Source organism: Ruditapes philippinarum, unplaced genomic scaffold, assembly GCF_026571515.1.
Source record: "Ruditapes philippinarum isolate M1 unplaced genomic scaffold, ASM2657151v2 ctg2410_1_1_1_1, whole genome shotgun sequence".
NCBI classification, from domain to species: domain Eukaryota; kingdom Metazoa; phylum Mollusca; class Bivalvia; order Venerida; family Veneridae; genus Ruditapes; species Ruditapes philippinarum.
Window position 1 is genome coordinate 75,060 of NW_026852249.1, and position 144,179 is coordinate 219,238.

Consider the following 144,179-nt stretch of genomic DNA (forward strand, 5'->3'; position numbering starts at 1 on the left):
ATTCACAGATTAAACCCCATTCCAAATTTTGCGTAGAAAAAGCCCGGTAACCCCTTTCGAAACTTTCTTTTTTAACCGATTTTCCAGTTTCGAATGTAAACAAAATTGATTGTAAAACATAAATTGATTCAATTATTGCATTTGCTATAGTTTAAAATCTTATATTTTATCTCAGCATTTGTGTTAATCTACACCGTTTAAATTAACTCGTCGGTTAATAAAGATTTACTACAGGAAACAGTATTTATATGTTTAGAAGACGACTGAAACTTTTAAACGCTTTTTTTATTTTAGAAAAAAGAGGTTTGTATTTATTTTGATATCTTATCATAATTATGATCATATGTCTTGTGAAAGTCTACTTAGTCTTTCCACAATAAGTAACAATTTGAATTCAAAATATAATATTATATTATTGTAGAAACAAATAATCAAATTGTAATTCTGACTATTAGGAAAACGACATCAGATTATCATTTTATAGAAATTCTATTTAGGAGAACACTTCATATGAGATTCACATGTTAAACAACACAACGAAAACTCATTGTTTTTTATGTGTTTTTATGTTGTTTGTCTGATCTTTTAGAAATCTCAAACTTGTAAACTTTGTTTTATCAATAATTACTTAAAACATTTCTACCAGGCAACTAACAAAACAGACAATACCGTCAAAGGCGAATGACATATCGGTTAACGATAAAAGAATATATTTGTTTGAAACTTATCTGATATGACAGATATTGTTATACAGAATCTATTTCTGGATATATCTCTAATAATGATCGACTTAATTCTTCTATTTGTGTCTTTTTAGGGATTGTTAAGGTGGGTCTTTTATGTTTGCAGCTTTATTTTAAAATTTGTAGTTTCCATGAACATGTGTAAAAAGATAGATTTTCGAAAAAAAGTGATCACTTTTTATTAGATAAAAATGGAAAACGCACCGAAACGCTAATGATCAAAAAAAATTTTTAAAATTTTTGTCACTTTGGTTTGATCAAATAAATAAACTAAAAAAAATTGACTTAATAAAGGGAAAAAGGTTCCCGTGTGTATTTTCAAAATTTTCATTTGGAAAATGAAAATAATGTAAATTTAAATTTAAAAGAATGTATTGCATTAAAAGTTTACTGAAATATTTAAAATCTAAAAAAAAAAGAAATTTTTTACAAAATTGAAACCCAAGTTAGGGGAGGTAAGCAAAATTTGTAAATTGATTGGGGAATACTATTCAATGACCAAAAATTTTCTTTTTTTAATTCAAAGGTTTCATTAAAGAGCGGAAATGTAAACGGTGGGTTCGCAAATATTTGCTGCCACCCTTTTTTTCACCCAAAAAAATACAAAAAATAAGAAGAAATGAACCCCTCATGACAAACAAAAATAGTGGGTTTTCCCAAAAAAAGCGCCCCCGTGCCCTTGATCAGGGTCCATGCTTTTTCGCTGTCAGTTTCTCCACTTGTAATAAAGTTGGTAAGCGAACAGCATGGGTCCTGATCAGACTGCGCGGATGCACAGGCTGGTCTGGATCCATGCTGGTCGCAAACGCATTACGTTGGTTATGTCGTGACGCGGCTCTAATGGATATTTCCTGACTGTACCTTTTTGTAACAGATATACAATACAAGATCAATTAGAGTTATATGAACTTCGAAGACTCAACTCTTTACATGTCACCTTATTATAAAATAAGGATAATATCGACTTTTACAAAATACGGATAATATAAGTTTTTGTTTGTTTTTATGGAATTCCGGCCTCGTTCAACTACATTTATCACATACAGTCTCATTATGTCTAAGAAAAGAATATATATTTTCTTCTTTAGAGTTCTAAAGCTTTCAAATAATGGTTTTAAAGCATGTTATATGCCTATAACATGAAAATGGAGCGTTAGAAGTGAATTATTTTATTTGAAAATAGCAAAATGTAACATTGGTATTTTGAGCAAACACAATGCTAAATCAATATAATCGTACCAATTGCCAAAAGGGATCATGTGTAACAGATGGTTTAGATGATTGTACAATGAGTCTATGATAGAGCATCAAATAAAAAGGTTTCGAGAAACAAAAATAAAAGCATATATGAGGCATAATAGGCCTTTGGTTGAATACTATACCCAAACCATGTAATATACCTATAAATTAAACTATTTCTTCGTGTCATTTGTAGTCAGTGTCAAACTTGACTACTTATCATGGTGTTGCATAAGTCCCAAAATTTTTAAAATCCGGAAATTCGCACTATTATCTCTAAAACAATGTTGTGTTTTGTTTATTTGAACCACATGTTTTCCCTTCCTACAATGAAAAAAATCCGAGACTAAGTAAGCCTTTAATAACTTGTAAAGTTAATAAATTTGACGTGCATATGAATATCTTTTCATGTAAATATTTCTGTGTAGGGCAGTTTCCTTGTAAACTACGCAAAATGGTTATGCGCGGAAAAATTATTTTTGTAACATTTCAGCCGTTTTCTTTATTTATAAAATGTCAATTAAGCTTCATGCTGGGTAAAAAAAATCTGTTCCGAATTGTATAATAGTGTAAAGAATATCAACATATTAATTCTCCAACATCAGGAAGAGTGCTATTTTAACGGGAATTTGACACATACAGAACAAGTACACTCGTGTATATGCTTTAATCATGTCACACTCCAATGTATACAGCAATAAGAAGTGCACTATAATGAGCACATTAATATTTTATTGCGCAAAAAGCAATTTTGAATTTATTTCTGGCCATATTTCTGTATAACATTATCCACATTTTTGTCATTCATTTCAAGTGCTTAACTTGATCTATATAAAGCCTTTTAACTTCAGTCGAAAATGACTCTCGTATGTTAATAAGTATTTTATCATAGTTTTTCCATCTAATAATATTATAGATTTAGGGATTCTGTATTCTGGATTCTTTAGGGATTCTGTTTTTCTCTATTTTAGTACTTGTTATGATTTTCGGAAGAAAGCCAGGCTCGTGATATATCGTAAATACAATAATGCCTATCATGCATTATTTTCATCAAGAATCTTTCTGAAAGTAGTCGTTCTACGAAAGCATTTTTTCGTGTAAGATAAAAGATATAAGATTTCTGTAAATCAAGTCATTTTCTTCTTTATTAAGAAAGTAATCTTTTTCCGAAGTGTCACAAAAATGTCTTTGTCTCTTACATACGACTAAAAGAAATTGCGCTTTTGGGAATGGATTGGGAAACGTGATTAACTCTTCAATGAAATCTTAATTTGTCAAAATCTATTCAAATCAGTAGGATAATTATGAACACCAACGTAATAAATTGCGCTAGTTTATTCAAATGAATCTATAAAATGGCACAAACCATCTGTGATCTTTTGTTGCGTACCAGTCATTATCTATGATTGACTCATTCAGAGTCTAATTGACAAGAACAAATCATTAATTTAGCAAACGCCTATCATTTAACACTAACTGACTCCCTATTTTTACGTCACAGACTCTTTTGTCTCAATTTCATGTTGTAATGAAGAACATTTACTGCCAGCTCAATATTACATAACGAGCATTTAGGTATCTGGTTTGAACTATCACCATAGAGAAATGATAAAACCCAGCATTTTTCTCTTTATCAACGGATGTGCTCAAGTCGCAAGGGTTATATTAGGCTAAGGGTTAACTGGATACATAAATTTCCTTTCTTTCCGTGAAACATATATTTTGTCTTATAGCTTTTTGTAACGTAATTCTTATGCGAACAACATAATTATTAACTTCCTGTTGTTTTTATTTTCTAATTTTCTCATTAATATACAACCGCTTATAATTGTTTTATTTCCAGGACAGTCCTCGTATATAATATTATATTTCTATTTCCATCACTTATAATAAAATTAGGTATTTCCTTCTCCATACCCAGCTTAACCTCAGCATACTGTAATTATTTCCTTTTTTCTCATTCTAAAATATCTCCAGATTATTCTTAATGTTTTCTTTCAAGCTTAGACAGTAGGTGGACAGTAGGTGGATCAATTTTAAAGTATTTCCCATGGGTACTCATATTCATTGAGATGACTGACAGTTTCTTAATCATATTCTACCGTGGAATGATTTACAATGTCCAAATGTATCTGACAGATTTATTGTAGAAATGTTATCCAAAATGAACGGTATGCAATTAGGTAATTAAATGCCCGGTTGGATAGCAATGGACTAGGATTGACTTGATACAGAACGGTTGATTTCATTTTCTGTTGTTACTTAGATGGTTTTCCTGTAGCTACTGACATGGCTGATCCGATCAACCATTGCTTCAATGAAACACGTCTACATTATACCTTTTATGAAGATTAAGACTTCAACGAGCATTGTGATTTTTGTAGTGACGCTCAACGGTATGAACTCTCGGGCTGGTTATATCGTTACATATAATTCTAAAGAACCTCTATCCTAGCTGAATCTTGTCACGTGATTGACAACCAATAACTTTGAAACTAAGATTTTTTAAAAACGTGAAAATTTGAAGTGACATTATGCCCATCGAGAATATAAAGTGATAAAGTGAGTAAATAGGTGAAAGTTAAAATAAGCTAACAGTAATTTTATAATTTACTTTGCACGAAAGATAAATAATCAATATGACCCAAGGAAATTTCTGTATATAACTAACTATTTAGCTATATTGAATTGGAAGCACGTGTTTGCAGTAAAGATGACATTGTGCGTCATGTAGGTCTTATCTTTAACGTAGACAATCCAAGTGCAATATACTTACTCAGAAAGGAACTTAGAAATTGTTGGGTTTTCTCAGCTTATCAGGGGGTTCAACACACTTTTATTGTTACAACTTAGAAAATAAGCAAACAGATTGACTGATTTATTGCGAAAGGTAATTCAGAGGCAATAATTTGCCATTATTATAATCTATAAACAACGTTTTGTATCGCCACGCTTAACGGTGCATCGCTTTTTAATTTCAATTCGTTGTACGACTATATGTTTATTGTTGACAACTTAAGTATTTCAGTTTATCTTTATTATAATTTATACACAATTTATCCTCATCATATGTTAGCGACGACTAGCTAAATGTTTATTTTTTGATTTAATTATTGATAATAATAACAACTAAGGAGCAAATATGAGTGTTCTCGTTGCTTCGGTCATTTTTCAAAAATGTAAAAACAATCGTTCCAATAAAAGAACTAAATTGTCATAACGAGCAAGGGAACCAATCCCTTATGAAATTATAGTTTAAAACTGAAGAATAGTTTCCCTTTTACAAATCAACATTCACCATGATTCAATATGTTAACATATGTTTTGATACGTGTAAGTTAAGTTTATTTGGATTGTAAAATTTAAGCTGATCTTTTTATTATTTAATCTATTTGTCAATGCATTACAAAATGCATTATAGCTGACAGCACTAATTGCACGGACCCTGTAAAGCTAAATGCTCCGTTAGTCGTGTAAAGTATCGATTGTTTACCATTTAGTATAATTTTATGTATATAACCTTTAGGATATCAGGTGAAATGCAATACACTTGATGTTTTAACCGTTTCTTCTTTTGTTCCATTATCTCGTTTTACAATAAAGACTTTTTACCCTCATCGTACATGAAAGTATATGGGGCTTTTTCATTATTCATACCAAAGCATTGTTTGAATTCTTACACGTCGAATAATTGTCTTCTTAAAACTTCTCCAGTGTATATTTGAGCCTGAGAGCTGAATGGGTGATACAAAAAGCTTGAATTGCAAGTTTAAGAACACCAACAAAGGAATGGGCATCAATGGCGATTATCGAATATTCCTGAAGGAATATTTAAGCAAACAATGTCCGGCCGTAAGAGACCATTGGAAAGGCATCAAGAGGGGTACAAACAATGCCCACGGGCGGAGAGGGAACGTGCAACCTTAGCGCAATTGATACGATAAAATAAAGGCAATGCAATAAATTGACAAATGTTGACTGCAGCCAGAAATTACCATAAATATATTCTTGTACTTTTGAACTTCGCAGAGTCGTCAGTTAAGCGTTTTACTTATCATAACTGAGAAAAGTCTTTTGCTTGGGAAAGATGAAATAAAAAATTATATAGTACGTTTTTACGTCTTGAAAAACTAACAGAGATAATTAAAAAAACTAACAATTAATCTCGACAAAGATTAGCAATTGTTTATTTATCATTTAACATACATAAACCAGGTTGTATAATCTTAACCCAAAAAAATGGTGTTGATTAATTCGCTATTTCTTAACAAAATATTAAAAAGCTTATCCATTTATTAACAATAAAAATCTTAATTATTAATACTAATAGGTTCGTTTAGTAACCTTTTCCCTTATAGAAGCGTGTTTCGACGGCTTTTTGCCCCCCCTTTTGAGGCCTCAACCAGTGAAAAAATGCCCTATCTAGGCCCCAACACTGTTTTTCATTTGAGAAATGTTGTTAAAAAAATTGACCACTTTTTCGGCGCTGTCCCCCATGGAAATATTACATCAGGGGGTTGCCAGAAGGGGGATGTGCCCCCTTCTGTTTGGGGGGTTTGAAGGAGGGCGGAGTCCCCCTCATCTCCAAGAAAATTTTGGACATGTGACAGGCTAAAAATGGCCTCAGTTCGATCTTAGGGTAGCTAGTAACCGACGCTGAAAAGCCTTTTACTCTATCTGAATTCAATGAGAAGTTGCAGCACTTTGAAATCAGTTTTGATGGAAAAAAACAATGCAAAATAGTGATTTTTGGCAATTTTGAGACGTCCCCCCGTTGCCATGGTAACAGGAAATTTACCATTGAGCATGCTGTTACAGAGCCTTTGGTGTAGTCAACATTTGAGCCAAGTTTCTTTAGTATTAAAGCATTTTTCATACTTTCATAGCAGTTTGAACTTGTTACAGGAGGCTTTTCAGTGAAAATGGCCATTTTTCGCAATATGCTCATGGGGTAAAAGGTTAAAAGGGTTATCTTATTTAGAAATCTCGTACCTAGTTAAATGTTAAAAATCAATCTACAACTATTCTTTCATAAATAATTTTGTTGTATATATGCAACACAAAAGATATAGATTTTTAAACTTATGGCAACTTATAGCAAAAGCTTGAAATTTAATTTTACTTTTGAAACAATCCTTAGATTGTTAGCTGTCATTTCTTGCTAGACAGGTACCTAAGTAAGGAAAATATGCATTGTTCTTACAGGGTAGTTCTATTTAGGATTGAAGAGGATCATAGATACAAAAAATAGTTTTGGGGTTACTGGAGAGGTTGTTACAATAATTTATGACTTACTATTAATTTTGTAAACATAAACTACATTCAAAAGGTCAGTCAACTAGGTGACAAATTTTATACGTAAATTGTAATTTTTTGCACAAAAAGAGCAGAAATTAATCTTCAGTGAATAATAATTAACAAGTACAAATCAATTTGTGATTTTTGATTAATTCCATTAGGGTTGTTTATTATCGAAGTGCATATCAGTACTTTGATTAACGAGACGTGTTGCCGGAAGAAGAAAAAAATGAAATACGTATTGTTTCTTTTATGCTGTGTTATTACCAATCCGGAATTTTCCTCGGCAGGTAAGTCAAAAACGAATAGTATTTTCCTTGCTATAATTAACATAACTACGTTTTGAAGATTCTTGTTTACAACTGTAGTCGATTTTATTGGACCAAAATGCCCGTATTACTCTAATTAGATAAAACTGAACAGATCACTCATCATTGACTTTTGATTTCTTTAACGTGTTTCTTGATTTATTTTATAAATAATCTGTGGAATGCTTCCATGATCATTACATACATGCTATTTACTAAGCTGTGATCTCGATTACATCTTATGAAAGAATTAACATTATATTTTTAAAATCATACAAAGTTAAATGACTCTATACAATTCTCTGCTGTACAACCTAAACAACGATTTTTTTTTGTTTATGACTTCTTTACATAGTTTTGATGCGTACCACTTTAATAACTAAATTGTAAACATATTCTTCTAAAGATCTAAGATTATTTCAAACCAGCAAATATGTTATATCTTCTCTGCTAAAGAATTAGTAATATCTTCCGTTTATTGATTTATTTATTTTTAGTATTGCTTGTTTCTAATGTTCCTCTATTTTACTAAATTCTTCTCATTATTTATGTTATGTATATTAACATAAACATTTATATTATAATAAGATAACATATGCATATCTTCACACACTTATATTTTATTCTTACCTCGTGCTCTTATCTAATGTTTATGACAGATTTAAGAAATACCACGAGGTAGGCCAGTTTTATATTACTTTAAACATTTCTAGTTCATTTATTAATTAGACGATATGTTGTGTTTTGTGAAGCATATGTAATTTGATATTTTGTAGATTTAGGAACAAGCTGTTCGTCGTCAGATGACGTATGTGATGACGTAGGAAACGGTATTTGTGATAACCAATCAAAATTGTGCATATGTCTCCCTGCATTTAAACCATCCGGAGGTCGCAGTTGTACAGCAAAAGGTTGCAAAATAATTATTGTGATAGCTTTCAATTTAAGATTTATGTGCTTAATTTACGAGCATTTAAAAAAATGAGGCGATAGGGTTTAATTAACACCTTTATGGATTCATAGTTCAAATGCAAGTTTGAAATATGTCTAATATGTATATATCATTTAATTGAATATATAAAATGTTTAGATAATTTTATTTTTTAAATCTATTTTTTCTTGCTGTATCAATATGTTTTGATGATGATGAATGCAGTTTTTCTTTTATACCTATCTTTTTGAGGTTTATGTAAAGGATGTTACGCTTTTAACTTATAACAACATTTATGTTATTGTAATTTTTAAGGAATGTATATATTTATTATAAAAAAATTATGTATTTATAAAGCTATTTATGTAATCATATAGGAATTCATGTTATTATAAAGTTAATGTTATTTGGAAGGAATTTATGTAATTATAAAGGATTATCCGACAACTGTACAAGTACAGCTGATTGTTCAGCTTTGAACAACACACTATGTAGCAACGATAAACTCTGTGATTGCAAAGATGGCTTCACCGCCGAGGATGGCATTTGCGTCTTTAAAGGTTTGTTTGTCATGATTTTCATAAAGATTATTTCCAATTTACAGTTTGAATTTTAAGCATTTAAAGCTAACTAATATACTGATTTTAAAATGATAATGAAATGAATATGAATAAAACAACAACAATAATAATGAATCAATAACCTGCTTACCAATATTATTTGGTCTGATCCTTTTATGTTTCAATGCATTGCTAGTCAGGTATATCACAGTGTTATTAGATGTACTTTCCATGGATCTACGCATTAACGCGCGTTTCATTCCGGGTAATTTTATATTTACTTTCCAACAACTTATTTTCAGTAAAAAAAACTGTCAATCAATACAGACATGTTGTTTGTTACTTAGTTGATACAATATTTTGATTTTTTTTACAGCTGCAAACTCACCTCCAGGTAAATATAAATATATCCCTGCTGTGTTACTCTTTTTTCTGTCTACATGAAGACAAAAGAAAATAATTATTGAGCATAACCCCAGCAGATTTCGTAATATTAAAGTTTTTTTGGAAAACTTTCTTATCAACCTAAAGTGCACTCAGAAAATATTGTGTTTCTGAATTATTATCATCAACTACACAAACTTTTCTATCTCCAACGTTTCGAGGGGTTAAACCCCTCTTTATCAAGGAGTTACTGTTTATCTTTATATAAATCACATATTTATCTTCTTACATGTCTTATCTTTAACTATGTTATGCATACAGGAAATGACGTCGTTGACGTCAACAATAAAAATTACGCAAAATATGATGATGACGTTTTCCGTCAAAATTGTTCTACTGCATAACGTTGCTCCCCTTATTTAATATTATTTATAATATTAACATAGCAAGAATTATGAAACTTATTATTTAATATTATTATTATTATTATTACCATTGTTATTATGATTATTACTATTATTATTTTTATTATTATTAAATTATTTGCTATTGTAAATATTATTGGAATGTTTTAGTAGAAAATTTTTTTTAATAATAATAATTATTATTAATTTTTTTAATGTATTTTCAATGAAATAAGTTTCATAATTCTTGCTATGTTAATATTATAAATAATATTAAATAAGGGGAGCAACGTTATGCAGTAGAACAATTTTGACGGAAAACGTCATCATCATATTTTGCGTAATTTTTATTGTTGACGTCAACGACGTCATTTCCTGTATGCATAACATAGTTAAAGATAAGACATGTAAGAAGATAAATATGTGATTTATATAAAGATAAACAGTAACTCCTTGATAAAGAGGGGTTTAACCCCTCGAAACGTTGGAGATAGAAAAGTTTGTGTAGTTGATAATTATAAATTAACTGTTTCCAGATAGAATTTAAAATGAATACACAAAATAGCTGTGAAATATTGGCACGTCGAGAAATCTTAAGGCAAACAGAGAAACTCTCGCGTTATGAATCACATAAGGATTTTCTTAAAGAGTGCTTGAGGAATAGTGTTGTTCCAGAAGGATTCACTTTAAATTGGACTCCTTGTATAGCAGTAGATGATCAAATATCATTGAAATATGAAGCAATATTAAAGAATGCAGGATTACAGTTGATGGAAATTACCAGTGAAGGAAGCTATAGAACGTATCACAACTGATCTCAACTTTACAATTCAACGTAAGTTAGATAACTCAATATTTAATAAAATAGATATGAAAAATGACATTACCAAAACGTACAACAATTATACGGAAAAGTATAGTGCAATTAAGAAGAAAAAACGGATACAGAATGGTCTAATTGGAAACAGAGGTATGACATCTTTAACTAAAAAGAATAATGATTCAATGATAAAAGCTGTTTTTGATCATACCCAAAAAATAAAAAGTGCATGTGATATATTTAATATTGAACTTGAAGATACTGATCAGGTTTGTAATAATTTAAGAGTAAATTGTGATGATAATAACAATATAGTGATAGAAGTGGAATCGGATGGGAACTGTTTCTACAGATGTATGAGTGTCTTTTTGACTGGATCAGAAAAATATCATAAGCAGATCAGAAAAACCACAGTACACCACATGGAGGGCAATAAAGAAGAATATTTTCCATTTGTTGATGGTGATATTAAGAGTCATTTACAAGAACAATTAAGAACTGATGGTACATTAGGCTCATGGGCAACAGAGGCCCAGTTATTTGCAATCTCAACTATATTCTTAACAGGAATATTATTGTCAATGATAATGGTATAAAGAATGTGTTTTCTCCCTTGATGACTCTAAGGCATTTGAATGGAAATGAAAATGAACCAATTCATCTTAACTATTCCAGCAACCATTTTAATCTTGTATTGGAACTGAAAGATCATGCTGTCAATAACATATCACAAAATGATAAACTAGTATATAGTGATGCTAATATAGGAGCCAGTTCATGCAGAGAAAAAGTGACAAAGAAAATGAGCCAAACGACAATGAATGTTTAAAGAAGATGAATGAGGATAGTAAGAAGACGGATACAAGGTACAACAAATATAAACGTTAAATATAAGAAGAAAGATAACGGATTAAATAGGATAGATAATAAAAGTGTAGTAATTAATTTATCAAAAAAAAGACTTAACCAAGAACCAAATAAATCTACTTTCAAAAGGTGAGACTTTTGTCCCAAATAACAGAAAACCAGATATATCAAATATCATGTGTGAATTAAAAGAATGGGAAAGGAGAATGAGGTTACGAGAGTTTTTTTACGATTCACAAAGAGAAAAAAATAATGATAATGAAGTAAGTGAGGAATGGTGGGATAAGAAAAAAAGTAACAGTTGTTTCACTCCTAATAGTGGAAGAGATAAATGTTTGGATGCTTACATAGATGCAGTAAAAGAAGAAACCTTAAAAGGTATGAAGAAAAAAGTAGTGCATAATATCTCTATATTAGAAGAAATTGCGATGAAAGACCTACTTGAAGATGGAACTATTGTTATTAGACCAGCAGATAAAGGATCAGGGATAGTGATACTAGACTCTGATAAATACAATGAAGATATTGAAAATGAATTAAAGGATGCAAGTACATATAAACATGTAAGTGAAGACCCAACAGCAATGATTTTAAAGACAACAAAGAAACTCATAAATAGAATGGATAAAGATAGAACTCTCCCTAAAAGACTTTCACAGTATTTAATTCCCGACAGCCCAAGACCAGGACAAATAAAAGGAAATCCCAAAATACATAAACCAGACAACCCCCTCCGACTAATCATAAGTGGTATTGGAACAGTGACAGAACGAGTGGCAGAACTAGCTGAGAAAGAATTAGATGAATTTGTAATTAATACGCCTAGTTATATAAAAGACACCTCCCACTTCCTTAATGAAATTAAAGACATAAAAAATCTACCAAAAAATGCAATACTATTTTGCTTTGATGTGGAGAAACTATATCCATCAATACCAAAGAATGACGGGCTAGAAGCATGCAAAGAAGCTTTAGCATACCGCAAGTCAAAACAAATTCCTGATGAAGAGATTCTGAATATGATACAGTTAGTTCTTGAAAACAACAACTTTGAGCATAATGGAAAACATTACATACAGGTTGATGGAACGGCTATCGGATCAAAGCTTGGGAAAAATTATGCTTGTACATACATGCGAATTTGGGATAGAAAGTTGTCAGAATTTAGGTTACAACCACTTATATACAAAAGATTCATAGATGATGGCTTTGGTATCTGGACACATGGAATAGAGACTTTACAGCAATTTACAGAATATGCAAATAACATCCATTCAAAAATAAACATAAAGCTACGACACAGCCATAAACAAATCGAGTTTTTGGATACGTTGGTAATTTTAGAAAATGGGAACATTGAAACTGACCTTTATAGCAAAGAAACAGACAAGCACATTTATCTACACAAAGATTCAGACCACCCCAGAAATACAAAGCAAGCTATACCTCATGGCCTTGGAATCCGCTTGAAAAGAATATGCAGTGACGATAACAAATATTATAAACAAAGATCACTCCTCGGAGAACAGCTTAAAAGTAGAGGTTACAAGACAGAGTGGATAAACAGACATCTCAAAAGGGCGGACCAAACATCCAGAAAAGAAGCATTAGAAAAGAAAAATAAACCAATGGACCAAGGGAGAATCCCATTAGTGCTTACATATTCAAGCTACCTGCCAGATACACACAAAATTGTGAAGAAAAATATGAATATTCTGCAAAAATCTAAAAGGATGACAGATGTATTTAGGTCACCACCAATTGTAGCATACAAAAGATCAAAAAACTTTAGAGACATTTTAATTCATGGAAAACTAAAAAAAACAGAAAGGCATAATACAGAGCAGCCGTTGTAGTGGTCCATGTGATACACCTGGATGTAAGACCTGCATGTTCCTACCACAGAGCGAAATGTTTCAAGGGAAGGACACTACATAAAGTATATATAGAGGTGGGAACTGTAACACCAAGAATGTAGTTTACCTGATAAGTTGCGGGAAATGTAATCAACCTGTATATGTGGGTGAAACAGGGAGGAGCATTAAAGAGAGGGTTAAAGAGCATATTTGGGATATAAGGGCATTCAGAGACAAACCTGTGTCTATCCACTTTAATTCATCAGCCCATTCAGAAAATGACATAAAATTCAACATCATCGAATCAATAAATAACAATAAAAGTACAATATACAGACGGATCCGTGAAGAATTTTGGATAAATAAATTACAAACATGGTCACCTATTGGACTAAATATCAAAACAAAATAAGATTTATCATTATCATTGTTGCCGTCATAATCACTTTGCTGGTATTGTTGTTGATATGGTTACTATTTTTCATAAGATGATTTGATAGTGATATGCACTTAAGGATTTATCAATATTATTATTGTTTTGATAGTTAGTATATTATGACAGTTATTATTGCATTCATCGGTATTTTTGTAAAACTGCGTTGTTGCAAAAAAAAAAAAAAAAAAAAAATTTCAATTATATTTTTCTAACTACTAAAACATGGTAATTTTAGTTAACACTGCTTATCACGTGTCGCTTGTCATTATTACTATTATTATTATTATTATTATTATTATTATTACTATTATAATTATTATTATACCTTTTATTATTATTATTGCTGTTATTATTATTATTATTTAGTTTACGGTTATTTGCTGTTATGATTATTATGATTATTATTATGATTGTTATTATTATTATTATTACGGTTATTCCCTACTATGATTATTATTATTATCATGATTATTATTATTTTCATGATTATTATTGTTATAATTATCATTATTATCATTATTATTATTACCATTATTGTTATTTTTATTACCATTGTTCTTTTCCTTATTATTATTGTTACGGTTATTTCCTATTATGATTATTATTATCATCATGGTTATTATTATTTTCATTATTATTATTGTTGTAATTATTATTATTATTATCATTATCATTATTATTATTACCATTGTTGTTATCATTATTATTATTATTATTATTATTATTATCATTATTATTATTATTATTATTATTATTATTACCATTGTTATTATGATTATTACTATTATTATTTTTATTATTATTAAATTATTTGCTATTGTAAATATTATTGGAATGTTTTAGTAGAAAATTTTTTTTAATAATAATAATTATTATTAATTTTTTTAATGTATTTTCAATGAAATAAGTTTCATAATTCTTGCTATGTTAATATTATAAATAATATTAAATAAGGGGAGCAACGTTATGCAGTAGAACAATTTTGACGGAAAACGTCATCATCATATTTTGCGTAATTTTTATTGTTGACGTCAACGACGTCATTTCCTGTATGCATAACATAGTTAAAGATAAGACATGTAAGAAGATAAATATGTGATTTATATAAAGATAAACAGTAACTCCTTGATAAAGAGGGGTTTAACCCCTCGAAACGTTGGAGATAGAAAAGTTTGTGTAGTTGATAATTATAAATTAACTGTTTCCAGATAGAATTTGAATTATTATCATATTAGTGTAACACATCTATTTAAGTGTGTGCGTCTTATATTACTAGCTTGCGAGCTGATTTCTAAAGTTTACTACCGTAACTATAATAATAAAAAATGCATTAAGTCGAATTAGTCTTGAATCAATCATTCATGGTTGGTCGTAACTGCTGCTCCTGCAATTAAATACGAAATTAAAACAGTTCAATCTGTTTTAATATGTTATGAATGATATTTCGACTACAATAATTATATGAATAAAAAATGTGAGTGAATAAAAAAAGATATGTACATTTATACACTTGTCTATACACAAGTAGCCAGGTAAAGAAACTTTAGACTTTATGACACATACTTACGCATTAATGAATATTTTAAAAGGTTTCTTCTTCAACAGTAAAAAGAGGTGTTAGATTGTTTAAGTGAATTTGAAATGTCTGTCACTGACGAAGTTTATATCATGTTACAAAGTTACGTCTCACTTAAATGGTAAAACGCGTATTTCTCCTGTAAATCAGCAAATTCAATGTTCCTTAATTTATATATTAAACGTTTTGTTTAAGCTATTCTACAAACTTTACTTTCCTTAAATTAGCTTACCTCATATTTGCCATTGCTTTACAAAGATTTCGTTATTTTTTTCATCTATTAATTTTTAGGTCTTGGAGACGCTTGTGTTAATTCCTCAGACTGTCATGATGTTGATCATGCAGAATGCATCAGGGACCTGTGTACATGTAGCCAAGGTTACAAGAAGTATGGTATTGTTTGCATCACGGGTATGATGTTTCATATTTCAACTTATGTTATACGCATGATTCATTTCAGCTGATGGTTTGACTGCTAAAGAGAAGAAGCAATGGTATTCAGCGAAATTGAAAACCCAAAGCACATGTACATTTCTTCTGCTCGTTATGTACAATTTTAGAAAGCAGCAAGCGCAAATAAATAATTATGCAAACACTATATAATTTTAATGAGCTTATGTGTCTAAAATATCCGTAATGATGTATTATGGTATATGTCACTTTACTTCTGTCCTTTGCCATGTCTGCCCGGAGAACAAAACAATCCGTTTCCATGAAATAACTATGAAAAAGTAAATGATAGAACTTATATTTTTTATGCAAGTATGTTAAATCAAATAACTTGCATTGCTTAAAAAAATATGCATCAATTCAAATTATTTGTTTTAGAGCTATTTCCTTCTTTGACAGGCAAACTAACATCCGTGCATATACTAGCCTCTATGGAACTGTTGTAATAAGAACAGTATTGAAATGCTCAATGATTTTTTTAACTGGTACTTATTTAAATTTAACTGAAATAAACAAGTAACGGCCACACAGTGTGCGACCCTTGCATCTATTCCAGCAGTATTCAATCAACATATTGATATGTAATTGCTGAACCTCATTATGCGTAACTAAATGTTCCTTTCAGTACTAAATTCACCATGTAACATACAATTGGAATGCTCAGGGCATTTGGATCATTCGGAATGCGATACTAAATGTGTTTGTAAAGCAAACTTTACAGCGGATCAAAACGCATGCAAACGAGGTATTTGAAAGGCTATACAATATCAAATTTAGTATGAATATCATGGAGTTGATTGGCTAGTTTACTTTTGTCTTGTTGCGGCGCCAATTTATAACAATATGCAGGCATGCATAAAGTATAATTAGTTTGTGCTTACATTTTTCAAAACAATAATAATAAACTAGGCGATTGCAAATAATCTTGCGCATGCCTAAGAACGTGCATTTCAATCTTTAAAATCCGTTTACTTCACTCCGTTATTTTAGTATAAATCAAAAATAGCAGATTCATATCAATTAAAATTGAGTGTAATGTGTTTTGCAGTTATATGCATCAAACCAACTGCGAGTATTTTGTAATGTATTAATTATCAAACAATATTTTCAACGGTGATATTTTAACAAGCTACAAAAATGTTGTTTTTTTTTTTAAAGAAAACTGAGCAAACACTAAATTTGAATAATTTTGAGTAATATGTTCAAAGTACGACACGCCTTTTATAAAATGAAATACGTTCGTGTGAATCGAAAATTTGTTAATACCTTCCTTGATATATTAACCCTAGGACCCGGTTTTGCCGGCTGCACTTCTCACAGTGACTGTGTTTCCAATGCCCTGTGTGATAACAGAAAAATGTGTATGTGTAAGTCTTCACACATTGCCGCAGACGGTCGTTGTGTTGACTCAGGTAAGCACGTGGTGATAAGCGTTTTTATATATAATATTTGTATGGCGCCCATATTGTCAAATCATTTTTAGGTAAAAGTATGACGTAACGTGAAGCAGGGGGAACCTGTAATTTTCATCCTCTCATTTAGCTAGTTAGTCGTTATATGACATCGTCAAACGTTCATCTAAATAAATAGCCTTTAATATAATCTTTGTGAAATTGTTTTAGCTGATCATTTTAAGATCCTATGAAATACCTTGATAAATGAAATATTGTTGACATAAAATATGACATAAAATTATTCTTGTAACAATTTAAAAAAAGAAGTCATATATAAGTAGTTATAAAGACAAGATACATGCGATCTCGTAGGGTTTTCGTATCACTGACATTTCATATTTAACATATTCATTATAATTATAAGATATTTATTTATATTTTAGGAAATGGAAGTGAAGCGGCATCAATAAAAATAGTGACTGACATTGTTTTAATTGCGATTATCCTGGGATTCATTATTCGGCTTTTCTGAAATCCAATACTGAACAAAACACGACACTTTAGATCAGCTGAAAATTTCTAAGAATAGATTAATAAAACGGTTTGAAGACCATTTGAACACATAGGTGAATACGCGTTTAGATGTCACAAGCATATTGTTCTTGAATTAGTATTTTTAAGCTTTTTTTCAACAAATAGCTGAAAGTTTGAAAAGAACTATGATGATGCCTCTTTCTAGACGTTTGGAAAATATTCTTTGGTCTTATAATCCAAAGCTTAGTTTTAAGTTCCAGTAAAATTACTAGGCAAGCTGTCATTTATAGTGACTTTCAAAGGCGAACAAATCAATTTACCAGTAAATGAAATAGATATGTGTTTAAGGAATGAAAGCATTGCGTTTATTTCCTAGGTCTTAATAAAACTGATTTGGTTACCAAACATGACTTTAGAATTTTTTTTTTTCATTTTGATCATTGCAAACACAATGTCCTGATATTTAATGATCCGAATTAGAATACCTTCAAAGCAAAGATATTGATGATATTTTGGCTTTGATTGGAGAACCGTTACATATCGACGAGTAATTGTAATTAAGTGCCATGTTTTGTTCAGTGGATACAGAATTTGTCTGAAGTGATTAAATTAGATGGTAATGTTTTCAGAATTTAAAGATAACAGCCCCTAATTGAATGGTGAATATTGACTTATTCCAGGTGCATCTTCCTTATTTTAACAGTATTTGATAATTTAGTAAATACGTGTAATGTTAGTTTGCACTGTGTTAAATAATATAATACAGCGGTACCATTATAACTCATTGGGATTGTAATCTTTTAGTGTAATAATCAACGACTTTTCAATACGAATTACGCATGATTCTGAAAAGGTAATGTGTTGATTATTATGTTATTTAAGATTTTTTTATGTGAATCATTTATTTTAAGTACGAGTACTGACTTTTACTTCATGTACCCTTTTCTTTCGACTTAATTGGATTCTTCTTTCTTACATCTTTGGTCTTAAGCGTCAACATTCCTATAATAAATAGTGTATTTTTTATTCCAAAAGTACATGAATATGTTGTAAAATTAAACATACTAAGATCAGTGTACTGGCATTGTGAATACTATATAACTGTGATTTTTTTTCTGTTTTAGATACTGGTGTTATATATATTCATATTTGTTTATGTGATAGGGGGTGTTTGAATTCTTTTGGGTGAACTCCGCTAAATTCCTTGCGCGTATGTGATCGTAAATTATTCATATCGTTATGTATACATTCAATCAGGTATCAAAAATTCTATAAACTCTACAAATATATAATTCTATTCAACTCGATTACAAATCAATAATTCTATCAACTCAATTATAAATCAGTAATTCTATACAAAATTACTTCTAACGAAATTTGATTGACTTTTTCATTCCGTTGCAAATGGGCGAGTTACGGTTGTTTAGGTATGCAACGAAATAAAAAAAGTATCTCAAATAATATATTGATTTACTGGTCAATATAGATAAATGAAATAATAAGATAACACTATACATTCGCTGATAGATCTTTACAATATACCCGTTTTGTTTCCTTTTTCTTTCTTTTTATTCTAGTATGATCAACAGATTTGTCGTTCTGAAAATTATTACAAACTGTTCTGTAAAATTGTATTATTTTATTTTTTTTATGTTCAACATTTGATTTTATATTGCCTTTTATCGAAAGACTTCATGTTAAACATTTATCTAATCTTAAAGGCACATTATACCTCAGAGACGAATAAATATTTCCTCATTTAGAAAAAGGCAAACTTGAGTTTTGAAGTATTTGAATAATGGTGTTAGAAAATGTAATATGCGTATAACCTAAAGAATGTAACACTGGATATGAAATCTTTTGTCATAAAAGTAGAACAAAGTAGTATATCGACTTCCATACAAAATACTCAAACACTAGCCATGCGATTTTCTAATGAGTAGCATTTTGAAAATAATAATACGATATCAAAAACAATAAAACAAATCATTTCTGGGGCATAATGGATCTTAAACTTTGCATTATATTGTTTATACGTGTTCATAATATTTTGTAAAATGAATTATTATATTAAAATAACGAAAATCAATGCGTTTTGCGATTTTGTTGCAAGTATAAGAAATTTTGTTTGTTTCATTTTACGCCTTTTCCCAACAGTATTTCAGTCATATAGGCGAAATAAATTCAAGCAATTTAAAAAAAAAAAAAAAAAAAAAAATAGTGACTTTTATCTGTTTTTAAACTTGAGAAACGATGCTGTTGATTTAGTACTCTGGCTTTTCTTTTTTCATGGCTATTGTTAAAACATAGCACTCCTATTGTCAGCAGGAACAATCAAATCAGCATATATATTGAAACTAATTGACACGTTACAGTTAAGTTACTTGACACAACACTCTTTAAAAATACAAACTGTCAAAGTATCTAATTCGACAAAGTAAGCTCTTGCTTCATCGACTTAATATTGCATGTAGTTCATATTGGCACTTATTTGAAAACGTTGTGGCACTGACTGGTCCTTCTAAAATTCAACTCAACTCAACTCAACTCAACTCAAATAATTTTATAGGCATAAAACAAATATCAGATTTATTCCAAAATAAATGTTCACAACTATAATTATTTATTTCCAAGTTAATATTTTCATTTTTTTGATAACCACGTTTCATTTAAAAACACCAAATCATATATTTGAATGAACTCTAAAAAGTCCGAATCACATAATTTCCTTCTTAAACCGTTTATGTTCCAACACAAGATATTCAAAGAAGACTCTTCTCGACTTCCCTATTCCATCGGAATGTCTGGTATGTACTCTTCTCCCTCAATGAAAAGTTTTTTCCCAATGAATTTTACGTTTTTGTGTTCATCCCTGGCGCGTTTCATGATTGGATACAGTGGCGTTCGTGCCTCCCTAACACTTCTAGGTAATTGGGCTCCGACGCCCCTTTTAGCTGATTTCATAGCGTCGGCGATATCCCGTTCAAAGGACGATTTCCGGACAGCTTCACGTTCCTCTAAGTAATGAAATCTGACCACCACGGGTCTGGGTTTCGAACCTTTTTTCTCCCCAATTCTATGTGCGTTGTCGAACACAAATTCATTAGCGGATGAGATTTTCAATATATTTTTGCAGAAGTCTTTTGCTAGCTGCTTACAATTTTCATCGGTGCCCTCCTCTGGTATTCCGTAGAATAATAAATTGTTACGCATTGATCGCGATTCTAAGTTCACTAACTGTTCGTCTAATTTCTCCGTTTTATCAAATAACTTATCCGAGTTTTTTTCTAAACCTTGAACAGATTTGTGCATTTTTTACAAATCTTCTTTTTTTTTTTTTCACATCTAATTTCGACTTATCCAATTCTGACGACATAAAATCACACGATTTCTCGTTTTCCTCTAGTCGGGAATCCATGGATTTCATCTTTTTTTCAACTTCTGACAATTTTTGATTAATAAAAGTTACCCGTTTTTCAATGTTTTTTATGGATTCCAACTGGAGTTTAATCTGTTTAACCTCGTCCATTAATTCCACTGCCCATGGTGGGGCCGCCGACGGAAACCCAAAACTAGGACCAAAAGTCTGTTGCGTGGGCGAACCTTGCAATTCCACTTGGTTGCCCATATTGTCCAGGAAACGCCATATCTGAGTGCACTGTCCACTATTTGTTAGCACAATACCTGATGTGTAATCCGTTTTATATTTTTTTGATAAATCAGTCACATGGCTATCTCCACCCAAGCGTTGAGTGAATAATGGCGCGTCACTTTTTTCCAATGGCGAAGTCGCCTGCCTTTTATTTTTTTTATTTTTCTTAGTTTCTGCCTTTGAATTTAGGCGGATTTTTCTGCGCAGACATTAGTATTCCAGTTTATACACGTTTTAAAACACATCATATTTACTAATTCCTCTTGTAAACGATATAATTTCATCATGTTTACGGAACTCGAAAAACAGCATGACTTCACTGAACTTGACCTTGACCTCCTAAAATCTTTGTTAGGTAAATGCAATACGGAATAGCTGGACGAATGTATTGCATTAAAGTGACATTATGCCCATCAGAGGGTATATAGTGAGTGAATAGGTAAAAGTCAATATAAGTTTACGTCAGCTAATTCAATAAAAACAATTATTAATAATCAACATAAAACAACGAAAATCAAAAATTCAGCTATTTTGGCAAGTATCAATAACGCGTTTGGGTGACATACAAAAAGAAATAATTTCAGATTGTCCTTTAAATAAATTCCTACATTTACATATTATTGACAGTCAGCTTTTGTTGTTGCTTTAGTAGAGAATCTTTATTATAAATTAATTGTTTTGTTTAATTCTTTCAGCAAAATATCGCCTGTTCAAAATGGTAATGTTATTTTAGTAGGTATCGCTACTGGTATTGTCTGACTTATCTGAAGGATTTAGCTCTTCTTGACTACCAAATCTAGATTTGAAATTGTCACGTAGAATACTAAAACTGCTGATCACTTTTGGTAAGTCAGAAAGCAGAATGGCTGAAAATAAACAAAAACAATTATGATATTTATCATGACAAATAAGTGTTTTTTTAATATTCGTTAGCCTTTGGTGTAAATAATTTTTTATATTTCCTTGTTTCATATCTTAAAAGCACATCTAATACATTCTAATGTCATGTTTAAGAGTTACATAGATTCTGTAAACACCTGACCACTTTCCGTGTAATAATCTGGATAAAGGGAGATAACTCGAGATCAATAAAACAATAGATAAATAAATAAATACAATTTGAATAGATAAATAAATAAATGAATTAATTAATAAAAACAATAATGCAATGTGCAACATTTTTAGAATAAAAGAATTTGAATCAATAATCTTGAAAGACCAGACAAATAAAACAGCACTGAGGAGAAAGACTAGGAACAATTTTAGCTGCTAAACAGCACTTTACACCATATATATATTGTGAATTAAAAACGTCTGGCAAACGGTCGATTCTTCGAGAGCAGTGAAAAAAAAGAAAGTGAATTTAGGCAGCAGACTTTGATGTAGTGTTAAAAGGTGTGAATAATTGGAGCTAAATATTCTTTTAATAATCATATTGAAAAATTAGAAAAAAGTAAAAGATTAGTCTAACAATACTATTAAATGATTTATTACCGCCTAAAGAGGAAACAAGCAAGGCTACACCCAAGGAGTATCCAATTGCCGTTGCTGAAGGTCTGTCATCTTGAGCACTTGTCTTTCTTCTGATAGTGGACGACAGGGTTGACTTGTTGACTGAAAGCTCTTTCTCAATCTGAAACCCAAAGGTAATATTTAATCAAGATTTTATTTCGAACTTACTTCTTTAAACATAATATTACGTTTAGCACAATAGTGCACAAATCAAGGCAGACCTCATGTTATTCACCAGAAAATCTATCATTCTCTTTTTTACTTTAAATCCTGTTTGTTAAAACAACATTTAACAGCTTTTAATGAAGTACAAAATTAAGACAGTTTCATTTATTATGAACAATAAAAAAATGTCCCATCCATAAACTTTGGCGTATCAGTTTCATTTGCAGATTTTAAATATATCAAATGTGTATCTAATGAACGCGGTTTATCGTCAATAAATATACATATAAAATGTTTGATCGACTTCATCCGTTTCGTGTAACGGACGAAAAACGGTATCACATGACTAACTGTTACATATTCCTACATGTCTGTCATTATATATTTGTACTCGAAGCTATTTCTTAATCCATGATGTAAAAACTTTATACCAAATGTATTAATCATACCTTTAACTGTCATAATTTGATTTAAAACTACACATGGATTTAAGAAAACAATAAGTTAATGGAATCTGAGCATTTACTTTATCTATTGTTAAGCAATGCAAAATTCATATTGTTTAATACAAAAACTAGATCTGTTATTTGAAGTATACGGATTGCGTAAAGTATATTATAAGAAAAAGATGAATTTGAACCTTCTTTGTAACGTTTTTCAAAGCATCTTCAATTTGATCATATGAAAGATTATTGTAAGGAGAGTCCCCATACAGCAAATTGTAGAGCCAACATTCACACTCGCATTCGTCAGTAGGCGCTGGCGTGGTTGTAAGCGTAGTGATACTTGTCGTTGATTCTACTGTTTTTATATATAAAAGGAAACATATACAACATTTAACAATGGTTATTTATACAATAAACACAATTATTTACAACAGGCTGAAATTTTTATTTAAATATAATGTATTGACAAATCATTATACATTTATCAAGAAATTAAATTATATGATCGATACTACATGTTGATTAAAAATGAGTACAGATAATCGTGAAAGACCAATTTTGACTCCTATCCAAAACTAGGTCTTAACTTAACCGTTATTTTTTGGGGGGAAAAATTGTATATTTTTAAATAAACTCTTTAATGAAATAGATAAAATAAGAACTCATGTATTTTAAATGATATATATTATTACAAAAGTGTATGGTATGTTTCTTTGAACAAATGAATGTCAGTGTATGTCACGCTCATAAAGTTATCCCAACTTACAGATACATTATAATTTATCAACATTTCAACATATTTATACACTTTGATATTCATAAAAAGTCTTCCTTTTTTATAACTCGAATAAGGATATTTTAAACGACAAATTGTTATAGAACGTAAGTTGTAAGTAAAATGTTTTGTTACGAAAAATCTCTAAATGATGTATATTTTTTATTTATTCGTTTGTTTGTCACATAAAGATATAATACCTATTTGCCAGGATGCTTCGATGGTGAAATATTGGGCTGTAACAAAATTGCCAACTGCAAGAAAACATCAGAATAAGATTAAACAATCATCTTATTTACATACTTTAATATCATATGCAAAATACTTTATGCAACGTGCACATTCAACATTTTTGTTTTGTTTTATGGTAGTAATTTTGTTTATTAATATAAGTGTCTATAAGCAAATATCATATGTACTTGAAAATGGATACATAACAAGAAAATATGAATTAAGTACAAAATAAGGATATAATTTATATACTGGTTTGATTTAATATATGCATTTGTAAATGCATTTTTCCGAATTCTTCATAGTACTAACCCCCATTTCTATGGCATGCAAACCTTCAAGTATCTTTTTAATGTTTATTTTCTATTTAAAACATTTTGTTTGACAATTGTTGTCAATGAAGAACATGTCTGTATGATTTTTCAACAAAGTTTAAGATGATAATGAAGAACATGTCCGTATATTTTTACAAAAAAAGTTTAAGATGATATATATTGGATACTATCACTGAACTACTAATTTGAATGATGTAATAAAAATGAAAATTGATTTAATAAACAGCTTACATTCAATTGTAATAGCTCTGATGTTGACAGGGAAGGTTAACGAAGCATTTGTTGAGTTGTCGTAAAGAAAGAAATAAACGCATTGCACGAAGATAGGCTCAAACTCTAACATATAATAGTTATCTGTTGCTTCCACACTGAAACTCTGGAACACACGAATAGATTTACTTTTCAGACAAACGTAGAATGAAAAAAATAATTAAATATAAGCAAAGTAATAATTGTATAATTGCAAAACACCTTATCCCCATTTTGAATTGACGCTTATCAAACAGCAATAAAAAAGTAAAAACAAAAGGGACATACTCATATATAAGTTGAAAGAAGGTAATTTAATATGTAAAAATGAAAGTATGTGATGCTATTTAATGATATATTAATTTAAAATTCGGTTCTTGTCATAATTGAATTGTAAATAAATATATATAGGTAAGTACATAAAAGTAATACGCATTTTTCACATAAGATACTCAAAAAGGTGTGATACAATATAATAGATAGATAATTTTTAATGATACGGTTCCATCATGTGACTCCTCCTGTAAGTTACGCAGTTTAAGAGACCTCAAAAGCGATCAAGCCAAAATTGCATCCTCGGTTACAAATATATAACATTAAAACATTATAATATTTAAGCGGATAGAGGTGGTAGGTAGGTATGTGGGTAGGTAGGTAGGTAAATAAGTAAGTAAATAAGTAAGTAAGTAAGTATTTTTTGCTGCGTTCATTGATACATAATTTAAAACCTGGACCAATGGACATTTAAGTCACCTTGAATATTTAAACATTAACATAAAGGATTATTAAAGGATGACAATAAATTATAGTCTTTTATCAATTTACATTATTTAAAAACGGGAAACGTAGATTTATACCGTTTCATATATTAACATTATCTAAAAACGAGAAACGTAAATTTATACAGTTTCATATATTAACATTATTTAAAAACGAGAAACGTAGATTTATACCGTTTCATACGAAGAATTCCGTATACCCGTACTATTGCACGTCTCTGAGCGGTATAATATAATGATATGTATAGAGACTGGTAGGTTTGCTGTTACAGTTGTGATGTTTAACCCATACATGTGTATCGGCTCATCAAAAGATATCTAAAAGCAAAATAAATTTACAATCATAATCAATGCTTTGTTGAGAACAAATATTTTAAAGCCGTGTACCCGTGGTGCAATACTTTTAGCCCATAGTGTGCTTGTATTGTATAAAAGCATTAAACCTATTACAACAATCGTTTCAGAGATTTAAGCATATTTTCAAAAAATGTAATTACTTAATTTGCCGAGCTGACCTTTGAATAATTTTGAGTAATCAAAAATATCCGGGTTTCTTTTTGTAAAATAAATTATCCATTGATCATCACAAAATAAAGTTACACTAAATGACCTAACTTTTTAAAGCAATGCTATAACAATTCTTTTGACCATTAAGCAGTTGTGTCATTTCACCTCACAAATAGCACTGTTTCATACTGTTTAATTTGTTTGAACTGGCATTCATGCATTGATAATAATTATGCCACAGCTAATTGATTTATCCTTTTTAAATTAAAGCAAATTACTGGGTAAATGCGTTTTATTATCGTATAAATCAATTGCCTTTTTTATTCTATTTTATTCATTTCTTTGTTTGTACTAGGATTAACACTAGAATAATATTTTTTTTCAACAAAGAAACTCATTTCCAGTTGGCCAATTATTTCATATTTACAAATTACTTAAATTTAATTAGTTTACCTCATCATTGCCAATGACATCTAAGTCCCCGATCAATATTTTAGGAGTATTAAATTGCGATATGTCAACTGAAAATAGAAAAAAATAATGATAGATAAAGTATAAAATTCAACGTACGCGACTGTTAATTACATGAAATATATAGCTATCATTCACTTATCGTTTATGCAATTTCTTACACGGATAAATATGATAAACAGAAATAAAAAAAGTAAACAAAACAACATTTAATTTTCTTTAGGAGACGATAATTTTGTGCTCGGGCATTTTAATTAACAGTAAAATTTATAAGTGTAACCCAAAGGGCACCCTTCAAAATTACGTAATTTCAAACACGTGACAAGCGACGAGCATTTTAATCGTCAGTCATATTAAACAATGTGAATACCAATAAGTAAACGTTGCCATTTTTTTAAGAAAGAAACTGCATTTATTCTTCAAATTAGAAGACTACTGTACAATCAACTATACCAAAGATTGTTGAAAAATAACTTCAAACACTTAAAATTCACGGAAAACAAATTATTCAAGGATTTGATATATAATTATAATTGTAAAAATTGATTAAAACAAATATGTGCAACTCAATTTATTTCAGTTAACTGCTCCGTGATATCTTATCTACGAGGTGATTAAGCGTTTTCCTTTTTCCAGCATTTCATTTACGCAGTTTGGTAGACAATAAAAAAAACATAAGTGCGATCAAGCGAAAATTGAATTCTCGATTACAAATACATAACATTTAAATAAACATCAAAGTGATAAAAATAGAAATAAGGCTCACTATCTGTATTCACGGAATTGAATATAATGGCTGGTGGGAATGTTCCTCCGCACATTTCGTTTATGTTGCCTGCACATGGTATATTACATGACGTCAGCAATGGTCCATTCAGTGTGTCAAAACATAAACACTCATCTTTCTGTCAAAAAATTATGATTAAAATTATGGATATAATAATGATAATTATAATGATATTAATCATGATAATTATAATAATATTAAAATCGAATGTAATTTTAATAACATATTTTAGCATAAGTACCAGTTTCATCAACATCAATATGCTATGTTTCAATATGATTTTTTACATCACTTTTATCGTGATTATCAATGTTTTCTTTGAGCACTTATACGTTAAAGCAATATCAGAACAGAACGGAACAGATTTTATTACACGTAAACTGTACAGGTTTGAGTGTTTATCAATGAATAATACATAATATTATACTATAATGTTGAACGATACATATAGGATGAAAAGTGAATGAAATATCGATCATCCATAGATAGTTTAGGTGTACAAAAGGAGATGTATACTCACATGGGCACCGGCATATGTATAGTTTTCTTGTCGACAAAGTGCTGAACAATAGCTGTGTGTAAGGTTTGATATTGTGAAGTTGATAGATACTGGATTTGAAATATCATAGGAAGCATAGCAATCCCCAGACTCTGAAGAAAAATATTAGATTTACCCCAAAAAGAAACAAATACACCGAATTTGCAAAAAATAAAGTATATGAAACAGATATTAAAAACAATTTTAAAACTTGACTTTCTTCTATGACATTCAAGGCATAATGATTATTAAATTTATAACATTTTTTTAAACATTTTTTTATGGAATTATTTCTGCATCATCATTCAAATAAATGTGATTTAAATTGACACTTTAAAGAGATATTTTGATATTTAGCAAGTTGACAATGTACTGCTTTGATTGTCGTAAAATGATGGATTGCCGTCATGGTGTGAATGGATCGCCAGCACAGCGGTATATCAATTTAGTGTCTACGGTTAATTGCAAGGTATATTAATAATTAATTGATATGCTTTGAAAGGTAAAACCTTTGAGACAAAATGTCTTAACACGGTGTCATTATAGGCTTTTTACCTGCAAATAATTACGTCAGGAAGAAGGCATTATGCAATCAGAAACATGACAGGTTTAAATCGATTGTGGAAAGCATAAATGATATAATAGAACAAATTATTTAAAAATTATACAATAAATGCTGTACTAACAAAGACGCACCTGGAAATTGCGTTTTTACACTAGAATTTTCATTTTAGTCCAATACGATTCTCAAATCAACTACAACAATCCATTGTACATTGTACTAATGACTGTTTTTATGGTTTCGTTTGACTTGCCACTAAGACTTGAACATTTTACATACTCTTTACTCATGTTTTATTAGTATCAAAAGATATTGTTCATGGCAAATTGTTAAATTTTCTTTTGAAAATATATATTATATAATTATATTATTTAATTTACATTCACATTATAAATTATAAGCATCAGTTACGAATTGATAAGTTGAACCAGAATAGAAATTTTGTCAACATATACAAATGTATTTCTTTAATTATCAACAACTGTACTACAGACTTTTGACAATTAAAGTGAACCCATAAAACGCTAAAGGTAAGACAATTTATGGAATTTAAACCATAAAACTATACTATTATTACTTAAAAGATTACATATCAACATGGACATCTTCGATGACTCTTTATGCCGCGAGTATTCACTGCCAAATAGCTTTATGAAATTTGAATTACAGCTACATGTATTGGTTTTTCGTGTTGTTTACTCTGTAACGTCTTTTCTAGCAGTTTGTTTTTAATTTTAATCTTTATTTGTTAAAGAATGCACAGGTATGTTACAATTCGTTCAGTAAATTTAACATATATTGTGCAATTTGTACTGCTCTTTAGCATAACCTTTCTAATTTGAAAAATGCTTACAATAGCATATTGGCATGAATAAAGATGAGTTCAAAGATGTTCACAGAATAAATATTAATAAAGTATGCAGATTCCCTCTACTATAATACATATACCACATGTAGATTGTAAAGTGAATGTACCTGTAGGTGTTGATGGAAGAAGCCCAAACGTTGTTCCTTGACCTACTACAAAGATGACTGTGCCATTGGAAAGCTTCAGACTCGCACCTCTATATTTTAATACGTTTTGGCTACTGTCTACCATTGCAAATTCCAATGTATGCCTTGTAAATTGAATACATCAGTTATATATGACACCCTTTCAAATTATGTAATGGTTTTGAATTCTTTGTTTGGCGTGATAGTGACAATGAAAAGGTTCTCTTAGCGTTTTCTTTTTATTTTATACATGAATATTATAAAGAAAAAAATACTCTTCGATTAATATGCAAAAAAAAAATGATTTCATTTGAAAATAATTTTAAATTACAAATGCGTTTTAGCAGTTAAGAAATGGGATACACGAACCTTGTGTATGTAAGGCTAAGGTTATAAGACAACTCTGGCCATACCCAGTCCATCGAATTAGCTACGGTAAACCAGTCTGATGAGGTGGAAGTTGAAGTTTTAAATTTTGATTTGAGAATGACATCACCATCTCTATTTCTGTAGGTCACTCGTATCTATAAATATATTAAATTAACTAAAAATATATTTTAGGAATTATAATTTAAAAGGCGAACACAATTGCGTATTTCAATTTATCATTAAGTAGCTTGTAAACCGATAGAATCGAGACCTGCGTGAACTTACTTCATTCCATTTTTTTTTATCAAAGTTATGGGTAAAGTGTGATCCCGCGAAAGCATCACTCACAAAAACTTACATGAAAATTGCTGACTTTGTTTGATTCAGGAATAATGAAAAGGTGCGACATGCCTAAAGCCACTAGCACCGGCTTGAGCTGTACTAAATTTTCAACACTAAAAAGTGTTGGGATCAATCAATGATCCGGAATGACTAGACACATAGAACATAATAATGTGCAAGTATTAAGATGAGAAGGTACCCTTTTTAAAGCTTCTTGTGCCAATGATAAAGTTTGTGACGTATAATAATGCTAAATAAATGTTATTATTAAGTTCCAACCGTTAATTGTAATGTGAAATGCCATTATACAATCGGTATTGGTAATACGGTTACATTCATTTGATGAAATATTTAATAAATCAATGTGCGTCACCTCAAATGTTTAAGAATCATATTATAAAATATGATTAACTATGATCAACAAGGAAAGGTGGCATCCAATGAACGCAACCCCCACACTACCCAGCAACAAAAACTAGCGGCTACGAGCCAAGGAGGACCCAAAACAAAAACGGGACAGGGCATCAATTCATTGAATGTATTTGTCTCATTTCCAACTGTATGAAATACATAAACATACAGAGAAAAACAAACGTGAAAATCCTCACTTTTCAGTATAGTCCATAATTCAAATAAAAGTGTGCTTCAGAATAATAACCGGGTTTGGAATGGCTCAATGAAACCGATGCTGCAACATTTTCAATTTTGTCGTTTTGTGCGTTCTTTATGGATTCTTTATTTCTCTCTATTTCATCGAAGATATTCACATTTTAATTAAGACAAAATATCGGTTTTAGTGGTGTTATTCGGCTATTTAACACCAGTTTGGGGTTTTGAAAATTAGAAATTGACCACGAAGGCCGTAGTCCCTTATATGTGGTTATTGGCAGTTTAACTTGGATTTCTTGGTTTTCTTTCTTCTTTGTGTATAGTGACAAATTCACGAGGAATGTTAGAATCTAAAATGAAACATGTCTTATCTAAATCGTACCCTATCTGGTGGATTGGATGACCACGTGTCAATCAAAGTGTTTCTGTAGCCACGTGTTCCTGTGCTTATTAAACTATACACTGTTGCATTTGATGCACTATTGAAACTGCTTGAAGCGTTGGTCCAAACATCAAGAGGTGATAAATCTTCATCACTGCTCAACCATAGCCAAACACTGAAACCTAAAAATGAAAAATTAATGCAGAAAGTTCGTACTGTTTCATTATTTTTATGAAATTGGAAAACAATAGTATGAAAAAAGAACCCAACATGCAGAAACATTCAAAATGTTACAGACTTGGTTTACTGAACCTGTTTATGTAAGAAGGTGTTAAGTGCAAGCTACTGTCTATGCCCCCTAGCACCTGCTATACATATATGAAATTAGCGAAAGTTTTAATACAGAAAACGTGCAGATGCTTTTATACGAAAGTGTTAAACTTAACTTTCCATCTGACACGATTGCGTCATCTGACACGATTGCGTCATTATATGACTATACATGGACGCTAGTGTGCCCATAACAAGAAAACAGCAGACGAAATAAATAAAATAACTACGAACAAAAAACAGAAAAGGGAAGTGGGCATTGAAAATATATGAGAATTGATTATAAAACAAAGAAGGGCTAACTTTAAGATAATTGTTAAAAGTACAGGGAATAACTATTAGATACTATGACACTTTGACAACTTTTGAACATACTTGTTTACCAAAGTCTTAACATCAAATTGTCCCGGCTTGTCGCAAGTATAACTTCATTGCTTTTGTTACAAAACAGATAAAAGTTTTACGTGGTTTTGATTGTTGCATAAAAGATCTAAAATAAATGGGGATCTAAAATAAATGGGGCCTTATTAAGAGGTTCAGAAATTTAAGTATGACATGTATGATAATCATAATTTATCATGATATCGTGATCTGAACTATACAAACCAACAAAGTACCTTTATGAGTAGAATTAAGAATATTTAACTTTGAAAGGGAGTACCCCACTTTAGATAACACAATTTCACTCATAAAATATAATCATAGAAAATTCAATGTTTGATTGAAAGTTTTAAGACTTTAAAGTGATTCAGTGTATAATGGGAGGTCTGTTAAACTCCTATATTCCATAAACTACTATATTGATAGTATCAAGTGTCATACACGATATCTTTAATAAATCAGATAAAAAATTGTTTTGAAACAAAATATTATCATTTATCATATTAACGGTCAAACTAGTATTATAATTCTATCATCAATTATTTTTTCCAAAGAATTGTTTATAAGAATGTCCAAATGATACATTTTGTATTGTTTGTATCAATATTTGAAATAGTTATAACAAAATGTGTCTATTGTAGACTTATTCACTTTAAAGGTTTATTTTGGAGAATAAAAAAGGATACTAAGTCTTGCTCTTTTATTCTTTTATTCACATAATGTTTTATTTGATGCCATCGTAAAGATGTACGTGTACGGTTAAGTTGCCTTTTGCAAGCTTTCAAAAAATAATAAATAAATAAATAAATAAACTCACACACATTATCATTACTTCTCATTTTTATCTTGTAAAGTTGTAAAAAAACTCATGTCGTATTTTACTTCTTGGAAACGGAACATCAATTTTAACCAAATGAAAGAGGTTCAGAATTTAAGAACAAGGATCTCCTTTTCTATTTTAAAGCGGAATTTTATTGTCAGAATCGGAATATAAATGTTGAATTGTGAAACTAAAACTCGGTTTTTCAATAACATTAGACTTGGTTTGTCTTAATGTACAATTAATTTTACTGTATTTCTCTTTTTTCCTTTGATAAATACTGTAATGTATCTTTTGAACTGTAAATATATATTTCTAGGAATCGCATGAAGCCGATTTAAATTGTGTCAGGTGACTGGTCTGTATCAGCTTATCACTGTTAACAATTATGCCGACTATAAAACAGAAAGTGTAGAAATAATCTCGTTCCAGGATGGACTTTGAAGTCACTTCAATCGAAAATCATTTCACGGATCATATGTTTTCACAGTAATTAGTTGTAGGTTTCATGTTTTTATCAAACACATGTGTTTGTGTGAAATAACTCGATATCCAATTAAAACAAATGCATCGCTTAAATCAAAGAGATAAAAGGAACATGTCCTCTAATTATAATAATAACATTGTGAAAATATAAATTTTAATAGTTTTTTATGGTTCTGTATTATACGTAAAATCGCATATTTTTTTTTTTATAAAAGAAAGAGGATTTGTATACATTAATAAAGATAAATAAATGTACACCATTTAAACAACTATAGTTAGTATTGTGGATACCAATATCACGTATAACATTTTCCTGTCTGCTGCTTACAGGTTAATGTGTTTGGTAATCTTACATTTATTTTGATGTATTTCTCCGTTTTATATTTTTGTAATAATACAAAGCTTCTAAAAAGATCCATATCTTTTCATTACTGGCTTACCATTACAAAGTAGTAAATTAAAGCATATGATTTGTAGCAGTAAAATACAAACATCAACGCTACTTTTGACTTTGATGAGTTAAATTAGTAATATATTTCAAACGTGGCTATTCTAATTGTGATTGAGCAATATTTGATTATTACAAAATGTTTACCATACAATATAAATATAAAAAAAACGCGCGACTCGTTTAAGAATTGGACGAACCGATACACTCTTAACGATATTTACAGAATTTTCACGTGGATTAATATTATTTTGTTTTTCATTTTAAAATATATATTCCACAGAGTTATGGCAAAATGTTAAATTATTTTGTCTTTTACCTATCCACTGAAAATTTCACCTTGAATGGGCATAATGTCACTTTTAATCGTGTTCATGGCATATTTTCACTGCCATAACATAGAAATATAGGTAATTAAAAGAAGGTTGAAAGATTGCTGGATCAAAGCAAGATACATCAAAATATGTTTTTTCATCTGCCGGTGTGAATTTCAAATTTAAAAATCATAGAAAAGTATAAAAAGCAAAAAGAAAAAAAATCAACGAATTTTATATTTGAAACAAATATTAAGATAGTGTGTAGTTGAATGTGTTCCGAATAATTATTTGTAAAATCTGTTCTCTAGCACTATTAACTAAAACATATGACTGATAATTCTTTTAGAGGGGTCGACAATGAATATTGCAAATTATTAAAATAAATAAACATGTGAAAAAAAATTAATATACCAGTAATTTTTGTTTAAATTATTTTTAAAATTACCTGTATAACGACAAAATGAATATCTTGCAAATGTCAGAATAACGAACACTTTATAAAATCCCATATTATTACCTATACTGAAAGAAATATTTTCTAAAACAATTAAAAAACTATTTAGTCAGATTCCATGAATATCAATATAAAGTTCTCCTGCTTCACAATATTTAAATTCAGATTATCCATCTATATAACAAACACTGAAATACATTTGTCAGTATTTCATTTCGTTAAATATAAAGTCTTTTTGTTCTTGCTGTCCCATGAAACGCATTGTTAAAAAACAACACAATTTTTATCAAATCTCGGACATAAAAAACGCACCGACTGATTCATCTAACAAATATACAAAACTCTTTCATAGCAATCAAGCGTCAATATACACATAGAAGAACCGCTCAGTGCGTTTCAATGCAGGAATCATGTTCAATTTAACAGAACAAAACCAATAGACATCATAGGTACATGTTTAATCCATAACCTAGTTACTTTTATCCTACCCGCAGCAGAGTTCTTGTAGCACACCTATGAATAAGATAAAATGATATTTTGTCCTTGATAACAGTTGGATGAAATAGAAATCGATAACAAATCAAAAATATCGTTCCCATAACACAAATTTATGAAATTATCAAATGTTAAAGCACAGCAATATCAAATTATCAATAAAAATTATTCTTCTTTTATCTTTTTATAAAATAACGTTGTTAACCTGGCTTGAATAAGCATAATCAAAACACTACCTTAGATAATATTGAGCGAATTTAATTGATTCCCTTTTCATGCCAATATCTACTTCAGTATTTTCTGAAACTTATACATACATTAAACTACATAAGAGTCATACGTGGTAGATACATGTTTAAGACGAAACTGTCCAATATGTGAACTATTGAGTTTCATGAGGCAAAAGAAAGTCAATTTTGTACTAATTGGACAGTTTGAGGCTCATACCTTACTGCGATTACTTCTTTTACTATCAAATATGATGTAAGTTATCGAAGAATTTGAATTAATGTATCCTTGTGTCAGAAATGTACAATTTTTATGTTTAAGCAATTACTTTTGTTTACTTAAATACCCCATATGTAGCTTCTTAAATGTTAATTTGGCTAAAGTATGAAATGTTCCTGTTTTGGAAAATGACCAATTAGATACACGAACACAACGATTTACTCATAAAATTATACCTGTTACACAAAATGTTGGATTTACACACATACAGTATACATCACTTAAGGTGATTCCGCAGTGTAAGTCAAGTTTTAATTTTCACTAAGTCGGTCAAAAGTAACTGTAGGCCAAAATTTATATAAAGACAAGCTCATAATGTAAAATGATAAAAATTTGCAACTACACTTTCAAGTCAATGTTTTAAAACTAATATAAATAAAACTACAAATGTAAACAATTAGAATAATTTAACATTGAATGTGTTTAATGTTCCCGAGACCAAGTAAAATCTATAACAATTTAATGAATTGCCAAATCCAGTTTAAAGTATGTTGTAATACAAAGCAATGCTATATTATGTCATGTCTGTACATGGAATGAAAGAAATAAATGTGTTTTGACTTTACTTGACTCGAAGGTCAATTGTTTAATTTATGATCTTCATTGAAGCTCAAAATTAATTGAAAAAGTAAACTATACCTCTCTGTCATGTTTACAAGAAAACGTTTTGCAAGTTCTTCGTGTGTGTTTGCAAGAAAATAACATTACACTACAACATTCTTAAAACTGGATTGTTCATGTTAAAAATTGTATATTGCTAAACCGGTGCCAATGGGCGTAAGTGATGCAATATTTGCCGTTTAATTTGCTTTTAATAGATCTTCATTTTCATTTTTTTTAAATATGCCAGCTTGTTTTTTGTTGTTCTTTATTTTCTTACAAAATTAATAACATTTATTTCTAGCAGGCGAATCGTTTTCCTTCTTTGGTAAATGATACCATAAGTTGTCGTAATTGAACTACAGTACACTACCATGATACTTTATAAACTATAAAATTTATAGATGTACTGGAGTCTTTATCGGTGGCACACTAAGAGATAGCAGATTACGATTGATTTTTGATAACATGCTTAATAAGGCATGGGAGCATTTCTAAAAGAAATAATAAAAACATTCTGTCAAAGGAGATTTATGAAACCATATCTGCGTCAAAAGAATCGATCCGTGTCACATTCAATAACATATCAAAGGTAATGTGATTTTATCAGCGATTTTCCATGGTACAAAATCAATTAATTTGTCGCGGCAATTTATGTTTCATTTAAAATGAATGTTAGTTTTTGTTCATGTGATGGTAGGAAACTTGCAAATCTTCAGTAGCAGTATCTAGAACAATTAGAAATGATTTGTATATTACATGATTTTCAATTTATCATTTTAAGTGAATTGGTGTATAATGGAAGATCTGAGATACCAGAAATAATAATGTTTAGTAACATTTATTATTTATAATTTAATTAAATGCCACTTTAAAGAGATATTCTCTTCGTTGTTTTATTATCAAGTTGAGCTGTATTGATTACATATTCCAAAAGAGTGACTGTTATAATGGTGACTGACCAACAGTTGGAAAGTGTTTACATCAAAAAATTAAATATAAATTTGCATAGAATAAAAGAATGTGCTAAAGCGCTAAAAGGTATATTTTCAATCGCGACTATATTACTTTCGTGTTCGCAGCATATAACGTCGTAATCTTATGTATGGGTTTATCAACGCGAGTGTCTTATTTGTTTGGAGCTTCATTCTGTCTGATGACAGTAGTCTAAGAGAAAATACTATATTTTTCTATTTTTTGTTGGGTTTTATGATGCATCAACACAGTATAGGTCATATGTCGACTTTCCAGCATTACTGGCAGAGGATGATCTTAGGCACAATCGGCCATATGAGTAAAGTCACAGACGTTCCGTAGGCTAGCTTGTTAGCTTCATAACGTGAAAAAATCCAAAGTCCCTTTCGGGATTCCAGCCCACTGCTGTGACAGGCAAGTTGTTTGAAGTCAACGACCTTAACCATTTGGCCACGGACGCCCCCGAAAACCAAACCAAAACAAACAGAATGTCATACCGACTTTAATATCCCCTATGATATTCTGTCACATTGTATTGTTTTACAAGTAACAAATAATTCATACTCATTTAGCTTTTGAAACTATTTTCTCATCAATATACCTTATGAATTATATATAGTTAACACAAAATATTGCATCAGAAATAAATGAGAATATTATACAATAAAGTAAATTAATATTTTGTTATCATTGATCAGCCTGAATGAGTCGATATTTCAATGAAATCATGCATCAATGCGTGAAAAAATGAGTAACTATAGTTACTATAGTAACTATAGTAACAATAATGCCACTTGAAAAATAAACATTTTTAGGCTTTTATATTTAGTATACATCAATACATGAAAATATAGTACCAATTTTATTGTAAAACGAGGTCGATATCCTCTTTTTATTGCTTAAAATGTTTTTGTTATCATATTCTAAGATAATGCAAGTTCAAAGTCGTTTTCATATTTCATTATTTTCTTTTTGTTTTATGTTTATATGTTACCTTCCTATACGTCTGTAAGCGTACAATTTCGAACATTTTTTTTCTTAATGAGAATTGACGTGTCGGATTCTATACTTCAATTCAATTTATCTGGCAAAGGTCACGCTTCAACTAAACTAATTGAAATTAATAAATCTTGAATAATCTTAATTATCTCAAATTTTATACAATCATATGAGTTAAATCTGCCTTAAATTGTTACATTTCCATCTGAACGTCACCAATCAATCATTAAATATTTCATGCATTAAGCCATGTTCGGAAACTGATACCATGAAACATCATCCGCTCAGTTAACACGGTCATAAATTCAGAATTCCATTATAATTACAATTGTAAACTATACTGACATCAAACACTAAAAAAGATTGTATATGTTCAATAAAAAACCAACAATGCAACTAGGATACTTAAAATACGTAAAATCTCATGGAAAGTGTTTCTATTGTTTGCAGCAGATGTCCACATGAAAAGAAAAACATATATTATAAAAGAGAGAAATAAAGAATCTCTAAAGAACGCATAAAACGACAAAATTGAAAATTTTGATTCAGCCTGTTCATGGACAGTAATGGAAAGTTCAAGTTACAGTTCACGCCTCGTAGCACTAGTTAAAGCAATTAAACAGCCATATTGCAATTACATATTTATTGTACCTGGATTAGACATAGATTATTCAGATTGAGACGATATGAAAAACTAAACACAAAAATCAGTTAATCGAAAAATCAACATGTGCTTTAAAAAAGGACAATTAAACAATAATAATCAGTGTGTCATACTATTTATAGTGAATAAACAACAACAACAAAGAAGAAAATGTATACACCGGCTTAGATTCTTATCAGTAACAATTTTCAAAAGAAAACCTCAGCCATGGACAGAAAAAGATGCCGAAATATTGTAAACACAGTTAAATGACCAATTAATTTTGCAAACACGTACTTATAAACTTTTACCTATACCAAAAGCAAACTGTATTGATTTGTGAAATGTACATGGCTGGCCAAGTATTTTTTGCGGACTGTAAATTTTATTTTCAAATCAATACTTTATTGTTAATTACATATTTATCATTGATTCCTGTTTGTTCTGTAGTTTGAAGTCTAACCCCATCATTTGTTTACAGTTTGAATAATATGTTCTTGAAAAGTGAACAATTAGAGTTATGATCAAGATTAATTAAAATGCATGTCAGTTTTCAATTGATAGATCCCCACCCTGACCTTTTATATAAATAACAATAGGTTAAACCACAAACAATGACATGTGCTCTTTTGTTAACAAATATGTTGTGGTGAAATTCTTATTGTATCCACTTATCTGATAATTACAATAAGACAGGTCAAGGGTCTATGCATAGGCGATCAGTTTAATATATAGTGACATCAAAACTGTTCAATACGTATTTATAGTTACATGTAAAAACTTATAAAACATTTCTTAAACAGTATCATGATCTAAATTGAACCTTTAAAATTAGTAAGTGCAATTAAAACGGGTAACATAATATAGAAAAATAGTTTAAATATATGAAACATCACCACACAAACTGTGTCTGTAAATAATGTCTAATTTCAAAATATTGATCATATAAAATATGTAAAACAAGATAAACAAGAAAGGGTGGAATTCAACAAACAAACCCAGCAGGACACCGTATAGAACACAAAGGCAAAAAAACCGGACAGGATGCCACCACAAACCATCCAAAACAAGAAACAAGAGATCCCCACAAGGCAGCCAAAGATGAAAATCAATTAAAAGACGAAGATTAAAAAATCAGTTTAGTGCACCAAAATAAATTTAAATCATATTCACAGACAACAAAAGGAAATAAACAGTACTTTTGACATTTGGCATGAACACACTATTTTACATTCTGATTAAGCCGGTGCTAGATGGTGTGGACTTTTCAGTACCGTCCAAGATCAGGCTCAATGAAACCAACCCTGCAACATTTTCAGTTCCGTCATTTGAGGCGTTCTCAATGTATTTTTATTTTCTTATAAAGTCTATTTAATAAATATGGGTATATCTTTAGATAAAAAAAATTAAAGACATTATTAATAAAACATTGATAATGTACATTTTAATTACAAATTATTGTACCTCGTAATCTTTATTGGAAACTTACTGCTTTTTATAGCAATCTATTTAATGTTTGCACAAATCCTTTAAAATATTATATAATTTTATTTGTGCAGCAATTTTAAAATTAATTATACAATACAAATATAATTTTAAGAATTAAAATAGACTTAAAGGACGCTTGTCCTAGATACTGGGTCGTGTGGGGGTTGCGTTCAGTGAACGCAGCCTTTCCTTGTTGATCTTGTTAAACATTTTAACGGAATGTGTTTTATATTGATCAATTTTATGTGTGTCTATTGTAAATTAAATTTGATGTTAAACGTCAATAACACGCTTCATTCGAGCAATTTAGCACAACAGCTATGTGAAGCAATTAATGCATTTTTATCTCTAGTCAATTAATGGTCTATCACTTCAAACAAAGAGTTTATTCCTGGCTTCAGTTGTAAAATGTAACTTAACTTATTAATCAGCGACAACCATCTATCGTTTAGTATCCTGGGAAAAATGGACTGTTTCAAAAGTTGATGAAATGAAGCATTTCAATTCCATTAAAAAAGCCATTGAATAACTAGAACCCCGCGAGTCGTATGTGTCGTCTTGTCAACAGTATCGCTGTCAGTTAGGCATTTTCCTCTTAAGTATAGGTTATTTATTAACGCTGCTCTTGCAATATACATGTTCCTGTAACAATGTTACGTCCGAATTAATAAAACTGTTACATTTTCCAAAAAAAACATATCATTATTCAAGTTTTTGAGCACTGCACTTCTTCTCAATGAGACCAATCATCCTAAAATGATTCAAGTCAATAGCTTTTAAAGTGTAAGAGAATTGGTCAGGAAGAAAATAAATTACGCTTACATTAAAATTAACATAGAACAATAGCTAAAAAATCATGAAGTACAGAATACCAGTTTTTGTGCTCTGCACCTTTCTCAATATGATCTATTATCCTATGAAGTCCATAGCTTGTTTATGAGAAATGGCCTGGACTAAAATAAAGTATGACAATTAACAAAGGGCATTAACTCAAAAAAGTAGTATAGAGAACGATTCTTATGCACTTCACTTTGGGGTCATTGAAAGGAGCATGAATACAAGGTTTGAAATCGATCCGACTTGTAGACTAAATTATGCATCGAATAATCCGAAGGGGACGCCGACGCCGCTGACGCAGACGACAAAAGTAACCCATTTATGTCGACTTTTTCAAAGCGACACTGTGGCGCCGTTATATGTCGCAACACCGCTAAATGTCGCACTTGCCGCTAAATGTCGCACCATTGACGCTAAATGCCGCAACCGCCGCTAAATGTCGCAAAATCATTTGCCGTTAAATGTCGCAATGTTAACGTTAAATGCCGCACGAATTTCCCTTACCTTTAAATGTCGCAACACTACCGTTAAATGTCGCAAGATGTAAATTCATGTTAAAATCATGTTTCAAGTAGAATTATACTACTTTTTAACATTCTCATAGTCATTTTAATTGTAATTGCCATTACACAAAAATATCTTTGTCTTACTTGGTTCCTTAAATGAACATAAATATCGAGGTTTTGAGCTACTATATAATGTAATTTTTAGGCTAGAAAGGATCATTGATACTAAATCCCCAATAGATAAGTATTTTTCTTATGTTTAACATTTTCATTTGTAACCCTGATTGACAACAGATTAAAGGTATTATGGTATTGCCACTCTCAGAATTTGGTTTTAGTAATTTCATTTATTTTCTCAGAAACTACCGAATTTACTTTAAACGTGGTTTAGTTGTTCACTATGATCATATGATGCAATATCAAAAGGCAGATAATCCTAGTTATATTTTGCAAAGTTATTCCCCTTATTTCTCTAAGATGTTTTCGCTCTGATTAACCTTTTGGTTACGGCTAATTTCAAACATATTCACTTTAAACTTAAAATACTTATTTCATATGAAAGTACTAATGCATTTCTAAAGGACAGATGACCCTGAAAGGTATTTTTTCTAAAATATCTCCCTTTTTATATTTTCAAAAAAACAACAACAAAAAACATCACAAATATTCACTTCAAACGTGAAATATTGATTGACTATCAAGGCAATTTTTTGATTTTAACAGAAACGGCAAATACGTGAAAAACATAGTGTGAAATGCACGGTTAATACGAAAATCGAAAAAAAAAATCATGTAGTACTCCTTGATCATGTAGTATTCGATACGCAGTCGGGTGCTAGATATGAGCGAATTTACGAATATATGCACCGGAAATTTTGTGAGCAGCCAGCCCGCATAGAGCGCGAGACTTGTAACCTCTACCTTGTTGGTTCTATTCCCGGGCTGGCCAACTAAAATTACTGATCAGTCTTTCGGATGATACTTTAAATCGAGGTCCCGTGTATGGGTGTTAAAACTACTTGGCACGTTAAAGAAGGGGAAGCTTCTGGAATCGGGGCATCTTTCTATATCTGTAATCTACATCTTTCTATCCTCCAAAAATCTAAAATGACTTGTACTCTTCTAGGGGACTCGCCCATATGGGCAACTGTTGGCGAGTATAATAAACGCAAATTCACACACAGTAAGCAGATATCAAAGTTAAATTAAGTACACAAGATTTAGTACATTTTACGATTTGTCAAACACATTTTACGCTTTGACATTGTGGCAAGTGATATTTTACTCGCCAAGTCGCTTTATACTATGAAAGATTCTCAGTAACTATCATATAATAAGAATACAAATAATTGATTAGGCTTATATTGGCCTTGCTGTTTGGCTGGAGACAGCTAGCCGTTTTGGCCAGAGAATTTAGGCTTTTTATATTTGCTGTAATGAAAATCTTAAGCTGTAACGCTTCATTATAAATATTTCAATGAAATTAAATCTGACATTTTCGAAACACACAAGACATGAATTATACTCGTACATATGTAACGACGATATTTGTTAGACATCTGTAACCACTTTTCGTCCTAATATGCGCATATCGAGTACGTCATAGTGAAGTTCAAATGACCATAAATACAAACATACGTATCTATTTTAGGATAATTTTAAGAACTTTATTTTTCAAAACAAAAAAAGGGAACAGATGTGTAAAGAAAACATCTTTTTAATTTATTGCAACAATAATATGAATGACCACTGCCTTTCTGGCGTTGAAATGGAAATAAAAACACGCATACGACTAGCAATTTTGATAAAAGCATAAACTGTTTGTGTGAACTTCATCTTGCAAATCAAAATCTATTTTAGCATTTGTGACCATGACCCATTGATCCCTTACTCAATATAAAGGAAGAATACCATGCAAGTTATCTACCTTCCAAATATGAAATACATCTGTCAATAACTAAAGGCTGTAAAAGTAGAAATCTATTGTAGAACTGGTGACCTTGACCGAACTGAACTATAACTCCATCCAAAGGAGAAGACCTCAATTCCATGTTCCTACCAAATATAAAAGACATCTTTCAAAAGAATAATGTTAAAACACCTGTAAAAATGTTAAAATCTGTTTTTGGCATTGGTGACTTTGGCCTTTACCCACAAGACCCCCAACTAAACCCAAATGAAGGGAACCTCCCTTGGCACGTTTGTATTAAACATGAAATACATAATCTTAACAATAAAGGCTTAATGTAAAAAAATCACACCAGTGACCTTGACACTAGAGACCACTTACTCCATAAAAAATACACGGCCATTAATGGTATCCACCTACCAGATATGGAAGATATCATTAAATAAATTTTTAAGATAAATCCAACTTACCGGAATAGCTTAACCATACAAGGTCCTATTTTCAAAGTGAATAAAGGAATATAAATTGAAAATGAATGGCAATATCATTAACTTTTTCTAAATAAGTAAGTGTGGAAATTATGAAGCCATAAGTATAGACAGTACTTAAATAAATCCAACTTGCCGGTTCAGGTTAACGATATTCATTATCAAACTGCTGAAAATGGCAATAACTTGATTAAAATTTATGCAATAATTATGTTACTTGCCATGATCAAGTTTATTGTATTGATAAATAAATGTGTAAATTATGAATCCCTTTATACTAGTAGATTTTAGGAAAACCCAACTTGCCGTTTTATTATTTTGATCGTTCCATTTTTTATAACATGACACCAATTTTAGGCTGCCAGGCTCCTAGACTGCCAGCTTTAGGCTATTAGACTACAAAGTTAAGTGCCCTAAATGTAAAGGCGTTTTTTTTCCATAATCATGCATGTGTATGTGCTTTTGCATGACCTTTCATAGTGATTTTACTGTATTTCAAATTGTTTCCATATTTATAATATAAGTCACTAACTTTAAGCTACTAGGCTGCCGACTCTAAGCTGTTAGATTGCCAACTTCAGGTTGCAAAGCTGACATCGATAGGCTGTTAGGATGTTAGGCGGCCTCATCAGGATACTAGGCTACCAACGTTAGGCTTACAGGGCGTTAGGCAAACTCTTAAGGTCCAGGTCGTCAGCAATTTAGGCTTCCTCTTCCGACAGCGAGACAATTTGCCTCCTCAGTCAACTAGGCCATCAGACTGCCACCTCAGGCAGCCTGTCTTTTCTGCCACTTTACAGAGACAATTGTACTAAACTATTTACAGAACAATGCCAATTTTGCAGTTTCATACAAATAGTAGACAATTGTATAATTATCAATATGTACATGCATAAGATCAGCTAAAAATCAAACGCAAAACAATATACATTTATTTACAAGATGAGTATTATCGCCGGATAAATTGCAGCGCAGTTCCATTTATAATTAATTCACTCGCTTTCAAATTGAGTAGGCGGATTTAATTAATATGATACAACAATAAAACTTGAGTTCAACATAAATTTACATCTTGCGATATTTAACGGTAGTGTTGCGACATTTAACGGTAAGGGAAATTCGTGCGACATTTAGCGTTAACATTGCGACATTTAACGTCAAATGGTTTTGCGATATTTAGCGGCGGTTGCGACATTTAGCGTCAATGGTGCGACATTTAGCGGCAAGTGCGACATTTAGCGGCGTTGCGACATATAACGGCGCCACAGACACAAAAACGGAGCTGATTCCTCTGAAGCTTAGTCTTGGTCATTTTTTTGTTTAACAAGTTTGAATTGAAAATCAGAACGATAAAAAATATAATCATACATGTAAATACTAAATAAGGAATAAAATAAGCAATTAACAAAATTGTTTAAAACTTATCGAAACTATGGAAAATAACAATTACTATGCAAGCTATGGAAGCAAAAACAATCATTAATTTTCTGACAGTTTTTTTGTACGTAAATTGATCAATAAAAATCAAACACAACACTGACAATTATAAACATTTCATAACATAACAGTCAGTGTTTTTGTAAGTCAATTGATAGTTATTGTTACAATGCGAGAAATTAAATCCATATATTTATTTTTTGATAAATCCTGTCGCAAATTTATGACTTGTTCAAGCTATCATTCAGTTGTCAATAAAAAACCGTACGTTACTTCCGCCTGTACAAGAAAAAAGCTTTTAACGTCACCTTAACGGAAATTAGTAACTATAGTATAACACTATAAAACAATTTATTGATATTAAACTTGAAAATGACAGACAGACATTTGAAAGCAAACAGCCACTCTTTCAATGTGATATGAATAAAGTAGACTTGGTAAAAGTAAAAAAATAAATTGATTAGATTTTTAACGGTGACGCTGTGCTATTGAACTGCCTAAGCCGCAAAGAGATCTTGATAATGGGTATGACGAGAGTACCTGCTGAACATTGCGTTTTAACGCCGCAACAACACAGTTAAGGTCTTATGTGGCCGAAAAAGGTTAAATGATTTTGGCTTATCTCGGATAGAACAAACTTAAAATAACACAAGGGATCAAAACCACCTTACTGCTGGAGCTAAATGATGCACTGACTCCAATAATTCAAACCCATTTAGTCACCTCTACCGATCACGCAGAAATTAACGATGGCTGCATATCTGATGCCTCAACCCTTAAAGGCAACCCTAAGCCACAAGGGAAACGAAATGTCATAAAATTATAATTTATACGAAACTGAAAAACATGTCGCAATGACTCTTTTCCATGCCAGAGAGAATATCGGGGGAGCAACATGTGCCTAATATTGCCGTAAGCAAGATACTCTGAGCTATTCCAATAGCCAGTCTGCAGTGTAAGCTTCAATCACTTATGAATCTTCAAAAATACAAACAAGTATCTCAGTTGTTTATGTGTATGGTTAATATCACAAAATAGAGAGAAATAAAGAATCTCTAAAGAACGCACAAAACGACAAAAATAAAAATGTTGCAGGCTCGGTTTGATTGATCCTGTTTATGAACGGCATTGGAAGTATTATAAAATATATAGACTCCCCAAAAAGGTACAGTGATCGGAAGTAACAAGTGCTTATAATCCCAATACAGGGTACACGTTGACTTGTATAGGTTCGCTTATTTTGAATTGCACTGGATCACAAGACACGGCAAGCGATTTGATTGCTCTACGGTGGAAGTTGGTCAAGTATTACTTTTTAAACAATTGGAATGTATTTCAGACCTAAAATGAACTTGTTCACCATTTAACAAGTGAGCTCATAGTTGCATTATTTAAATTGAAAACTTGGAAACAATAGAACATCATACAATTAGATTATTGTAATGTATATATAGAATACATGACCAAGGTATAGATAAAAAAGTGTTATGCAAGAATGAACATTTTTACAATGAACATATATTTTAAATTAGCATATTTATAATTATTTAACTTTCTTTAACGCATGTATCAGTGAATCAATGAAAACAAAATAAACAGAAACTGTACTTGTTTAGTAGTAACATTGTAAGCTCGATGTATCACATGGAACCTTCCGGTGGCATTCTTTTGTCTTGTGGTTTATATATTGAGAAATATAATTACAGAAATCAATAGAATATCAAATTTAATACTATAATATGGTAAAATGTGCTATTTTTATAACAAACATTGTACAATAATATTCTTTGACAAAGTATAGGATATTACTGTATATGGTTAGTGCCTTATGCGTGCGTTTTAAAATTGTTTTGTATGCGTGCTAATTAGAAAACATTTTAGTTTACATGTTATTACACTTTTCTATTTTTTTATTGCTGCAATGCTGGAATAGGTTGGAAAATAACATCTCTTCTATCATGGACATAAATGAAGGAAATATTTTCTGCATTGTAAATATCGTGTATTCATCAAGCATTCAAAATTAATAACACCCTAATTATCAGATGATATTGATTTTAAACATTATGGCAGCAATGCAATTATTTGCACCTTTGTTTCCCATTGTTAACAAAAACAAAGTCCTTAGTTACCATTTTGAAATTATATATGTCATGCGACCTTTTATCAATAAAATTATTCTTACTTCTTTTACAACAACTACGAATGTGTCTTAATCAGTGAGTTAACTAGGAATGTAACATTTAAATCATTTTTACTGAAAAAATGTATTATACTGTAGCCTTAAGTTTATACTTTTATCAAGTGAATTTATGCTGTGATTTGTGAGACAGGCAATGAGAATATGAACATAACGGTCAAAAAAGCAAATGACAATGTATCAAATGTCTGCGTTGTTATTGAATCCAAACTCGTGCGTAATGAAAACAAAAAGTAAAAGAACAGGAAATGTAAATATAATTGAAAACGATGAAGCGATGCGAACTAGAAAGATGTAAAACAAGAACGGTTGCAAAGGCAAATGCAGATTTCGATGTGCAGTAATATTCTCTTATTCAAAGCCTAAGCAGATCTTTGACAAATTTTAGAGTTTAGATGAGAATAAAAAAAAACAACGTTTATTCAATAAACGGAGTAAATGCTGAAAGAAAGGCAGAGGACATATAGTAAAAGGACTAGAAGAAATCATTCTTACAAACACTTTATGAGGAAAAGAACTGAAAAAAATTAATTGTTTAAAGAATTTTACTAGTCACCTGTTGAAATGAATACACACTGTGTAGAATATTTTATAAAAAGAAAGAAGAAAGAAAAACATACCAAAACTAGAGCAAAATCCCAAGAATACAAAACCAAGTCCCAGCAGCAACCAATGCATATATAAGAAATCATATCAATTCCTTGCCAAAAGTAACCTTTCATTAATGTCGTAGTTCAGTATCAAATGAATATTTAGAATAAAATCTAAATATAATGGAACTGTTGTACAAGGAAACATGTAAACAAAACACAGACAACACTGAACCCCGAACTCATAACGCATATTAAACAATATTAAACACGGAATTTAACCTTGCTTTTCTAACACCTGAAAAGACAGATGCGACATCTGTTAAGAATAAAGAAATGATAACCAACGAACGCCCGTGATTATGTAGTATGATTACCATATAAAGGACAAAATTTTCAGAAAAAAGTGTGCGTGCAGGATATAAGGAATATAGAGATGGGAATGCAATATTAACTGTTTTGTTTACATATGGAAAATTGTGTATTATGCCCGTGCAGCAAAGTTTCGAATTTTCTTTTCAAAATAAAAATGTGTGTAATTAATATGCCGAGGCTTTGTTCGCGTAATTAATTGGCACACCACATTATTTTGGAATTAGTTTGGAATGAGTTGCTCGGTGGCCGAGGTTAATTGGTAACGCTGTGTCGGTAATATGAGAACAAGTTATTGCAAAATATCCGGAAATTTAAAGTATATGATACACGTAAAAGGGATTCTATTTTTTATATTAAATACGGATTTTGATAATATAACAAATGCACTTTAGACCTATTTTAGTGGTAAATTTCAACATCGTTTGCAAATTACAACAAATACGCTACAATTTATCACCAATTTAACAAAATGTATTAAATTTGCAGAATACAAGTAAATACTGCTCTAAAACCTAACATATTTATCTTCACAGTATTGTTTAGTTTGGAAAAATTGATTAAAGTTATGATGGAAAAATAAGTTGAAACATTTGCTTGGGTAAACACGACGTAAACTTTTTTAAGTACGTGTTTGGTGTTTTGAGGGACTAGTTCCGCTGAACGCTGAACAACAGTGATTAAATGAAGCAAAGAAGCTTAAGTACATTAAAACAAAACACAATGAAAGGGAAAAAAGAAGAAATAAACTGTTTAATGTTTTTTCTATTAATGTATTATATAAGATATTACAAAATTCTATTAGAGTTTTATACAACAATTGTTCAAGTCTCAAGGGGTCTCCTGCCCCCTTCCCCTGTGCCCTTCGACTTTGTGGGCATATTATTCAATCATTTATTTGTTTTCATTTAAATCCTTATCAGTTACAAATTATTTCCCATTATTCAATCATATCAGTTACAAATTATTTATCAGTTTAGTGATTAGCCTGTCCGTGCTCTGCCTTGTGTCCTGCCCTTTTGTTGTTTGTGGTCCACCTGGGCTCCTTGCCACTGGTTCTTATTGCTGGGTCGTGTGGGTGTTGCCTTCATTGGACGCCGCCTTTCCTTTTTGATCTTGTTTATCATAGTTTTTTTATTTGTCATTCTGTAATGCAACAAATGTTTAAATTTATCATCTGTTTGAAATTTCCATTTTAAAGATACTACTGTATGTATAAATTGTAAATAACTATTTGAGAATCATACACAATTCCTTTACACTCAAGCTTATCTTTTTATTAGAATGACTGTAATTGGTTAATGACCCTGAACACAGATAACGTTTAATGTTGCTCATTGACGAGTAAAAGACATTTATTACTGTTTTTTTCTCCTATTTTAATTTCTAAAATAAACCAGTTGTATCACTGCCGTGTTTCGACCTATACAGTTTTATGTTTGATAAATCTTTCATGTGTTATCTTTGTAATGTTTGTCAGAAAAAAAAAATATATTTGAACAAAATGTAACTGTGTGCTTTCATTAACTGGAAATAAGTTATTCTTTCTGTTCTACATAACGATTTGAAAAGGATTTCAAAATTTTATGACAACAATAACATACCGTTAATGTGACAACTAAATCAATTCAGGATCACGAGAGTGCATGACTAAAATTCCGACAATCATGTTTGTTTGAAGACAGTTATATATCGTTACTTACGAAATATCAATGTATTTGCAAGGCAAAATCGTTATTGTTATAATAATTCAACCCCTCCTGAAATAAGTACTTTTGATAAAATTACTTTTCCAATGACTACATAGTTTATAGAACCAGGGTGTCAGGGTGGCAGCTTTGTTTCAAATTTCAATCGATTTGAAAATAAATGTGATTTGATTGTTTTAAAGTGTCATTTAATAATCACTTGTGTTTCCGTTTTGTTGACGTTAAAAGCTTTTTTTAACATGCAGGCGGAAATAACGGATGCATTACTTGATAAAATCTAACTTGAGCTTGAATAAGTCACACCTAAATGCACTTTGATTGTTTGTTTCATTTATTTCTTCCAGTAAATTAAATGATATTATATTTATATTGCACCGTGTTTATACCAGAAATAATCTTAATATCATATTTTCGAACGGCATAAAGCTTTATCATATGAATATTGTTTATAATCTTTATAAAATGTATGTTGTTTCATTAATATTATGACCGATCATCGATAGAATTTTAACATTGACGTCTCTGTTATTTGCGAAAATAAAACGAATTGATTTGAAACAAAATAACATGCCGCTGTTTAAAGTTTGGATGATTTCGTGCATGTCTCATTCGTTGGTAAAGAAATATATTAATTTTATTCGGATGTTTTAGAAGTTACTGTACTTATCTTATAACGATTTTTATGCTTCACAAAAGCAAGGGTCAAGTGCAATGTGGCAGCTGAAAAAAAAGTCAAGGAGGCACCAAACAAAAAAAGAACAGGAAAGAGCGCAAGGCAGAGCATGGACAGACTAATCACTTAAATGATACTTTAAAGAAATAATAGTAACCGACAAGTAAATGAAAGAACAAATAATTGAATTATTATTAGGCCAACAAAGTAATGGGGCACATGGGAAGGGGATACGAGATTCGGGGGTGGGGCAAAATAAAAAAACAAAACAAAAAAAACCGGTGTTATGGAACGTGAGAGATGTTCCATTTTTACATTATCTCTTATAAACAGACTCAAACACACTGGGTACAAATGTATATTATTGTTTAACTGCTTCCAAGGACTGATCATATCTCTATACCGAGTATTTAAAGCTGCACCCCTCCAGATTCATGCTAATGTTCATGAAAATTTGAAAATGTATTTAACAGTATAATATTGTAAAGTTACCAAAAGAATGTAATTTACACATTATCAATGACACTTACAACCTATGTTTATTACTATAAAGAGGTCAAAATATGCAAAAATAGCCCTAGGGTTTATAATATCCGTTTATTGGGTTTCATATTGTAAAAGCAGGGAATATGATTTTTCCTATGATACAAAATAGTACAAATTAGATTGCCTCGTTTCTCGGTGCTCTGTGCATTATAAATTGTTTTACTTCTAAAGAGTGCAAAATTAATCCAGTTAAATAAATGCGTTTATTGCTATTCTAATCAAATTTTGAAACACATTTTTATACATGGGCTACCTAATTGATTGCTTGCATTTATTCATAAGGAAAGTAACATTGTACATTTAAAGCCAGAAATAAACTGTTTGATTTATGTTTTGTACAACTAAAACCAAGAGATAAGAGACTCTCATTGACAACTGCTGTGGTGTTAAATCGCTCAAACGAGGCGTGTAATTAAGGTTTAACATTAAATTTAATTGAGTAGGAAAACAGTTTTAGACACATTAAAATTCCAATATCTGTTAGTTGGCATATATACATTAAATCGATTGTAATAAAAAAGGAATAAATGTCAAAGTGAATCTTCAGCGATATAGAATGATAGATATTTCAATTGTTGTTTGGCAGCTGTAAAAAGTTGCCCCGTACTTCACTTCAGTGTTGTTATATTTTTCTGGTCCTTCGGGATGATTGATGCCAGCACTATTGAGTGTTGAGAATTGAGTACCGTTCAAGCCGATGCTAGGGGCGTGAGGGATGTTGCACGTATTCATTATCCCTCATGTACGGACTCAGTCAAACCGAGTCTGCAATTCTCTTGTAATTTTGTTGTGATTAATGCTTCCGAGGGATCACTTTATTTCCAGATTTTTATCTTCAGATAAAATATATCTAATTTACTCTTGACACAAAAAGAGCAGTATTTCACATCACTGTATGTACATGCATTTATCTGTTTAGCTTAAAACTCCACCGAGGTTCAAAAAAGAGAATATAAAAATCCCTGATGAAAGTCCAAAACTACAAAATTGAAAATTGTGCAGGCTCTATTGCAACACTTACCCAGTCCAATAGAATCATTACTGTTTTCAACAATGAATAGTGTCCCCTTTATTTCTCACTAACATTTTAGACATTTTGACAAATGGTGTCTGATATTTATCCGCATGAACTACAACTTAATAAAACGAACTCTTGAAATTTTAGTACATCATTTTTGGATCTTCATATTACTATCAACAACAATTCTATTCACACGAAAATCTATGATAAAAGAGATGACTTTGACTTTTGTATAGTTAATTATCCACATTTAGATGGAGACGTACCCCATGCAACATCTTACGGGGTTTATGTTTCTCAGTTAATTAGATTCGCTAGAGCTTGTAGCAACGTAAAGGATTTCAACGAGCGGAATATTTTTATTACCAGCAAGCTTCTAAAACAGGGCTACCGCTATCATAAATTAAGGAAATATTTTACTAAATTTTACAATCGTAACTTTGATTTAATTTCTAAATTCAATAGTGATTTAAAAACTCTTCTGCGACAAGGGATTAGCCAACCTGGGTTTTATGGCGATGTGATTTACAAACTTCATACATTTAATCAATGATGTTATATTTTCGATCCTTGAAGATCGTTCAGCACGACATTATTGTTGTGTTTGTGGTATTTTTAGTTTCAACTTTTCGGCATTTTCCAGTTGGGTGGTTCCAATATTCCTACTTGAATAATGTTGAATCACCCTTAGGATATGTTGCCTGCTTTTTATCCCCCGCCGATGGAATCGGGAGGGGGATATAGTTTTGGCGTTGTCCGTCCGTCCGTCCCCTCCGCCCATCCGTCCGTCAAAATTTCGTTTCCGGAGTAGTTCTCTGCAACTACTGGCTGGAATTCAACGAAACTTTATGGGAATCATCAATATCAAGAGGAGATGCGCATCTGACCGTCCGTTCGTCCGTCCGTCCAAATTTCGTTTCCGGAGTAGTTCTCTGCAACTACTGGCTGGAATTCAACGAAACTTTATGGGAATCATCAATATCAAGAGGAGATGCGCATATCGTCGGCTTGTTCCGGTCAGACACTTTAACTCAGAGTTATGGCCCTTGATTAGTTATGTAGTATGCATATGGAGTAAAAATCGTTTCGGCGCTTCTTCTTTGCAACTACAGGCTGGAATTCAACGAAACTTTATGGGAACTTTCAATACCAAGAGGAGATGCGCATATCGTCGGCTTGTTTGGGTCAGACACTTTAACTCAGAGTTATGGCCCTTGATTAGTTATGCAATATGCATATTGAGTAAAAATCGTTTCCGGAGTAGTTCTCTGCAACTACTGGCTGGAATTCAACGAAACTTTATGGGAATCATCAATATCAAGAGGAGATGCGCATATCGTCGGCTTGTTCCGGTCAGACACTTTAACTCAGAGTTATGGCCCTTGATTAGTTATGTAGTAGGCATATAGAGTAAAAATCGTTTCCGCACTACTTCTTAGCAACTACTGGCTGGAATTCAACGAAACTTTATGGGAACCTTCGAGAGCGTATTTTTTCATATTTTATTTTCGGGCATTTAATTGGATATCTGAATCGGAAACATGACTTTCTGTAAGGGGCAATTAAACCTGGGTTAAGATGGTTAGAAATAAATCTTTGCATTTTCTTTTATTTCTTTTTTTTAAATCATGATTTTATAACAGAATGATGTCAGTTGCTCAAATGGAAGTCATGAATTTATATTAAAGTGATGAAAATAGTTATTTAACATGTTGATTTGTTTGTGTCATTACATGTCCTCAAAGAGACTATAGACTTGAGGTTCAGTTGTTGAGAAATCTTGTCTGTGTCACAGTGTGGGTGTGAGTCCATTTTCATTGCTTAAGTTGTTCAAAGTTATACAATTCTAATTTATGTTTATTTTCAATGATTTCCTCTTAGGGTCTTACCTTCCTTTCAAACAATTTATCAAAGATTATATCAGTATATAATATCATGACATGTGTGGTAAAGGTGTGAGAAGAAAAGAAGATCAATTTTACATGGTGAAACAAAACTTTGAAGCCATATATACACAAAAACAGAATGTAAATTATAAGACAGCTATTTGTTATTCACATGCTAGACAGTTATGTCAATATTTTGGTTTTGTTTTAGACAAAATTTTGATGACTTGAAAGAGGAAAGTTGATTTACATGTCAATATTGATAATCTTTTTGCTGGCTGATTTACTTTATAAGTTTTGGAATGATAAAGCAGTTTAAAGTAGGGATTTATACAATATTTTCTGTTTGGTGTCATGTTTGTTATCAGAATGTGACAAATGTTATAGACTTCTGATTTATGGGTGAACCACTAAACTTACAGATCCTACCAAAGGGTCATGGCTAAAGTGTCTTCATATGATTTCAGTTGTGGTAAAGTCCTGCACATAGACTTAAGAGAGCATGCAGCTTTTCCTGATGTTACGTTTTTTAGCTTGACTATTAGAAAATTAGAGAGCTATTGTACTCACACTGGCATTAGTGAAGGCGTCACCTTCACTCTTTATCTCAAAACTCCTAAATGAAATAGGTTGAATCTTCACACACTTTATTTCATTATTACCTAACATGATGGTAACAGGTCCTATAACTCTTGAGTAACCTATTTAGAGAGTTTACTATCCCTTTTCTTACTGTGAAGCACTGAGAATTATATAGGTTTAATGTGCTGTTTCTGCTTTTTTTTCCTGCCATATAAGGATTGGTTTGAACAGAAGTTTTGTCATTCTGTACATCAGTGTGTGTTCATGAATGTCATGTTTTTGTATAAATTATAGGAAGCTTAGAGAGTTCATTTTTAAGGTTTTAAGTGAGAAGTTAAAATGACGTAGGCAGCCACTCTAAATCTTCAATTTTGAACCCTAATTACAAGGTTTAGAGATCAAGTGGGTCCATTAGTGTGACATACTTGAACATATATCATAATCTAGTCACTATTCTTATCATGAACTAATATAATTTTTTTGTCACTTTATGTCTTTAAGAGTGTCATATAAGACACGTTTTAAGTTTTTACCCATGCAGGGGTAGCAAAATTAATTGACCATATTGCCAAGGTTGTCTAAGCAAAAATTTTCAAGAACTTCCTATATAAATAATCAGGCAAGTTAAGAAATGCTTCAGATAAGAAGTGGGCAAGTAAGTCAAAATCAGATTTTGCCAGTCCTGCTATGTGACCAGTGCTGTCTGATCATGATCTGCACTGTTCTCTATTCAGCCTGGCAGGTTGTATTTGAATTTTTTTAAATGATTATGATTGAAAGATGGGCAATTCAATTTTATAACAATTTCAACCAATACAACCTACCTTTATTATCTCAAACCATATACTTAGAGGCAGTGTCATGAAACTTTGTAAACAAAGCATATGTTACAGTAGAAGATCAGTTATTTTGATAAAAAAATAATGTAGAGATGGGCCAAAATGTCAATTCCTGTGGTAGGTTGCTGAGTTTAGGATATCATTGCTACCGAAAGAAACAGTATTATTCTTGTATGTTTATTGTATGGTATGTGATTTTTGTATTGTATTGCTTAGAGAGGGGAATGTAAACAATGTAACAGATAGTTCATGTAATGTATACATTGTCTTTGAAACCTATCACATTACGGTCTAATTGAACGTGTAAAAGAAGAAAGAATCCTGTATATTTCAAGTATTTGTATTGTTAAACCATACTTTATTACATTGTCATAAAATTTAAATGTCTTTGTTAAGCTAGGTGTTTTATTGTGGATTTGTTTTAAGGATCGTGTTAGAATATGATGGAATTTTAAACGTTTGAAAGCAAAATAGTAAGTTACAATTTAGACACATTTGAAAATTAAATTATATAATAATTATTAGAAAAAAAGCAGATTTGATTGTTATTTTCCTGAAATTCATGTTATTGTTTTTTCCCATGAATCGGGGATCATTGATCTGTATATTGTCCTCTACCATCATGTCATACAAGAAATAATCTGGATGAAAAAACTGTGTAATATTAGAAAAAAAAGAAAATTCTCCAAAGTTGGGAAAGCTGAGGCTGTCTGTTTTCGTAGCAAAATAATGAAAATATGAACATTTTAAAGAGACATTTCAATTTATTTAAACTATTTTATCATATTTTAATGTGATAATTTGAAATATTAGTAGAACATTAGATTTTCTGTTATTTTCTGGTGGCATGCTGCTTTAAACTGTCTGAAATAATAATGAAATTCTGTGTTACTAATTTTCTCTTTTCCAATAATTGATTAAAAAAAAAGACGAACCAGCATAAGGCTAGCTGCACATCAGACTATTATGTAGTGTTGGCTGACGAGCTTCTCATTTTGATGTTCCCAAATTGATAATGGCATGTCCCAGAAAATTACATCCATTTCATAAGTGTTGATACTATTGTATTTAGTAACCAAATCCAGTAACGATTTAGTATACCCTTACCTGTATCAAAAATCAACTGAAATCTGAGAATGTTGAAAAAAATCTGTACTGACAGCTGAAAGTTACCTTGACCTGTTGAAAATGTCATGTAATTGTAACTGTGAATTAGGACAAGCAAGTTGCAATGTAAACTGTTTTTATGGGTCATTAAAATTTTAATGAACACCCTATTCCTGCACATACTGTATCAATTTGCATATTTCAAGAGTATCAATTATGTATCTTATTGTATGATTCGAAACTGACACTTTGATACAATATATATTATAGTTGATATACAGTAGATATACAGAATGTAATCTGGCTTAAATGCTTTAGAATATGATGATGACCAGCTATAGTATGGTTAAAGATATAAATATACCTACAGGGCAGCTACATCACCCATTTTTGTGTGTATGTTAAATTATTCAGAATTGTTATCCCCCGCCGATGGTATCGGGAGGGGGATATAGTTTTGGCGTTGTCCGTCCGTCCATCAGAATTTCGTTTCCGGAGTAGTTCTGTGCAACTACTGGCTGGAATTCAACGAAACTTTATGGGAATCATCAATATCAAGAAGAGATGCGCATATCGTCGGCTTGTTCCGGTCCGACCCTTTAACTCAGAGTTATGGCCCTTGATTAGTTAAATAGTATGCATATAGAGTAAAAATCGTTTCCGGAGTAGTTCTCTGCAACTACTGGCTGGAATTCAACGAAACTTTATGGGAATCATCAATATCAAGAGGAGATGCGCATATCGTCGGCTTGTTCCGGTCAGACACTTTAACTCAGAGTTATGGCCCTTGATTAGTTATGTAGTATGCATATAGAGTAAAAATCGTTTCCACACCACTTCTCTGCAACTACTGGCTGGAATTCAACGAAACTTTATGGGAATCATCAATACCAAGAGGAGATGCGCATATCGTCAGCTTGTTCCGGTCAGACACTTTAACTCAGAGTTATGGCCCATGATTAGTTATGCAGTATGCATATAGAGTAAAAATCGTTTCCGCGCTTCTTCTTTGCAACTACTGGCTGGAATTCAACGAAACTTTATGGGAACCTTCAATACCAAGAGGAGATGCGCATATCGTCGGCTTGTTTGGGTCAGACACTTTAACTCAGAGTTATGGCCCTTGATTAGTTATGCAATATGCATATTGAGTAAAAATCGTTTCCGGAGTAGTTCTCTGCAACTACTGGCTGGAATTCAACGAAACTTTATGGGAATCATCAATATCAAGAGGAGATGCGCATATCGTCGGCTTGTTCCGGTCAGACACTTTAACTCAGAGTTATGGCCCTTGATAAGTTATGTAGTAGGCATATAGAGTAAAAATCGTTTCCGCACTACTTCTTAGCAACTACTGGCTGGAATTCAACGAAACTTTATGGGAACCTTCAATACCAAGCGGAGATGCGCATATCGTCGACTTGTTTGGGTCAGACACTTTAACTCAGAGTTATGGCCCTTGATTAGTTATGCAGTATCCATATAGAAAAAATATTTGTTTCCTCGCTACTTCTCTGCTACTACTGGCTGGAATTCAATGAAACTTTATGGGATACTAAGAGGAGATGTGCATATAGTCGCCTTGTTCCAGTCAGATACTTATAACTCAGATTTATGGCCCTTGATTAGTTATGTAGTATGCATACATCTCATTGGCATTTCCAGATTTTACTATTTAACACAAAGTTATGACTCTGTTAATTTGCCCTGAATATTTATCAAGTTCAGAGAATTTTACTGTTTATGCCATGATTAATATATAAATAAAGCCTTATGTCTTCAGTTGTTGTGTTAATTATAACCAGTACTCGGCGGGGGATATAAATTCAACGAATTTGCTTGTTAAATTTGTCTTTTGACGTCTTATCTGTGATACGCAGGCTTCATAACCTCTGATCCCCTTTCAAAATTCCATTTTATTTAGTTCCGCCCATTGTTTTCTCGTTTAGGGCATACGCCTTTTATTACTTGGGGACCATACGCCGCTTTTCATGGAATGGCACGGAAGTGTCACATTGAAGGTTCCATGATAACCGCCGTATGAACACATCTGCGGATGTTTCTAAATTCAAAATTTTACTATTTCATGTTTGAATGTTGAATTCTGCTTAAGCCGGTGCTAGGGGGCGTGGACGGTATCTTGCACCTTCCAGTACCGTCCATGAACACGATGAACAGGCTCAATCAAACCGAGTCTGCAACATTTTCAATATTGCCGTGTTGGGCTTTCTTTAGGGATTCCGTATTTATCTATTTTATGATCACATCCGTGTTATTTGTGCCGTGTGGCGGCTGTAAAAAGTCTCCCCGTACATTTAATCAATGATGTTATATTTTCGATCCTCGAAGATCGTTCAGCACGACATTATTGTTGTGCTTGTGGTATTTTTAGTTTCAACTTTTCGGCATTTTCCAGTTGGGTGGTTCCAATATTCCTACTTGAATAATGTTGAATCACCCTTAGGATATGTTGCTGCTTTTTTAAATTTGTCGAATCACCCTTAGGATATGTTGCCTGCTTTTTAAATTTGTCTTTTGACGCAGGCTTCATAACCTCTGATCCCCTTTCAAAATTCCATTTTATTTAGTTCCGCCCATTGTTTTCTCGTTTAGGGCACACGCCTTTTATTACTTGGGGACCATACGCCGCTTTTCATGGAATGGCACGGAAGTGTCACATTGAAGGTTCCATGATAACCGCCGTATGAACACATCTGCGGATGTTTCTAAATTCAAAATTTTACTATTTCACGTTTGAATGTTGAATTCTGCTTAAGCCGGTGCTAGGGGGCGTGGACGGTAACTTGCACTTTCCAGTACCGTCTATGAACAGGCTCAATCAAACCGAGCCTGCAACATTTTCAAAATTGCCGTGTTGGGCTTTCTTTAGGGATTCCGTATTTATCTATTTCGTAAGATTTTGGTCATGGTAATTTTTCTGCTGTTTTTACTAAAATCATTAAACGTTTTATTAAAAGAGGTTATGACCCTACTATTTTAAGACATACTGCATGTTCAGTGTTCAACCCTTTTACAGTTGGACACTACGCTTTCCTCTTTTGATTGCATCTGACGGACCAAGTTAGAGACTCTATGATGGATAGTTCGTAAAGCCCTTAGGGACTGAATTGTCTTAATGTTCGTCTTCTGCCTTGCTTCGTCGGGCCCTTGTAGGTGATTTTCTAGTTGCTCTGTCTTCCTTTACTACATTGAGTACTTTTGTTACGGTCATTGGGTTAACTTTTATATGTTTCTACATGATCATTTTAGTGTTTTACTTATTTTACCTTTTGTAACCATGACAAGAATTGTTAGAATTTCACTTTGTGGGGATTCATTTTATTTACACTGTCTCGTTTATAAGAACATGGTGGGGCTAAGAGCGAGGTTTGGTGCACCATTCACCGGTTTAAACTCCCGAGCAGTCATTATTATGCTGCTGACCGTTCCAAGGCGGCGCCCCACTTTGTTCCTCAGATGTATGTCTATGTTGTTTCATACTGTTTTGGTGACACTTTTGCTTGTGTCCCTTGTTGTTTTCTCGTCTACGGTAAGTATCTTCCCCATTGCCTCTAGTTTTTATTTCTTTGATTACCCCCCCCCCCCCCCTTTCCCCCGGTCTCCTGTCCCCTTCCCCTTTGTGGGCCTATTATTATTTTCTTTGAATTCCTAATCAGTTACAAATTATTTATCATTTAAAGGAATATGCAGGCAAAATAATGACAAAAATATTAAAATGATCTCTGTACTCCACTCGCGCTAAAATGACATTTCTAAAAGTTTCAGCATGAATTTCTCTTTAAATTCTATATATTTTGGATTTGACACATAAATATATCTATATATGTTGAACAAAATTTAGACGCCCATAGAATCACCGAATAGTTTTAATGACTTGAACAAATCCTTGAAGTTACATTAACAGATATTGTGGATATTGTATGATTGAAACAAGTCAAAATCATTCATTTGACATGTTCTTTAACGTTTCCAGAGTTCGCTGTTACAACAATTGTGAAGTCCTAGCGCTCTAACCTGACCCACGCGGTTAGGAAACCACCATTTCATTCTTTATATGGAGGAAAGTTTTGCTCCTTTGACTGTCTAATATTATCATTTTGAGCATAGGTGTTCGGCGCGTTGATTGGTCACTACCCCCGCACCCCCCCCCCTCACCCCACACCCAAATTATAATGAAAGTAATAGTTCTACAGAGTGCTCTCCTCTTAATTTTTTGTACGGAGTATTTTCATTGGTCTAAGGTTTTCACACGACCAATGAAAATACTCCATACGAATGCTTCCGTTTATACATGTGTACTTTCATTTTGGATTGGAGAATTTGGCATATCGGAAAAAAGGTTTGTTATAGTTTTATAAGATGTTTTGCGGTGAGTTTGAGATTACACATCTTCTGATAACTTGAAATGATCGTAATGACAGCTTTATTTCCTTCAAGAGTAATCAATTCCCTACCATTTGGTACCAAAATATTGAAAATTGGTGAAAAAATGTTGAAGTTATGGAGTTCATATTAAGATGAGTGCTGAAAATTGAGCGGCGAGTTGCATACCTTTACTAAATATATTTGTATCAATTTTTTATTTTTTGTAGGAAATGAAGGTTATTGAATTAAACCAAATATTAAAACATGTTTCAAATGAAAAATACTGTATTTTACATGGTTTTGAGAGGTAGGAGGGCTGTAGAGTGGGGGTGAAGGGGGGGTGCGGGGGTAGTGACCAATCAACGCGCCGAACACCTATGATTTTGAGGGCATTTACAAAATTAGGGATGAAAAAATTCAAAACTAAGAAATGAAAATTTTGCCTGTGTCTCCCTTTAATGATTAACCTGTCCGTGCTCTGTCCTGTTTTTGTTTGGGGTCCGCCTGGGCTCCTTGCCATTGGTTCTTGTTGCTGGGTCATATGGGGGTTGCGTTCATTGAACGCCGCCTTTCCTTGTTGATCTTGTTTATCATATTGTATTGCTTCAAACAAATACTATGGAAATTATAGAATATTTTACATATTCTATTTGCTGGTTCGCTTCATTATCAAATTTATAATAATAATATATAGTTAAAAAATATCCGCCCAACATGGGACTCGAACCCATGACCCTCAGATTAAAAGTCTGATGCTCTACCGACTGAGCTAGCCGGGCGATATATGCCTGCGATCGCAGTTATTGTTATTATATAATCGTATAGACAGATTGCACAACTGAAGTGCAATAATCAATATTAATTATCATAGTATTTCCTAATGTGTTTCTTAACACTGCTGATATATTGTTATTTTATCTGAACCTTAAGATACTTATTTTTTGTGAGTGCGCGTGTGCATGCTTGTGTGCGTGTGTGTGTGTGTGGGGGGGGGGGGTAAGAGATGTAGCCATTTCTTCGAATCAGAAAAATGAATGAAATTTAAGTGGTTTCATTATCTTTCAAAGCTTTTCATGAACAATATTGTTTTTAATTTATGGAATATTAAAATAGATAAATACTGAATCCCTAAAGAAAGCCCAACACGGCAAAATTGAAAATGTTGCAGACTCGGTTTGATTGAGGCTGTTCATGGACGGCACTGGAAAGTGCAAGTTACCGTCCACGCCCCATAGCACCGGCTTTAGCAGAATTCAACATTTAAACGTGAAATAGTAAAATTTTGAATTTAGAAACATCCGCAGATGTGTTCATACGGCGGTTATCATGGAACCTTCAATGTGACACTTCCGTGCCATTCCATGAAAAGCGGCGTATGGTCCCCAAGTAATAAAAAGCGTGTGCCCTAAACGAGAAAACAATGGGCGGAACTAAATAAAATGGAATTTTGAAAGGGGATCAGAGGTTATGAAGCCTGCGTATCACAGATAAGACGTCAAAAGACAAATTTAAAAAGCAGGCAACATATCCTAAGGGTGATTCAACATTATTCAAGTAGGAATATTGGAACCACCCAACTAGAAAATGCCGAAAAGTTGAAACTTAAAATACCACAAGCACAACAATAATGTCGTGCTGAAAGATCTTCAAGGATCGAAAATATAACATCATTGATTAAATGTACGGGGAGACTTTTTACAGCCGCCACACGGCACAAATAACAAATAAATAACAAATTAATAATAATAATTAAGTTTTGACTTTATGGAATATTAAGAAATTCTTTTTCAACATGTAAATTACAATACATGTATTTTAAAAAAAAATTACCGCTGTAGGCACACCTCTTTACTTCTATACTTTCATTAGTCTTTAATGATAATAAGGGATTTTTTGCGACCTGCGTGGGCAGAAAACCAAAACTTAAGTCGATCCAGGTAATTTTTTTTTAAATAAGGGCAAAAAAAAGAAGAAAAGAAACAACAACAAACAAACAAAACTCATTCTCTATATGGCAAGCTCTCCACGTTTTGATATAAAAGTGATATATTTTTTTTAAGAAGTAACTGAAGAAAATGAAAATAATTACTGGAACGACCTGACTAAAGGTTTTCTGAGCCCCCCCCCCCCTCACAGCATCACGCAAATCGGAAAATGGCACGTGTATTAGACACCGTGCATTTGAAAGACGTAAACTTGAAACCTTATCAACAAAGCTATATATATATTGAAAACAAGTATGACCTTGTGAAAGCTTGATATTAATTTCAAAAAAGTGCGTTCAACAGACTACTGCTTTTCTCTTGTTTACATTTGTCAGGTTCGAAAGAAACTACGTCATGTATTTATGTGACGTCATGTTGTGGTGAAGGGGTACCCTAAAGGGAATCTTATTTCGACGTTTCATTTGAAGCAGCAATGATTTATTTTAAAGTCGTCTAAGCTCGGCAGGGGAAGGGTAATAAAATTATTATTTTGGTTTTGGAGTGATATATGTGGATATATTACTTGCCAAGATAAAATATCACCCGAGCCGTTATAAAATCTTGACAGGTAATATATCCACATATATCACGCCAAAACCAAAATAACATATAATTTTACCTATCCAGATTTTTTCCGACTATTTGATTGGATATTGATGACCCGAAAGAAATTGATATTACCGAGCCAGACGGGTAATATGCACAATAAATTTCCCCGTTGGGTACCCCACGTTGTAAACAACATGCGTGGTGGCGATGCGCGTACGGTTTGATCCTACACGATGTAAATTCCAACTAACAAGCACTTTTTAACTGTCAAATGATAAATTTTTACCAAAATAGAGTCATGATACATATTCTCATCAGTATTGAAAACAAATATGACATTGTGAAAGCTTGATATTAATTTCAAAAAAGTGAGTTCAACAGACTGCTCCTTTTCTCTTGTTTACATTCGTTACGTTGGAAAGAATATACGTCATGTATTTATGTGACGTCATGTTGTGGTGAAGGGGTACCCTGAAGGGAATCTTATTTCGACGTTTCATTTGAAGTAGCAATGATTTATTTTAAAATCGTCTAAGCTCGACAGGAGAAGGGTAATAGAATTATTATTTTGGCTTTGGAGTGATATAATGTGGATATATTACCTGTCAAGATAAAATATCACCCTCGCCTAACGGCTCGGGTGATATAAAATCTTGACAAGTAATATATCCACATTTATCACTCCAAAACCAAAATAACATAGATTCTATAATATATATATATTTCCTCCAATACTGTAGAGTTAAATGTTATAATGCAAAGATGATTCTATATCTACAAAGTAAGAATATAATTTATAACAAAACAGAAACACAGATAATCAATATACTAATGTGATGACCAATAAAACATTAATCACGTAAACAAATGACATGATTGTTAATAAAACATTGAACATAAATGAAAGTTTGCATATAGCAATGAAACATCAGCATACATCAATTAACATATCATTGTTAGATAATCCTTGGCATGGTTAAATAGAACAATCATTCTTAACGATTTTCTGTGATTTCTTTGGAACTGCTGATATAAGTTAAGAATTTGGCATCTTTGATAAAAACATTGTATACGCATATTGTCATTAATATCGAAACTTTTGACCCCACTTAACATCTCTATGAGTTGATTTTCAATGCTCCTACCGGAAATAATTGTGTCCTAGCAAAACAATGAAACACTTTATGTAACGCATATTCGCATGTTACAGTCTTGCAATAGTCACACACAACGTGATATTTTCTTTCGAAATATTTGCACATCAGTTTAAACAATGAAAAGCAAACTTGAAACCTTATCAACAAAGCTAATTTACAACGACCTCAAGATAGAGTAAAAATGTATATTCGGTATTGGTTACCTATCATGAAGTATGATTTAAACACTACAAACACTTATATTTCATTTTACGAATCGGCAGACTAAGATTAACGAATAAAGTATTGAGAAAAATGTGTATAGCAATTTTATATAGATAGAGGGGCACAGGTCATCGTTTAAATTTAGATTTTACCTTTAGATTTTTTTTTCAATCAGGAAGTAAATCACCCGAAACGAAAAGTTGGAGTACAGTTATTCGTTGTTCATGTCGAAAATTCTTAAACTTGAAGTCGATTTTGTACAATGGAAGTTTATTATTAACTATCATTTCACTTGAATTTAATAACAATGGGAAACAATCAGGATAAGCCATTAAAAGGTAAACAACGGTCAATATTATGTACATTAATACAAACTAATTAACTCGTCATGTACACACGAGAGGACACACGCACGTGCACGCATGATGATTTGCTATTATTCGCCTTGTCCTTGTTCAAATCTTGTGCACTCCATTTTGTTCGTTGCCTTCCTTGGTGCATTACCTATGCTTCTGTGTGGTTGGGTACTGTTGCTTGACTAGGTTTAGTAAATGTGGATTGTGGATCTTTTTTTTCTTATACCAGTGGCTGTAAAACAAAAAAATAAAGACATTTATTAATAGTATATAAATAACGCATGGGTAATAAACTGTCTATTTATATGGTTATAATCTCTAAATTCTGATCATTCTGTATACAGAATACTCTCTTCGCATTGTTTTTGACAAAGTGCATTTACAAAATAACGATGATATCCTACCTAGCAGGCACTCAACGTTGTTTCAACGTAACGTTGTTTCAACGTTGAAACAACGTTGAAATATGTTCGTGACGTTGTTCAACCAATATTCAACTGTGGGCGACCATACGGTCATATTGCCAATGTATATTCAACGTTGATACAACGTTGTATATGGTCGAAGTTTTACATTTAGTTTAATCATTATATAAACTTTTATACTACTAATTTTGTGTTACATGTATTATTCCTTTATTGAATCAGTCTGTAAGTGATTTTAGTCAAGAAAATTTGCGTTACAATCTTTTCCCGGATATTCAAAATTAGTGCTAAAACAAATTAAATTGGAAATAATTTTTCACTTTCTATTAACGCTTTAAATATTAGTTAATATGTTTTGTTTTATTTTTTAGTTCTTTATGAATAATATTAATTAATTTATTGATATTAGTCAAAACGCCGTTTATAAAATAACGCTGGCCAGGTGAAGTAATTGTTGCGGTCTATATGGTTTTGTTTGTTGTCTATGATTATGGTTCGTGCAAATGGTGGCGCTGTTTCGAAAATTTGAAAACAACAGGATTCGGCAATTTATTTGGATTTCGGAGGTATTACCGTTATGTTTTACTTTAGTTTACTGATTATTTTCTAAAATATTATTATCCATTCTTAAAATTCTACTTTAATTTATTTTATGAAATAAATGAGAGATGAAAACACATGATTGAGTTGATTTGACACGTTTTCGCGACCTAATTGAATGATTTGGGTTCGGCAGGCCTTATAAACACGAAGTTACTGATGTCCTAGGCAATTTATGATTTTACAAATCTTGTCCTTTAATTTATTTTTTCATATTATTAGACATTTTTCTGTACAATATCCTAATTAAAATTTAATCAATTATAAAATTGAAACCTATCAAGTAGTTCGGCCCACATAATTTACGTCCCAAGACGATTCGTCAATAAAACTATGTTTATATTTTAGTAATAGTATAATACAGTGTTAATTAGTTTGATAAAAATACATTATTATGAAGTTACATAACAAAGTTGAGTGTTAAACTTTAAAGTTATATAAAATTTATAGGGAATAAAATATATATTTCTATTTTATTATAAATAATTTTATATTCTAGATCCTGGTCTTGGCTGAAATTTAGAGTATTGCAGCTGTAGCCTGTATACTATACATTCAACATGAAAAAGGACTGTCGGGTTTGTTAAATTGAAATTAATTCTTATTAATTTATATATTTGAATTTCTTTACAATACAAAGTATAAATTTTTCAACTACTGGATATTTATCTTGTCTTAAAATAAATTATTTTCAGAATATTCCTGTAACATTATTAATATAAAATTTACATTTCAGAATGCTGCATAAAATGGTCTTAGCTAGAGCCTAGAATAATAATTTCTTGGGAATATGCTGCAAATAACTGATGGGGAGCAGTTTTTCTTACCAATCATAGGTGAGACTTTTAAATAGCTTCTTTTTTAAAAGATTTTGTTGTTTTATGTACAGTATTTGCTGTCAATATGATACTTAGCTATGTTTCAATTTCTATGCTGTTTTATGATGTAAATTAGAGATAAGCATTTTAAGATAAAAACAAATCACTAAGTTGAGTAATTATATGTATAATTTGAGATTGACCAAGTCACTTTTAACTACACACTTCTTATTTTTAAGCAGTAAGAGTACTCAAACACTTGACATACCAAGAAAGATCTAGAAGAAAAGATTGAACAGATTGTACCTTAATTGTTTAACTATTAAAGTGAATTAAGCTGCAGTTGAACTGTATTTTTGAAATAAAATATCTGAAGTATTTAATATTGTCTTGATATTTTGTTAAACTTGGTTACTTTGCTTTATATCCAAAAATTAAAGTATAGTAGGTTTTCAACGTTGAAATGACATTGAAACTTCAACGTTGTGCCAACGTTGAAGCTGCAACGTTGTATCAACGTTGAAATTTCAACGTTGTTTAAACTTTCAAATCCGAATATAAATCCAATCTTATTTCAACGTTGAAATCTAACCATAATTCAACGTTGAAACAACGTCGATGTGCCTGCTGGGTATGTCTGTCCACCATATCTGTATATAACTTTTCACTGATTAAAATTGTTAAAAATCTTTTGTTGCATACTTTAATTGTCTGCATAATCCAGTTGGACATATAATTATTCACATTTCCATTACTTCCGTTGAAAACGGATGTTTACTTTTTGACTATTAAACCAAAAGTTACTTTATACGTGAAAAACACTTCAGGTTGCAAACAACTAAAGTTTAGGGATGTTTTAGTTACTCTGGTGGTGATGTGCTATTGTGGTGAACTTCGAAAAAAAGAATGAATCAAGAAAAAATGGCGGTCATTTTATTGCATTTATTTAGAAAGTAGACCACGTGACCAGATTGTATACTGTTAAAAAGTACTTTGTCTATGTAACAGTACAAAATACTTAGTAACATAGTACACTTACAAGAAGAGTAAAAATAAATTCCAAAGGCCTACGGAAAATTAACACTACGAAAAAAGTAAGGGGTTATAATATTAATTTGCTACTTCAGCTAATGTTATATTAATCATCAGTCCATTTTAAAAGTACTAAACTGGGATTTTATATATTACCGGACAAAATATAATGTTTTTTCGCTGTAACTTTTATTTGAAATAATAAAAAAGAATGAAATTTTACCCAAATAATTGTGGGTTTTTAATATACGTAAATATTCCTTTATTAAACATAAAATTCAACATTTGACCGGGTAGAAATGTGTCTTTTAAAGTAGGGCATTAAAAAGAGGAAAAAATCGTCTAGACAACTCAATTACCCGGACATTGCGTTTAAAAATATTTTGAAGTCTTAAATTGAAAATAAGCAAGGAAACTACGACTATGAATGCAATGTTAAGATACTGAAAAAAAACCCAGTATGTCCACTAAAATAGGACACGACAGCCATGCTTGTTACGAGAGCCAATATAGGGTGTAATTAAAATTAACACTATTAACTCTCAATGAAACATATTGATTCTTCATAAATCCTTTAACGTAAGAAACATTTTGATATTCAAATGGAAATTCTGTTCTTTGTCATACAGTTTCCTTTTTGTCATCATGTAGCATGTTGCAAAAGCCGTAAAACCTATTTTATTTATATACATGTAAAGTTTCCTCCCATGGGCGTAACCCGTTTCCTTATATGTTTTTAATTTGCATTTTTTTGTAAAAGACAACAACAATGAGATGTTGTTTGAACGAAATTTAAAATTACTTTTTATCATTAAAATATGTTACGATTGTCTCCTGAGGTAACGTTGAGAAGAATTAAAAGTAAAACCTATCTAAAATAACCCATTAAGGGCCTCATTATAGGGGATGCGCAGGACAGATTATTCCCCCGCATGACCAGGTCATGGAATAACTAGTAAACAAAAGGGTATTTAAGTAAATAAAGAACTGAATCAAAAATATTTGCCTGAGAGTGGTTTTGTTGTTATTTACTTTGAAGTAGTAAGTGTGTGTACGATTCAGGCCGGATGATTTTTTAATCGAAGCAAAAAATAAAGCCTTATTTGACAGGAATAGATTTTGTCCGGTAAACTGATTTGCCGGTAAACATGTAGGATCCCAGTATAATGAGATGTTTCCAGATTTTTTTTTTAACTAATGATTTCTTATGCTAAAGTGACAACGTAATTGATAAAAGGAAATTATAACCATCTCATATTCCCGCAAAACATATGTCTGATCATTTTGTTTTACAGAACATACAAGCTACAGTAACAAAGCTCCGTCCAGGAGAAAAACACATTACATCATCTGATGTTTCGATTATCACAAACATGGCTGTGTCTGCATTTGATTTCGGATACAACATGTCGTTTCGTTTAAAAAATGACGATTTCATGAGTTTCATTTCATTAATGGTTCGAAAGCCGAGAATAAGTATTCCGTATTTAATCATAATAAGAAGATATGGTCTTTAGGAGGTTCAAGGATGTGTCTGGAAAGAAATCAATTGCATACTTTTATTCTGAAAAAAACTTCATGTAACAGTTTCCCTGCACAGACTCAATCAAACCCAGGCTGCTTTTTTTCTTCCAGATTTTCATACTAAATTCCCAAAACCGCCTTTTCCTATAATATATTTTTGGGGGTTCTAGATTTGGTTAAGGAATTTCCCTTCGTTTAATGCCAAACCCCCCCTTTTAATCTTTGTTTTCATATTTTTAAAAATTCAAATGGCCGCCCAAAAAAAAGGCCCAAATTTGACTAAAAAAATTAAAAAAAAATCCCTTTAAATCCAAAGCGGCAAAAAATTTAAAAAGTTGCAGGCTTTTGAGTTTTTTTGTTTTTTTTTGAATTTAAAAACCCGAGCCTGTTAATTTGGGCCCCCTACTGTCAAATTTCAAACTACCGTCCCGCCCCCCTTTCCCTCCCCAAGGGTTAAGCAGAATTCAACATTTTTTAAACATGAAATTTGGAAAAATTTTTAATTAATAAAAAATCCGCCAAAATGTGTTCAATACCCGGGGGTAATCATGAAACCTTGTTTGTCAGTTGGGGAAAATGCTGTTTCTGCCCTCAAATCTACCCAAGGGCATAATGAGAAATTTTTTTTAAACGATAGAATATATTGACGTTCAAAAGAGAATATATAAATTTGGTAAAAACTATACCCCTTGGTTACTTTTAACGTTTTAAAAACAAAATTTCGGATGTTTCTTTATTTTCACCTTTGTTCATTTTTAAAATTTGTTTAATCCCTGAAATCAAATGAATTTAAATAGAAGAACTTTTTACGCAAAAACCCAGCTTTTCACTAATTTATTTAAAAATTCCATGAACAAAGGCCCCAAACCCAAACTGATCCGGAAAACCCTTTTTAAATTTTTTCCCCTTTTTTTGGTTTTTCTTTAGAGTTTTTTTTTTTTCCCAAAAACCCTTGGGAAAAAAAAAATTTGAATTTAAAAATTGTTTTTTTAAATGAAATCATTTTTATTTTTAAAAGGGTTTTATCTAAGAGATACAACGGGTTTGAAATGTAAAAAGGGAAATTTCCCAATGCCTGCGTTTTGACGATATTTTAAAAAATTTTTACGCTCCCCAAACGGGTTTTAAAACTTTGTAGAGTCATTTGGAAAAAGGGAAAACATTTAGGAGTTACGGAGACTGACTTTTCATTTACGTTATTACGGGTTCCACCTATATGGGACGACAGACCCAAAAAATTTTTATAAAGGGGAAAGCCCCCTGTAATGGTACATTGTATAAATTTATTTTTATATTATTTTTAAATTTTCAATATTCCTTTTGGGCCTTTTTTTAGTGTTTTTTTAAATTTCTCTCTTTTATACCCTTAAAACGATATTTTATATCCCCGGTACCTTTTTGGTGATCTGCATGGGGGTGGGAAAAACCAATAAAAAATTAAATTTTTGGGTCCAGGGTTCTTTAAGTTTTCTTTCTTTAATTTCTAATTTTCTAATTTTTTCTTTTAACTTTTTACCCTGGGATTTTCCATTTAAGGGGTTAAAAATATCTTTTTTATCCCATTTTTAGAATGCATTTTCCCGCTTTTTTTTCCGGGTCTGGAATGGAAAGCAGTCGGTTTTTTTGCTTTTAGACCCCGAGGCAGCCTCGTTTTGGTCCAAGTTGCCCCACAAGGGAAAAGGGGGAAACCCAGATCCTAGCGGGGTTTTGGGGCATTTAAAAAATTTGTCGTGGTCTTGGGGGAAAAACCTTTTTTATCTTTTTCATAAAAATTTTTCTTCTAAAATTTTCAAACATTTTGATTTGTTTTAAACATTATTTTCGCTGGCCCAAAAATTTGACAATGGTTTTTTTCTAAGTGTTGATAACTTAGTATTTATGTGCAAGGTTAAATTGTCAACAGATTATTATGAGGGGCTGCGTTCCTGCGAACTTGCCTTTACCTTGTTGATCTTTATTCTTGTTGCGTTCATTGAACACTGCCTTACCTTGTTGATCTTGTTTATCATATTTTCATATTTTATTCTTGTTTATTTTTATTTTCCAGTATTTCGCACCTTTCTATACACCTATAGGTTTTTATTTCTTTAATTCTCCCCTCCTTCCCCGGGTCTCCTGTCCCCTTCCCCTGTGTCCGTCGACTTTGTGGGCCTATTATTCAATCATTTTTTTTGTTTTCTTTGAATTCCTTATCGGTTACTAAGTATATCTTCTAATGTATCATTTTAATAATTAGCTTGCCCATGTTCTGCCTTTTTTGCCCTGTCCTGATTTTGTTTGGGGTCAACCTGGGCTCCTTGCCACTGGTTCTTGTTGCTGGATCATGTTGGGGTGAATGCCGCCTTTCCTTGTTAATCTTGTTTATCATATTTTTGGTTGTTCAAACAGTTTACCGGAATGTTTGTTTTATCATAGACAACGCAGTAAATTACATCAATCTATATATCAATTATTGGTTCGTTATTTAGCATATAAATGTATAATATAACATCATATTATTTATAGTAGTTTAAATATTGATATAGGTGGGACCGCTGATATTTCTGTACATGAGAAACAACCAAGTGGTCAACTCAAAGAACTCCATAAAGCCAGCGGGGGTCCGTGGGGTGGAAGCTATGTCGACAACAACTATATTTAGTTGCTTAACTAATATTTTCGGAAAAGCTACTATTGATAGATTTTAAAAAGGAACAAATGGCAGATTTCATCGATTTGCATAGAGAATTTGAAACAAAGAAACGAGGAATTAGATTTGACACCGAGAGGGAAAGTAACTTTTAAGGTATATGTAGCTATGATGGACATATTTAAGGACATTGAAAGTCACAGTCTTCAGGAAAGTATAGAAAATGTTGGTCTAAAGTGGCAAAATGTCAATCACAGGTGATAAGCTTAGGGTTGATAGCTCCGTTGTAAAGAGTTGGTTCGACGGTCCTGTGGACAGCATGATTTGTCATGTAAAAGATATATTATCTGAGCCAAAAATGAAAGATGTGAAACTAATGCTCTTAGTAGGTGGCTTCGGGGAGAGTCGATATGTGCAAGATAGAATGGTGAAAGAATTTGGCAGCAAATACGTGATTATCCCGGAAGAAGCGGGACTTGCTGTTCTGAAAGGCGCCGTGAGATTTGGCCACGATCCTGATATAATGTCTGCACGAGTGATGCAGTATACCTACGGGATTCGTATTCTGGTTCCATATGATGAGTTTTTACATCCGTCTAGAAAGTTAAAGGTCGTAAATGGTGAGAAGAAAGCGAAGGATGTGTTTGATAAGTTTGTCACAGTTGGCTCGGAAATTCCTGTCGGATACAAGGTTACTAAGAGGAAAACCCCAAACGATATGAACCGTACATTTATACCTGTATTCAGAGCATCTTCTGATGTTCCGTATTTCACAACAGATCAGGGTTGCATGGAAATCGGATTTCTGGTGATAAATCACCCTGAAGGTAAAAGTCTGCAAGATAAAGTATTTGATGTCACATTCACATTTGGTGATACAGAGCTGTTTGTGGAGGCAAAAATGCTGCATTCTGAAAGAGAATTTAGTTTTGACCATCGACTGCTTGAAATGAAATGTGAGAACAAAATATAAGATATACAATGGAAGATCTATGACATATACGGAATGCATGTTCTCAATTTTTGCTTGATTTAAGATGAATAGAAATGTTTTAATATTTTCTACGCTTTATAGAAATTGGTAAACATATATTCAAGAGTAGAATAATTATTAAACAGATATGTTTGAATGTGCTTGCAAATATATTAGATGTAACGGTGCGCACAGTGAAAAGGAATAGCTGGTTTGTTTATGTAGGAACAAGCTTTGGAAGTTGAATATTGGAACTGTTTTTGAATATAAATCGGTCCATTTATCTTATTTCGTTTGAAAATTTGAAAAAGGCCACTCTGAAATGAGGGAAAACCCCCCGGGGTAAAAGGTTTCCAAAAGTCCCCCCTTTTCTAGGGGAAATTTTCATAAAACCCCAAACCCCCGGGTATTTCAAAAGATTGAAGTATGGATCTGAACTTTCAGTTGCACATGACACGTCGTGTTATTATTTCGAAATTTTGTGCCAAATAGTTTCAAATCCCTTGATTGACGAAAAAGTAATGGATCAGAAACAAAATATACCCTATAATAGATCATGTTTACCTTTGTCCCCAAGTGTGACAAAGACCTTGACAGCAGGGGTCGTGTTGCGCTTGACACGTCGTACTATTATTGTGACCATTTGTGTCAAGTAATTTCAAAATTCCCCGAACAAGCAATTTCAAAATCCCTTTAACGATGAAAAAATATGAAATATACTAACTCTAAAAAAACTTTTGAATTGCATCGATGGATAATCTGTCCAATTTGCAAACAAAAGCGGTTTAAAAATAACCACGTGTGTATATGAGTATTCTTGTCTTGAAAACCCTTAAAAACTGGGCACATACTTTAAGAAAGTTCTATTAATGGTTCTAGTATTTAAAATTTTTAATTTTTAGAAAAAATACCTATTTTAAATTCCCGAGCTCCCGTTCTGAGGAAATTTAAAAAATCTTTCATTTTATTATGAAAACAGTTTGATTTAAAAAACCAAAATAAAATTTCCCTATTTTAAACATCTCTTTTATTTAAAACCGCCTCTCCCCAATTAATAAAAAATTTTCGTTTTTGGGACAAGAAATAAAGTTTTTTGATGGGACATTTTAAAGAAGGAAAAATAAAAAAATTTAAAACCCGGGCTTTTACTGTCAATTTTTGAGGGTTTTTAACCTAAACAAATTATTTTTTATATATCACCCCCCCTTTAAAACGGAAAAAAAATACCCGTAAAAATTTATGCTTTTATATTAATGAAACTTTAAACAGCTTTTTTCGTAAAAGCGAATTTAAAAACCATTGGGAAAAGCAAAAACCCGGGGCAGTGCCCTTAAATTTTTCGCTGACATCAGGCTTTATATGATGCATATATTTTACAATATGGCACATTTAGATTTCAAAATACCCCAAAACGTCATGAGCTATATCCTTGACGTTGTCAGAAAATATGACTTCATTCAAACTTTATTTATATTTGCAATCACAATTCAAACGTCACATGTTAAAGAAATATTTGCGTTAAAACTTTGTCGTCAGAATGTCTCGAAAATCGGTCAATAAGAAAAGTTTGTCAAAAATAAGGCGACCAACTTTTTAGAACGTAAAAAATGATTATGGCTAACAAGAAAAAAAATCCAGGAAGCCACAGCATAGTTTTTGATTAGCATAAATGATACGCCCAGGGTTTCCGTTTTATACATACCTTCTGTTACTGATGTTCTCCTTCATCTTTCGCCCTCATTATCTTAATGTAAATAGAGTTTTTTATGTTTTTATTATTATTTTTATTATAATTATTACTTTATTTTGCAAAACTTGACTACAAAATTTTTGTGCGTACCAATAACCCATGGTACGACATAAAAATGGAAATCATGAAAATGTACATACATGTCTATATATCAAAGTTACGAATTTACGAAAAGTATGGCGGCATATTTCTGCCACCAGATAACCTGATAACTAACTAGTTAATTAAGAGGTTAACTAGTTACGTAACTAGTTAACCTGATATCTAACTAGTTAATTAAGAGGTTAACTAGTTACGTAACTAGTTAACATCTTAATTAACTAGTTAGATATATGGTTATCTGGTGGCAGAAATATGCCACCATAGAAAAGACAGCAGATATTGATAAAATGATTCATCCGCTAATGCTGCATATAAACTAGAAAATGATAAAAATAGAAATCTGGAAAAAAAGTTTGTTGAGGATTTAAACTTGCAACTTCGCGATTGTCTTGTTATCATACTTACCACTAGGACAAACGGCCGTAAGTTTCAAATAATGTATCAAGAACTTTATTATCAAAAATCAACTAGTTAATCATGATAAATTACGGAAACAGACGAAAACTTCGGAAAATTTATCAGTCTCAGGTCAATATTACCAAACAATATTTTTTCCAAATTGTAAATGTATGCATTCTGCATCGGTATAACCATTAAAACCTAGCTGCTATAATTTATTTGAACGAGTTTGTATTGATGCAGTATATCAAAGTCGGTATAAGCATGTAAAGAAGATAAAAGAAACGATAATAAAGTAATAATGGAAAAAAGAGAATATGAAAATACTAAAATGAAAACAACATTGTGCATCAGCAATGATCAAAATCATCAGAACAACAAAGGTCTAGGTACGATTCGAACCCAACATAGAGCGGGGGGAAATGTCACTCGACAATTTTCGGCATTTTTAACCAGTCGTGCTATAGACGCATGCAATTTTTATACCACAATAGTTCCACATTTTGTGTCAAGTACAATGATGACTCGATACGGAATTCTGGACTCTCAAAATAAAAGAAATAAAATAAAAAGATGAAATAAATAAAAGAGGAATGTAAGAGAAAATGAGGTCAGATGGAGTATTTACAAAGTTTTATTTTTTTTAAATAAGTAAAATTGATTATAAGATTATCTATTTATAAGTCAAAATTTGAAAAATGTCCTCGAATTATTTACTATGAAAGGTTAAAGCTTTTTAACGTGATATTGTACATTTTGTAAAGAAAAAAAAAAGATTATAGTTGTAATTGTTTCGCATGACAAAACATATAGTCTATTTAAACCACAGATATATAAGAGATAAAATCAATATCTATATATAAAAAAAACAAAGTAGCAATATTGAACAAAGTTGTGCAATAATTTTAAAATATTATATATACGAATACATTTTAAACTGGCAAATATAGCCCGGCTAGCTCAGTCGATAGAGCATCAGACTTTTAATCTGAGGGTCATGGGTTCAAGTCCCATGCTGGGCGCAAACTTTTTTATTTCGTTTCTCTTTCTTCATAATTTGATCATATTCATGACAATGTCATTACTTTAAGTGGTGCTACTTCTGGTAAAATGTAGACCTTTATGTTATTATTTCCTTATTAATTTAGTGTTTAAAGATTGTTTATCATCGTTAGATACCCGCGGCCGAAACATTATTATAAACATTATATGTTAATCAACCGTTGGTATCCGATAATGATTGTATGTATAAAATATGGGACAAATAAAGTAACATTCTTTTCGCAAACAAATCTGTAAGTACTTTTAACATTTTTGTTATAGATACAAATAAATTGATTTATTAATAAATTGCAATAACGGACAAAGTTGTGCAATACCTTTTATGTATTACATATAAGAATGCATTAATGTTTGCATACATAGCCCGGCTAGCTCAGTCGGTAGAGCATCAGACTTTTAATCTGAGGGTCATGGGTTCGAGTCCCATGTTGGGCGCACATTTTCTTTAATAAGTCAAAGTCATGATAATTTCAAAAAGAGTTACCAACGTTCCCCTCTAAAAGGATGTTGTACATGAATTTCACAGAGTTACAGAGCAATGTAAATTAAACTCTAAGCTATATACAGTCATTTTCCCCTGTTCGGCGCCAATGTCACAGGGTGAGAAAAATGTGCAGGCTGACCGGGACTCGAACCCGGGACCCTCGGAATACCATTCCGCGGCTCTACCAACTGAGCCATCCGGCCGCTTACACATCTCCCTTAAATAGTGAACAGTTCCGAAGGTCCCGGGTTCAAGTCCCGGTCAGGCTGCACATTTTTCCTAACCTGTGACACTAAAAAAATGATACAAATAGAAATTTGGAAAAAAAGTTTGTTTAGGACTTAAACTTGCAACTTCGCGATTGTCTTGTTATCATACTTACAACCAGGACATCCGGCCGTAAGTATCATATAAAGTATCCAGAACTTTACTATCATCGAACATCAATTAGTAAATCATGATAAATTACGGAAACAAACGAAAACTTCCGGATATTAATCAGGTCAATGTTACCAAACAATATTTTTTCCAAATTGTAATTGTAAATGTATGCATGTCCGACAGTGAAATCTGCATCAGTATGACTATAAAAACCTAGCTGCTATAATTTATTTGAATGAGTTTGTATTGTTGCAAGATATTAAAGCGGGTATAAGCATGTAAATAAAAGAAAATATAATAAAGCAATAATGAAAAAAAAGAGAATAGGAAAATACTAAAACGAAAACAACATTGTGCATCAGCAATGATCGAAACAACAAAGGTCTAAGTACGAATCGAACCCAACATTGAACGGGAAAAAGTCACTCGGCGATTTTCGGCATTTTAACCAGTTGTGCTATAGACGGTGCGATTTATATACATGTACCACAATTTTTCAACATTTTGACAGGACTTTATATACAACGATGATTTGATATGGAATTTTGGTCTCTCAAAATGAATAAATATATAATAAATAAATAGATAAATAAACAAAATAAAATACAACGTAAATCCTAGATAAAATAAATAAAAAAGGAATATAAGAGAAAATGAGGTCAGATGGAGTATTTTGCAAAGCTTTATTTTTGAAAAATTAGCAAAATTGATTGTTCGATTATGTATTTATAAGTCAAAATTTGAAATATTTTCTCGAATTATTTATTAAGACAGGTCAATGCTTTTTAACAGGTAAATGTTTTTTAACATAATATTGTAGAGAAAAGAATTATTATTATATATGTGATTGTTTCGCATGACTATATAAACGACAGTTTAATATTTGTGCTAAATATTTAATAGATAAAATCAATACTTATAGAAAATAATGCAAACTAAAAACAATGAAGCAATATTGAACAAAGTTGTGCAATAATTTAAAAATATTATATAAACGAATACATTTTGTATAGAATATCGCCCGGCTAGCTCAGTCGGTAGAGCATCAGACTTTTAATCTGAGGGTCATGGGTTCGAGTCCCATGTTGGGCGAATATTTTTTTCTTTCTTTCTTTCTTTTTTCTCTTCTTAATTTGATCATATTCATAACAATGTCATTACTTTAAATGTGGTTGTGATGGTTATGTTAAAATGTAGACCTTTATGATATTATTTCGTTATTAATTTAGTGTTTAAACCTTGTTTATCATCGTCGGATACCCATGGCCGAAACATTAACATTAAATGTTAATCAACCGTTGGTATCCGACGATTATTAAATGTATGAATTTTATAAAAAAAAAACATAGGTCGATATGAACATTCTGAATAAAGTGCAAAGAATAGTATTTTCCCAAAGCATAGAATAAACAAAAGATATTTTTAGAATATCACCAGCTATATATATGTTTAACATAATTTACATGTGTAGTACGACGCAGCCACTTTAATACCACTTTAAATTTGGTATTAAAGTACTAGTATTGGTTTCTGCTTAAGCCGGTGCTTAGGAACGTGGACGGTTAATTGCATTTTCCCTACCGTTCATTACGTTTCATGTTAACTTTTATTAACGAATGATTTATATTGCAAGTAATTTTACAAAACCACCGCATTTCGGACAACAAAATTATTATGACTTAAATTTACTTTAAAAAATTGCGCCCAACATGGGACTTGAACCCATGACCCTCAGATTAAAAGTCTGATGCTCTACCGACTGAGCTAGCCGGGCTACGTCATTCTCGCTTTATTTTATGTATTCCATGCTCTTTGTAAAGGTAATACATAAGTTTGTAAGACTGTATCCAATTAAAAGTGTTTCATTTTGCTTGTTTTAAACATGGGAAGTTTTAGAAATTATTTTTTCTATAATTTTTTTTTGTAGGATGAAACATAAATACCTTAAAAATTGATAATATTATTGATTATCTTATTAATTATCTTATTGATTATTTTCAAATGTCATGCTAAATGAAATACAGTTTATTAGAAGGGAGACAACCCTGGCATGTCATAATGACATATTTATTTATTTTTTCCAAATTGTAATTGTATGCATGTCGACAATGAAATCTGCATCAATATGACCATTAAAACATAGCTGCTTTAATTTGTTTGAACGTGTTTGTATTGATGCTAGCTATTAAAGTAGGTATAAGCATGTAAAGAAGGTAAAAGAAAAGATAATAAAGCAATAATGAAAAAAAAGGGAATAGGAAAATACTAAAACGAAAACAACATTGTGCATCAGCAATGATCGAAACAACAAAGGTCTAAGTACGAATCGAACCCAACATTGAGCGGGAAAAAGTCACTCGGCAGTTTTCGGCAATTTAACCAGTTGTGCTATAGACGGTGCGATTTATATACCACAATTTTTCAACATTTTGACATGACTTTATATACAACGATGATTTGATATGGAATTTTGGTCTCTCAAAATGAATAAATATATAATAAATAAATAGATAAATAAACAAAATAAAATGCAACGGAAATACAAGATAAAATAAATAAAAAAGGAATATAAGAGAAAATGAGGTCAGATGGAGTATTTTGCAAAGCTTTATTTTTGAAAAATTAGTAAAATTGATTGTTCGATTATGTATTTATAAGTCAAAATTTGAAATATTTTCTCGAATTATTTATTAAGACAGGTCAATGCTTTTTAACAGGTAAATGTTTTAACATAATATTGTAGAGAAAAGAATTATTATTATAGATGTGATTGTTTCGCATGACTATATAAACGACAGTTTAATATTTGTGCTAAATATATAATAGATAAAATCAATACTTATAGAAAATAATGCAAACTAAAAACAATGAAGCAACATTGAACAAAGTTGTGCAATAATTTAAAAATATTATATAAACGAATACATTTTGTATGGAAAATATCGCCCGGCTAGCTCAGTCGGTAGAGCATCAGACTTTTAATCTGAGGGTCATGGGTTCGAGTCCCATGTTGGGCGCAACTTTTTTTCTTTCTTTCTTTCTTTTTTCTCTTCTTAATTTGATCATATTCATAACAATGTCATTACTTTAAATATGGTTGTAATGGTTATGTTACATGTAAAATGTAGACCTTTATGATATTATTTGGTTATTAATTTAGTGTTTAAACCTTGTTTATCATCGTCGGATACCCATGGCCGAAACATTAACATTATATGTTAATCAACCGTTGGTATCCGACGATTATTATATGTATGAAAATATGGGGAAAATAAAGTAACATTTTCTTCGCAAACAAATTTGTAAGTTACTAAAATCTCCGTTTAACATTTTCATTAGAAGAAAAACACACATGTATGAATATCTAAGCAGAATAATTATATGGTTGCAATAACGGACAAAGTTGTGCAATACCTTTTATATGTTACATATACGAATGCATAAATGTTTGCTCACGTAGCCTGGCTAGCGCTAAAAATTGCAGTCGGAAGAGCATCAGACTTTTAATCTGAGGGTCATGGGTTCGAGTCCCATGTTGGGCGCATTTTTTTTGTTTCATTATTTCTCAAGTTAAACATATCCTGAATTGATTTTATAGGGTACACAATGTAAGGGCATGTTCAATTATTTAAAGAAAAGTTTGAATGTAATGGGAAAATATATTTACATTTCTGACTTCCATATTTTTTTCAAATCTAACATAAATGTTTTTACACCGCACGCTGATGGAAAAACCATTTGTTATATAGGAGACGCCTGTTTATACATGTGTTTTTTTTGTGTGGTCATCATTTTAAACAGTAAAGGATACTGTTGAAAAATATCTCAAGAATAGTATTTTCCCAAAGCATAGAATAAACAAAAGATATTTTTAGAATATCACCAGCTATATATATGTTTAACATAATTTACATGTGAAGTACGACGCAGCCACTATTATACCACTTTAAATTTGGTATTAAAGTACTAGTATTGATTTCTGCTTAAGCCGGTGCTTGGGAACGTGGACGGTTACTTGCATTTTCCCTACCGTTCATTACGTTTCATGTTAACTTTTATTAACGAATGATTTATATTGCAAGTAATTTTACAAAACCACCGCATTTCGGACAACAAAATTATTATAACTTAAATTTACTTTAAAAAAAGTTGCGCCCAACATGGGACTTGAACCCATGACCCTCAGATTAAAAGTATGATGCTCTACCGACTGAGCTAGCCGGGCTACGTCATTCTCGCTTTATTTTATGTATTCCATGCTCTTTGTAAAGGTAATACATAAGTTTTGTAAGACTGTGTCCATTAAAAGTGTTTCATTTTGCTTGTTTTAAACATGGGAAGTTTTAGAAATTATTTTTTCTATATTTTTTTTTGTAGGATGAAACATAAATACCTTAAAAATTGATTATCTTATTGATTTTCTTATTGATTATCTTATTGATTATTTTCAAATGTCATGCTAAATGAAATCCAGTTTATTAGAAGGGAGACAACCCTGGCATGTCATAATGACATATTTATACTTGTTTTCTCCCTTTAATAGAAAGGTTATGGTGTGTGTTGTTTTTTTTAAATTTTGTTTCGAGAAAGTTCAATTTTAATAAAAAAAAATGTTTTGAGATGCTTGTATAAAAGTAGTACTTTATTATTTTCTCTTCACCATGGTTTTTGAGGAACAAATGCCTGCAAGTTAAAATAAAATATGATGCAATGGTAGTGTTTTCCATGTAATTGTTAATCATATACTATTTTCAATTGACTTGAATATTTAATGTAATTGAATACAGCCATAGAAAAAATTCTACAAACCCTTATTATAATTTGCCTTTGTAAAACGTTTTCAATGTAAGATTGAGTTGTTTTATTGTTCTTTCTGCTAATAAAGCCCGTATGTAAATATAAAACATAATTTGGTTTGAAATAAAATGTCAATGTTATCGTACATCCCAGATGTTATTTGAAAAGATAGGCTTTTATCAAATATATACAAATATCAAATCAGGGTAAATTTACTTAAAAACCGATTGAGGAAGCGTTGTTTGGTTTTAATGGAACGTGTATATTCATCGATATTTTGCAGATAATAAAGAAAATAGGTAAACAGGAACAAAAATATCATGCATGGATCGATAACATTATATATATTTTGTTTATTATCATATTGTTTTAGAATATTTTTTTTTAATTTCTTATTTCATTCTTTTTATGTTTTTACTCGTATAAATATCTTACATTGTATATCAAATTCAAGCATCAAATATAAACATTTATTATATACTTAAAAATGAAATATTGAGAAATATTGATGAAATTAAATGCGTATTTCTATTTTCCGTATTTTCACTGTAACAATTCATTTTTCACTGCAGTGAAACATATTTGCAGTATTTACACTGGTGTCTTGCCGGACTACTTCCTTCTAGAGTTAGCCAATGCACAAATCAAAAAGGGAATTCTTCCTATTCATAAGGTTAAATAGAGGTGGTATGAAAATTATCATAGTTATTTCACTCGAGGCAATACCACTCGTTAAATATTTATTTTCATACCACTCGATAAAATTCAATCCAGTATTTATAGAAAAAAAAATTAAATATCCTCTATTTATCACATACCCTTGCCACTTTTGAGACTCCGTAAAAATGGTATTGCACGGTCGTGCATGTATTTTGACGTGACGTCATTAACGTTATACAAACATAGTGTAAAGACGCTCTATATGTTAAACTATAGGCACGTCAATGAAAACTGACTCTTTCTCACTTTAAACAGTCTTAATTTTTGGGTGTGTGAGAAAAAGAATATTATATTCGTGTAGGTTCATTACTAAATTTATTGTACTCGCCAGGGGCTCGCATAATATGATTTTATACAACTTGTTAAATAAATTCAGTTTTGAACTTACACTCATTCATTATCCTCTATTTTTTTATTCTAATATATATCAAGGAATATTTGTATACGTCTGTATGGCTATTGGCTATGCAAAATGGATGTCTGTTTTGAATAAGATAAGGCAAATAACAAAATATATTTATTATTATTATTATTATTATTATTATATATACGATATTTTTTCTTACATTTTTCGGTTGCGCAAAATGGATTTCTGTCTTGATAGAGTGAAATGGATTTCCGTTTTGTAACACAACCATGTTCGTGTCTCAGATTCATTAATATTGTCAAGTTATTGTATTCTAAAGTGACATGGTATATAGTAAGTGAAAATGGGAATGTCAATTTGACATAATTTCTTTCATGTCTATAATTTACCTCGAATGAACGACACATAATTCACGTGGGGTAATGCATCGGAATTTACCTGTTACGTAAAAATTATAAAAGGAGTGGGGCAGTCTTTTTATATTATAGACAGATTTGTATTCTATCCTAATCATTTTCCAATACTAACTGTTGGTCAATTACCATTTTAATAGTCAAATAGTCTTTTAAAATATATAGTCCATACGGTTCAACTTGACAATGAAATAATGACTTTAAACAAGCAATCTTTTGAATTAATATATTTTCTCTAAATTATATCAATCAAATATCAAGATTCAAGATTTTTTTCAAAAGGCATAAACATTTTATAATGTCCGTCGCCATAAGCAAAATGACGGTTACAAAAATAGTAAACGAGAAAAGTATGTAGTGAACTGAATTCAAATTATCTATACAATAACATTTTTATATTATAAAGCAACACAAATACATAGTATTTCAATATACATGTATGTTTGAAAATAATAATATACTATATATAAACAATATCAATATTTGAAAACAATCAATTATTCGTTCTATCACGTAATACATTTGCGAAGTAGATAAACTTTGAAAATCTGTTAACAATTCCATGCTTAGGATTTTTCATTGAAAATATAAATTTATTTATAGTAGGCCAAGAGCAATAATATTGAGGTAATTATTATTTCCTTACTTCCCTATACAATGAGCAAACCAGTATAAAAATGATATTCTGTTTTGAAGATAAGTGTTATTGAATTTGGAAAAAAACTGTGAAATGAAAACACCTATTATATCAAGAAATAAATACAGCATTCTGCTTTCAATACTGTATATTTGAATGGCGTCACGACAAAACAAACTTTGTGCGTTTGCGACCAGCATGGATCCAGACCAGCCTGCGCATCCGCGCAGTTTAATCAGGATCCATGCTGTTCGCTTACCAACTCTATTACAAGTAGAGAAACTGACAGCGATCAGTATATGGATCCTGATCAGACTGCATGGACGCAAACGACCTGTGTTGGTTTTTTCATGACGCGGCTCATATTTAACAAGGAAGTTGTCATTCTGACAATTTTAAACATGTACAGGTCAAAAAAGATCTCGTAATTTTCAATAGAATGTTGAAAAGAGTTGAATAGAATTGAAAATATTTGCTCAGTTCAGACGGTTTATCTATGATTCATAGTTTGGTTAAATCAAGTTATACATGAAGAAGGTGTAACAACCACGCTTGACAACCAATGTGGGCTAACTAGACAATGCGTCACGGAATTGTGTATAGCTTCCGGACGTTTGACCCCACACGAACTTTTGAAATAACTTTAGAAATAAACTCATCATTAAAGTATCACTAATTTTGTAAAGACCGGAAAAAAAATATGGTAAAATAATTAAGTTACGTGTTATCATCTATGACATCAAATTAAAAAAAATATATATATAAAAGGAAGAAAATAAAAGAATATTAAAGAATACATAATTAGTAAAAAGGTATTGCATAAATTTGCTTAATACTGTGAGAGTGTGCTTGCTTCAACTATGGTCAAATGTTAATATATTGACATCCTAATTCTTTTTTTTTTAAATAAACTTTGATAATTTTCTCCTAACAAAAGAGTCAAAAGATAAGGGTCATTAATTAGGACACTTAAGATATCAGTTTTTATTACGATATTCAATGTACAGGAAGATTATCATGAATAAAATTTATAAAATTCTAGAGAGATAAACACCTATTTCATACTTCATGTATATGTTTACATTGACAACAAATTAACTGGATGTATCTATTTAAAACATATACATCTTTTAAAAGATAGCATTAAAACTTACAGGATATATGTAAAATGAAAACTGGCCATAAAATAAGTATATAGTCAAGATTTGAAAGTTGATTTGGATTGGTGTATTTATTTGTGTAACCCCTTTTCATTTAATTTATAAATATTTAACTAAATAGGCAGCCGTATTTTGTATATACTTGTTCGTAGCTTATAATTGTAGAAACAAATGCTATAATAACTATCAAAATGTTCAAGTTAGACAAATATATATCGTCTGGTTCCCTGCCTACATTTACTACTAGAAGTAGTGTAAGGGCAGGGAACTCCAGACTGTAAGGGGAAGGAACTTCAGACTGTAAGGGGAAGGAACTCAAAACTGTAAGGGGAAGGAACTCCATATTGTAAGGGCAGGGAACTGCAGACTGTAAGGGGAAGGAACTTCAGACTGTAAGGGGAAGGAACTCCAGACTGTAAGGGGAAGGAACTCCATATTGAAAGGGGAAGGGACTCCAGACTGTAAGGGGAAGGAACTCCAGACTGTAAGGGGAAGGAACTCCAGACTGTAAGGGGAAGGAACTCCGTACTGTAAGGGGAAGGAACTCCAGACTGTTAGGGGAAGGAACTCCAGATTGTAAGGAGAAGGAACTCCATATTGTAAGGGGAAGGCACTCCAGACTGTAAGGGGAAGGAACTCCAGACTGTAAGGGGAAGGAACTTCAGACTGTAAGGGGAAGGAACTCCAGACTGTAAGGGGAAGGAACTCCATATTGTAAGGGCAGGGAACTCCAGACTGTAAGGGGAAGGAACGCCAGACTGTAAGGGGAAGGAACTCCAGATTGTAAGGGGAAGGAACTCCATATTGTAAGGGAAAGGAACTCCAGATTGAAAGGGGAAGGAACTTCAGACTGTAAGGGGACGGAACTCCATATTGTAAGGGGTAGGAACTCCAGATTGTAAGGGAAAGGAACTCCAGACTGTTAGGGGAAGGAACTCCATATTGTAAGGGGAAGGAACTCCAGACTGTAATGGGAAGGAACTCCAGATTGTAAGGAAAGGAACTCCAGATTGTAAGGGAAAGGAACTCCAGATTGTAAGGGGAAGGAACTTCATATTGTAAGGGGAAGTAACTCCAGACTGTTAGGGGAAGGAACTCCAGATTGTAGGGGAAAAGAACTCCAGACTGTAAGGGAAGGAACTCCAGACTGTAAAGGGAAGGAACTCCATATTGTAAGTGGAAGGAACTCCAGACTGTTAGGGGAAGGAACTCCAGATGTGTAAGAGGGGGATCTGCAGATTGTAAGGGAAAGGAACTCCAGATTGTAAGGGAAAGGAACTCCAGATTGTAAGGGTAAGGCACTCCAGATTGTAAGAGGGGGGTCTTCAGACTGTAAGGAGAAGGAACTCCAGACTGTAAGAGGAGGATCTCTAGATTGTAAGGTGAAGGAACTCCAGATTGTAAAAGGGGGATCTGCAGACTGTAAGGGGAAGGAACTCCAGATTGTAAGAGGGGGATCTGCAGACTGTAAGGGGAAGGAACTCCAGATTGTAAAGGAAAGGAACTCCAGATTGTAAGGGGAAGGCACTCCAGATTGTAAGAGGGGGATCTGCAGACTGTAAGGGGAAGGCACTCCAGATTGTAAGAGGGGGATCTGCAGAATGTAAGGGAAAGGAACTCCAGATTGTAAAGGAAAGGAACTCCAGATTGTAAGGGGAAGGCACTCCAGATTGTAAGAGGGGGATCTGCAGACTGTAAGGGGAAGGAACTCCAGATTGTAAGAGGGGGATCTGCAGACTGTAAGGGGAAGGAACTCCATATATTTTGGCAAAGCATAAATAGATAAAAGTATTAATTCATAAAAAGATTGGAACAGTCTTGTTTATTTTTAGACACATTTTTTACATTTTACTTTTTCATTTACATTTCCTAATATCAACCGACAACTCAATCTTTTGAAATATATGGTCCATTCAGCAAAACCTGACGGTAGCAAGTTGAACATAATGACACTTTAAACGAACTAAACCATCATTCATTTTTGGTGCTTTTCGGAAAAAACATGATTAAAATTAAAAGTTATAAACAGTATTTGGCCAGGCGAAACTGCACGGATACAACCAGTTTTGCAATAAAACGAGTTACTGCAATACTTTATTGCAAAACTAGTTGCGATGACACAAATTTGTTGCAATTTTTTTCACAACCAGTTTTGCAATAAATGTTTCTTATACCAGATTCGTATAAAGACTATACTCTAAACATAATTATGTTTAATATATTTTTTATATCTATATATAAGAATTGACATGCAGTGAATTTATTCAACAAATTTGTATACATAATTAGCATCACTATCCATTCTAAGCTCAAGCATCTATACAAAATATATGATATTAAAATTGAATGCTGTTTTGAAATAGATATCATCACATTGACATTATCAACAAAAACAACTGTACTTTCGTGTAAATGTTATAACAAGATTATTGCAAAACTCTTTGCGATGACATTATTTTGTTGCAATCGTTTCACAACCAGTTTGGCAATAAATTATCCTTACCGGTCTATAAGATTTCATATACAGATTACACTCTAAACTTTCTAATGTTCATTAAAGTTGTATTTATGATCTGACATGGAGGATTTCAGATTATACAGCCGGCAAAGGCGTTTTACTTTCAATTTCAAATAGTTAAATAGTGATTCGAATTCAACAAGTTGTTTGACAATTAAGGAAGTTTAACACTGTAAAAACGAAAGCTTTATCAAATTTCATAAAACTGTAATTATTTTCAGGCAACGCAAATTGAGGTTTTAAAAATGAAACGGGAAACCTGGGCCTGTCTCGCCGGTGATGGGGGGCCCGTAGAAAGTATTTTGGGCATTAAGAAAATGTCTTCTTTAAAACAGGCTCACTAAAAACAGTTTATACTTTATATCTTTCTTTCCCAACAAAATACGTTTTAAAAAAATTCGAGCGGGCTTTTTTTTTGATGTTTAAATTGCATCATATGTCTTTTTTACAATTACCATGGAATTAAAAAATCACTTTTTTATAAAAAATTATTTTTGGGCCTTTAACATAATCTTTTTTTTTAAAAAAATTTAACAAAAAACATTTGATTTTCTTTCTTTTCTTCTTTTTGTCTTGGAAAAATTTTACAATATTTTATCACTTTCATTTCTCGGGGTTCTCTATTTTTTTTCATTTTATCATAAGATCATTTAAACGTTTCGAAACACTGAGAAAATTTTTTTAAACCATTTTTTTAAAAATAAAACTTAAAAGGGTAATGTAGGTCATGCAGTTCACAAAACAGATCTATGTTTCGTTTTGAAACTTTTGTAGAACTTGTCAAATCATCTCTGTTGCCTCGATGTATTCCTACTAGAACTTTTGGAATATGTTCGCCTACGCATTCCTTTACATCATCCATCCTAAAAAGAAATAGTAACACATCGTTAAGTTTCTTAGAATGATATAAATCGAGTAATGATCTTAATCTAAGCCAAACGGACACGCAGTTGAGCACCGTATAGGACGGGTAAAGGAGAGGAAAATGTTATGAGCAAAGCAAATATGTTTAATAATAGTACATATCGACGAAACACATAAATCAAGAAAATTATAGAAAGTTAATAAAATCGCCCAAAGTCGTTAAAACAATAACTGCAATATGAAAAACAAAATTTAAAATAAAAAAGTTTATTTTTTTATTTTTGTTTTGCTTTGTTTTTGTTTTACAGCGTACAGACACAATTTAGGTCATATGGTTCAAAGCAACACTATGGGTCAAAACCAACCCACCTTCTGGAGCTAAGTGATGCATAGGCTCAAGTTATTCAAACCCATTTAGACGCCTTTAACAGGGATACACGGTGGCTACAAAACTATCTTTAGAGATTGGTGCAGAGACCCTAGAAATTTGTAGTAAACAGCGTGATTAGCACAAGAGGGCGTCACGTTCTTTATTCACAGACATATGGTCCTAAAAAGTGTAACCTTGTTACTAGTAAGTGAAACATTGGACTAGAAGACATATCGAATGCTCCCCAACGCTCTTTAAAACTCTTCCAGTCATTATGAACGAGCACTTGTACCTTAATATGTTAAATTATTGTGCGCCCCGGATAGTTACAATAAAGTGGTCGAAATGGTTTTTAAAATTAAACTATTGCCAGTTACCCGATGCTACTTATATTCTGAAGATACAACCATTCTTTTTATAAAATGAGCCGCGTCAGGACAAAACCAACATAGTGGGTTTGCGACCAGCATGGATCCAGACCAGCCTGCGCATACGCGCAGTCTGATCAGGATCCATGCTGTTCGCTATCAGTTTCTCCACTTGTAATAGAGTTGTTAAGCGAACAGCATGGATCCTGATCAAACTGCGCGGATGCGCAGGCTGGTCTGGATCCATGCTGGTCGCAAACGCATTACGTTTAATGGTTCAGTAAATTATAATTATTAGAAGAATACCTATATAATCAGAGCTCTGTTCTGTAGAATTGAAACATCTACATTTCATTATGAATCAGTTTGATTAAATGCAAATGAGCCGTGTCATGACAAAACCAATATAATGGGTTTGCGACCAGCATCGATCCAGACCAGCCTACGCATCCGCGCAGTCTGATCAGGATCCATGCTGTTCGCTATCAGTTTCTCCACTTGTAATAGAGCTGGTAAGCGAACAGCATGGATCCTGATCAGACTGCGCGGATGCGCAGACTGGTTTAAGTTGGTTTTATCATGACGCGGCTCAAAAATTTAGATGTAAAATGGAAGTAAGTTAAAATGCCTTTATATACCAACTTAAACAACTTATCAGTACAGGAGAAAGTAGTCCCTTACCAGTTTTTCAGTCCATCAAATGAAGCTGTTTTCATAAGATCGAAACAAACAAGGCATCCGTGTGTACCTCTGTAGAAGGAATATGTCAGACTACGATATCGTTCTTGGCCTACAATAAAAATCAGACAATTGCTTATTTTCATATAGATTTTTACAGACTATATGGCCAAATTCAACGGTTATTAGCATATATAACCCAAGACTTATAGTAAACAACCGCAAGTTACACAACCTTTCAAAAATATTATGTGTTGTTTTATTTATTCATTTTATATTTTGTTTTTAACAAAAAGATTGGCTTCTTCGATAAAAAAAATATCATAAATTTGCTGTAGCTTGAAACATTTTTTTTTGCTTCATTTCATTTCTGCTATATTTCATATACCTATATACATATTATGAACGTTTTGAATGGTCAATATATTTTGACTTGCAAAACTTCCAATAATGATTTTCCCAAAGAACCTGTAAATTACTCGTGTTTAAATCCACAACACCATCAAATACCTGAGTCATATTTTAATGGTATGTCCTTGAAAATCCTAAAATGACTCATAACTACACAATAGTGGTAAGTACATGTAGTAAGTTAATATCTTATTGAAGCGACACGTATGTGACATTTTACAAATATAGACACGAAATAATTTTAACTATAATATTGGTATCAGTTTAAAAAATTATGAAGTAATAATTATAAATGCATGTATATTGAACTTTTTATCGAGTTAAGGAGTTGTTTACGGCGCTACCAACCCGCACCGTTTATTTCTTCTTTATCTACATACATAATTAGAATGAATCATGTTTGACATTATGTGCATGCATTGACTTTGTTGGAAAAAATATTCTGTAATGCATGTAAAACATTTTTCAAAGTCATTGAAACTAACACATTTCAATGTAGAAACAGGCAGGTGATTCTCACTAATCATTACCATCCCCACATAAAAATGAACACAATAAAATAAATTATATTTACATGTGTCAAAAAAAATTAACTTGATAGAAAATAAAGAGCAATAACACAATCCTGCTGATGGTTATTTCGCAGTCATATCTTTATATATTACCATGACTGTCCGCCCGCCAACTAAATAAGGCGAGCATCGGGATTTAAAGGGAGATCATCAGGTTTTAAAGGGAGATCATCGGGTTTTAAAGGGAAATCATCGGGATTTAAAGGGAAATCATCGGGATTTAAAGGGAAATCATCGGGTTCTAAAGGGAGAGCATCGGGATTTAAAGGGAGAGCACCGGATTTGAAATTGAGTGACTATGGTTTGATCCTCGGACACCACTGCGTAATAATTGACAACAATTGACATATAGTCTAAAAATCATTTTTCAGAAGGCAATTGTGATTAGTAATTTAACAAGGAATTAATGTACGAGTATCTTTATTTTTAGGAAACAGTATTTTAAATTTACTTTCAAATGTATTGTTTGTTAAAAGGAGTAAAAATAGATGTCTGTGCCATTTATCTTACGATTGTTTATCAACGTCAAATATATATAATGATCATAAATCTACTAGTATCCTTATGAAAGATATCACGGTGATAGGGTGATTACCACAACTTTTCCGCGCAACGTCAAAATATCGTCCCTCTGACCGAGACACCGTATATTTCTGGACAAAATATTAATGGCGGGAGAAACAAATTCCAGGTAATAGCTTACGAAATATCTTACTGCTGGACATTGCAAGATTATTCCAATTGTTTAAGTATTCCATCGAATTTTTTGAGACAATTTATTGTTAATCTAGCACAATACAATTCACACAAAAACACATACTTCGAAAGAAATAGTGTTTACAAAAGATCGTGTGGTACCTCAACATGACTCGTACTTGTCACAAAAAACATGTGTTATAACGACAATGTCTTTGTTCTATGAACATAACGAGCTCGTATATTTATTATGGTTAACCCTAAGTTCAAGTTCCGTACAAAATTATGTGTTTCTATCGTAAATTTCAGGGAATATTTGTTGAAAAAAGCCTACTGACCCGAATATTGGAGCACCGTACAACACTGAATTCAAACACCGCATTCTTTTTCCGTTAGACCGATAAATACTGGAACCGTCTTCTTTTGAATTATACAATAATCTTACACATATGTTTTATAATAACTTTTATTTGATGAAAGTTTGATGAAAGATTGTTTACTTGCTGTTATGTTATGTTGCTGTTATATCATACGTTATGTTATGGAAATTTTCTGAAGGTCTGATCTGTGTTAATACTACCAGTTAGATAAGTGCAATGGTATCTATATATAGATAAGGATGTCTTTTCCTTTTCGAACTTATTCAAACTGATAAACCCCACATGGAAAGATTGAAGTTCTTGGCAGACTATCAAACAACATCGAGAAACAAAAGGAATGAACTATTTGCTAATGGGAATTTCTTATATTGCATACTAATTTGATAAAGTTGCAAAAGTCATAACACAAATTTTCATGGTGTAGTTTTTGCAGGAACCCGGGCAATATTTCCATAATCTCTTCAGTCATCGTCTCCAATGTGCTTTTTTTTAAAACAATCTTTTGCGAAAGTTTGACTTCATATCCTTTTTCTTATGTGGTGCGTTACGCATATCGTCCTGAAATACAGGGAGGCTCAGATCCATTGGCGTACTGCTGATATCAGAAGACTTAGTTGGGCGCTCTCCAGTTGCTGCAGTATCTGCAGCTTGCGCAATTTCGCACGTTGCTTTGGCTTTTTTCAGACATAGGTTTGAACGTCTTCATTTTCTGAAAGCAAAACATTAATATAAAAAATCAACGGTGCTAAAAAGACAAAAAACTGCGGTGATTTTAAGGAGGAATAATGCGGTGCCCAAATCTTATGATTGACAAAGTTGTGCGGTGCCTTAAAATACACACGTGGAAACATAAAAATCATACCAAATATACAAAAAAACGGGTTATTTATGTATTGTAACTTGTTCATACGACAATAATGTACATATTTATATTGTATTTTGACCAGTTATATGAACTTAACGGACTAGAAATACGTTATATTTCGTAATCAAGGCAAGGTTTTTTCCAGTATGCCCTAAATGTTTTCACTATCCTGACTTAATTGATGAAGCATTTTGCATGTAGTAAAGATAAATAAGCTTCAAATTAAATGGCACATTCGATGAAAAAGAAAAAATGATGATTTTACCTTGTTTTGAGCAAATTATATGCTGTTTTCGTCTCGGTTACAGGCTTGCTGTCCATTTTGTACCACAGAAATATACGGTGTCTCGGACAGAAGTAAGATATTTTGACGTTGCGCGGAAAAGTTGTGGTAATCGCCCTATCACCGCGGATATGGGAAGGTGATTGTACAGCCATTTTAACATATTTCGGTTATATAAAGGCGGTCGGTCATTTTTACCGCCATTGTTAAATAATGAACCTCAAACTAGCAATTTCTCCGGAAATGAATACTTAAGGTGTAAAAATACCAGCAACAAAAATGGGAACAATTAAACACCATCAAGAACACAAAAAAATCAAATAATACAAAAAAAGAACAACAATATTTGAAAACATGAAAGATAAAATTTTACAAATTACCGTTTGTGTCGTGAATTTCGAGAAATATTTTCTCTCCGTGTCTGTCTATTTCATGTATCTCAAAAGGCGATTTTCCAAGGTCCATTTTGCCAATATATTTTCTTAGAAGCGTCGTCTTTCCAATATAGCAATCGCCTATTATCACCAACTTGAAGTCGGATTTTCTTGTGTTGATCATTATTGTTTTTGTTTTCACTTCATAATGAAGATGCTCTCGAGATGTTCACTGTAAACAAACAACATACATACCGATTTGAACATGCATTTGAAATATCAGAAAACTAAATTAACAATCTAAATCCGAATAACTGTACAAATGAAATTCGTCACATCCAGTGTTGGACATTTATAAACTTTTAATACGTATGTATTGAATTTACAAGAAAAGGAATAAATCATTTTAACAAGAGAACGGTGATCGCGCAATAATGTCGTATGAACATATCTGCAGATGTTTCCAAATCTAAAATTTTACCCTTTTCGTGACTGTTTAAATTTTGAATTCTGACAAAGTCTGTGGTAGGGGGTGTGGACAGAAACCTACAATTTTGAGAACTGTCCATGAACAGGCTCGATCGAACCGAGTCTACATTTTAATTTTGTCGTTGTTAGCTTTCTTTAGGGATTCTGTTTTCTTCTATTTTGAATGGTTATCATAGATAGTCCCCGATTTTTACAATGTTTACCTACTATATCGAAAGTGGCAGCCATTTTTGCGGTCAACATTCTATATAAAATTATTGACAAAATATGACAACATTAATATACACATCTAATTAACGTGAATTGTCAAAATATTTTATACATGTGCTAATAAATATTATCATAGTTCTAATGTGCAAAAGATTTTTTTATCAGTTTTCATAAGATGATAGGATTATGAGAGATTTTTATTTCTTATCTTAAAGAAGTCTTACTCTACTGCTTTCCGGCCAAAAAATCTAACATCGGCCAATATCGTAGCAAATCGATTATTTCCGGAACATTATCTTATTCAAAAGCTTGGGCATTATTGGATTATTTATAATCACTCATCCTTAATCGCTATAGTGCTAAATCGGATAATTTCTATACATGCCTCAAGTCAAGGAGTAACAAATCTAAAATGGTATGAAGGTGTCCATAACAAGAAAATTTGTATGAAACGATTTTTTTTATTCTATTGTATCAAACTAACCGCCATATTTCTTTTTACTGTATGTGCTATATGTATAGAATACAGTGGTCGCTCCTTCTTGATAGTTTTTGAAAAGCCTTTTGTATTCTACTATGACGCCATTCAAAAGCTTGCTACTCGGCTTACATACGTGAAGAAATATAGCTCTGGCATTTAAACGATAAAAAATCCAGTTTGATATGCAAGTTCAAGTTGAAGTTATCCTGATACATTTACATAATACGTAAAAATTCCGGAATGTAAAAAAAAAAACATAGAAAAAAAAACTTTTAAGACGCGTATTTGATAACCCTGAATGTTAGACACACCTACGTTATCGATAGCAAAAGTTGGAAATGTAACTATTATTAATAGTAAAAATAGAAACTGAAAGTTAGACATGTTTTATTGAAATAAGTTTCAAAGTTAAATCCAAGTCACCTTGTATAATGTATTTGATATCTTTTTTACGTTACTTAGATCTAATATCTACGGGATCTACTCTAGTCGTAATATATTTCGTATTGTTACGTTCAAACCCGCGATTTTAGTTGTGTTTAATTGACACTCCGGTGTATTTAAATGTTGTTCTAATTTTAGGACAGTGTACTGTGTACACAAAATCAATACAGATTAAGAGTCGAGCAATACATGATGTTTACATATCATAAATATATACAAACGTTTTACCTTTTAACCGCTTTCAATACTGTGTCAAACAAAATTCAATAATCCACTTTTCGACGATTTTGCCTGATGTTACACGTATTTCAATAAGAAATAGAATGTTTACTATTCTATTACTTTTTAATTAAAAAAACTCCTCTCCAATTTCAAACAAAAAGCATCTCTTTCTATATATATATCCATGTTTGTAAAGTTTAAAAATAATTACTGCAAAAGTTAACAACAAACATAATACCAAAATGAAAAAAAAAAATTATATAAAAGTAAGTATCCCGAGCCTTTGCGTTTTCTTTAAATCATCTCCAGCGGTTTTTGTTAAAATCTTTAAATTTCGATAGTGTATAGTGTACCCGTGAAGTACGATTAAACTTTTGTAGATACACACCCAACATGACAATCTTATACCCGCATAATATAACTAAAGTGATTCAAATATTTATTAACAGGAAGTAGAGCTATCGGTAACGAGGAAGGGAAAAGAACTGTTTTCATTTTTAAAAAGCGCTGAATGATGTAATATTAAACTCTTGTCATACGTCTTTTAACACCCAACAAAGACATTTTGTTATATTTATTATTTTAACAATGTCATGCAAAATAATATACAAAATCTTTACAAGTCACACTAAAATTGCACAAAAGCATATAAATGGTTATAAGAATGCAATATTAAAGAACAATTGAATGCGCTTTCGAACAGGATAATTAAATCAGCTGGAAAACATCTATAAAAGTATTTGTGATACTCAAGTCAGTAAAGATGTTAACAGTCATTATTAAGGTATTTTAAACGGCTGATAAATTATATCAGTCAATATGGTAACGGTCGGCTGCGCAAAAATCAATGAGTGGGAGAGTCTACATTCCAATCTTTAAAAAAGGTCACGTTTTGACAGTATCTAGTTCAAGGATAAAATATGTCAAATTAAAGAAGGAATGAAAGAAAAACACCTAAATTATATTGAAAACAAAATATTTGTGATCTCTCGTGAAACTTTATACGCTTCAATAAAAAAAAAAGTTCTAAGGCGACAAATACTGTTCACAAAACCACAGTAAGCATCACATATATGTAAGCAAGGGATGCAAGAGCTGCAAGAGATGCTCTTAAACGTGTTAGCATAAAATTATTAAAAATGTTACGAAAGAAAGTTAAGGTTAGTTGAACAAATCTTTGTACAACAACAGAATATTTTTGAAAGTAAAAACTTAATGAATATCTTCACAAAACTTTTTTTCAAGAATTTGTATAAAAAACATGTTCATTTATATACACAAATAGCACACTCTGGGCTGAACGTATTTCACCTCATATTTGTCACTGAATAATACATTTAAAGCAGCACGTCTCTAGATGATTCATTGTTTATTTTCATGAACATTTTGAAAATGTTTTTAAAAGTAAACTATTGAGAAATAACGAAATGGAAGCAATTAACACGTTACAAGTAGCACTCAGAACTCCCATAAATTACCAAACTGAGGTACAAGTATTCGAAAATAGCATGTACTGCGTTAGTAACGCAGCAGAAATCTGGTTATGAATACCAAAAAAATCAATCATTTATTTCACATATTTTGTAAATTATTACTTCAATCGTGACCCGGTTTTACTTGGCCTAAAATTTTAGTACATTGTTCTCAAGTCTGAATTTATTGAAATAATTTTGCTCATTTAAAGGCATGCAGATTCAGTCATTTGATTGAAATGTATCGTATTACAAAGGAGTTGAAATAGTGTTTTGACCATGGCTCCAAGCACTGGTAGGTTTCAGACAGGACTAAACTAAATGTATCGAAATCAAATAAGGAACTATGGTGTATTAAATGACTTAAATAGACAATAAAAGTATAAAATATGACCAATTGAAACCAACATCGGGAAAATACTGATATCTGCTATTAGACTATAAATTAACTTAATATTATGTTTTTATTGTAATCTTATTTTAAAAGCAATAAATTTAAACAAGAAAGCACGTATTGTTGCTGTAAACATAAAGATTATAAAAATTAAACAAAGGTTCGCATAAAAAATATAACATACTTAACATACATGTAAAAGAGAATGGTAAACAGTATTCAATGTGAAAGTTAAATAAAATTAATTGGCAAATGGCAGAGACACGTTACATTCAGACAAAATATTCACATATCTATGAAGACAGGACAATCAGCTTGTAAGAGAGACATTACACACAATGTTTATGATTGTCAGAGCAATAAGTTTTAAATGTCTACGTTATACTAAAATATACCATAGATAATAAGAGATAATAAGAGGTAATAATTTATATTTTTGTAGGTTAATCTTTCACTCCTTTGTTTACGTTTTAAATATTTTCCTCGCCAATGTAACTAATAAAGGAGTCGGCGAACAATAAAAGCACTGATATCCAATAAGATTGTCAACGCTGCAAATATATTAATACGTTTTGATATTAAATCGAAATGTATCTACAAAAGACTAAAATTAAGTCATTTCCTTATAACTATTTCGTAGCAGAAAATATAAATACAACACACTTATGAGGCCAAAATTGTTCTAAATATATTTTAGGACAGTCAAAATATTGTCCTACAAGTTGTATCCGAAGATAATAGAAGAGTTGTTAACCAATTGCTTTAACTATTCCATTTTATAGAAAATACAAATGCAATACTGAACAGACTTTTACAACTCCAAAAAGGCATTCCATAACCACACATTGTATCCATAGATAATGGAGCTGGCCACCAATATGTAAATACTATATTTTTCAATATCAACTCACCTTTGAACTCGTCTCTCACACATTTCAAGTACTTGAAGAACATTTCGAACCAGGGTGCATTGTTTGTTTTACAATAGAGGTTGATTACTTCCTTATGTTGATCTAAACATTCTTCAGTGCATTCGTTGAATAAATTCCTCATTGTTGAGATCAGATCAAATTCGTCCTAGAATTTGATGATTTCATAAAGCCTTTGTTTTTTATTGCAATCGTGACAAGCTTTGCAGGCATATTCCTGACACGTAACGCAAAACCTGTGAGCTTCTACGTATTTGCCAACTGTGAGGCATGGCGGTTTTTTCTAATTCAATTCTATATGCAATGGTTCAAAGTAATCTTTTCATAGAATTGTAGGTACGAATGATCTTTAGTTCAAAATAAGATATAATCATTAACAGTCCCTTATGTAGTCTTTTAATTCTTAAGATGAAACTATAGAACATATCTTTTGGGAATGCATAAAAAAAATACACGACATTTGTATGGGTAAACTAAACATGTCAAACCTATGCTATTAAAGAAAACAGCACAATAAATGTTGAAATCAATTTAGTTCTTTTATATGTCAAAATATACATTTTTAAATGAAAAACTCATAAAACAATGCTATCTCCTGCTGGTGCAATAAAATATATTTCAAATGTTCTAAAGGTTTGTAAAGAACAAGAACTGTGTCCAAAGGACACGGATGCCCCCACTGACAACATATAATTATGGTATATAGTGAAAAAATCAACAAAGGGCCATAATTTTGTTAAATTTGGTCGCAGCAAAAATTCCTTCCTTTACTTCCATCTACACATTAAGTTTGTTCATCCCTGGAAGTTTAAGCAGAATCTGCCATCCGGTTTAAGAGGAGTTGCATTTACAAAATTTCTATATGGTATATAGTGAAGAAATCAACAAAGGGCCATAATTCTGTTAAATTTGGTCGCAGCAAAAACTCCTTCCTTTACTACCATCTTTGACCTGACAACAGTTAATAATATGAAGACTTGCCTTAAAAAAGACGAAACGTTACATAGATAATGCTATAAGGATTTTAATAATGATGGGTTTAATGTATATGACATGCATTTAAAGTAAGTTACATAATGCCTTGTATCGAGAATGAAAATACCAACAATTTCTTATCCTAATCAAGGCTAAAAGTATTTAAAATGCAAAATATAATAAAAATAATACTTACAGCCTAACATTTATATGATTTTACGCTAAGTACGTATACGGGCAATAAATTTGTTAATTATGGATTGCGACAAATACTAGGAGTTGCTTCCCTTTAAGTTTAAGGTTCATATTTTTGAAAACGTAAAACTATATATGTATTTCCGGGCAGTTGATCTGATTACAAACATAGGGAATGTTCAAACTAATACTTTGGTAGAACTTTCGCATTTGTCAATAGTAAACAGCGCATTATCCCTTTTCCACTTTTTTTTATTAATTTCCAAGTAATTATCTTAAAAATTGAAAAATAAATGCAACCAAAATTATAGAATGTAAAGTTCTATGATAGATAAAAATTGCATGTTTACAAAAGTATATGGTCTTATCCTTGTGGTATGTATTCTACTATGGATATAAATACGTAAATACACCAAAGGGATCAAAGAATCAAAGATGTGGAATTTTGAAAAATGCTACATTCTACATTATCGTATTTGAGAGAAAAAAAACGAATAAAAACCTTGCTGTTATGTAAATGTGAGATTAATTACTTCATGTCAGCAAACAATTCTTTTTTTCTGAAGTGGGACCTGTTATAATTTTTTAAATTGATATTTATACCTTTTGCTTCTTTCAATTTACATGTATATAGTTTAGTATTGTCAAATGTCAATATCTTTTAAAGCGTGACAATAGCTTTCTTATCAGTCTAAAGATTATTTTATGTTTACAAAGCGGAAATAGGTATTGAAAGTCACAAAGAGCAAACACTTTATTTCATCTTATCTTACTCCAGTTTGAAATATTAATTTCTATATCGGAAGCGCCCTATTGTTTCTTTTATTGATCATAATTTCCGTCATTCACGTGAAAAATAATCATTTATTTACGCATGCGCACGCCTCATTTCATCACACTTAAAATTAAACTTCCCCTCTTATCGAGAGCTGTTATCTTTTTCTTCCGCAAGCTAATAATACAATGGCAATTTACTTGCAATAATACTTGAAAGGATTTTAAGTCGATGATACGATGCTCAAATAATTACATGCAAATTTAGTATCTTTATGATTTCTACAATTTTTGTAGTGCAAAAAATAGCAAATATTAACGAATCACTTAAAATCAAAACCCCTTTTTAAATCTCAAAATTATGCAAATGAGAGGATATTAAGAGGTATGATTAAAAGGTTTTCGGCCCGATATACTTCTAGCCACTACACTGACATTTATACACGATACGTAGATACCTTTATCTTATTGAAGATGACTGACCGAATTACACGCGGTTTTACATTGATTAAGTAACATAGACACACTTTGATCAGTAGAGGGGTGTGGCATTTATACCAAATAGAGAAAGTTGAAATCAGAGCTGTCATTCAGTACCCCAGTAAGAAAAGAATGTCCCACAAGGAAATCCATGAAGACTTCATGGATACACTTGGGAAGGAGTCCCCCTCCTGTAGCACTGTGAAAAAAAAATCGGCTGCTGAATTAAAGAGGAACAGGGAGAGCATCGGAGATGATTAAACTGCCGAAGCTGAGCACGATCTGGTCATGTGCGACAGAAGGCGAGACCTGTGAATGATTTCTAGGGAAGTGGGTATAAACTTTGGTTCAGTTCAGGTGAATTCTGACTGATGTCTATGGCATGTCAGAGGTTTCCGCGAGATGGGTCCCAGGACAGTTGACTGACGACCAGAAACAGACCAGGCTGGACATTTCACGATATCTTTTGTCTCGCTAGGAGGGTGAACCTGATTTTATCTACCGGATCGTAACTCAGGATGAAACATGGGCCCATCACTTCGATCCAGAATTAAAAAAACAGAGCATGCAGTGGAAGCACCCTGGCTCACCCCCTCCGAAGAAATTCAATAGGGTGCCGTCAGCAGGGAAGATAATGGCTTTATTTTTTTATGATAGTCAAGGGATAATCGTGATAAACTATCTTGAGCAAGGTCGTACCATAAACGGTTCGTACTATGCAGACGAATAAAAACGACGTCTAAGACTGCGGCTTTGAAACTCTTCCCTATCTTCCATATTCCCCGGACTTGGCCCCCTCTGACTTCTACCTGTTTCCGAATAAGAAAATCAAGCTTCGTGGTAGACGTTTTGGAAGGAATGGAAGTGTCATGGAGGCAGTCAATGAGTTCTTTGAGGACCAAAATAGAGAGTTCTATTTTGAAGAGTTAAACAACTTGGAGCACAGGTGGGCAAAATGCATTGATGAAGAGGGCGATTATATTGAAAAGTAAGACCATTTTTTGGTTCTCTGACTACCGGAAGTACCTGGGGCCAAGAACTTTTTGATCAATCCTCGTACACTATCTATTAAAGCTCAAATCATGCAATTTTCCTGATTTTATCTCTTTTATATAACTCAAAATTAACCCAATTGCATGACATTTCCCCGTCAATGAAACATATATTTTGACATAAAACTGGCCGTATTTCTAATTAAGATATGCAATAATTGCATCAATTTCAATTTTACTTAATATGCACAAATACATACTTCAGTCGGACATTTTATGAAATCTGTTGCATAAAACTGTTAAAAGGGCCAATTTTTACATTTTATAATTGTCCGATACATAAAAACGAACACTTGTAATCTCATCAATAGGACACTTATAAGTTGCATTATATATTATTATTATCTACAACTCTGGATTTGTATTTCTTATCTGACGATAAAAGTTAAATATAACCTTTATAAGGGAGTTAATTGATTAAATTCCTATTGGTAATTAAAGTGATAAAAGTAATCAATTGGTAAAGAGACCTTTTCAATTTATCATTCACACTCAAAATGCTGAGGGTTTTTGCGACAACAATCCATAATCTCAACGTGTATTTACATTGTAACATGTAACCGGTGATTTGATTATCCACTCGTTAAGGCGCCAATAGGAAGAAAAGGTAATAGAAATAATGAAAGAAAATGAATTTCAAACATATAGTAACATATACTTCTATTTTAATCATTACATAATGACATAAGGAATGTTTTATGGATATGTCCTACTAAAATAGTAAAGTCAACACAATTATAACACTTTTAAGGTTGTTATTGTTCATACTATTAATATTCTGTAACAGATAACCCTTATATTCATTTTTTTTTGTCATGTTTCTCAGTTATAAGAGGGATGTCCGGAAAGTTCATATACTTCTTCATTTTTTATTGTATAACAATAAATACGTTGTACAATTTCTGTCAGCAAAAATATACATATCTAGCGAACACATTTATCAAAAATTACTGAACTGTGACTTACATTTGTATTTTAACAGTAATCACATACAACATATATACATCATCATGGAGCACTTTGACAACGTCAACGGCGTCAAATTAACTTCATGTAATTACCTGCTATTCATTTTCTTCCGATTTCAACAGTCATCGTACCTGTCTGGCGTATACTTAATACATGCTATAATCCTTTTTACTTTATGAATTTCATATTTAAAATTATGATTTAAAAACAAAAATGTCACTGGTTCCCATACAGTGTGTGAGAAGTCTGTCTTTTTTAAAGGTTGTTGTACATAACGAAATATACGATATTTTGCCCATGCTAGCTTTGGTCGTCTGGAGCGTTTCTTATACGGTATACTGTCATCGCCGCTTCTTAATCTTGTTTGACATTTAAACACAAGTTGACTTAAACATTTTATGGTTGGTTTTGTTTTTAAAGAAAATAAAGTAAAGATTAAAATCTCAGTTGGTGTCATATTAGTGTTGCTATGAAGTTAAATATCATTACGTTGCTCCGTCCGTGAATTTTACGTCATTTTTGCAACTCATAATTTATGCACCTACATTGCCTATAATCATCGTTAACAAGCTGTTTATCTGCGTATGACGTCATAATTTGCCTTCAATATCATGTAATAGTATGTAATGATGTCACAAAATTAAAACGAGAGTTTGCTTAAAAAAAACTACTTTTAGCAACTTATTATTCGAGTAGCTCTTGTCATGAAATCAAAGTGCTCTATGATTCGTTGATCATGTTGCCATGGTGATCGGCGCTTTGCGAATATTTATTTTATGATTTTTTTTTTAATTTAGAAATTTGTAACAGATAAATAATTTAGCAAAATATTCAATCATCATATTGATATGACTGCTTTTAATGATTTTATAGCATTGTCTACGAACTTTCCGGACAGCCCTCGTATTATTAGAAATTTACTCAATGGCTTATGAGTTTTAAGGTTCGACCTTATAGCCTATACTTAGAGTATTGATTGTTTTCACTTGGAATCTGACAATTGCAAAATGGAAAATAAATTGAGGACATACATAACTATTTTAATTTGATTTTGTATTAACATTTCAATATTGATTACCATTTAGAAAGCATGGGACTACACTTCAATCATTTACTCAAACAATCATATACGCTAACAGTAACTTATCTATTAGTGTTAATAAAACATTTTCTATTCATACTCCTACACATTGATGATCTGTCATATGTAAAATACATTTCATTTATATATTTTATAGTAATAACAGTTTAAACAAAAGTTTAGTGCTAATGTGTGCTGAACACTTTCAAACTGTTCCCGAGACAGCCGACATAGATTTATTCAGTGTGTGTACTGTAGCAAATTGAGTTCAGGTGGGCTTTCTCTTTATGCATCAACTTCCCTTGCTCCATGTCTTTCTCGACTTGGTAAACTCTTTCTTTGCAACAGACGAGTAATGTACCATCATTACACACTAACATTCCGAGCGGACCTTGAAGATCCCCATGCTTATTAGAAGCTGATGCAACTCCTTGCTGCGATACAGAAACCACACTGTTTCGACTAAAGTCATTGATATACATACATCTGGAGTCTTTTCCAACAGTGACATAAGGACTAGCCCGTTTTGGAAGAAAGTTCATTGGCATTGTTTTCAGAATATCCCCGTTTGTATTCAAAACAACAACACATGAAGGATCTGAACAGGCAACATAGAGAGCACTTCGATAAAAATGTATTCCATAGCATTTTCCATCAACTTTGATACTATGGTCACGTGATAACCTCTCGTCTGTTTTAATCACAGCAATTTCTTTAATGAGTGGCATTGTTACTGCGAATCGATCAGGTTTCAATACAGCAATATCCCATGGTTTTGAATCTAAAAGCTTTTCCTTAAGTACACGTTTGTTCTCTAGCGATACTACCTTTACCTTCGTATTCCTGTTATCAGCCACTATTAATTTACCTGCGTTTAGAACAGCACATCCTGTTATATCACAGTCTTTCGTATCATATTCGGTTTTTATATTGACATCTTCTTTTCTTATCATGTTATCAATATGTCTAACTAGCTCACCAAAGATATTTTTCTCTGCCAGTAAGGTTGTCAGGTCAGTATTTTCATGAAATGAATAGCGCATATTTGCATTGGTTATCTGATATATCTATTTGATATAATTGCAGTGCAGCTTCTGCCCTCTTAATGTCAATGAAGAGTTGTGCGTTTTTTCCTGATGATTTGCTTGCATCCAGACTAGACTGCCTATTTTTTGACATCAGAAATTATATGCTCACATGTATCATTGAACTTCTGTACTGTTGCAATGTTATTACATTTCATTTCTTCCTCACGTTTTAGAATTTAGAATCTCTTGTTGCATTTGCTCTAAACGTTCGTTTATTTCTTTCCGGAATAATTCGATTCGTCTGACAACTTTATCACTGTTTTCACTCATAATATTACTCAAACTGCCAGCCTTTTCAGAAACTTCCTCTGCCTCTTTCAGTTTTTCGTCTAGATTCCTTATGATATCATCAAATGCTTTGTCGACTGCTGTGCCTTTACATTTTTCGGGAATATATTCAATTTTACAAGTTCTGTGATGTAAAGTCATGCATACATTGCACCCGAGCTGTACAGGGCAGAACAAAATTAATAACTTCTTCCTGATGAAACTGGCAACGTTCCTTGCATTCATTATTTGGTTGTTTGGTAGCAAAAACATATTCAGATCCATCTTCTTCACGAAATTGATGATATAGGGAAGCTCTGTTCGTTTTGTGGCATTCATAGCATGTTTTGCAAAGGTAATCCTTGCAAGTAACGCAATACCTATATGCTTCAAAGTTATGAACTATAGTATGACAAGGTTGACATTTGTCAAACAATTTGAGATACTATGCGTAAGTAACTATATCTAGGAACGAGTGTTCCAAAGGTTCAAAAGGTTGACATAAAAATACTATTTCTACATGCTTACAAATCTTTCAAATTGTGTGTTTAGTTTTTATGATTTTTATGAACAAAAGTGTTAAATGTATATTTAACGTGATGTACAGACAATTCACATAAAAATGACAAATTAGACTAAAATTGTGCCTTTGTAGTAAAGATTATGATATAATATTGTTCTGTTCATTAAACCTTTATTATCATCCTGACAATATTTACAATTTCTGTTGAATGCAAGTAAACAAAACTATTTTTTTAAAGATTTCAGTAAAATGTATGAGATATATATTCACCTGCTCTGTCCTTTCATAAATAAACAACTATCAACTTTTATATAGTTCTGTTATTTACAACTATCAACTTTTATCTTAATGTGTCGTATCTGAAATGAACAAAGGATATCTATAACCACCTACATGTTGTTAGATAGCTGAACACTTTTTAAAAGTGATGTATTGGCCGATGTATTCGGGTACATTTATGTTTCAATATCTTATCTGAATATCTAAACAATATCGCCACACAATTGTAGCCTTTTTGGTTATCTCAATTTAAGTACATTGTTGTTGAATTTCTCTTCCGTTAAAAGGTTAACTAATATTTGTGAACTTATTAAATACTTTCAGAAATCGTAAAAAAAACAATTCATGGTCTAGTCATAGGAAAAGCTAAAAGTTTTTTTTTCTTATATTTATAGGATAAGCTTAGCATTCTTGTTTAAATCACAGGAAAAAAAACGAACAGCTATATGTAAAGACGGTAAATCTAGTCATGAATATATACTGTCATAAACAAAAAAAAAGTTTTAATTTTAATACGAAATATTCTTGTGATATAACTTTCAACTATTAACTATTTGAACTGTTTAAATAACATCTTTTAATTATCATAGTCAATAATTGACGCACGTATACTACGTAAACAGTAGCGATGGATGTGAAATAAGTTGTCATAAAAGTAGCAAAATGTCAACAAAGAAGTATTTTGACTTCCATACAAAATACTAATTCATTATAAATGTACTTATTGTCAAAGCATTAAATTTAAAAGAGGTGGTTCAGGTAATGAGTAACTTTTTGGATACTGTAATGGAATAACAACATTTAAAAGCTTTTAAAGGGAAAAAAATGTTCAGATGCATACTGGCTGAATCTGTTTCTGGTAAAATACTATATAAAAATGTAAAGATCAGTAAAGTGTGGTTTTCATAATTTATGGGTTTTCCTTAACAAAAAAAGGCCAATATTGTTTAATATACATGTATATTATATGTAAATATATTATAATGATCAGAAACGAAAGTAGAGGTTCCTATTTTTAATAGCTTTGAAAATGATCTCATGAATGTCCCACTCTGTAAAATTGGCAAAACAATTATTTAATTTTAGGTATTTTATTATCATGTTAATCACAATTTAAACTTTGTTTTAAATCTATAGAGAGCGAATACATGTATATAACTTTATACACTCTTTAGGCTGTTGCCCGATGACATACGTCAACGCGAATGCATGCCTAAATACGCATGAATAACAAACGTATTAACACGAAAGATAATCATTGCTTACCTTATTTAAATCACTCTATAAACTTTTGTTTTTAATATATAGAGAGCAAATACATGTATATAGCGTACAAAAACAAATAAATTAACTTGAAAAATAATCACTGTTTACCTTCTATTGTTACTTGTTACTATAACATTGTCCGAGCCATTTCACGTTTTCAAATAGAAAACCCCATTCATGTTTTTTCTAAAAAGGATGTGAAACAATTGACATCTCTATCCTAGCATGCGTTAGTGTACTTCCTTTCAAGGAAAACAGTTATAAATAGCATCTTTTTACTTTCATTTTCCTCAAGTGTTGTGATAATGTTTTGTATCACTCAAATCATTTGAAAGTTATTTCCCTTTACTGATAATTATATTAACAATTCTAACACTCACGTGAATTTGTCACTATAGACAAAGAAGGGAAAAACCGGTGTTAAACTGCCAATAAACACTCGTTAGGGACTACTTGTATATGCGGCTGTTATGTTTTCACCCTCGATTATATAGTTAACAAAGGCTTTTGAAGCAACAATAAAAAACATTTTTATTTATATTTACAGTTCTTATATAATGTTTTCGTTTCATACAATACCGAAATAATATCTCACATTCACTAACGCCACATATTTGATTCATATCAGTTAATAAATATTTTAACAAAACGGCGGCAATCCGTAAGCAGCGTAATGACGTCATACTAAGTAAACAACTCATTCATAAACAAGCTGACGTTATTTCATACATACAAGAATGATAACTGGGGCACTGGTGTAAACACAATACGACGTAAGTTTTAATTGTTGAAAACTTGATAAAATAACGTTTTCTTCTTATTATTTCTTTTGTTAAATAATTTCTATATCTTCGAAACAGTAGGGTGCGAAAATCGAACAGCGTTATACAAAAATCGGCACCGGAAGTTATTTCCGCTTGAAAAAATAACATTAGTGACCTTCCTTATTTTATTGTGTTAGAATCGAAATAACATCGGCCTGAGAGGTGTATATCGACTATTTAACACCGGTTTTGTCGTTTTGATGCGAAAAAATTAACCACTCAGGCCTACGGCCTTCGTGGTCAATTCCTACGCATCAAAACTCCAAACCGGTGTTAAATAGCCGATGTACACCTGTCAGGCCGATGTTATTTCTTAAACAAAACGTTTTCAATAAACAAAGCTAGTTAAATATGCAACAATCAAAGAAATAAATTTTATTTAGTGTTCTATATCAGTTATCTGAGAACAACACGTGCATGTATGAAAGTCTATCGTGTTACAAATACGTTAATCAAAAGACATTTGTCGCGAAACTGGTGTCATACAATACCTGAAAAATGTAACTCAGGTATTTTAGTGAAATACCAGCGTTTCCAAGGTGCTTAATCGGTGATTCTTTCACCATTGTATCATGTACCGAAGTAAATATTTCCCGTTGGTAAATGAGAAAATAATCTCCATAAATCATGAAATAGAGGTCTTGTGTGACGTGAAGTTTAAAATTAAGCTTTAAAAAGGCTTGTTAGTAGTACTCGTTCTTCTTCATGAAAATGTGGACAATGTTTAGGTCATCAAAATATAGTTAAAATTTATTACGAATAAGAGAGGGGGAAGTGGCTCTGTGTGTTTTATTATAGCGGTTGTATATTGTTTATTTAAGAAATAATATATCCCAAACAGTGATTTTATCGCTCAATAACATCACTGTTTGGAGTTCGGATGCGAGGAATTATATCACGAGGGCGTATCCGAACGACAAACAGTGATGTTATCAAGCGATTAAATCACCGATTTAGATATATTATTTCGATTATAACACGAAATCAACAAATAAATGCTGCCGTACCTGATATTAAGCAAAATGCGCCAGATTTGTTTCCGTACTTAATTTCATCGCGTTGTATTTTTTGGTGGTTACGTCACGTGTATAGTGATTACGTCACATGTCTTAATATAGAACGTCAAACCGTGACTCTGTTGTATAATAACACACACTTTCGGTTCTTTTATGTTCAATATGGAAAAATGCGGGTCGTGTTAGAATTATTTATTTATTATTTATTCATTTATTATCTTGATGTGCACCTTTACCGATATATAAAAAAATATCAAGTGTTAAGTTTTAGAGATTCCAACATTTATCGAGTAATAACATTTGTTAAAAAATCAATATTCTTTTGACCTATATTTTTATGTATTCTTTTATATATTAAGATTCCTTAATCGGATATATTATGATAAAAGATAAAATTAAAAGCAATAAAACTTTATTTGTAAAGTCATACTGGACGAATAAAGTATTTTGTATATACGTTAAGGTAATGTTCCAGCAAAACAAAAAGAAAGACAATTATTAATATCTAGCCGTATACGAGTATATAACTGCTAAAGTTGCGTATACAAATGTCAAATAAAATTAATAAATTTGACTTTTGTCTTCAGAGGCAATGGTAAAATATGCATGCACATGTTACGAAACGGCAGCTGACTATAAGTGTTATTTTAACAACTTATAATATTAAGGACAGTGTGTCCATTGAAAATGTTTTAAGGCCATCAGAGCGTTGTTGGAAGTAGATTTTTTGTGATTGTGTCGACGCACGTTGTTTATCCAATTATTTCTCTAAGAAATCTCTTAAAACTTAGGTAGAATTTTAACCACGTATTAGAAAAGGTAATGTTTGCTGCAGATACTGTAACAGCGACAGTTGTATTATTGCTGATAGTTTTAGCTACTACAGCAGTGACAGTAGTGGTAGTGATGTTGGTGTAGATACTGTTATAGCGACAGCAGTGATTGTAATGTTATTGATACCTTTGTATACTGTTACAATGACAAAAGTGGGAGTGGTAATGTTAACTGTAGAAACTGTTAAATTGACAGCAATGGTAGAAGTGGTAATATTATCTGTAGATACTTTTACAATGACAGTAGAAGTAGTGGTGGTAATGTTAGCTATAGGTAATGTTACAGTGACAAAAGTGGGAGTGGAGTGGTTATGTTAACTGTAGATACTGTTACAGTGACAGCAGTGTTAATGCTATTAATTTTAGTTACTGTAACAATGACAGTATTTGTGGTGGTGGTAACATAAGCTGTTATGTACTGTTACAGTGACAGTAGTTGTAGTGCTTGCTATGTTAGCTAGAAGTTTTTTTGTTACAGTGACAGTATAGGTAGTAGTGGTAATGTAAGATATATACAGCTGTTAAAGTGACAGCACTTATTGATCATATGTTTAGCCCTTTTAAAGGCATAGAAATTAGATTGATTTCCGAAGTGTAATGTGCTTTAAAAATAATAAATGAACAAAAACAAGCGCATCGATGCTTATAATAATTTATTATGTATAGCATCGCCAAACATAACACATTATTTAACAATTATGTTGCATGTACATGCTACCTGGAAAGAAACGCGAAAGATACAGGAAAACATTATAAAAAATGCCTCCGACGAGGGCAGTGCTCTACCTTTTCAAATATTTAAAGCCAAACACACCAGGGGAAGAAAATTACAAGAAAGAATAATAGTTTTCTTGTAAAAAATAAAATAAAAATTGCATATTTGACCTTTACGGTCAATGTCATTAATGTCAATTTTGCCTTGAAGTATCTTTAAAATTTGTATGAAAATTGTGTCATTTTTTTAGTATGACGAATATTGTTACGCCCCTTTATCAATCAATCAGGTAAATGTTAGGATGTATTGATTTCATAGGTCATAACATGAACTCCAATTACTTTGAAGTTAGTGGGACTGAATTATAAATAGAAACGGACAACACAAGACAGAGTTCCAGTTACACACTATTTTAATATTGGGTCAAACAGACCACTAGCAATTAAACACTTAAACAGTTTATATACAAATATAGATTGTTCAATATACCTTGACCGGATTCGGTCAAATTCAGTTTTTTCTGAAATATTATATAACAACTTAGAATAAACAAATTCTGGTTCAATTTAATGTCAATCTCACTTATAAAGTTAATGATTTAATTCATATATCCAGTTCCAAGTATCTGATAGTCTTCTTAAGAAAACAGTAACATTAAGTACTCTTGACCCGATCTGGTCAAGGGGTCTCTATCTATAGTATTCAATGATTAGTTATTCTATTATGGATCAATGACTGGTAAAACCTTATTTATCTTTAAAAACTAATTATGTAACCCATTCAGATTAATTTACTCCATTTTCTAACTGACCACCCGGTCGAGCTCTCGATCTTCGACTGAGGTTTTACTATAACTGTTTTGTGTTGTTGTGTACCTCGTATCACGTGAATAGATTGTGACGTCACACGGAGCATACAGCAACAACAACAAATATACCTGGGACTGGATTTTACATAAATATACGGACAATTGCGTGATATCAATGGTTGTTATCAATATTAAAACATGCAATTGTGTTAAATGAACGATAATTATACTGTGACAATTAGTATTATACTTAAAACATGAAATAATAACGAAGTGGTCGATCTGGATCACCAAACGCTTATGAAACAGTTAAAGGTACAAGTAAATTCGGATAGACACAACATCGGGCATAGCAATATCAACAGGTTTCAAAACTTATTTTAGCCCAGCATCCTAGTAGCATTTAGTAACATATACTAGATATGCAAAAAGCGGTTAAAATGTATAAGAATCAATTGTCCAGGGTATCAGAAAAAAACTATAGACATACAAATATATTTACGGGCTTGAAAAAATATATAAAGCTGCGTAGTAGCCCCACTGCCTAGCAGCCAGAAATAAGAAAAGTGTTATGAAACTAGTATAAATCTTTCATGATTTGTAGTTTAAACGACTTTGTCACAAAAATGCTCAACACGAAATTACGACAAAATCGAGTGTAGTCGTATATGTGCTCGCATTTCGAATTTTTGGGACTGCGAAAAAAACAACATCTACATATTCAGCTAAAAATACAACATATGCATAAATTTTGTCTGAGTGCACACTTACACAAAGTGATTCATTGATTTCCAAATCCTCACATCACACCACTCCTACGTTATTTTTTCATGCAAACCTTACAACCAGTTTACTATTCATTGTCTTTGAATAATAATGTTAAGTAAGCGCTATATAGGCTGTACGAATGACTAAAACATGAACATTAAATTCAGTGTTGTTTCTAATATATTTTCAACTGACACATATTGGTGATAACAAATTAGAATATAGAGAAAAAAACGGTATCTAAATTTGTCATTATGAGCAAAAAGAATAAATATTAATTACAGTATATTTTTAACAAAATTTCAATCAACTTATATTAAGTTCACAAGTTAAAATATTGGAAAATATTTTTAAAGTTAAAAAGTTAAAATATAAATAATTTTGAATGGCATTTAACAATAAATAGCAATCAGTGACTGATTTTCAAGTCAAACGTTATCTTTATTTGTAATTTTGTGCAAAATGAATTAATATTCATTTCAATATATTTTTTAACAAAATTTCAATCAACTTATATTAAGTTCACAAATTAAATTATTGGAAAATATTTTAAGGTTAAAAAGTTAAAATATATATAATATAATATAATATATAATTTTGAATTGCATTTAACAATGAATAGCAATCAGTGATCATTGATTTTGAAGTCAAACGGTATCTAAATGTCATTTGTGCCAAAAACCTTCAGACTTGTACCGAAACAACCAACATAAACTTCATCATGGTGGGCACTGTAGCATATTGTCTGAGCGCTGGTTACACCTTTACACATTATATTTCCTTGTTTCAAGTCTCCGTTGACTTTATGAATAGTTCCATTAACAGAACAGCAGACAAGTAATGACCCGTCATCTAACATCAACATTCCTCGTGGTCCACTAAGATCTGTATGCTTATATGTAGCTGTAACTGTCCCTTGTAATGATACACTCACTATACTGTTGTTAACACGGTCACTGATAAACAGAAGTCTGGAATCCTTACTCACAGCAATATACGGGACAAATTCAGATGTAAGAAAGTTCAGAGTGATTTTATTGAGGATATCACCTTGTGTATTCAGTACAATCACACTAGAAGGATACAAACAAGCAACATAAAGACAATCCCGATTATAGTCTATACCATAGCATGACCTATCTACTTTAATACTGCGGACACATGATAGCTTGTTGTCTGTTGTCATCACAACTATTTCTTTGATATTCGGCATTGTTACAGCGAACTGATCCTGACACATTACAGCAATATCAAATGGTTTCGAGTCTAGAGCTTTCTCTTTTTGTACAAGTTTGTTATCTATAGATACCAATTTTACCTTTTTGTTGGTGTAGTCAGCTAGAACAAGTTTATTTGTGTTGATAACTGCACATCCTGTGATATCACATGTCATTTTATCCGATGAAGTTTTAACATTGATATCTCCTTTCACAATCAGACAATCAACAGATTTCATCTCATTCGGCGGTTCATAACAAGAATGACTGACAATCTCACCAAAGACCCTTGTTTTCGATAACAATGATTCAAGGTCAGAATTTCGCTCAAATGAGTAGTGCATATTAGTATTTATCAAAGAATTTTCTGCATCATTTAATTTATTTGATTTCAGTGAAGACTCAGCCCATTTTATGTCAATGAAGAGTTGACTATGCTGTTGATTTGATTTGCTTACATTTAGCTTTGATTGCAGACTTTTTATATCAGAAATCATACTTGCACATTCTTCAAGGACCTTCTGAACGATTTTAATGTTCTTTGTCTTTATGCCTTCAGCAGTTGTTGAAACATATTGTTGCATCTGATCAAGGCGGTCATTTATTACTTTTCGGAATTCTGTTATTGCTTTGATTATTTCTTTATTGCATTTATTTATATCATTACTTCTTTCTTTAGCCATTCGAGAGATTTTTTCTGCTTCTTTAAGTTTTCCGCTGAGTTTTTGCATGACGTTATCGAATTCCTTGCCCTCTGCAATGCCTCTGCATTTATCAGGTATGTACTCAATTTTGCACGTTCGGTGGCCTAAAGTCATGCAATCATTGCATCCAAGCTCATTGTGGGATGGGCAATAAAATTTTATAACTTCTTTTTTATGAGCTGCACATAATTCGGTACATTCGTTGTATGATTGCTGCTTTGTATGGGACTTATCTAATTCATCTTTACTTAGAATATTGTGATTCCGGGAAATTTTTGCCTTTTTGTGACAATCCAGGCAGGTACTACAAAGGTATTCCTGACATGTGCCGCAAAATCCATGGGCTTTTATACGTTGACCTGTGGTAAGGCATGGGTCACAACAGTGATCAAAGTCTTCTTCTGATCCTGCTGCTACTGATCCTAGCAAGTCTACTTGTTTACGTCCTGATACCGCCATTTCTATAAAACAACATAAACATGTATTAAACATTGGGTTTAAATTATGTCTGTTCCTAGTTAAAAGTAATTAAAAGACTTAATTTATAATGTAAGAAATAGTTTTCATATCTATTTTTTTAGTGAAGCAATACCAAAATAATTCATATATTTAGTCCATTTGCCACAGTAATTGTGTTATTATATTGAACAAAACGTTTCGGACGTTTCGGCCTCAAACCAAATCTGCCCCTGTGCAAAATCGGCCCCTAGATGTTTCGGTCCTTTTCCGCGTTTCGCATTATGACTTGACGATTGATAATTAGTTCTAAATCTATATATTTTATTTGCAAAATTGATTATTTTATATTAAAAACTGCTTAAACGATACTGATCTTTAGAAAATTTATCTCATAACAGTATTGTTTCTACATAGCTTTATGTGGAATATGTCAAAACATTTAAAACATTCTAATTAGTAACTCATAATGTTTCTAATTTATTGAAAAGCCACAAGACATTACCATTTAGTACTCATGGTGAATTTGGAATAATACGAAAAATAAATCTTTATGATATCATTAATTTAATTCTTTATAATATTAAAGGCTCATCATGCCTCAGAATTGCTATTTTTGTCGAAAAAATAGTTTTGGTATCTTCTTAAAGTTACAAAAAAATACTCATTTGCCATATCAATGAACTATCTTTTCTATTTTTATACTCTCGCGGCACTGCATATACTTTCGCGGCACTACATGCACTCTTGCAGCACTACATCATGAGTACATGTACACTCGCGGCACTGAATATACTCTCGCAGCACTGCATGTACACTCGCAGCACATCGTCTTGTGTCGCAGCACTGCGTTTACTGTAGCGGCACTGTATGTATACTCGCGGTACTGCATATACACTCGCGACACTGCATGCACTATCGCGGAACTACATGTACACTCGCGGTACTTGGTGTAAACGCGTGGTGCCGCGTGTACACTCGCGGCAATGCCTGTAAACTCGCGAAACTACATATATACTCGCGGCACTGCATGTACATTCGCGACACTGACATCATAAACTATCGCGGCACTATATGTACACTCGCGGCACTGCATGTACACTCGCGACACAGCATTAACTATCGCGGCACTACATGTACACTCGCGACACTGCATTAACTCTCGCGGCACTGCATGTACACTCGCGACACTGCATTAAATCTCGCGGCACTGCATGTACACTCGCGACATTGCATTTACTCTCGCAACACTTATGTACACGGTACTTCATGTACACTCATGACACTGCATGTTAAATTTGCAGTAAATTTTAAAAGATTTACAAGCATGTCGTAAAAGTTGTATGCTATAAATCACCCAGATCACCCTTTATTAAATACTTAATAAGAAAAGAAACAGATGAGACCATAAATAACATGTACAACTCAATGACCTTTTATACGATTAACATTTGAGATGTTTATAAGTTAAGGTAAATTTGAGTATACATATTGTAGTTTTATGAAGGTCGATCGCAGTCATCAACTAAACTTGAGTCTAAGTCTTTTTTAAAGAAACCGAACATATCTTATTATGATTACTTTATAGTTTGAAAAAAAAATATGCATTATTTTTGCAAAAAAAAAATCGGAGCAAAGAATTTCACACATATCCATGAAAAAAATATAAAATTCAGATATTTATATCGTACAAAAAAATCGGAGACAAAAAACGATTACCACAATTCCTTACCTTTCCTATGACAGTTTCAAAAAAAGTCGGACACCTCATCTTTTTAAAAAATGAATATAATTCTACTTTACTTATTTTCAAGGAAACCGTGTATAAATAGCATGTTCTTTTTTATGTCAAGCGTTGAACTCAATAAAGGACAAGCTATATGCTAGTTATCAGCTCCTTGTAATGGAGCCATCGATTATGTAGAAATTAGTAATGTACAGTAGTGTAATATTGCAGGGTAAAAATGTTGTATTATCTTAAGATTCCAAGTATTGTGACTAACACAAGGAACTTTCCATAACGTTATGAAGCGTGACCAATACTAAAATAATTCATACTTTCCTTACTAGTTCTATTTTTATTAAACAAGGAGATGACAATGTGTTGACGCTACGTTTAGTGAACAATAACAGAAAAGAATACCAATCTCATAATTTCCTTTAAGATTTAGCAAATGCATGTTTAAACACGCAAATAAAAAAATATATAGAAATAACCAAAACAAGTCAGATGTTTATGTTAAAATAATTTACCTTTTTATTGTGAGATATCACTATATTCAGAAAAACTTCCAAGATTTTCAATAAGGTTTGCAAGCGTGTCTAAGAACCAAAAAAAGTAATGAGATTTATGTTTAAACATGTTACCTTTTGTATTGTTAGGTATCACTATTTTCCAGATAAACTTCAAAGATTTTTAATAAGGTTTATCAATAATAAGATATATATCCTTTTCTTAAATGTAACGAAACAAAGTTACCTTCGGATGTACGCCTCCTTTCATAGATAACGTCTATAGATAGCCTGTTCTCAATTTACTCAAGGCCTGTAATGAATGTATATTGTCTCTCATAATAATATTTCAAGCTTAACTCCCTTTAATGTTGGTTATAAAATGGTTATCGCTTTCAAAATTATACCCCAATCACATTTATATGGCGCTATTACGAAGGCCTATACGGTACACTAAATCTCTCGCTCACGTCACTTGTTAACATGCCTCTCTTACAGAACAAAATCAAAGCACAGAAGGTGCTGAATTTGTTTGGGACTTAGAATGTCAGAAAGGTGAAGGTTGTGAGATTATAAACCAATTTGTTTGTATAGTGTCACCAATGCTGTTTCCAGTGTTATAACTATAGTAGGACTTATTACAACACTGCACTGATATTCAATTCAATGTTTATTTGGCTTTAAAAAACCGCGTTGCCTGAATTGGGATTTGAACTCCAGTCCTCTCGCTTCCAAAGCGAGCGTGTAAACCCCTCGACCACGGGGGGCTATAACAGCATGACGAATACCATATTATTTTAAATTAGAATGTGTTACCCTTATTAATTTCGATATATTTTGTTCACGGTAAACCTGCCTGTCGTTTAACACTGAAGTAAATAATCATGGAGCTGAATGTAAGCATGTATACCTTTAAGAATTACACAATATAAGAAATCTTCGACCAATCGGGAACTATTTATTCATTCCGAAAATTAATGCGCCTCTCATTTGACAATCTTTACGCGGTAATCTCCCCTGAATTTTTCGGCGTAAATGTACATTTGAAGGGAAGTAACCGCTTCGAGGAGTTTGGACTACTTTCGGCATTTGCAAAAAAGAACATCAGGCTCTGAAAATACGCTACCATCATTTGTTTGGTCTGGTGACCCAAACAAATAAAAAAATACGGAAACTGTGAAGGATTGAGTTTAATGAGATAAGCATCGAATGGTGCAAATCAAATATGTCCGTATAACTTCTTTTAATCAGCATTTCGCCTACTAAACACGCAATAAATATGTCACATGACAAATATATATTTTATCTGTCTAGCATTTTACAAATAGTGATAACAATTAAAACCATTTAAATATTTCAAATTAAATTTTGAAGCAGAAGCTCTGATCCGACGACATTCAATCTGAAAAAGTCATTAGCATGAACTAACATATCTATCTGTCCTTTCCTAAGTTATCGACATTTTCACCGACTTTTACAAAAAATGCTGTAGTTCATAATTTTAACAGTAAAAGAACAGAAATATGTTTTGTTGAAGGGGGAGTAAATATATAAGTATACTAGAATAAATCAAAACGGCAAACTAATTCGGTGCTGAAAAGATAACTTTAAAAACAATCTTATCATGTAATGTAGTCACACGATGCTTTACATTTTGCTCAATTTAGATAAGTGTATTATTGTATGTATTTAAAAATACTATAACTTTTGTAAATACAATATGTTTAGATAATTTACAATAAAGGCATTACAGTTACTCTGTTTCTTCCATTTATATTTTACTAAAAGGATATTAAGAACTGTTAACCTTTTAATGTCTCATGTATTTCTCTAAATTGTTTATTATTTTTTACCGTTCATTTAAACCGGATATTTTCTTGCGCGTATGGATCTTAATTGATGTTATGTGTCCTTCAAACAACATACGAAGAGGCTAAAACGATTTACACACTTATTGATATGCCAAAAGACGAGTAATACAAAAAAGACAATTAAAAACGATCATATTAAATAAAATATAGTAGTAAATGAGACAAAAAACAATGTTATTCAATTAAAACTTGTCAATAAAAGTTTTGAAAATGAAACATCAAAGTATACATAATGAACGTAAACTGAACGAGTTTGCCATTTAAAGATGAACATGAACTTCTCAGTTTCTCTATAAATTGAAAGAGAATGATTCGTTTTTTTCTTATAAATATAGCAAAAACTATTCCAAGAATTTTGTTTTACCTATTTACAAGACTCAAATTCAAAGTTTTATGATGTTCGTGTCGATGTCCATTATACGTTAAATAGAAGTATTTGTACGCGACAATGATATATCTTTTTCATATATTGTATACTGTGTTATATACTTATAAATAAATTATCGGATAACTGTTCTCATATATTCCAATAGAGGGTATTGAATGGTATAAATAAGATACTGAAATTATTGAATAAAAATATATTATGTGAGCCGGTATGCATTTCTTTACTTACTTTAAAGGAAAAATATTTATAAATACATGTTTTTACCTTTTCCCAAGGGTTGTAATAATGTTTTGTGTCGTTCATATTAAGACAACAAATAGAGAAAAAAATCGCTTTTACGTTTACACGTCCGGTTACGATTTGTGTCACTAAACGAGAAACATGCATAGTGCAATTCCAGTAAAATAAGGGATTAATGTTATACAAGACAAACAAACAAAATATTTATCCTCAAAGTCCATAATGTAGTCAGATATGTCAAATAAAAATGTTTGTTACACTTTTTTAACAGAGATGTGATATTTAATTCAATTGTTTATAAAAAATGGACGCTGTCCAATTTTGAGGGTAATTTATATGTATTTTGAATTAATTAAAAAGAATATACAAAAAATGAGAAGCAAATAAATAAATGAAATTTTAAGAAGATTAATATAATATAATTTGCAATAAGGTTAAATAAATTTACCTTTATTGTCGCTTGCTTCTCTACATGCAGAAATCTTAAAACAATATTTTTTATATCAAACTGTTCCTCTAATTAATTTTTACGTCCACAAAAATCTACACTATTGTTCTTCATTTATACATGAATCGCATTTTTATCAGTAGAAGTTTCGCCGTCACCACTTAAACATTAACCTTACCCGAGACAATTTAGAAATTATGTTATCTATCGGTATTCATTCAAAGATAACTTGTCAGTGTGTAAAGTATTGATAAGGTACAGATATCGCTGTAATAGTATGTACTTGAACAATTTTATATAAAATAAAGGTAGCACTCCACAGTTAATTTCAAGTTCCTGCCGTCAATGTCCTACAAGTAATACGTCTATTAATTCTGATACCAAACTACACAACCTGGAAAAAGAAAACACATTTTGTTGTTTTGTTGATAACATATATGACATAAGATTGCAAATCTACAAAGAAATTATCCCATCTACAATAGGCAGGCAGTCAAAAAAGTTTCAATTCATTCCGTTGAAGCCCAAAATCTACAGTAGCCTGATACCAAAAACAACACATTTCGTCCCTCTGGCAAAAAATACCTGTAAATATACACGTCAGGCTAAAGGAACACCGTCTCTGCTTTAGCAACTCCCTACACATGCAACATATCACAAAGAAACTGGTGCTTAAGCTTGTAGATTTTTTGCTACTGTTAAAAGTTTTAACCCCCCCCCCCCTCTAAAATGACTGGCTTTTATCGTGCATGCTGTTAAAAAGCAATGTTTATAAAAAATGGCGGCTTTCACATAATTCACTATATAATAATGTAAAAATAAGTCAGAATGAATGTTATTCAGGATAACAAATATGTATAGGCGGCATTAAATTTCATATAGTTTAGTGTCTTATTTTAATCCATGTCGAAATGTTTTATTTATTTCATATTACATATCATTTCTTCATAGTATGGTTCACCTTTGAAGTTAAATATGAAAATTAGATGAATATGAAAACCGGAATGGCCGTATCAGGACGTCGCAAATATACCTACTAGGATAAGTAGTAATATGATCACAGACTACTCCGATCACTGATTTAAGTCATGTCTTACAAAGGTCAACGTATAGAAGCTCGCTGGTTTGTAAACTGGTTTTGTGATATGCAGGCTTCATAACCTCAGATCCCCTTTCAAAATTCCATTTTATTTAGTTCCGCCCATTTTTTTGTCATTTAGGGCAAAACCATTCTTTTACTTCGGGACCATACGCCGCTTTTCATGGAATGGCACTACTGTGTCACATTGAAGATTCCATGATAACCGACGTATGAACACATCTGCGGATGTTTCTAAGTACATTATGCTATGAAAGTTTTATGAATTCGAATGGTAAATTCTTTCATTAATTTTTCATTCCTCAACAGTTTTCAGATAAGTAAAACTCATTACTCCAAGCGCCAATTTTTCGTTTAAACTTTTGACAGTTAAGTCTTTCAAAAACATCAAGAGCGGAGCAGTTGTTCAAAGTACATTATGCTTGTATCGTTTTTATAACATTTTATCTATTGACTGCATGATTTGTACATTTCATAAGCTGTATAAAAAGTGATATTAACTTATTCAGACACAAACGTGCGTTCAATTATATTCAAATAATTGTTTAGATCATGAAACAAGCTTATTATCTGGAAAAAAAATTGTCTTACATTTAATAAAAGTAGTATTAAGATTTCGATTTAAAATTCTAAATCACTATAGTTGTGTTATATGCAAAATAGCAACTGAAAGTGTTTGACTATGTTTGTATGATTTCTTGCAACGGCACTGTATGGCATTTCTTTTTTGAATTTAATAAATAAATGTGTTTGATTTCTTGCGAGTTTTTAGGACTCTGACAATGAATATAAGACTATATGGAGTACAATATGAATTTGATATGAAAAGTTTGGATTTAAAAAAATGAATGCTGAGAACGATTTAGTATAATGATGATATGTTAAGAATTGTTTGGACACAGAAAATGGAAACAAAGCTCAATTGATAAATGACTTATATTTGAAAATCACATGGTGCAAATACTTCAAATTCATGGTTTCATTTTTCAAGGTGTGTTATAAAAAGACACATTGCTAAGGGAAGCCCAAAATAGTTGAAATTATAGAAATTTAATAGTAAATCAATCACTAACAAATTGTCATTCGTAACTTATATTCGAATTTTTCAACTTGCAACATCCAAATGATATATAACTCCGTTTACTTTCTGTATATGTTGCAAATTTTTATAACATGCTGTCATATATAGAATTATACAAATAAAGATATATCAGATTATTTATAAAGTGGGGCCTTGGATAGTTAAAAGCCAATCAAACAGCCAATCGTCGTACGCATTAAGATTTTGTGAAACATAATAGTGTACTTTATTGCAGAGTGATATTACTTCTTCCTTAGGCAAACTGTTTCAATGCCAGTCCTAAGGTTTTACCAGTGACATCCAAAGACGTAACGAAATACACGATGAATGAAATTTTCGACTCTTAAATTGAGTAAATTGCTGATCGAATTTGCATGTTAATATACATTATGTATAAAATTAAATGTATGGTTAAAGAAGTGCTTACCTTTCAAGTTGTCAATGGTCTTACTATACAGTATATTTAGTAAGCACATTCCAAACTTTCAAAATTTAAAATAATTATTTATTATAATTTTTACATATTTACTTCAAATTAATCAAAGTGGCCTACAAAGTAATGATGCAGATTGTTTTCCTATCATGGAAAAGGTCTATACATAGCATATTCTGGATTGCTTGTATTATCTAAAAAAATTGATTTATGTATTTATAAGATAGTGTGTTAAAGACAGCATTAATGAAATAAATCTTTCACGCAACGCGATTTGAAGGTGATATTTTAAAGTATGTCCTCTAAATTAGAAAAATGCTAAATGTTTACCTAAAGCAGCTTCCTATCCTTAGAAAAATAAAACAATATTTTCAATAATTTATAAAATGAGAACAAATATCCTGTTGTTCAGTTAAATTCTGAAGAATGTGTCAGTGTGTATATAAAATGTATGAGCCTAAATTTAGTTAATTTGAGAAAAGACCTTTATTGGGAAAACATTGAGGCTATTTTGGGACATTTTACAAGTTGAAAGTTAAAAGGTTGATGAAATAACTTTATAATATTATATGATTCGTGTGTTAATTCATGATCATGAAGCCTGTATAACTTTCTTTGAAAACTAAGTAAAAACAGTTTAATTTTCATCAGAAGATGACATTGATTCTTCTTCTCTGCTACTAGAAATAAACAAGCCCTTTATCAACCTTTGATGAGAAGACAAATTGCCTAGGTCATCATTTTGGAAATTTTGCTGATAAAGTTAGGAAAAAGCAAGTTTTTCAACAGGGAAATCTTCCTAAATTATTGAAAAAATTTTATTGTACTCTACCAAAAAAAAAAAAAAAAAAAACAAATACAAAAAAAAAAAACACACACCACTGTGACACATATGTCTGTAATGATACCGGAATGAACTTAATTAATAACTCACTTTATTGCTTTGGATATTCAAAATTTCAGTTTGATTAGGAATTTTTTTATAGATTGGGAAATGATAAGCATGACTATATGTTTTACAGTATTTGCATTTTGGAATCTGCTTGATAGAGCTAAAATAATTATCAATGTATCATCAATATTCTTTTTGGAAACTATTTAATACACATTAAAAAAGTTTTTGACTGATTTTACACAAGACGAGCCAAAATATTTTATGGAAATCAGCTTAGCAAAATGTACATTGTCCTAGGATTTTAAGAAAAGTCAAAATTCAAGTTTTTAGTAATATTTTTTATGACAGTTGTGAACAATTGATGATTGATTTTTCGGTATATTCACCATATTTCTACTGTATGACTAACGCAATGAAGCTACAGTCTCATTTACATCCCGGCAGAGCCCCGGTAGACCTCCGGGGTGATCTTGGAACAACCGGGGTACATCCGTAACTCTGCCGGCAACGTCCTGGATGATCAGGGAACATTCGACCCCGGATGGAATAAAATATTTAATATCACCGGGGCCGTTTGGGATGATCCGGGACGAATAGCTTTGTCGGCTTTATCCTTAACTCTGCCGGGAACGACCGGGGTTACACCGGCGAAGCACTGTAGCTCTACCGGCGCAAACATAGGATGATCCAGGGTATGATATAGCCGGTAGAGCTACGGTAGAGCCCCAGACGATGCCAGCAGAGCTCCGAAGGATGGTTGATCCCGGAGGAGCACCGGCAAAGCACAGTTCATTTCAAAAGAATCACAACAATTTGCGATGATTGCACTTGTTTGTTTTAAATCCCATCCCATTTCCCTTCTATCCAGTCTTGCATAAGGATTTTTCAGAAAATCATCATGAATTACTATAATTATTAGAACAATAGATATTATATTAGATAAAAAGTATGTATGAATGTAATCGTTTTTTCGCGTTTTCAATTAACCTGGGCTCTGCGTAGATCGTCCTGGGCTCTGCCTGGATCAAACGGGGCTCTGCCTGAGTCAACCGGGGCTCTTCCGGCGTCATCCGGGAACGACCGGGGAAGCAACGGCATGAACCGTAGCTTCACCTGGGCTCTGCCTGGATGATCCGGGGCGCATCCTTGGTGGTTAGTTGGGGATTATCGTAGTGCTGCCGGGGTAAGTGTGACCGCAACAATAATTTCACCCTGGATCATCCCGGTAACTTACTGTCTACCATGTTTACTGCCGGGAGTAAGTGAGACTGCAGCTTAAGGACTTTTTGCATATTTTGACCTCTTTCTAGTCATTTGTATGGTGGCTGATATGTTACACTTTTGCATGTTGCGTTGTTGTTCATCGCCTTTTTTTCCTTGGCGCTACAAAACATGCCAGACTGTGGCACGTTGTCCCCATGTCCCTATCTTATATCGAGGGAATGGCTTCTTATTGTGCTATCGCATGGCTTAATAATTAATTGAGTCGTTTTCGTCAGCAAAAAAGCAGATTTAAGCCACAATAAGCTAATTTTTTTCCATTTGAGCCAAGCGACAATGTGTCATGGTGCCACACACTGCGAAACAACCTGCCAATTGGCTTGTTTCGCTAGCGACATGACAACAAGATGTCAAGGCCTGACAACAGAGCAATCTTGACTTTTTGGTTTAGGAATAATTATTGTTTAAAAAGCAGAACAGTGCATGAAATAAGGAATGAACAAATTTTTTTCCTTTTATATGATTTCGTTTCTTTGTTTTGCCAACTTCATTATCAGATTATGGTTTTATACACAAAACACAACAAAACACAAAAAAGTCATGCAAACTGTTTGTCAACTGACAGTGACACAAAAAGTTAAATGCATTATCATACCTTCTTCAAAATGATAAGTTCAGCAAGAGGATTCTCTAAGGTGATATATCCTGTCAGTCTGTAAATCTTTAATAATTCATGTTGTTATTGACAATTACACGACAACGCACACATATGTGTTGATCGAAATAAAATCTACTGATCAAATACAAAGTATACAGCCTCATGTTTGTCTTTCAAGGGATCTCCCGCTGCGTACTGGTCCAGAATGACTTCGTAATTTTACTTATAATTGTCCTTCAAGTTTCACCTCAGTATTAACCTAAGCATGATCTTCATTTAATCGGTTTAAAATGACATTTTGTATCATGACTTATCCTAATTATTGAAACTGACAGCTGATTTTTAAAACAGTTTATTTCCGGCTCTGGAAAAGTTTGTTTCCGTTTCCCGTCACTACGCAACTTAAAGAAATATCGTTGCCATCATATACAACCGATAATAGTCTATTTCGAAGCAAAAATGAGCAAAGTTTAGACGAAGCGTACAAACGGTCAAAATTTTATACAATCGGTTAACCAAAGTTTAACCCAAAAGTTAACCAAACCATGGATTTAACCCAGTGGTTAAAGTTAACCAACGTTAATACAATTTGGTGCATATGTACTTTGTACATTGAATTGGTAATCGCAGGTTTTTATCAACGCGATTTGTGGTATCACCATAGTATCAAACCCATCACCTTTTGCTCCATACATAATATATATACATGAATACTTTAATCATCGGACGATACAGATATTTAGGTTATCAATAATGTTTGCCCTACTTTTACCTCAAGTGACGATACCTTAATTATAAAAGCTACTATCCCACACATTGTAGTGTGGGAGTTTTTGAATTAAATGTCATCAAAAGATAAACAATTTTACCACAGGCTTGTACATTTATATTGAACTAGATGATTTATACAAGTCTTGTCCGATGAAAAAAAAAACATATTCAATAAAGTTTTTTCAATGTTTATCATGCTTTCGTTATTTAACCGTTGCAACGTTTTATTTTGTAAATATTGACTTGAATTATTTACACACCCCTTAACTGATGGCAAGTAGATCCAGTTGTTGCGAGTAAAATAGTTATGTGGTTGGTAAGGTATTCTTTCCTGCAATCGATTGCTGCACAATATATCATAGGATATTTTGTCTATAAAAAAGACAAAAAATAGACAAACATAAATTGGTTATACAGTTTGAAACATACATTTACTACCTGCATGAAGCTGTCCTACTTGCTATATGTTCACGGGTGTGATAAAAGGTCACAGTTATAACTCGTGGAAACGGATGCCGTCATTTTTCGGTTTGACTTCCTGTAAAATTTACAGGGAAGAACTGAATATATGTAAAAATTTCATTTACACTCTGAAATTTCGGAATCTGATTGGTCTTTGAAAAATTAGTAAAAACAGTCATAAAGGATTTTTGTTAACACGGTATACACGTCTAATATTTAATTCATCTGAAAGAGTTCTGGAAACGAACTATTTACATATTAAGTACTTTCACTATCAAGTTCAATTTCTGACACTTAAGTTCTGTTAAACCAAGCCTTCTCCTATACATTATAAGTTTTTTATTACCATGCATCCTACTACAGATTATTTAACGTTGGTTAAATGAGTTATAAATTTTGTCAAACACTAACCAATTACGTCCACAATCCCATAGCACACAAGAAAACGTACATATCCGATATTATCAGTTATGTGAAGTGGATACAAATATTATAATTTTCATGTATTTTACATACATTGTATTAATTAAGTATTCACTTAATTGCAGATATGGTTTCTTTATCATAAATGTTTGTCAAAGTTTTTTTTTAGATTATAAAGCTTTCATTCGTTTTTTTTTTATAATTTTAAGGTTTTTTTCGTTATTTCCAAAGGTGTTGTTAGAGCTAAAACGGGATTCACAATAATAGAAATAAGAGAATAACATGATGGTAAAAATGAACTGAGACGAAAAAATTGAGTACGAAATTAATTATTTTGTTTGTAGTTCTGATTTACTACTTTACTTAAAGGATTTACTTGAACTTTTATTTTAAAAAAATCTGATGTGTCATCATTTGATTTTAATATTTAAATATTTAAACGTAAAATTCAATTATAGCTCCAATATCATTATCCTTATGATTCTATTTCCATGTTTCCTAAGATGCCACGATATGCAATAGTTAAACCAGTTTTACTCCTGCCGAGTATCTTTTTTAAAGATACTTATTGTTGTATTTTTCTTCTATGCATATTTAATAACTGTAAACATATGTGTTGATGTTTTGAGACCCGTTTTGTGTGGGAGAGTAGCTTAAAAGTCTATTTTGCAGCTATCATCAAAGCATATGTTTAGAAAAAACAATGAACAGCTTCAGTCGCTCCTCCGCCGCTCATTTTGAGATGTTTAAATCGTATTATTTTTCTATTACCGTCTACAAGAAAAGCATTGATGCAAAGCATCAAAGGGCGTCCAAACAGCAGGTGCAGATGAACTAGTAGATATATGATGACAAGATATTCTTATAAACTTTTCAATGGTTCATTGGGTTTTACCAGAATTGTATATCACTTTTGAATGAACGGACGAAAGACATTGTTCATTATTTTTAACTTTGATCGGCATGCTAGAAATTAGAATATTTCTTGTTATTTCTTTATGATCGTGGTTATTAATAGCAACGGATATACATGTATACAATCATTTATAATCCATATGTGTAACGCATGATCAACACCATACTTGTGTAATTGTCCCTTATTATGTTATTGCTATTAACGAGGACCCCCTCTTAAGGTATCTGTTCACACTAAGTAACAATATGACACTTGTTATATTACCATGTTGATCATGTTGAGCATAATTGTTTATTATACAATAAATGTAATTTCTATTTTAATAAAAAAAAATACAGATTTTATGAATATTGTTTTCTTTTCTTTTTTGTGTGTGTTTTATGCGCTATTTTAATACTGAGTTTTTACGTTTACTACTATTTTAAGAATTCAATTGTCATAATGATCGACGATTATAAGTCAAAACTTAACTGGAAAAAGTCAGTAAATCATGGTTAATCTTTCAATTTATAATATTGTTTTTTCTTAAACCATATACATGTACATTTGTATTTTTCTTTATCATTTTTTAAATTATCAATCAATTCAATAATTCATAAAATCTGATTTGTAACTTTGAATAATTCCTCGGAATCTTTACTAAACACGAATAACAAATTATATAAAATGTTTTAAAGTTGATAGTGTCATATTAATGCCATAAAAATGTACATTTTTTCTCAATTATTGTACATATTTATTGTTTTTATCTCATATAGATAAAATATAACATGCGATTTGTGTTGTTGGTTTTTTTTTTCGAATTGTATGTTTATGTATAATAATAATCAATCAATTCGAGAGTTGATCTGTGTTTATTAATTATTGTAACCAAACTAAGTGACAAACATTCATTTTGAAAAAAAGCTTATTTATCTGTAAAATATTTGTTCTGTTCTGTAACGATATCTACTCCAAAACCGGGAGAGACCGGACAATAAACGTGTGGTACTATTCGCCGGTCATTAGTAAATCCCGGGAGAGACCGGGAATTACATAGGAGTACATCCCTCTATAAATAGATTTTCGGAATATTAAGGTCATCAACTCATCATTTTATTAACAGCTTTCGGAATAACATACCATAATAACCCACTGTGTACTACAAAATGATAAGCAAAAATACCCCGAAGAGCGCGATTTATTGACGGAAAAGGTTATTTCATTTGAAAATGTTTGCATTGCGAAATTCTCCAGTTCGCCATTCATTGTACATATCGCGACTAATTAACAATCAAGCACCCTCATACCGATCGGAATGATCGGCTTTTTATATTGGCAACTATAAAAGGCCCGAGAAGTTGCTGTCGCCCTTTCACAAAATCTCATTTCATTCCAATAGGCGCCGCGCTTCGGCGCGGACGCCAATAGGCGCCGCGCTTCGGCGCGGACGCCAATAGGCGCCGCGCTTCGGCGCGGACGCCAATAACCAAAGGTTAGTATTGCGAGTTTTTTTCTTATAAAAGTTCATAGGTATGTAGTTGCTAATTGAGTTGCTGTATTTTTGTTGCGTTGTTTTCTTTGTTTTGTTTTGTTTTTTAATGAACTTTCTATACAGCTCATCACTTTGTCCTGGACGTATTGCTGCATTCATATGAATCAGTACACCAAATTTGACTATATATAAACATTCTTACTTATTTACAGTAATGCAATTTTATCAGTGCTTCTTTCGAGATCATTGATTCAAGTCCTTTCTATTGTGTGAAATGAATACATCCATGAACATAAAAATAATGGTTATATATTTTGTAAGACCTAGAAACAAATAGGTTTACTTATCAGTATGTATGTCACAGTATCATTGCTCACTCGTAAATATATGAACAGAAAATGGACAGATGAATCAAAACAATACTCTTACCTTTTCCTAATTAAGATATATAATACATGTATATGTCCAATACAACTTTAAACTTGTTTTATATTTCGATTACCAATACATATTTTCTCTAATATTTCTCAAATAATACGACACGCGATGGAGCAACCTATTGCCGAGTGGTTAAGAGGGTGACTTTAAGCCAATAGCCCGTTACCGCTGTAAGTTCGAATCCTGGTACGGACTTTTTACTCTGACGTCATTTTTGCCCTGACGGACATCTGCAGTAAAGCTGTTGTCGCCATATAACTGATACAGTGTTGATGCGACGTAAAACCAAACTACAAACTACAAAGTTCATGGGCTGCATTTAAATTGTTTACAAATGTATAATTATTGCATTTAACATTACAAAGTCAGCTCCGTTAACTTATGATGAAATCTACCGCAACTAAGTTAATAAGCTTTGATTTATATAATATTGTATTTAAAAACACAATAATAAGGGGTGATCTAGTCTAAGGATATTTGCGGTATTTGCAGGAGCAACATCAGTACTGTATGTAAATAACCTCCACAGCGTTTGCAAATATTTTACTGAGACTCCTGCATTCAAGTTTTGTCTTCGAGTCCGAATTGCGTTGGACACAGGGGTCTTTTAATCTGATAAATATATGATTTAATTGTGTGAAATTTACGCGCACATTAGAGCACGTGATAACAGGAAGATGTATAATGACAACGTCATGGTAATGTATGAGAAACCAACCCAAAATTGCAAAATAATAACAACCAAAAACACACCAAAAATATAAAAGACGGAAGAAGCACAATATAATTATGTATGTATACATCTTGCATGTATATATTTGCCTCTCTCTCTTCTCTATCTTTACAATTCCTCTTTTAATATACCTGATATTAGAAACAGACAATGTGGCTCATTTATTGACAACATCATCTGTTTTGTTAGATCAAATTAAAGCACGCAGAAGAAATAAATAAAGACATAATTCAATCACAAGGGCAGAAGTTTTAATAAGAGATACAATAAAGTAGCAGAATTTCTTAACAAAATTTGGGAAAAATGGTGATCCCTCGCAAGAAATGTAAACACCAACTTTAAATTAGAACTGCATACTCGGTTTGAGTCTGGATAATGGAAAAGTGAAACATCTCAATGAATGAATAAATCAAACTATTTATCATATAGTTTATACATTTTTCTATCTGTCCATCTATTGATTGTTAAAACAACTAATCTGCTAACATATTGGGAAAGTCCCTTTTTATTATTTACATTTCTAAAGTCAATGTGATATGACAAAAAGGCTGAAGGTAATGTAGTCGACTTTATTTCTTGCATATTAGACTGGATTATCTACTGCTTACACAGGTGCTTGAAAAACTTCCTTCCTCCCCCCCCCCCTCCCCCCAAGTAAGATAAGTCGCGTGCTTCCAATGACGTTAGAACCATTTTTGAATGAAATGGTTCTTAGAATGACGTTAGTTTACCGTTATGAATAAAATTGTATATACATAATTATGCTACTATAAGACAAAAGTGTTCAATGAAAATATTGATTTTCGAAATTTCTTTCCGAACAATAATTCATTTGCTATATGCAAGAAAAAGAATCAAACACCGGTTCTCGTTACAGACCGGAAATATCAAGCTCTCAGATATTATTTAGCGGAAACTGGGCAGAGCCTCGTTACCACCGTAAACAATTACGAGCTTGATATTCCGGTCTGTACTGACAGCCGGTGTAACATCCTTATATTATCAACTCACCATTTTTAATTTTATACTTATTATTTATCAATAATTGTAATATCCATTACAATGTAAGTTCCAATTCAATGTAACAAACGAATTCATTCGTTCAATGTTCAATTACAATGTTACGTTGAACTTTGAATCAGTTTTCTATTGAATTGGAATTAAAACTTACAATATGTAATATCAACAAAATTCTTGTATCTTATTCAATTTGATACACTATAATACTAGCCAAATTAAAAAAAAACAACATTTGAAATGTATACATAACAAAAGAGATAACATTCTTGCTAAAATTTTATCATACATTGATAAAATCATTATCGGCTGGTTGGTGGATAACTTTTAATGTTGTCTGTTGATAACGTGACAACAAAAGATAACCAGGTTCTCACATAATTGACAAGTGATAGTGACTGCCTTTAAGCAAAAAGCTCCCTATTTCTGATTTTTTCAATGCATACTATACATTCAAATAGCAATTACAAACAGGAAACAAATAGTATTTATGTCTGTAATCTAATACTTGTTTATCATGTGAAGTATAAAAATCTGGAAACAAAGTGATCATAACAAAACACAAAAGAAAAAAAACATTCCCAAAAATATATACTCAGCTGTTCTCAGCGCAATTTTTTTGTCTTATCACACACTTTATCGGTAATGTACAAATGTCATATGACGGTGTTGTTTCTCAAGATTTATTAAAAAATGATACTGTTTAAAAAATGTATATATACGACCCAGCATGCTTACAGATATATGCAATACATCAAATAAGTCTATTAGTTCAGAGAATAAATACTAATTATAAATCACACTATAGTCAGAGTTTCCTAAATAGGCTCATCATGCGCAGAACACACAAATACAATATATTTTATCTTTTGATGAAGCGTAAACTAAGATAATAATTATAACACAAAACACGATGGTAGGTATAGAAATAATTATATGCAGACATAAACGTTTAAGAAAAAAGTTGAGATTTACCTTAAACTATCACTATCGTTATGAAAGTACCATTTAAAGAACAACTTATCAGTTTGAATAAATAATAGTCGATAAAATAGAAATATAACAAAACAATCTGCGATATACGAGAAGTTTGTTTGTTTTTGGATATTTTTCACATCTAATGTCAAAATTTCGTAAATTTGATAGGCGTGATTATAAAAAAGCTTCAAAATGTATTAAGTACACATAAACATAGTACAATAAAGTATTCAGTATTTAAAGTTGTTTTTATATGTGATATTAAACTTTATGATTGTACAAACTAGGAAGTAAGACAGGGTTACATTTTTATTACACGAATGTTACTTTGTCCGCCACCACAGATGTAAAACGAAATATAAATGATGAATGTATTGCCGATCATATGTAAGAGTTTTGTAAAATAAACATAAGATCACAGTTTATCACACACCCGTGCCGATTTCGCGACTCCGTAAAACCGTGCATATATTTTGACGTGACGTCATTAGCGTTATACAAACATAGTGTAAATGTTAGCGTTATACTATAGGCGCGTCAATGAAAAATGACTCTTATAATGAATACATAATATAATTTTATTCAACTCGTGCAATAAATTCAGTATTGAACTTACACTCATTCAATATCCTCTATTTATTTTCACTGACCGTTTGTATAATATGACACGTGTGGCACATCATAGTGAAAACATGAATGAAATATTCACTACCACTGATATACGTTATTCCCTATTACACTTGTCATGGTTTAGAACTTTTCACTATGTAGGGGAATACATGTGTAACCGACCGGATAGCTCAGTCGGTAGAGCCGCGGTACGGTATGCCGAGGGTCCCGGGTTCGAGTCCTGGTCAGGCTGCAAATTTTTCTTACCCTGTGACATTTTGCAACAGACTGGGGACCGTGACTGAATATTGCTGGAAGTTTAATTTACATTGCTCTGTAACTCTGTGAAATTCGTGGACGAATTTCAGTATAGCAGGGGAGTATGTCATGGTTCAGAACTGTTCACGTATAAGGGGAGAAGATGTGTAAGCGGCCTAATAGCTCTGTCGGTAGTGTCACAAAATGACATTCCGAGAGTCCCGTGTTTGAATCCTAGACAAGCTGCACATTTTTCTCAGCCTGTGACATACTTAAACATTTCATTTGATAACATGACACACGTCCCTTATAAAAATTTAAATCAATAAAGTGTAAAAGTTTTATATAACTTCACATTTCTAACGTTATATATCTAAAAGGATATCTTATTAAATATCTAGCCAATTCCTAATATGAAACATAATCATTCAATGGAGTTTGCATTTGTTTCATTTGTAATAAGGAAGATCATTTTACTTTTTAAAAAGTTTTATATTAAAACAAAATTATCGGCGACAATTTGCATAGTTTCAAATCGACGAAAAGGATATATAAAAAGGATATATGAAACAAAGAGATATTTTTGAAATAATAATGATAATAATGATAATAATAATCATACAAAATATACTTTGATAATTTTCTATAATAAAGAACAATTAATGCAATGCAATCGTCAATTTGGTTATCAAATTAAAATTTCATCAATTGATCATTGTGTGTCAAATACTTTCAACTTGTTATCATTATAGTAACTAACATAAACCTCATTATAGCGTGAACTGTAGCATATTGAATGCAGACGGGTTTTATCTTGACGCATCATCTTCCCTTGCTTCAAGTCTCCGTTGACTTTATGAATTGTTCCATTACCAGTACAGCACACAAGTAATGCCCCGTCATCTAACATCAACATTCCACGTGGTCCACTAAGATCTGTATGCTTATATGTAGCTGTAACTTTCCCTTGTAATGATACACTCACTATACTGTCGTTACCACAGTCACTGATATACAGAAGTTTGGAATCCTTTCCCACAGTAATATACGGGAAATAGTCATTTGAAAGAAATTTCAGAGGGATGTTATTCAGGATATCACCTTGTGTATTCAGTACAATCACACTAAGAGGATACAAACAAGCAACATAGAGACAATCTTGATTAAAGTCTATACAATAGCATAACCTATCTACTTTAATACTGCGGACACATGATAGCTTGTCGTCTGTTCTCATGACAACTATTTCTTCGATATGCGGCATTGTTACTGCAAACTGATCTTGAGACATTACAGCAATGTCAAATGGCTCCGAGTCTAGAGCTTTCTCTTCTTGTACACGTTTATTCTCTATAGATATCAATTTTACTTTTTTGTTTTCTCTATCGGCTAGAACTAGTTTATTTGTGTTGAGAACTGCACATCCTGTAATAGAACATTCCCTCTTATCTGTTGAAGTTTTAACATTGATACCTTCTTTCCCAATCAGACGATCAACAGATTTCATCTCATTTGCCGATTCATAACAAGAATGACTGACAATCTCACCAAATACCCTTGTTTTCGATAACAATGATTCAAGGTCAGAATTTCGCTCAAATGAGTAGTGCATATTCGTATTTATGAAAGATTTTTCTGCATCATTTAATTTATTTGATTTCAGTGAAGACTCAGCCCGTTTTATGTCAATGAAGAGTTGACTATGCTGTTGATTTGATTTGCTTACATTTAGCTTTGATTGCAGACTTTTTATATCAGAAATCATACTTGCACATTCTTCAAGGACCTTCTGAACGATTTTAATATTCTTTGTCTTTATGCCTTCAGCAGTTGTTGAAACATATTGTTGCATCTGATCAAGGCGGTCATTTATTTCTTTTCGGAATTCTGTTATTGCTTTGATTATTTCCTTATTGCATTCATTTATATCATTACTTCTTTCCTTAGCCATTTGAGAGATTTTTTCTGCTTCTTTAAGTTTTCCGCTGAGTTTTTGCATGACGTCATCGAATTCCGTGCCATCTGCAATGCTTCTACATTTATCAGGTATGTACTCAATTTTGCACGTTCTGTGGCCTAAAGTCATGCAATCATTGCATCCGAGCTCATTGTGGGATGGGCAATGAAATTTTATAACTTCTTTTTTATGAGCTGAACATAATTCGGTACATTCGTTGTATGATTGCTGCTTTGTATGCAACTTGTCTAATTCATCTTTATAAAGAATATTGTGATTCCGGGAAAGTTTTGCCTTTTTGTGACAATCAAGACAGGTACTACATAGGTATTCCTGACATGTGACACAAAACCCGAGAGCTTCTATACGTTGATCTGTGGTAAGACACGGCTCACAACAGTGATCAAAGTCTTCTGCTGATCCTGCTGCTAGTGATCCTAGCAAGTCTACTTGTTTACGTCCTGATACGGCCATTTCTATAAAACAACACAAACATGTATTAAACATTGGGTTTAAATTATGTCTGTTCCTAGTTAAAAGTAATTAGAAGAATTTATTCGTAATGTAAGAAATAGTTTTCATATCTTACTTTTATAGTGAAGCAATACAAAAATAATTAGTATATTAAGCCCATTTTCCACATTAAATGTGCTATGATATTGTTCAGGTTTATTGAACAAAACGTTATTTCAAACACTAAATTAGATATATACACGGTGAGTGGAATAGCCGTTTTGCTGACACATTGAGAATTAGTTATAAATCTTTATTTAATTTTACCCATGAAATATGGTGCTATATCAGTCAAATATATTTCATATTTTTCAAAAATAAATATGAAATATAAATATGAAAGTGGGCGGAGTCAAAACTCATATTTATTTTAAGGGACTTCTTTCGCCGTTTTGTTTGAAAAATCTGATAAATACAAAACAACTTTTTCTTGAATATTGTTTTGAAAACTATCTAGCATGATAGAAAATGGTCTAACTAAGAAAATTAATCCGAACACCAATATCTTTAATTCAGTAATTAACGCTGTACAGACGTTTAAAGAGTTGTTTACATGACGTCACAATGTAGCGCCAAACAGCGTGTGCTTACGCATAAATTACTGCACGCTGTACAATTGCAGTTGGTAGCAAGCACGGGGATCCGTTACCATTTTCTTTGATAATGAAATTAAATAAAAAGGTTATTTTTTTTCGTTTTTTTGTGAAATATGGTATATATTTTCACTCAACATGATAAAATGCAACATATTTTCACTCGCCGTACCGGCTCGTGAAAATATGTGGCATTTTATCATGTTTCGTGAAAATATATTCCATATTTCACGCAAACGAAAAAATATCCTCTTAATATTTGTTTGCACCATTGATTTTTTATATTTAAAATCGCTAAAACGATACTGATCTATAGGAAATTTATCTCATTGATATATTAATAACAGTATTGTTTCTACATTGCTTTATGTTAAATATTTCAAAACATTTAAACATTCAAATAAGTAACTCATAATGTTTTTTATTGAAAAGCCACAAGACATTAACACTCAGTACTCATGGTGAATTTGGAATAATACGAAACAATATTCTTAATGATATCATATAATTCTTTATATTAAAGGCCCATCATGCCTCAGACATGCAATTTTTTGTCGAAAAATTTATTTTTGGTATCTTCTTAAAGTTACAAGGAAATACTTATATGCCGTATCAATGAATTATTTTTGCTATTTTTGTACACTCGCGACATTGCATTTACTCTCGCGGCACTGCATGTACTTTCGCGGCACGACATGTACGATCGCCACACAGCATATACACTCGAAGCATTGTATAAACTCTCGCAGCACTACATGTACACTCGCGGCACTTCGTCTTGTGTCGCAGAACTGTGTTTTCTGTATCGGCACTGCATGTATACTCGCAGTACTGCATGTACGCTCGCGGCACTGCATGTTCACTGTAAGAGTTGTAAACCCGTGGTAATGCGTGTACACTCGCGGTAGTGCCTATAACCTCGCGAAACTGCCTATAAACTTGCGGCACTGCTTGTACTCTCGTGGCAAAGCCTGTAAACTCGCAAAACTGCATAATACACTCGCGGCATAGCATGTACACTCGCGACATTGATATTAACTCTCGCTACACTGTATGTACACTTGCGTCACTGCAATAACTATCGCGGCAGTACATGTTCACGGTACTTCATGTACAATTGCGAGAATACATTAATTATCGCAGCACGGCATGTACACACGCGACACTGCATTAACTATCGCGGCACTGCATATACACTGGCGACATTGCATTTACTCTTGCGGCACTGCATGCACACGGTACTTCATGTACACTTGCGACACTGCATTAACTATCGCGACACTGCATGTACACTGGCGACAATGTATTTACCCTCGCGACACTGCATGTGCACTCGCGACACTGCATTATCTCTCCCGGCACTGCATGTACACTTGTGACACTGCATTAACTCTCGTGGCACCGCATATACACTCGCAACATTGCATTAACTCTCGCGGCACTGTATGTCCACATGTGGCACTGCATTAACTCTCGCGGGACTGCATTAACTATCGCGGCACTGCATGTACACTCGCGACACTGCATTAACTCTCACGGCACTGCATGTACACTCGCGACAATGCAATAACTCTGGAGGCACTGCATGTACACTCGCGGCACTGCATTAACTCTCGCGGCACTGCATGTACACTGTACGTCATGTACACTTATGACATTGCATGTAAAATTTGTAGTAAATTTTAAAAGATTTACAAGCATGTCGTTAAACGTTGTATGATATTGATCACCAAGAAGATCATCCTTAGTTTGTTGAATATGTAATAAGAAAGAAACAGATGAGACCATAAATTGCATGTTTTTCATACGATTAACATTTTAGATTTTTAAGATAAAATGAGTATACATATTGTAATTTTATGAAGGTGGTTTGAGGTCAACAACTTTACTAAGTCCGAGTCCAAGTCTTGGCTTTATTTTTTAAAGAAACCGAACATATCTTACAATGTTTACTTTATACTTAAAATTAATAAATATGGTAATTTTTTGTAGAAAAAAAATCAGAGAAATGAATTTCACACATATCCATGAAGTATAAATAAAATTCAGATATTTATATCGAAGAAAAACCGGTTAAATCAAATATTTCTTATCTTCCTTAAAGGGAACCCACCGAGGTTTAAAAGCCTAAACACATACAATTGAATTTCTTACATAAATGAGCTGGGCACTTTAAACAGAAATATATGCAAAGATAGTTAAGAAATATACTTAAAAAAATTGAAAATCGTATTTTTATGCTTTTCTTAGCCTGATTTCTGTGAAAAGTGTTTAAACGTTTTTCATTTTGGGTCATTGTTTTACTATTTGAATAATTACTCTCAAAAACGAAGTGCGCGAATGATCCAAAGTTTTGCACAAAAAATGTAATCTTAACCTACATCAACTGGTACATTTATCTGCAAAAATGTTTTCAGTCCCACCATGTCAAAAAACCTCAGTGGAGTCCTTTTAATAGTAGTTACAAGACAGTGCCAAAAACAGTCGGACACCTTATCTTTTAGAGAAAAAAAATCTAATTTACTTCCTTTCGAGGAAAACGACTATAAATAGCAGATTCTAGTTTGCTTTTTTCAAGCGATGAACTGAATTTAGGACAAGCTATAGACTAGTTATGCAGCTCCTTGTCATGAAGCCACCTATTATGTATTATTAATTAATGTACAGTAGAGTAATATTGCAGGGTAAAAATGTTGTATAATCTAAAGGTACCAAGTATTGTGACTAACACAAGTAACTTTCCATGACGTTATTAAGCGTGATCAATACAAAACTAACTTATACTTTCCTTACAATTCCATTAATTAAACACGTAAATGTCTGTGTGTTGACGTTACGTTATTGAGACGGAGTCCAAAATCGAGAATGATGTACACGCGTGTAAAACATATATACACCAGAATCAAGAAAAATTAAAATCAATACAGGAATCGGTGATTAACCTTTCATCTGAATTTCAAAATGCTAAAACGCGCATAGTTTATAACATTTCAAACGAGTCTGATCTACCCGGCAAAGTGACAGATATAGGCTCAATGCCACCACCAAACAAACATGAATCTATATACCAACCTCGGGCTTCGGAAGAGCGGGCTTTGCATGCCCCACTCATGTCATATGTTCCATATGTTGCAACCCCTGCTGACATAAACCCGATCCCTACTATTATAACTGAAGTAAGCCAAAACACAAAGAACATGTTGCACCACGTTTCAGAAAAAACAATATAAATGTGAAAAGAAATGATAACAAACTCAGCTGTAATACGCATCAACTCGGTCGTGTAATAGACCGACAGCAGGAATTATCTACTGCGCGAGATACTGAAGGATCTATTAACAATATTAATGTACTACATAACCCTAAATGTGATCTCACTTGGAACGCGGTCAGTGAACAAACTGAGAATGTTGATGATTTTTCTCAATATGTGCGCATGCGCACCAAACGATTTTACGTTGGCGGTTTTAAGCCACAAATCACGGAAGCGAAGGTAGCAGCTTATATCAGATCAAAGGGACCCAAAGTAACAAAAGTATCCATTTTCCGAAATAAACAGAAACGGACTACGGTTGTTCGCGTAAATGTTGAAAATGACGAGAACGCGTCAATGTTATCTGATGACCCTTACTTCTGGCCTCGTGGTATTATTTGTCGACCATGGGTGTCTGGGAATAATTATCGTAAAAGAGAAAGTGTAGAAAGTACAAACACAAGCATGCAATTCATGGACAGCAAATATAATGATTACAAAAGCCATAACAGGCATAGGTACGACACAAACTATAATAGGTTTGATGTGTTAGATATCGATGTAGAATAAAATTGCAGTAACCATGGACACCGGAACTCGAATATTAAATTTTGCAACTTGGAATGCGAACGGCGTTATGTCTAGTGCTAGCTATTTAAGTGACCTTTTAATATCTCAGAATATTCATATATGCGGACTATCAGAACACTGGCTGTACCGTGCTGACCTGTCCTTCCTTGACACCATAAATACTAACTACATTAGCTATGCAATTTCCGATCCTTCACTGGACACCCTATCACGTAGAAAGGTAGGAAAAGGAGGCTTAGCGTTTATGTGGAGAAAAGAAATAAATCACATGATCGCACCTTTAGACTTGAATTCGGAGCAGTGTATAGGAATACAAATTATGACCTCTCCAGAAACTTATGTTTATCTCATTCAGGTGTATTTACCTTGAAAAAATCATTCTATGATGTCATATTCAACATATGTCGAAGAATTAGAGAACGTCATTTGTAAATTTATCAGTAAAGGTACTGTGATCATTTTGGGTGACTTTAATACGGAACTTCCGTCTGTAAGAAGTTCTGACACAGTTATAGACTCTAGAGGTGTTAAACTATTAGATATTACAAGTAATTATAATTTAACTTCTTTAACTACATCATCTATGTGTCAAGGGTGTATATATAGCAATGTTCCTTACAACTCATGTAGAGAAACACTAATTGATCATATTTTTGTTCCAGAATGGTCATTACAAAACTTTATACAATGTGAAATTATAGAAGACAATTCACTATGTGTCTCTACACATAGACCTATAGTGTGCAAATATGTAATTCCGAGAATTGAGTGCACACGTCCTAGAGAAAAAAAAGACGTCATTAACTGGCACAACGTCAAATCAAAGAACCTCGAGGATTATAAGACTTTTCTTGAAAATAGTGATGTTTTACATTTATCAAATAAGATGCCAATACGTTCAATTTCCGATATTGATGAACTTTACTCTGGAATAGTTGTGATTGTTAATCTAGCAACAGATTTATACATACCTAAGGTAAAATTTAAACCCTACATCAAACCTTACTGGAATGACAGTCTAAAAACTGCGCATAAAGATATGACACAAGCGCGAGCACAATGGATAAGCGACGGAAAGCCACGTGACACGACTTCCGGAAGTTACAAACGTTTCAAAATAGCCAAGACCCTCTTTCGGAAAACACATCGCCAATCCGTTCTATCTTTCCTAGATAAAGAGGAATGTATGCTAGACAAAGCATCGGAATTAGATAACAATGAATTTTGGAGATTGGTTAATAAAAATAATTCAAAAACCAAATATACACCCGGTTTTGAAATGACTTTCAATGGAATTACTGTATCAGATCCGCAGGAAGTAAACGAGGGTTGGAAATCTTATTTCTCGCAACTATACTCAATATAATGGTGAAAAATTTGATTCTGATTACAAATCATATGTAGAAAGTGAACTTGAAACAATTAAAAGTAACTATCGAAGCAAATAACATGCAAAATACATTATCACCAGCGATATGGTAAAAATAGCACTTAATTCATGCAAGAAAAGGAAAGCCTGTGGCCAAGACAATCTCTTTTATGAGAACTTCATTTATGGCGGAGATTTATTGATAAAATGTATCACCAAACTCTTCAATCATATGTTCGAATTCTCACACACACCTACAGATATGAAAAAAGGCATGATAACAGTTTTATTTAAGGGAGGTAACAAAAAGAGAAATGATCCAGCTAGTTACAGAGCTATCTCCCTTTGTTCCGCCTTGTTAAAATTATTTGAAAATGTCGTTCTACAAATTGCAGAAATGGATGGTGGCATTCATTTAAATCCATCACAAGGTGGTTTTCAAAAAAACGTTAGCTGTTTGATGACAGAATTTATGCTTCGCGAATGTGTACAATACTCTATAGAAAATAATTCTCCAATGTATACATGTTTTTTAGATGCGAAACAAGCATTTGATCACAGTAGTATTTCTTCATTGTTACTAAAACTGTATCAAAGTGGTATTGATATATCTCTTTTTCAAATATTTAAATCGTTCTTCGAAAACTGTTACAGTTGTGTAAAATCAAATGGATTTGTCTTCGACTGGTTCCCCGTGCTGCAAGGTACACGTCAAGGACAATGTTGTAGTCCTCAATTCTACATCCTTTTTATAAATGAGTTACTGAACAGGATTGACATGTGTAAAAGTAGCTATAAAATTCACAACATAGTATGTGCATGTCCAACCTCAGCTGATGATATGGTCATCATTTCAAATGTCAAAAAAGGGCTCGATGAACTTTTAGATATAGGCTTCAATTATGCTCAAAAGGAACGTTACTTTTATAACACAACGAAATGCAAAGTTCTCGTTTTCAATGATAAAATGTAGCAACAAAAGACAATGGAAAATGGGACATAAAATTAATAAGTGAAACAAACTCATATACCCATCTAGGCATTCTTTGCACAAATGACATGAACCTTCGCGAAAACATTACCGAAAGCTGCCATAAACTTAGGAAAAACATTCTTTAGCTTAACTAACAGTGGAATAGGGAAAAATGGACTAAACCCTATCACCTCAAGGCGTATCTACGAAACTAAAGTTCTCCCAGCTGCACTCTACGGGAGTGAATTATGGAGCGGTGTCAACGCGACACAGTTACTTCCCTTGGAACGGGCACATAGACAATGCGTCAAATGGATTCAAGGCGTTCCATACGGAACTCGTACTGACATTGCCCTCAGTTGTTTAGGGATTTATCCGATATCTAACCTTATTGATATAAGAAAACTTATCTTTTTGTCCAAAACTATGCCATGCAGATTCAAATATGAAGTTTAAGCAAATTTTTGTAAAATCGTTTAAACATCATATTATGCACGACCTGCTAAATCTAAAGGCTTTATTCCCGACGTGATCAGTGTTCTTGGAAAATATAAACTATTTTCATATCTACGTGACTTTTCAGAAACAGGTTTCTTTCCGTCTAAATATGCTTGGAAAAGAATAACCAAAAAGGCGGTGCAGGCACGAGCATGTACTTTGTACTTGGAAATCTAAAGTAGAGCACGATGACGATATCAACCTATTTTTAAATATACATTCCACATACGACTTCAGTTCTATATGGATTTTTCAAAGACATTTCCCGGTTTATAAAACACAATGCTTTTTCGTTGTTCAAACTGATGTGCAAATATTTTGAAAGAAAATATCCCATTGTGTGTGACTATTGCAGGACTGTAACATACGAATATGCGTTACATAAAGTGTTTCATTGCTCACATTATGATAACATTAG

The 144,179-nt window shown here is 32.0% G+C and overlaps 6 protein-coding genes and 7 non-coding genes across 14 annotated transcripts; 5 read left to right on the forward strand and 8 right to left on the reverse strand.

The window, feature by feature from the left end:
* Positions 1-20,587: 20,587 nt before the first annotated feature.
* LOC132754088 (uncharacterized) lies at positions 20,588-21,112 on the reverse strand. The gene has a single exon (XM_060744684.1). It carries the CDS (start codon positions 21,110-21,112, stop codon positions 20,588-20,590), a length of 525 nt encoding a protein of 174 aa, XP_060600667.1.
* A 1,048-nt stretch (positions 21,113-22,160) lies between these two features.
* LOC132754047 (uncharacterized) lies at positions 22,161-35,237 on the reverse strand. Its single transcript, XM_060744636.1, has 13 exons — positions 34,732-35,237; positions 31,505-31,686; positions 30,172-30,326; positions 29,785-29,927; positions 28,230-28,360; positions 27,689-27,827; positions 26,905-26,972; positions 26,119-26,262; positions 25,148-25,292; positions 24,551-24,604; positions 23,770-23,930; positions 22,947-23,085; positions 22,161-22,318 (listed from the first exon to the last, which is right to left on the reverse strand). Exons 1-13 carry the CDS (start codon positions 34,793-34,795, stop codon positions 22,182-22,184), a joined length of 1,662 nt encoding a protein of 553 aa, XP_060600619.1. The 5' UTR covers positions 34,796-35,237; the 3' UTR covers positions 22,161-22,181.
* Positions 35,238-62,241: 27,004 nt separating this feature from the next.
* Trnak-uuu (transfer RNA lysine (anticodon UUU)) lies at positions 62,242-62,314 on the reverse strand. Its single transcript has one exon. It is a non-coding gene; the product is annotated as a tRNA-Lys (tRNA).
* Positions 62,315-73,058: 10,744 nt separating this feature from the next.
* On the forward strand, positions 73,059-73,787 carry LOC132754097 (heat shock 70 kDa protein 12A-like). Its single transcript, XM_060744696.1, has one exon. It carries the CDS (start codon positions 73,059-73,061, stop codon positions 73,785-73,787), a length of 729 nt encoding a protein of 242 aa, XP_060600679.1.
* A 3,200-nt stretch (positions 73,788-76,987) lies between these two features.
* On the forward strand, positions 76,988-77,060 carry Trnak-uuu (transfer RNA lysine (anticodon UUU)). Its single transcript has one exon. It is a non-coding gene; the product is annotated as a tRNA-Lys (tRNA).
* A 402-nt stretch (positions 77,061-77,462) lies between these two features.
* On the forward strand, positions 77,463-77,535 carry Trnak-uuu (transfer RNA lysine (anticodon UUU)). Its single transcript has one exon. It is a non-coding gene; the product is annotated as a tRNA-Lys (tRNA).
* Positions 77,536-78,984: 1,449 nt separating this feature from the next.
* Trnak-uuu (transfer RNA lysine (anticodon UUU)) lies at positions 78,985-79,057 on the forward strand. The gene has a single exon. It is a non-coding gene; the product is annotated as a tRNA-Lys (tRNA).
* A 609-nt stretch (positions 79,058-79,666) lies between these two features.
* On the reverse strand, positions 79,667-79,739 carry Trnak-uuu (transfer RNA lysine (anticodon UUU)). The gene has a single exon. It is a non-coding gene; the product is annotated as a tRNA-Lys (tRNA).
* A 1,170-nt stretch (positions 79,740-80,909) lies between these two features.
* Positions 80,910-80,982, forward strand: Trnak-uuu (transfer RNA lysine (anticodon UUU)). Its single transcript has one exon. It is a non-coding gene; the product is annotated as a tRNA-Lys (tRNA).
* A 1,135-nt stretch (positions 80,983-82,117) lies between these two features.
* Positions 82,118-82,190, reverse strand: Trnak-uuu (transfer RNA lysine (anticodon UUU)). Its single transcript has one exon. It is a non-coding gene; the product is annotated as a tRNA-Lys (tRNA).
* A 7,081-nt stretch (positions 82,191-89,271) lies between these two features.
* On the reverse strand, positions 89,272-96,716 carry LOC132754106 (uncharacterized). Its single transcript, XM_060744707.1, has 4 exons — positions 96,291-96,716; positions 94,445-94,670; positions 90,861-90,969; positions 89,272-89,440 (listed from the first exon to the last, which is right to left on the reverse strand). The coding sequence occupies exons 2-4, from the start codon at positions 94,620-94,622 to the stop codon at positions 89,272-89,274; spliced, it is 456 nt and encodes a 151-aa protein (XP_060600690.1). The 5' UTR covers positions 94,623-94,670; positions 96,291-96,716.
* A 15,094-nt stretch (positions 96,717-111,810) lies between these two features.
* LOC132754066 (uncharacterized) lies at positions 111,811-120,624 on the reverse strand. 2 transcript variants are annotated; one of them, XM_060744665.1, is made up of 2 exons: positions 120,549-120,624; positions 111,811-115,374 (listed from the first exon to the last, which is right to left on the reverse strand). In XM_060744665.1, exon 2 carries the CDS (start codon positions 115,370-115,372, stop codon positions 113,651-113,653), a length of 1,722 nt encoding a protein of 573 aa, XP_060600648.1. In that variant the 5' UTR covers positions 115,373-115,374; positions 120,549-120,624; the 3' UTR covers positions 111,811-113,650. The 2 variants fall into 2 exon arrangements, with proteins under 2 accessions (XP_060600648.1, XP_060600640.1); XM_060744657.1 differs by lacking the exon at positions 120,549-120,624 and adding an exon at positions 117,737-117,983.
* Positions 120,625-131,381: 10,757 nt separating this feature from the next.
* LOC132754080 (uncharacterized) lies at positions 131,382-136,536 on the reverse strand. Its single transcript, XM_060744678.1, has one exon. The coding sequence runs from the start codon at positions 136,476-136,478 to the stop codon at positions 134,727-134,729; it is 1,752 nt and encodes a 583-aa protein (XP_060600661.1). The 5' UTR covers positions 136,479-136,536; the 3' UTR covers positions 131,382-134,726.
* Positions 136,537-144,179: the final 7,643 nt, after the last annotated feature.

Bases quoted from the DNA above. Each gene is read 5' to 3' on its own strand.
- LOC132754088 (XM_060744684.1), bottom strand. From the start codon at position 21,112: ATGCACAAATCTGTTCAAGGTTTAGAAAAAAACTCGGATAAGTTATTT.
- LOC132754047 (XM_060744636.1), bottom strand. From the start codon at position 34,795: ATGGGATTTTATAAAGTGTTCGTTATTCTGACATTTGCAAGATATTCA. The intron at 28,361-29,784 runs GTACATTCACTT...ATTTTTCTTCAG, and splicing joins TCTTCCATCAACACCTACAG to AGTCTGGGGATTGCTATGCT. The intron at 22,319-22,946 runs GTAATAAATCAT...GTTTATTTTCAG, and splicing joins GCTTGTTTCCTCTTTAGGCG to CCATTCTGCTTTCTGACTTA.
- LOC132754097 (XM_060744696.1), top strand. From the start codon at position 73,059: ATGTCAATCACAGGTGATAAGCTTAGGGTTGATAGCTCCGTTGTAAAG.
- LOC132754106 (XM_060744707.1), bottom strand. From the start codon at position 94,622: ATGATCAACACAAGAAAATCCGACTTCAAGTTGGTGATAATAGGCGAT. The intron at 90,970-94,444 runs GTAATTTGTAAA...TTTTTATTGTAG, and splicing joins CGAAATTCACGACACAAACG to GCCAAGAACGATATCGTAGT. The intron at 89,441-90,860 runs GTAAGGGACTAC...ATTTCTTTTTAG, and splicing joins TTTGATGGACTGAAAAACTG to GATGGATGATGTAAAGGAAT.
- LOC132754066 (XM_060744665.1), bottom strand. From the start codon at position 115,372: ATGGCGGTATCAGGACGTAAACAAGTAGACTTGCTAGGATCAGTAGCA.
- LOC132754080 (XM_060744678.1), bottom strand. From the start codon at position 136,478: ATGTTTAATACATGTTTGTGTTGTTTTATAGAAATGGCCGTATCAGGA.